The sequence below is a fragment of the Pseudorca crassidens genome, chromosome 2 (assembly GCF_039906515.1).
Source record: "Pseudorca crassidens isolate mPseCra1 chromosome 2, mPseCra1.hap1, whole genome shotgun sequence".
Taxonomy (NCBI): Eukaryota; Metazoa; Chordata; class Mammalia; order Artiodactyla; family Delphinidae; genus Pseudorca; species Pseudorca crassidens.
Genome location: NC_090297.1, coordinates 150209086 through 150332720, shown reverse-complemented (window position 1 = coordinate 150332720; position 123635 = coordinate 150209086). Strand labels below are relative to the sequence as shown.

Below are 123635 nucleotides of genomic sequence, written 5' to 3'. Positions count from 1 at the left end.
TCAAAAATTTTGACCTTAAACCCACAAGCCCCTTCTCCTTGCTTAAGCCTTAGACCTCAGGAGCCCAACCGCTGCTGGAGCAGGGAGGCAGGATCACAGGCAAGGAATAATTTAACCACCAATTTCCATTCTCCATTCTGGACCTTGAGATCACTTCAGGGTCATTAAAGTCCCAGACATGGACCTTCGGGGCCTAATGATCAGGAGCATGAGCGCTGGGCCAGAAGGTTTTTCAGTTTGAACCTTAGGTCCACCACTTAACAGTTGTATAGCTTTACCTCTCTGTGCCTGCCTCAGTTTTCTCATGTGTAAACTGGGGAACAATAGTACTTAATTCATAGGATTATTAGGATTAAATGAGTTGATATATGAAAAGGCTTTTGGACAGTCTCTGGCAGACAGTAAGTGCAATGTAAGTATTTGTTAAATTCAGTCCCTTATCCCTGGGTGGGGATGGGGGAGGGGCTGCCTCAAGACTCAAGTCAAATAACTGAGGGTAACTCAGATCATTCCATTTAAATCCATGAACATTTGTTGGATGCATAAAACTCTCAGAGGCAGAGCTCAGGATCCCTATGGGAACGGCCAAGGTTTACCTGACCATTGTAAAATAGACTTCAATCCCTATCACAGGCAGCCTGTTAATAACCAACTGAAGCTACACTCCATAAACAAACAAACCAACCCATCACTATTGCCTCCTGAAAGTCTCCCCTTGTAAAATCTGGCTTCCCTAAGGGAAGAGAATAGCACAGTCCACCAGTAAAGCATTAAAAAAGTTATATATATATCTCCTCTTCCATGTCACTCCACCCTTTCACCCCTGAATGCTATTGTTGATAGCAAAAAAGGAATGCATAACATAGAATTCACCATTTTTACATGTGTAGTTCAGTGGCATTAAGTACATTCACATCTCCAGAACTTTTTCATCTTCCCCAGCTGAACTCTATACTCATTAAACACTAATTCCCCATCCCCTCTCTCCTCAGCCCCTGGTACCCACCATTCTACTTCCTGTCTACGTGAATTTGACTACTCAAGGAGCCACATATAAGTGGAATCATACAGTATTTGTCCTTTTGTGATTGGCTTATTTCACTCAGCATAATGTCCTCCAGGTTCATTCATGTTGTAGTAGGTATCAAAATTTTCTACCTTTTAAAGGCTGAATAATATATCATTGTATGTATATACCACACTTGGTTTATCCATTCAACTGTCAGTGGATACTTGGGTCATTTCCAGATTTTGGCTATTGTGAATAATTTCAGCTATGAATGTGGTGTATAAGTCTCTCTTCCAGCCCCTGATTTCAATTCTTTGGAGCATATACTCAGAAGTGGATTTGCTAGATCATATAGTAATTGTATTTTTAATTTTTTGAGGAATCTCCATACTATTTTCCATAGCACGTGCACCATTTAACATTCCCACCAGCAGTGCACAAGCGTTCCAGTTTCTCCGTATCTTGTCAACATTTATTTTGCTTTTTTTGATGGGGCATAATGGGTGCTGGAATCTGTTTTGACTAAGTGTATTGTCATCCATATTACTGTCAAAATGCCAGTGCAGAAGCTGGAGTGGTGCAGTGATCACGAGTGACTTTGTTGGAGGCTCTTTTATTAGGTCAGATTGCCATTATTTAGCAAATACCAATATTTGTTATCGTGAGATGAGGCAGAGGAATTCTTGTTACTTACTTATTAGGTAATGAAAGGAACTGGCCATAGTCTACATGTCCAGGCAGGTGGAAAGTTCAGAACGGGTCTTCCAGGCCTTGGCATTGTAGTTTACTTCAAGGCCTATATATAGATGGCCACTGAATGAAGGCTCTTCCTCTTCCAAGGTGAGGGTCATAGCCTCTATCTCTCCTCATCTCAGCTTTGGCTAAAGTCTTCCCTCTATGTGCTTGTTTATTCGCTCAGTATTTCAACAAACACTGTCTCTTAAGAAGGAAGTAACGTAAGACTTGAACTTCTAGTTTACTTTTTAGTGGGCAAGTACAGAGTTATGCCTACAAGAGCCCCGGCACTGTTTCCCTGCCTGTCAGGAGAACCTGGAGTGCAACCTCCAAGGTCAGATCCTTCCAGTGCATCCCCAGAGAATCTTCCCTGGACACGTCTCAAGCACAGCCAGTGTGTAGGAAACTGAAGAAAGACACTGATCATATGACAGGGTAGATCTTAGATGCATGTCGGTTAACCTTGAAGAGACAATACATGTAATAAAACTATGAGAAACTGTGAAAACGAAACAGGCTCAGGAGACAGAAAAGACAGTTATTCTTTCTCCCTGGAAATGAGATTTAATGGGCTTTGAAACCCAATGCTTAATTTCTCCTATGATTTTAGTTATATTTTGAGAAGTAGCCTTTTCCTTCTCCCCTGCATATGTTAAAGACAGTAAGAAGTGGCAGGAACTTCCCTGGTGGCGCAGTGGTTAAGACTCTGAGCTCCCAGTGCAAGGAGCCAGGTTCAATCCCTGGTCAGGGAGCTAGATCCCACATTCATGCCGCAACTAAGGAGCCCGCCTGCTGCAAATAAGACCTGGCACAACCAAATAAATAAATAAAAAACAAACAAAAAACCTGGCAGCGTGTGGGTGATGGGCCTGATGGCTCTTCCCTATCCCTATCAAAGACCCACTTCCGGGCTTCCCTGATGGCGCAGTGGTTGAGAGTCCGCCTGCCGATGCAGGGGACACAGGTTCGTGCCCCGGTCCAGGAAGATCCCACATGCTGCGGAGCGGCTGGGCCCGTGAGCCATGGCCGCTGAGCCTGCGCGTCCGGAGCCTGTGCTCCGCAACGGGAGAGGCCACAACAGTGAGAGGCCCGCGTACCGCAAAAAAAAAAAAAAAAAAAAAAAAAGGACCCACTCCCTTCAAGGCTATGCTATAGGTGCCAGGAGCTTCGTAAAAATTTTCGAGCACTTACTCTGTGCTGGGGACTTCCAGTTCTGTGGCCTCATGAAAAACAACCAACGAGGTCTAAAGATAGACACTGCTTCTACTGACCACAGGAGCTCAGAAAGGGACCTGTCTTTGAAGACCCTGCCGGGAAGTTAAAGAAAGATTCTCCAGGCTTTATTTTCTTTTTTACTCTTCTACTTCCAACCTGCTGACTCTCTGCCCCATCACAATACTCACAAGAAAGGGTGGGATAGAAGAGCTGTGTGTCTGGTTAGTCTTTCTGTAACCCCAGAGGCCAAAAACCTGCTTGGAGATAGGTGCATGGTTAAAGACGATGCTCCCTTGCCTCAGGTCACAGCCAGAAAAAAACTGGGCCAAAGTCAATTTTCACTTTTATTTATTTATTTTCATTTTATTAAAAAAATTATTTACTTATTTGGTTTGCTGGATCTTAGTTGTGGCAGGCAGGCTTGTTAGTTGTAGCAGGCGGGCTCCTCAGTTGTGGCACATGGGCTCCTTAGTTGTGGCATGTGAACTCTTAGTTGTGGCATGCATGTGGGATCTAGTTCCCTGAACAGGGATCAAACCCGGGCCCCCTGCATTGGGAGCGCAGAGTCTTAACCACTGCGCCACCAGGGAAGTCCCCAGTTTTAACTTTTACATTCATTTTCTCAAGTGTATATTTCTTCTGCTCCAGACTTCCATCTTCCTCTCTACTTTTAGAATGTTAAGACCTAAGTTTAGATGGGTTTCTACCACTGAAATAAAAAGGATGTACAACTTGACATCCAGTATAAATTGAAGAAGAAACCCCAGAAGACTAATACTTGTTGCTTTGCTCACCACCAATAAAATCCATAGAAAACTTGCCCTTGTAACATTGAAGAAGACAGAGCCTTATCCATCTAAACCACCAACAAATACTTTTAAGTGAACAGTGCTGAAAGCGGAGACCCCAAGGTATAACAAAAAAGAGCACTGAACTTGTAATGAAAACTACTGGCCTTGAGCACTGTGATTTACTACCTAGGTGACTTTCAGCAAATTCTAAACTCCTGTGCCTCTGCTTCTTCACCTGTAAAATGGGGATAATTATATTGCTCCTTACAGCCTTCACATGATTGGCATAACAATAACAACAAAAAGGGATCCCTTGCGAAGGTATAGTAGTTTGGACACTGTGAAGCACTCTGGGAGGCAGCATGGATCACACTGTCTTCACTGAAGGAAAACCCCCAAATCCAACAGCTGGTTTGTTCCTCCACTAGAACATAACAATCCCTGAGCCCCGGGAACAGAGTTAACAAACACTGCCCACAGCATACAGATGGAGAAAAGGTGACAATGATGACAGTCATGTTTGACCACGGTGAATGTCCAAGGCGTTGTCGCTCTTTCTCCACTATCTCCTAACCATTCCTAGGAGAACTGATGTATTCCGACCATGCCCAGTATGGGCATCATTCTACCAACTACTGCCAGCCCCTCTGCTTCTGAGTTCCAGCGAGTATCCTGACTGCCTAACAGATATTTCCACTTGAATACCCACAAGCTCAATTTATCTATGCCAAACAAATTATCTCCCCTACCCACATTCTTTTCCTGACTCTTGCACCTCTGCCAGAAGCACCTTCTTCTCAATCACCTGAGCTCAACCCCTTGGTGCCTCTGACTCCACCCCAAGCCCTCACTGTCTTCAGTATAGAGACCTCTTGATTCTTTCTTCATTGCATTTCTCAAATTCACTTTTCACTCGCCATGGCCCTTGTCACCAGTTCGTGCTTAAACTACTGCGACAGCTTCTCTTCTCTTTTTGGAATATGTGGTAGATACAACAGACAATGCTACCTTCCTAAAGCACAGCACTCATGGCATTCCTATACTCAAATTTTCAATACATCCTTACAGCTCCCATGATAAAGTCTGAACGCTCTTCCCCAGGCCTCATCCCATGCTTCTAATAAAGTACCTGGCACATGGTACGTGTGCCACTATTGCTTAATTAATGACCTATATAATCTGTCCACAGTCTTTCTAACCTTATTTCCCACTGCTCTACAACATGAGCCCTTTGGTCTACTGGCTACTTCTCAAACCTGTGTAAAAATTCGAAACCCCCTTTCTTCCCAACCTGAAATCCTAGCCCACCTCTTTCTCGATTGGTGTCCATCTCCTGTCCTACTTCCCTTTAAGAAACCTTTCTTGCCCTCCTTCTTTGAAGTTCTATGGCATAGATCTCTATATCCCCCACAACTCCTACTGCAATACTGTATACATAAAAGGTATGTAATCAGAAATGATTTAAGTGTAAATACAAATATATGACAAAAAAATCTTTGCATTAAAAACAATGGACTGAACACAAATTTATCAAAATGTAAATAGAGGTTTTGTTTGGGTTTTGGGTCTATAGTGGTTTGGATTTTCCTTCTTTTCTCCATTTTCCTTAATGAGTAGACTTAAATTTTTCATCATAAAAGTATTTGAAAACCTGTATATCCATTTAATAAATTACTCTTTGTTCCCACCTTACTGAATATTTATGTGGGAAAACTTCAAGGATGCCACCATCAAAACATACACATACAAAATGGTAGGCAGTGTATTATAGTAAAGGGAGTTTCTGGAGTCACACTGCTTAAGATTAAAAATCAGTTTGCCAGGGACTTCCCTGGTGGCGCAGTGGTTGAGAGTCCGCCTGCCAATGCAGGGGACACGGGTTCATGCCCTGGTCCGGGAAGATCCCACATGCCATGGAGCAGCTAAGCCCGTGCGCCACAGCTACTGAACCTGCGCTCTAGGGCCCACGAGACACAACTACTGAAGCCCGCCCACCCTAGGGCCTGTGTGCCGCAACTACTGAGCCTGTGTGCTGCAACTACTGAAGCCCACGTGCCTAGAGCCCGTGCTCTGCAACGAGAAGCCACCGCAATGAGAAGCCCGCGCACCCCAACGAAGAGTAGCCCCTGCCTGCTCGTCGCAACTAGAGAAAGTCCACACGCAGCAACGAAGACCCAACGCAGCCAAAAATGAACGCATTTACATTAAAAAAAAACCAGAAGCAATATTAAAAAAAATCCGTTCACCACTCCCTAGCTGTCTAACCTTGAGCAGTTTTAATTTTTGTGCCTTAAATGTCTATATATGTAGACTCATAGGGTCATTGTGAAAATAAAAATAATCCATGTGAAGTGCTTAGAAGAATATGTATTTGGCTTACAGAAACACTCAGATGTCAACTACTGGCAACAACAGTCGAAAATAAAATGGCTGTTAAAATCCCTGTACTTGTATATAAAAAATAAAAAACAAGGTTCTACTGTGTAGCACAGGGAGCTATACTCAATATCTTGTAATAAACTACAATGGAAAAGAATAAAAACATTTTAACCCCTGTATTTGCAAACAAGAAAGCTGATGTTCAAAATTAAATAACAGTCACTGCACTTGGGTGACATATCTTAGTAAGAGGAACTTGTCAAACATCTCAGGACATATCTGTGCTGCATGTTATTCAACCTGCACTTAATTTGGCTCCAAATTTAATTACACACATGTGTCTATTCAACACATGAACATGGTCTCAAAGTCTATATAACACAAACTAAGAGTTTCAAACCCAAAAGGGGCCAGTTCTGCTTCTCTAAATGTCTGGGCTTATTTTCTAAAATAGGTTTTTCAGGTCAAATTCTTCACAGAAACCTAAATGACAGAATGGAGATGGGGAATTTGAAGATTTGCAGTTATGTCTTGGCTTTATTACGAATTCAACCAGCTGCCTTTCAGTTAGTCAAATTTTGAGATATTTGTTCCCTCAAACATAAAATGAGAACTATCTGCTTTCTTATTTCCAAGGTAGTGTAAGAAGCATACACAACTCACAGAGCTGAGGGAAGAGTTTATACCAAGTCAGATATTGGTATCCAGTGCTACTGGGCTGCCCTTCTCATATCATGAGAAATCATAAAATGTCTATCTTATCGTCTTCCTTTCCTATCTGCTTTCTCTTCTTTACTCCCATTAATAGTTAGTTCCTAATCAGATGAGTGTGAATCAAATTAAAGTTGAGTGTGAAGAAAAGTTATCAAAACAGCACCATCACATAGTAAAGTACCGTTAAGTGCAAGAAATGGTTAATTTTGTGTGTCAATTGGACTGGGCCATGGGGTGCCCAGATACTTGGTCAAACATTATTCTGGGTGTTTCTGTGAGGGTGTTTTTGGATGAGATTAACACTTAAATTGGTAGATGTAGTGAAGTAGTTTCCTCTCCCTAACGCGGGTGGGCCTCACCTAATCAGTTGAAGGCCCTGTCCTGAGTAAGAGAGAATTATCCTGCCTGGTGGCCTTTGAACTGGAATATCAGCTCTTCCAGTCTGCCAGCCTTGGGACTTTAACTGGGACATCAGCTCCATAAGTTTTAGATTTGCCAGTCTCCATAATCACATGAGCCAAATTCTTGTAATAAATCCCTTTACATACACACACACACACACACACACACACACACACACACACACACACACACATCTTATTAGTTCTGTTTCCCTGGAGAACCCTAAACAGAGCAATACCAGTATTATACTGAAACCTGCAGATAAAACTGAACAGAATTCAGATTATGCTTGAAAGCCAAAGAGAAGGCAGGGTTTTCTAACAACAACAAAGGTCATATGTAGATATATTCTCAAGTCTCTGGTATTTATGGCTGAATCAAAAATACATGTAAAGTTCTTTCCAATGCACATTTTTTTTTATCATTGTTTTTGGTTGCGTTGGGTCTTCATTGCTGTGCGTGGGCTTTCTCTAGTTGCGGCGAGTGGGGGCTACTCTTCGTTGTGGTGCACGGAATTCTCATTGCGGTGGCTTCTCTTGTTGCAGAGCACAGGCTCTAGGCACACGAGCTTCAGTAGTTGCAGCACACAGGCTCAGTAGTTGCGGCACGCAGGCCCTAGGGCATGCGAGCTTCAGTAGTTGTGGCTTGTGGGCTCTAGAGCGCAGGCTCAGTAGTTGTGGCGCACGGGCTTAGTTGCTCTGCGGCATGTAGGATCTTCCCAGACCAGGGATTGAACCCGTGTCCCCTTCACTGGCAGGCGGATTCTTAACCACTGTACCACCAGGGAAGTCCCCAATGCACATTGTCTAGTGGCTTCCTATCCATTCCAACTTGGGGGTTATTTGGTTTTAATAAATGAGTCATGTACACAGCTGAGGCCTCTTCCTATACATAGTGAACCAAGCGGGGTGAAGGAGAAAAGGGCACAGAGGTTTATTTCCCTGAGCAATCTAGTCACTAGATTTTACAGAATACCTACCATGGAGATTTTTACATCTTCTAACCATGGCCTTAGATCATGTCAAAAGCAGGCCACTGCCTACAAAAGGACGACAGGCAGGAAGAGCCTCCTGTTAGATGGGACAGTGTCCTGAGGACAGAAGAAAGACCATCTAAAGAAAACAGTTAAATCTGGAGATAAAAGGGAAAAATAAGGAACCCAAATATTCCCTAGCAATAGGAAAGGAAAGTGAGTAACAGCATCTTGGAGCAATTCTGGCTCATTAGCAGTACAAAACAGCAAACCATCACTTATGCTTAGGGGCCTTCCTTGACTTAGGGTTCCTTTCCTGGCTTGTTTGATCACTCAGCTATTCTGTTCAAAGTTGAAAGCCAGGGCAGTCACAGTCCCACAGCTCTGTTCTCAGCCTTTCCTTGGGTCTCTTAGAACAGTCTGCAGGGAATGCTTATGTTTTCTCTTTGGCCACAGACCTGGTGGATGGTTGAAGGGGTATCTTGTCTCAAATATGGAAATTTCTCTAGGGAAGGGCTACAATGATATCCATGTTCCAAACAATTTTTACCCAAGAGGTAGCATCCAAATGATAGGATCTAATTATTTTTAGTATAATCACATTTCTAACCATGTAAATATTTTCTTCTTCCTTATCTTAATTGCTTTCCCTTTTCTTTATAGATAGGAACATAAGGAGAAATATTTCACTTTCTTCTTTAATTAGTTTCAGGGCCATAACGTTGACCAACTGGGAGAGAAAATCCAGAAGGGCTGGCAGGCCAGCCTCTAGCAATGCTTGAAAAGGCAGGAATATCCTGAGTCAGCAAGTGGGAAAAGAAAGCATATTCAAGTTTTTTAAATGGTCACCATTGCAGTATTTGAGAAGTTACATCAAGTTCTGAATTGGAATGAGGCAATCAGTACTGGTAAATTAACAGATAAACAGAATAACACTTACCTTCTTTTTTTTTTTTTTTTTTTGAGGTACGCGGGCCTCTCACTGTTGTGGCCTCTCCCATTGCGGAGCACAGGCTCTGGACGCGCAGGCTCAGCGGCCATGGCTCACGGGCCCAGCCGCTCTGTGGCGTGTGGGATCTTCCTGGACCAGGGCACGAACCTGTGTCCCCTGCATCGGCAGGCGGACTCTCAACCACTGCGCCACCAGGGAAGCCCTTACCTTCATTTTTAAAGAAGGTATTTAAAAAATAAAGTCTCCATTTCCACAATACTCTATCAGTATAAAATAACAAAGTCACATTGAAGGCCAATAACTACTATCAATACAATACTTATTTCCCATTTATTTGTGATTTTTCAGGGGTTCAAACCAGTGAATAAAAATCAATTTTATTTTCACAGAGAACTTGTTATTCCACTATTATTTTCAGAATCATTGTAATAAAAACCCTACCTGGAAAGAGTAATACAAAAGAGAACCTGAAGGTCTCAGAAGATTGTGCAAAATTTGTAACAACTGGCATTAAAAACAAACAAACCACCGAGGGCTCTGATATTTGGCCTCTGAGCTCTCTTAGGACAGTGCTTTTCAAAGTCTGGTGTGTGTCAAAATCACCTGGAGAATTAATGGAGCCTACAGAAGCCCAGGGAAGGCCTGGGTCTCTGCATCTTTACCACGTTCTCCAGCAAGGGTTTCCAAACTGGGCTGAGCAGAATTGCCTGGGAAACTCTGAAAAACAACAACAACAAATCCCCAAGCTTCATCCCTGGACATTTTGGTTCAGTAGGTTTGAGGTTGGGAAACAGAAATCTTAAAACATTTTATTTTAAAATCGTTAAACTTCCCAGGTGGTTCTCACTAGTCAGATTTGGGAACCACTGACTTAGAACACTTATTTAGGTAAGTGTCTCTCAAAGAGCTCTAAGCCTGAGCTCACTAAGAATATTCATAACGTTGGGCAGGTTATAAATCACCATCCTGTGAGAATTTAACAAATTAAACTGTCTAGAAGTGATTTGATACTAAAAACTCCACCCAATTTAGCACTTAAATTACCTAATGATTTTCTGTCTATCTACTCTCCACCCCCAGGCAAAGGTCTACACATAATATTTATTTTCTATGGCTGTTAAGTGCTAGACACCCAAAGTGCTCCTAAGCAAGTTGCCCCGTAGGATTTTGTTCTGTTAACCTGACCCTCTTCTTCCATTCAGACTCCCAGAGCTGTGAGGAATAGACCTAGTTCAGGGTACCACGGCCAGCTGATGTCACTTGCAGCATTACGTGGCAAGACATCAACCTGCAAACCCTGTCCCCATCCCACTGGGAGAGAGACACTAGAAAACCTTAAAGTGAGAATTAATTTTTTGGGGAAAGAATCGCTCTAACCAAAGACAGATCATTTAAAAGGTTAACTATTTTTAAAACCAAGACAAAAGAAAGCTAATATGACTTGAGAAGCTTAAAGAAATAGTGACTTTTGGTTTACCTCCAGTAGCCCTAAACCCATAGATATCCAGCCCCATTTCTCCTGTATCTCAGAATCAGGTGTTTAAATTCAAAGTCCAAGACAGAAAGAATCTGAAAGCAATGATCAACAAGGAATTTGGGAAATGACCTTTGATCTCATTTTCCTTGCAATCTGAAGTCCTATCAGATTGAGATATCAATATACATTAAATGGAAAAATATGCTCAAAAGTAGGTGAGAATTATGATCCGTAAAACACAGATGCTGACTTCTAATCCTTCCCACAAAATCCCAGATCACAAATTGAGAGATGAGATGATCTTTTTTGGACAGAAGGCACTGACTGGGCCCCGTGAGCCAGCAGCAAGTGACAGGCAACTTGCAGCAGAGGCAGCAGAAATGCCCATGGGTCCCACGTGTCTTCTCTTAGTGATGATGGCCCTCCTTACTGGACCGTCAGCAGCAGACAGTTCAAATGTACTTAGTAAAACTGCTGGGTGGGCAACCAAAGGGAAGAGAAGGATCTCCTAGAACTGGGAGGGAAAACAAGCCAAACGCTACTAGCAGCAGGCCCAGCTGGAAGAGGGCTTGGTCTGCAGGTTGATGTAGTTCCCTTGGGTGGACAAAGACATATCTTCCCTGGAATTGCTCATCATCTTCTCAATGAGGACTCTAAAAAACAAATAAAAAACAAACCTGAGAAGCTGGATGGAGAAACGGCAGATATTATCTGTCTTGTCACCAGGTGGCACTCAGTAAAGCCACAAGGTTTAAATGCCCCTTTGTCCCCAATTATCTCAGGAGAGAAGACAGCATCCCTGACCTTCAGGAGCTGGCATTCCAGTGGCTCAGTCTGTTCTTGTTTGCTCAGAAACAAGGAAAGGAGGTCCAAGGGGCTGCAGTGGAAGATGGGTAAATCTGCGTGCCTATCCCTAGAACAGGATGAGCTACTCACCTCATGGCCTCATTAATATTTTTGTTCTCCTTGACTGATGTTTCTGTCCAACCTGTGAAACCATTCTCTTTACTGAACCGGTCAACCTGGTCTCGGCTCACTGCCCAAGGGGACAGATCACACTGGCAAAGAAAATAAATAAAAGGCAACACCATAAACTTCCTGGGAATAGAAACATTGCTCAGATACGTGTGGATTTAAAACAGTTCCACCCATGGCTAGAACAGCAGCATCTGAAATCTACAGCCAACATTCTTCCCAAAGAAAGTCTCAACATCTCTTGAAAGGAGGTAGAGAAGGGCAAGTGGATACCCACAATCAGAGTGCAGTTTAGACACGCTTACTCTCTGCCCACGGATTGAGGCCAGGGGCCATTTTCCAAGATCAACCACATACCTTGTTGGCTAAGAGCAGGCAGGGCACCGGCTCTCCATTAGGCAGTGTGAGCTTGCTGTCCAGGTCCTGTTTCCATCTTTGGCTGTTGCTGAAGGTAGTGGCGTTGGTAACATCAAACATAATAACACAGGCAGATGCATCCCGATAGTAAAGTCGGGTCATAGAGGTGAAGCGCTCCTGCCCTGGGAAGTAAGGAGACGGTTCTTGAGAAGGTGATCCTGAGAGCCAGCCTTGGAACCCTCCCTGACACCCTGCACTTTCCATCTTCATTGTGGGAAAGAGGGCAGTATGCGTAGTGGGTGAGTCCAGATTCTGCGCCCAGATCACCCAATTCCAAATCCCTGCTCTGTCATTTACTATCTATGTGACTTTAGACAAGTCAAGCTTTCGGTGCTTCAGATTAAGCATCTGTAAAGTGGGGAAACAAGCAGTAGCTTTTTATCATAGGATAGTTGTAAGGATTAATAATGAGTCAGTGAATCTAAAATGCTCAGAAAAGTGCTTGGCACATAATAAATAAGGATTAGCTATTATTATTATTGTCTTCTCTTTTCTTGTTTCTCACCAAGGTCAGCTGAAAACCTAGAAAGAGCACCCCCTCCCCCTGCTGTGGGAGCATCTACCTACGGTCTGGACAGTTCACTACTTTGCCAGACCCTCACCCACACAGACTGCTCTACATTTATTCAGGGCAAAACATCTACAGAAAACATCTACAAAAGCTCTACATCTATTCAGCTTATATGTCCTCAGAGCAGTTCAATCATTCCAGCTTCAGGAAAAAACTTCTGGTCTCCCTGTCCCATTTTTTCTCTGAGAGCTTGTTGGTTAAACCAAAATGTCTTCCTTGTTCTTGTCCAGTCTTATCCATCCTACCTGCAATATCCCACAGCTGGAGGCGCACCATCTCTGAGTCAGACCACTGGAGAACCTTCAGAGCAAAATCCACTGAAAATTTATGTATAATATACTTGAATTAAATTTACCTTAAAAAATCCACAAAGTCATATCAAATATGCAATTACAACCCTAGAGACACACAACTCCAATCCCATTCATTCATTCATTATTTATTTGTTTGGTTACTTTTAAGCCCTCAATGGACTGAGATGAGCCCACACTCATGTATTAAGTGTGGGACAGGTAATTCACATGCATCTCTGAAGGCATCTCCAGTTTTTACTCTCTCATCAAATCAATGTATTTGATCCTACTTGTCTCTAAGGCTGGGGATAGGAGGATGGGAGTAATTATAAAAACAACTCCTAATCTCAGGTTAAACAGTTTCTGGGAGATTTAGGGGGTTTTCTCAGGGAAGGGATGATGGGGTAGAAGAGGGAAATGAGGTAAGTGGGTTGGCTTTTGCATCTTCCACATTTCAGTGTTGGTTTCTAGTCCAACTGTATTATGAGAAAAACACACCCTCAGGGAATTCTACATTCTCCATAAGGCTGTAGGAATTATCTTGGGCAGGAATGGGATAAAGTGAAAAGGTCCCAGAGGATTCACCAGCAAGAAGATACTCCATGGATGATGCTTAAGAACAGTGCTGGAATCTACTGCCACATCTGTAGATGCTGAGTCCATGAGTTAAGGCTGCGGGGGAGAGCTTTTGATAAGGACAGCAACAGGATAATTTCTGAGATTTGGAAATACATTTCTCCACGTCTATGACAGAAATAAAAGCTATGGAAAATTAAGAATAAACACTGAACAAAAAATTAGCCAGTCAATTATATTCTCTACTAAAGGAAAACTACAACAATTGCTAAAAATTAGTGGGATACTTTTAAACCAAATCCATGAAATAGGGACGCTCATATTATTGAGCAGTGTGGGGCAGAATGGTCAGGAAACAATCTTTGAAACTTTTGTTTGTTTGAAACTTTAAACCCTTAATTTTGATGAATGCTCTTTTTTTTTTGCGGTACGCGGACCTCTCACTGTTGTGCTCTCCCATTGCGGAGCACAGGCTCCGGACGCGCAGGCCCAGCGGCCATGGCTCACGGGCCCAGCCGCTCCGCGGCATGTGGGATCTTCCCGGACCGGGGCACGAACCCGTGTCCCCTGCATCGGCACGCGGACTCTCAACCACTGCGCCACCAGGGAAGCCCTTGATGAATGTTCTTAAGGAGGGTGTTTTAACTGCAATGTAAATGCATGTTAATTTAAAAAAATTCCAGAATGAACACTAGCACACAATTTCAAAACTTACATTACTGCAATTTTTTTTCCTTAAAAAATGTTCTTTTAATGGAGATAAATAAATGTTTGTTACTTTCCCTCTTCACCAGCTCTTCCCATCTAAACTTCTAATTAGAAGGCATTTTTCTACTTCTGAAAAGACAGTTGAGTCCAAAGGCCAAACTGGAAAGAAAGGAATTAACTCTTTGTCTTCCCTGCCTCCTTCATCTCCCCAGTTTGAGAGAAAAAGCTGTGTGTGTGTGGGAAGATAGGTCAGAAAAGTGGTATATTTTACACTAGGAAGAATTCCTAGTCTTTATTTAAGCAATCGATGGACAAAAAACACACAGCTCTTCAGCCCTGATAAGCATCTGATTGTGTGGCCAAGGGGCCCTCCCATGCAGGTATTTCCATAACAAAGCTAGGCTCCGTGAGGCCAGGTTAAACACCTTTCTGTTCCTTCAACAGCTGTCTGTAACTCCCGTGAGAAGAAGGACAACAGCCCCAACTGGTACCTAACCAGGCGCTCCAAAGGGTCTCAGCTGCTTCTGCTGATCGCAGAGATGTGCCTGTGACCGCTAGGAAGGCTGCAGGAGGAGACTTGAGTTCCCTAGCGAAACGCAGGAATCGCTCATTTTCTCATCCACCCGCCCTCATTTCCCATCGTCACAGTTTTGCTCTCTTTCCAGACAATCAGCTCAGGCTGGGAAAACTTAATTGGGGGAAACCCAAGAGAGGCATGCAAATCAAACACCAGCATGCCTCCCTTCAGGATCCCAGACACCTATTTCCAGGCCCGAGGAAGGACCCAAAGACACCAAATCCCCCGTTCCCCACCCCACTTGAGTCCGCGGCTCAAGTCCCGTGATCCCGGCCTCTCGTCTACCCCGCCCCCGCAGCGACGTCTCACCTCCCACCGTGGACTTGTAGTGTTTGCTGAAGCTGTCCTGGGAATATCGCTGCACCAAGGACGTCTTGCCCACTGCGGCGTCACCCACCACCAGCACTTTGAACAGGTGATCGCGGCTGCCCATGGCTAGCGGGATGGACGTTATACGGCGGCGGGAAGTGGGGGGAGTAACTTATTTTAAACCCTTTGGCTCGCGACCCCGCTCAAACTGAAGTTTGGCATTCCCGCCGAACCGCCCGTTGGGGCTTCTCTGACGAGAAAGCAAAAAAGGAAACTTCGCACTCAACCTATACGCGCTTCCTCCCCGGGCGGCCGCAGCCTGGGTGGGGCGCAGGGCGCAAACTGCTAGCCCCCTGCTGTTTTCACCTTCTCCCCCTCCCCGCCCGGCTACCGAGAAACTTGATGAGGCACCACGGTGTCTCACCCACCGGGACTTCCCCGGAGTTGCTCCGGCGGGCAAATGAACCCGGGCCAGCTCATTTCACGGTCAGGGAGAAGATGGGAGCCCTCCCCGCACTGCAAAAACCAAATTCTGGGGAAAAAGACGTTCACAACCAGACTCCCCAGACCCCATACCGCACCAGGCGGCGCAGTCCCTCTCGCCTTCCTCCGCGTGCGTCACGTGCAGCGTTGCTTGAGGCACTACATTTCCCATCTTACCTCGCGGTGAAGAGAAGTAGGCGAGTGAGGAGACTCGCCCGCCTGGCCTCCTGGGAAGTGTAGTTAATGCACTATTTTTCTTTTTAAAAAAACTACGCAAAGTTTCAAATCCTTTGAACCGTTTGGAATCTTATTTTAAAATAATTCTGGAATAGAGAAGATCCTTCAGAAGCGATTTGTTCGACATGATTTCACCTGCCTAAATCCGTCCCCAGGTAGATTTCTCACTATCTTTAAAAGTTTTATGGAGCTAAGATTAAAAATTATTCCATAGATGCCATACATTATTCCACTAATAAAAGCTCAAGCCTCATCCCTCATGCTCCAAATCTATTTCCTATTCTTTCAGTTGGATGGACATATCCAGGATCTTGTGAACATGATGAAGCCTAGCTCTTATATTTTTCCCCAAAGACCCAATATCAGTCAAATTCAAGGACAGATTAAAAGGCTGACTCTTAGGAAAACCCATGTCGTTAAATGTTAGTTATTAATATTTAATAACTAGCTACTGCAGTAAAGATAGAAAACAACAGACGGTTCCTCATCCTCACTTCCACAATCTCTAGTCATCACATCATTTGGGCTGGAAGCTAATTGGAGTACACTGGCAGCCCTCCTCCAGTTGTTGCTGTTGCTCATGAATAACGATTAAACTACAGTTTTGCAAATACTTTTAATTTTTTAGCCTGTAACTTTTCTGACCTGCCTGCCCTTTAGGTAGCAGTTAAGGGGACATGAGCTTCACGGCAAAGAAAATAAGTTCCATTTTCTATACTTTTCCCAGGAATAGAAGTAAAAGCAACAGGGCAATGGGAAAACAGCCCTGGTTAGATCTCTTGATAGGCTACCTCTTACGTTCTGTGAGGAGAGAACATCAGCACGGTTCACAATGAATATATTTAGCCCAAAATATTTGTTACCCAGGTAAGGAAGTTCAGGCTAGGCTACTCATCTTTTCCGAATGTCTCAGTTCCCTTTCCAATGGTCTTTTCTCAATTCCCATTGGCTTTAACATAGTTGACAACTCCTTGAAATTTGTTTCTCACGCGGCTTCTGTGACACTTTTTCTTGTTTAGCCTCCTACTTCTGTGATGATCGCCTTTTTCTTTCATGGTTTCCTTCCATCCCATCACTCCCTAAGAATTTCCTAAGGCTTCAGTCTTGGTCCTTGAGCTGATCATTCTTTAAACTTTTTACTTTAGTGAATTGCCTTGGCTTCAAATTTCTCTTTGTCTAAATTTTATTTATATCTTTATCTCCAGTCAGTTCTGTTCAACTGCTATAAAGGTGCCTCCATTTGGCTGTCGTGCCAGAGCCTCCCTCTCACTGCATCACCACAAAAACAGCTATTTCTGTCACTGGCCTCATCATTTCTTCCTTTCACTCAGGCTTCAGACCTGAACATTTTTATTTTATTGTGGTAGGAACACTTAACATGAGATCTACCTCTTAAGTTTTAAAGTATTCAATACAATACAAAAAATACAAAATTTTAAGTGTGCAAGAGAGGTACAGTGTTGTACAGCAGATCTCTAGAATTTATTCATCTTGCTTAACTGAACCTTAAGCCCATTGATTAGTAACTCCCCATTTCCCCCTCCCCCCAGCTCTTAGCAACCACTATTTCTTCCACTCTTTGACTCTTTAAATTTGACTATTTTAGATACCGCGTATGAGTGGAATCATGCAGTAGTTGTCTTTCTGTGACTTGGGTATTACACTTAGCATAATGTTTTTAAGGTTCATCTATGTTGTCGCTTATTGTCGAATTTCCTTCTTTGTAATGGCTGAATAATATTCTATTGTATGCATATACTACTTTTTAAACTCATCATTTGATAGACATTTAGGTTGCTTCCTTATCCTGGCTATTGTAAATAGTGCTGCAATGAACATGGAAGTGCCAACATCTCTTTGAGATCCTGATTTCAATTCTCTTGGATAAATTCCCAGAAATAGGATTGTTGGATCATATGATAGTTCTATTTTTAGTTTTTTGAGGAAACTTCATACTGTTTTCCATAGTGGCTGCAACATTTTGCATTCCAACCAACAGTGTACAAGGGTTCCAATTTCTCCACATCCTCGCCAACACTTGTTGTCTTTTTTTTTTTTTTAATAATAGCCATCCTGATAGGTGTGAAGTGATATCTCATTGTGGTTTTGATTTGTATTTCCCTGATGATTAGTGACATTCAATGTTTTTTCATGTATTTTTTGGCCATTTGTATGTCTTCTTTGGAGAAAAATCTATTCAACTCCTTAGCCAATTTTAAAACTATGTTATTAGGTTTTTGTTTTTGCTTGTAGACCTTGAGCATTTAAAAAAAATTTTATTCGAGTATGGTTGCTTTACAGTGTTGTGTTAGTTTCAGGTGCACAGCAAAGTGAATCAGTTATACATATACACATATCTACTCTTTTTTAGATTCTTTTCCCATATAGGTCATTACAGAGTATTGAGCAGAGTTCCCTGTGCTATACAGTAGGTCCTTATTAGTTATCTATTTTATATATAGTAGTGTGTAGTAGTGAGCATTATTAATATTTCCTCTTACACACATTCCTCTACAGCCCCTCCGTTTTAAAAAGTCAGTCACCACATCCTACTGATCCTTCCTTCAAAGACATTTCTCCCACCCATCCTTTATGCTTTGTATTCAGTGCCACTTTCATGTTCAGGCTTTCATTATTCGCACCTGGATCATCTTCAGAAACCTGTTTATTGATCTCCCTGATTTTAGTGTTTTAAAATCTTCAGTGCATCCTGTACAACCAGCCAGGATGATTTTCCTAAAACATCATTGTTCCTTCATTGTCTACCAATTATCCAAAAATTGTCCAACCTTTCTGAATTGGTGTCCAAAGCCCCACCCTACCTAACAACTCTATCTCACCTGATCTCAAACGGGAATCTTCCCCCTCCAAAGGGTGATGTTCCTTCTGCTCTTTAAAAGCCCAATTTCATTTTTACTTTGTATCTTCGCTCAGGGTGCTTCACCTATCAGAATACCCATCAGGCTTCTTTTCACACACCTAAATCTTACCATACTTTGGGTTCTCAAACTTTAGTGTGCATAAGAATTACTTGGGGATGCTTGTTAAATATGAACATTCTGACTCTGCAGGGCTGTGGTAGAACCCAGGGGAATCTGCCTTTTTGTCAAGTACTGAGGTGATACCCAGACCAGATTCCACTTTGAGAAATGCTGCTTTAAAGCCTGACTTATGCATCAACCGATTTAGGAATATTTCCCTTATGATTGCAGCCCTTATTCATCACCTGGAGCATTTACAATCGGTTTGATCTGTGTTCCTTTAACTGTGTGACCAATTTAAAATTATTTAACTTATATGCAAATAGTACATTGCAAAGTAAACAAGCATTTCAAATACAAAATTTTGGCTTTGGCCCCGGTTGTCTGTAAGAGGAGCTACTTTAAGTTTGCCAAATCAGAAGTGTGAAGAGTGAGGATTTAAGAGGGAAGATTAGCAAGTTCCTGGTATCCCCCCAAGTCACAGAGTTTCTATTAAAGGAGTGACAATTCCTTTGGTGGGGGTAGGGGTATTGTATTTCTTCGATAGTAAGCTTCAGTCTCCCAGATAGACAGTCATAAATAAGAGAGAGGGAAAGCACATTCAGGGTGCCAACAGCAGATTTACATGTACATGTTTGGAACACAGCTTTTTGGAAGCTGGGGAAGTGGTCAGCCTTGCTCTGTTACTATCACACTTCCAATTGGTGCCTGCCTCTCTCCTTTTTACTTCCCACTTTTTTTAAAAAATTTCAAACCCATAGAAATGTTAAAAGAAGAGTATAATGTATATCAGTATGTCCTAAAGCTGGATTTTCAATTACTGACATTTTGCCTCATCTGCTTTGTCTCTTTGTGTATACATATCAAACCTTTTGAAAGTAAGTAGCACACACTTCATCCCTAAATACTTTAGTACGTAGGCCCTAATAATTAAATTCTCCTATAAAACCAAAATACTGTATAAGGAAGAACAAATCTGACTCCATATTAGATCTGTTTCTTTTACTTTAACCTTTGTATTTTGTTACTTTTGCTGTAAGTTAAGAATGTTGCCTATCACCTGAAATATACAGGATAGTGCATTCTCAAGGCTCAGACCTTTATTTATTTATTTTTAAAATAAATTTATTTATTTATTTTTGGCTGCATTGGGTCTTCGTTGCTGTGCGCGGGCTTTCTCTAGTTGTGGTGCATGGGCTTCTCATTGCAGTGGCTTCTCTTGTTGCACGGCACGGGCTCTAGGCACATGGGCTTTAGTAGTTGTGGCACGTGGGCTCAATAGTTGTGGCTCGCGGGCTCTAGAGCACACACAGGCTCTGTAGTTGTGGCGCACGGGCTTAGTTGCTCCGCGACATGTGGGATCTTCCCGGACCAGAGCTTGAACCCGTGTCCCCTGCATTGGCAGGCAGATTCTTAACCACTTCTGCCACCAGGGAAGTCCAGGCTCTGACCTTTAAAAGTAAGTATAATACTTTTCCGTTCATATAGAGATAAAAAGTTGCAGAACAGAGAATAACATTTGTCCTGTTGGAGGTTTATAGAAACATGGTGATCTGACCTATGTGGACAGCTGCAAGCACAAAGGATTACATCACCAACACCAAGACATTTCAACAACCAACCACACCACTTTCTCCGTTAGTATAAAAGAAGCCTGAATTCTAACTAGGGTAAGATGGTTCTTTGGAACACTAGTCCATCATCTTCTTGGTCATCTGGCTTTCCAAATATAGTCGCTATTCCGTGCCCCAAGAACTCAACTCTCCATTTATTGGCCTGTTGTGCGGAAAGCAGTAGGAGCTCGGACTTGGTAACAATACCGTTACCCTTATCACACCTAAAAAAATTAACTTTAGCTCAATAATATCATAAAAAATTTACATTTATCTATATCCCTTGAAATATTTTTTTCTCACTTCCCTTCCTCTGATCCAGGATCCAATAAAAGTTCATGCATTGCATTTGGTCATTTTGTTTCTTTAGTCTTTTTTTAATGTAGAACTATGCTGTGTCCAATACAGGAGCCAGTAGCCATATGTGGTTATTTATATTCAAATTAATGGAAATTAAATAAATCTAAAATTGGCTCATCAGTCACACTGGCCACGTTTCAAGTGCTCAGTTGCCACATGTAATAGTGGCCACTATATTGAACAGCTCAGACGTGGACTGTTTTCCTTATCACTGACGGTTCTATTGGAGAGCTTTAATCTACAGTAATCCCTTGCCATTTTTTTTGCTTTTCATAACACTGACTTTCTTTTTAAAGAGTTGTATTGTAGAGAGTCTGGGTTGTCAACCCATGTTCTGGGTTGTCTGATTGTTTTCTCAAGATTAGATTCTGGAAAAACGTTTTTGGCAAGAGCCCTACCTAGAGGAGGTGGTGTATAGCTTATTACATCACTAATTTCAGGTTGGTGATGACTACCATATGATTTCAATAAATATTTATTAAAGAAGTGACCCAGCACTAGGAAATCGCCTAAGAACTTGGGAGCTTGACTTCAAATAGAAGAGAAAGAGTTTAGGGAATTCCCTGGTGATCCAGTGGTTAGGACTTGGCACTCTCACTGCTGTGGCCTGTGTTCAGTCCCTGGTTGGGGAACTAAGAGATCCTGCAAGCTGCACTGCGTGGCAAAAAAAAAAAAAAAAAAAAAGAAGAGAAAGTTTATATAATCTCCATAGCCTCCACCCCTGTGCTAGGAAGAAAGTGGAAAAATGCTTTGTAACATGAAATGGAGACTGAAATGATACAGCAAGTGGCCCAGGAGCACGGATGGGAGGGATGGACCCAGAGAAGGGTCAGGCCATGGGGCTGCAGCTGTCCCTAAGCCCCAAACTCCAGATTCACTTAAATAATCATAACTTTGTGGTGATTGCTTTGGGCACAGGAAGCAGAAGCACAGGAATGCCTGTGACCCAGCTAAGCATTCAGCCAGAAGTTTCTGCAGCAAGGTACCCTAGGAAACCCTCTGGAGAGAGGCTGGTGGGCTCAAAGGGCAACGTGTCAATCACTCCTCTGCGGACTTGTACCCAAGAGTCTGCAGCTAGCTTTGAGCCTGGAAGTATCCAGGGAAAACATTATAACCTAGTTTTTACTGCTTTTGTTGCCACATTTGCCTTCTTCCATGGATACCCTCCCATCCACCCCAAATAAAACCAGGGAAAGAAGATAGGAAAAGGGGTAGAGGAGAATTTTTGGTTTAAAGAGCTGAGTGTGTGGCCCCAACTGTCAACGTGTCACTGAGAAAGTTGCATCTGTATAATGAAGGCATTCCCTTCTAACACAGATGATTCTAATTTTCTATGACCTTTCAACTCTGTAAGAGGGGAGCAAGCCAGAGACTATTGTACCCATAGGCCACCCTTAGTTACCCACTGACAACCCCCCACCCCTCCACCAAGAACTTGGAAATACTGTGTTAAACTCTAAAATCAACATGTAATGAGAGGTTCCTAGGCAGAAGACTAGACTGATTGGAGTATGAACATATCTAAAGCAGAAATGTGTTGATCTGAAGGGAAGTTGGTCAGTCTTAGAAGTAAAGAAAGGAGACATTGAGAGGAGAAGAGTGGCTACACATCTCTGGCTTCTGTCTGGCAGACACCTTAGTCTTAAGGGAATATCTGGCTGTCTGTCAGGTGTCCCTATTGTGGAGACTCTGCAGCTGACTAACAAGGCCTGACACCATTATATTTTCAAGTTATAAAACAAACTTCTCTGTTAAGATTCCCAACTCTCTGAGTACCTTCTGATCACCTTTTTCCTGGGTAGTTTCCTTCCAGGGAGGGAATGTGCTGGTCAGGCTTACATGTGTGTCAGGCCCACTGACCATCTTGTCTTATGCACAGGCCTCTGTGAGTTTGTGGGCCTAAGTCAGCCTCCCTGAGATGACTTCTGGATGGGATGGAGTTTTTGGGCCACTGAAGATGAAGCCGGGTCAGGGTCACAGTGCACTTACCCAACAGAGACCTATGAACCTGGCTGGTCTGCCACACTGCACAACTTTGTCCAACTTCAACTGCACCCACGGCACTAATGAGCAGAATCCAGGGTGGGTCCGGGTCTATTAACTTCTCAATTCACTAGTTCCTTCATATCATCCCAAACTCTATATTCTGAGTATTTCTCTTCTCGTTTTAATCAACATTGTATAATAATAATAAGAGCTTCTGTTTATTGAAACTTCTGTGTGCTCAACAGCCCCACAGAGAAGGCATTGCTGTCCCATTCTACAGAAGGAACAACTGGGGATCAAAAGAGCTGAGAAAGCTGGGATTCAAACCTATGTCTACCTCTAAAGCTTGTGCTTGTTATTATATTTAAAATTAAGCTGTGTGAGGAAAGTAGGGTGATGACTTCTCAGAAGAAGAGTATAGCATCCTTAGCATGTTTTCCAAGAGTTGCCTCATTCCAAAAGTGGACATGATGAGTCTTACTTATTGAGCTCAAAAAATAAGAATCTGCCTTGATTGGAGAAGGCAGTGGGCAGTTGTGCCTCACTGGAGGAGTAGGAGAATTCTAGTGATGCCCTGGGGTATCCCAGAGGATTCTGGCCACCATCTTTGACCCTGACACAGGAAAAAGATAACCTGGATGCTAAGCAAAGCAAAAGATAGAGAATGTAGAAGCCTAGGTGGGCACGTGATGTGCTGTTCTGTCCTCCATAGCATGGGAGTCCCAAGGGAGAAGATCAGTGGCTGTGTTCCAGGCTTGGGATTGGGTCCCCTGAGAATACCTCAGGCAATGGTGACATCTCTCCCCTGCACCTTCCTGAACCTGTATCGAAGGCTGGTTTGATTTTTGGCCTGGTAATCTTAGTTAATATTTCATATTTGACTTAGTTACTTTTCCCACAGATTTCTAACTCCTAAAAACCAGATACATACTTGATTTCTGAGTAATTTGTGAGGTAGTCAACAACTTAGGTAATGTACTTGAAAGTCACACATATGACAGTCTGTGCAGAGTCAAGGATGGATAAACATGTGGGTGTCCCAGGCAGGTCACAATTTGGAGCTCCCTTAAAGCTAGGTTTTCTATCTACTTGCTCAACATTTCTTTGATAGGAGCTAAGAGAAAATAATTTCTGTAATGTTCAACATAAGTAATTTGTTCTAGTATGTTCAAAATAAGGAACTTATACTATGCTCTGAATATGACAAAATATTTACTTATTTGGGATTATTTTCATTTAACTTTGTAAAAGAAAACACCAATAACTGGACAATATTAGTCAACCCAACATAACTAAACATGAATATAGCCATAAAGTCTTTCAAATTATGTTTAGAATTTTTTTTCTCTCTGGCCAACTGGTTCTCACATTCCTGCATTTTGTTTCTGTTTTTTTTTTTTTTTTTTTAATGGGAAGAAGGGGTGGGGAGACAAGGGAAGGGGGAGCCTGGGAGAGAGCAGAGAAGCCAGTAATAGAGGGAGAGAGACAAAATCGAAGCCAAGGGAGGATACGGGTGACAGTTCATTCCTGCTCCTTCCCAAAGGAATTGAGTCTTCACTACATAGATTTTTTTAAGTGATATTTGAAAGGTGACGCAATCATCCATTCATTTGGGTTCTGTCTGGCCTTTAAATGTAATATTTCAACTGAGAGTTCAAGCTGGTAGGGGTTTGAGGTGTTTTCACGAGAAGTAACCAAGTCAGACAGTTCCTATTGTCAAAGAGACCCTGTGGAAGGGGAGAAACACTAACATTAACCACCCAGGCTAATTTTATTCCTCAGGCCCAGGGGCACCAGCCTTCTAGGCTGTTCCATTCCTCCTAGCAGGAAGGTACTCTGTTTCTGTTTTTTTTTGATTTTTTTGGCCATGCCGCGCAGCTTGCAGGATCTCAGTTCCCCGACCAGGGACTGAACCCGGGCCACAGCAGTGAAAGCCGGGAATCCTAACCAGTAGGGCACCAGGGAACTCCCTGCAATTGGTTTTCTTACTAGCTTTAAAAAAAAAATTATTATTATTATTATTTTGTTTGTGGTACGCGGGCCTCTCACTGTTGTGGCCTCTCCCGTTGCGGAGCACAGGCTCCGGACGTGCAGGCTCAGCGGCCATGGCTCACCGGCCCAGCCGCTCTGCGGCATGTGGGTTCTTCCCGGAACGGAGCACGAATCCGCGTCCCCTGCATCGGCAGGCGGACTCTCAACCACTGCGCCACCAGGGAAGCCCTTAAAAATTTTTTTAATCAAGCCATATATTTTCTTGGGAGTCATATTAAAATATTTTATCTTTAGATAATGTAATAACATATAGTGCACTAAACAGCACTATACTGTGATTGTTCAGTTACTGAATTTTAGCTGGAGACAGCGGGATTTCAGGAGACTGTCAGCTGACTGATCTCAGGGTTGGTGGTGTTGCCTGTAATTATGTTGCAAAAATATCATCAGGGATAGGCTGGCGCCTGGGAGGCCTGTTTTTAAATGTCCACTGGAAGATATTGTCTATTTCTGTAGACAATTATCATTTTACAGCAATACAAGGTGTCTCAAGGGCAAAACAGATAACAGGCACAGTATTTTTGACCATTTCAGTACGTTTTAATGTTCTCTACACAGGGACACCTTGGACACCTCTTTCATCTGGCTCCAGGCATGGTGGGAAAGCACTGGGCTGAGAGAATCCTGGGTGTGAATCTATGACCTTGGGCAAGACACTTAACCCCTCTGGGCCTCAGTTTCTCGCTTGTAAAAAGGTGATAATATCTTTTTTGCAAAGTTTTGAGAGATAATATTGAAGTTGTAAATGAGGCTATTATTTAAAAGTATATCATAGAGTATAATATACTATATATTAAATATTATACAAATAATAATTAACAAGAAATTATCCTCTTTCCACTAACCCTTAATGGCCTTACTAACATATTACTGCTTTGAAGAGTTAGTCCCAGAGTCCAGGCCCCTTATAAAAGGCTGATTTCTTAAATGTTTTCACTAGAAAAAAAAGGGTAATTATGTGACGTGATAGATGTGTTACTTAACTCAATGGGGGGAAAATCCTTTCACAATGTACTCATATATTAAATCACATTATATACTTTAAATATATTACAACTTTGTCAATTATATCTCAAAAAAAAGGGCTGATCACCAAGCTGGGTAATGCTCAGCACTGTGTCATTTATATCATTGTCAAGGATCCTTGGGGGAGCGTGTCCTGCTCGGGCAGTGGTTCCCAGCAGAGGCTTTGGAGTCAGACGGATCTGGGTGAGACTGCACCGTGACTCTGCCCTTCCCTATCTGCCATCTCAGAAAAACTGCTTCGTCACAAACGTGTGCGTGTCTCAGAGGGTTGTGTTATCACCCCCTGCCCTCCAAACCCCAGTCATGCGAACCATTTGTAGTTCCCCAAAGCACCAGGCTCACTTCTCTGCTTAGCTTACTGTTTCCTCTCCAGGATGGTTCTCCTTCTACATGCTGCTCCTATTCTTGTTGGCTTCCTCTAAGGCTTCCCTGCCCCTCAAGACTTGGTTAGGTGTCCTTTCCGTCTGCCTGCTCCCCAGCCACCCTCGGTTTACCCCTATGGTCATAGTATTGACATTGCCTAGTCATTGGCCCACCTCCCCCTCACTTCAGAGTTGACTAGCATGTTGGGGTTTAGTGTATGCCAGGCACAGTGTCTAGTTCTTTATGTCAGTTATCTTACTGAAGTTGCTTAACGACCCTAGGAAATACGTATTAGTACAGATGAGGAAACTGAAGCTCAGAGAGGGTAAATGGTCTGCTCAAGGTCACACAGATCAATGCAGAAGATCTGGGATTTGAATTCACGCCTGACTCTAAACCCTTTGCAGTCAATTGTAAATTGCTAAGAGTTTACAGGGTTGAGCACAGTGAAAGCATGTGCAAGTACTCAGCAAAGAATGGCTATTATTATTTGACCCAAGCAGATTATAAACCGCTGGCGGGAAGGAATCTTAACCCATAGGTGCTTGCACCCTTTGCACAATACCCCAACCGAGGCTTAGTCAGTGTGTGGAGAGCAAGGATAGAGTAAGGCTTCTGGAATATGTCCCAGAGCAGCACTGATTGCTTCTCAATAAATGGCTGATGTTTTCTATCACGCATCTCTGTATTTAAGAAATATTTCTTGTTGCACTCTGGCCCCTTTCCACTTCTGTGCGAGGAGGGGGTGGGACTACAGAGGGGGCCCAAAGCAACAGTGGAAGCTGCTTTTTGATGAGACACACAGGAACCACCAGCCACCTAAATAAACGTCCTCTTTATTTTACCAAATATAATTTATCAGTTACGTTGACATTTGTCAATTCAGTTATAGTCACTATAAATAATTGTCGTAGGACACAGTTCTGTAACTTTTTAAGGATAGAAGCGAAAACCAATGTTGCTCCTCACAGCTGGGCCACAAGTCCATGCAGTTTGTGCAATCGGGGGAAAAGAAATGGATCTTCCATGAAAGTCATGAAGTCCATTTTCTTTCCCTCGCACCCCGCAGTCCTCCCTCTGCTCACACACTCAGGGGTTGGGGCACGCCTACCTTCTTGCTTTTGTGGCAAAGGACACTCCAGAATCCCCCAGGGCAGCCTGGCTGAACTCCAGAGATGAAGAAGCGGTGAGTGACTGGGGCAGGGGTGACTGCACACCCCAGGGGCACCTGCACACCCCAGGGGCACAGCCTCAGGGGCGGAAGAGTTGGTTTTGGTGCCTGTATAAGAGTCTGTGTGCAAATGGGTTTGGAGGTGGAAGACAAGACGAAAGAAGGCCTGAGGAAGAGCAGAAACAAGGCCAGGCTGGTGTTAATAAACTCTGCTGGACACAACCCCAGCTAGATAACCTCTATGATTCCAATTCTAAAGTTCTAGGCTCTGGAAGGTGGCCTGGGTGGAAATGGAGGGAGAGGAAAGTCTCTGGAAGTAAAGGGCAAGTTCCTGGGATGAGGCATGGTAGTGGTAAAAGTCAGGGTCACTGCCTAGTCTTCCCCTGGAGAGGGGCCCTTTAGGCTACAGAGCGGAGGGCTTAAGGGAAAGCTGTGGATAGACAGGCTAGAAAAAAACCTGCATCCAAATGCCCAGATTTGTACATGTGAGTGTGGACAACAGAATCCTGATCTGCTCACGGTAACGTGTGGGGAAGGTGCAGAGACTCCAGTGTTCTCCCAGTCTTGTGCTGGGCAGAGAAAAGTGGAAGCAGTTGGTTGATATCCAGCCTTCTAGTTCTGAATCCTCTTTTGCGTGGCTGGTGAGGAGATGGGGGGAAGGGAGGGTGAGGAAGGGGAGTTTAGGGAAATCAGCAGTGGCTGAGCAATGGGGCTAGGGGCTCTAGCCGTGGTCAGTGTTGTGCGCAAGTGGGATCCAGGAGTGGAATCTAGAGGCGGAAGCTGGCTCGGTGACAAAGATAGAAATACAGCGAGGAAACTCTCTGCCAGATTGAAAAGGGCACATGGCCTTTATATCTAGGAACGAGGCGAGGTTAGAACCGTGTTTCCCTTACTGCTGGCTAGTCAGTGCCTGTGCAAACAGGACCTGACACGTAGTAGGCACTCAACAGATAGCGCTCAACAAATGTTTCAGACCGTGCCTGCAGAAGAGCTGCTCTTGGGGAGGCTGTGTATTTGCTGAATGAATGAATGAGTGAATGAATGATGAATGTGGGCAGAAGCCAAGAGAAAGGAAAAATGACCTCCATGGCATGAAAGAATGAGCGATTTCAGGAAGTGACAGGGTCTAAGGTGACCACGTGATTATGTCTTCAGGAGAACAGCAGCAGTGAAACACCCCTGGCTGCCCTCAACCTCCCAACCATTTTTCACATACCCATTCTCCGTCCCTAATCTTGGAACCCAACCCGGCAAGCTCTGGGAAAGGTCGTGCTTAGAAGTAATTAGAAATAAAGGTTGAACAGAGATAATCAGTTCTCTGGGCCCAGGGAGGATGTAGATCCCGGCAAACTATGGGTAGACGCGGGTCAACAGGGAGACCAGGCCACTGCTCATATCTTCCTGGATGAGACAATCAATTGGAAAAAAGATCAAAGGGAGGGGCTGGTGGTATTTATCAGGCAATTGGGTAAGGAGCATGTACACAATTTAAGGAGTTCACCTCATTCTCTTTGAGAGCAGGGTAGAGAATAGGGCTCGGATTATTTGGGGCCAGGAGCAGCTGTCTCCTGCTTAGTGCTTTGAAGTTGGTCCATTTCTAGAAAAAGTATGTGTGTGTGGGAGGGGAAGGGAGAGTGACATTTATCCCTCTGTTCAACCGAAAAGAAAAAAAGAAAACAAAGACAAACCCCCAAAACCAGAGCCCACTCACTGAGGCTGAGTTTGCTAAAGCTAAACCAAATGTCCCCAGATCCCAGATGGAAACCCCTGCCCCAATCCACTTCACCTGGAGGCACCCACCATGAAATTGCACTTGGTGATTGTCTCAAAAATCTACTTGTACTATTCATCTCAGTCCATCTGTCCTGCCTGAATTCTTGCTCTACAAACTTGGCTCAATGTATAAAAATTCCCATTGAAAATAATGAGAATTCGGTATCAAAGTGAAGTCCTAGAAAGAGGTGGGAGTGTCAAGTGGGGTGGGGTGGGGGAAGAGAAACCAAAAAAAAATTTCACACAGAAAGTGCAGAGAGGTGGAGAGAAGGCCGAGTGACCAGGCTTAGTCCCCGACATCCGTGTCTCGGTCCCCAATGAGCCAGAGGACATGGAAGCTGAGTGCTAGGAGCCCAGTGCCAAGCAGGTCCCCCAGGGCCGTCAAGTACGGGATGGAGAAGTTGTCCGGGTCCAGGCCCCGGCCCCACATCCAGTGCACCATCCAGTCTGCGATGTACAGGAGAATCAGCACCTGGAGAAACAGAAGGGCCCAGCCTGCAGCCATCCCCTCTCTCCAGGGGGAGACAGAGGCCATGCCATCAACCCATTCATTGCATCACAAGGCTTGACTATCCACAGTCCTTAAGCTGGGACAGCTCGTCCCTCTGCCTCAGCAACCCCTCTATGTTCCTTCACCCCACAGTGACCACCTTGAACAGATGACAGGAGTAATTCGAGTTCTTTGGGAAGGAAGATGCCCCTACCCCGTGGAGTTTCCCACATCAGCATTACATTCTGCTCCCAAATTTACTAAACAAGAGGCTTCCTAATTGACATCCCACTGGTTGCAGGAATTCAGCCCTCTTGTCTCTAATTCTGGGTCATCCTATCCTCAGGTCACTCCAATTCTTGCCACGTTGGCCTCTTTGGGAGCCCAGCAGGGGACTGGGGGTTGGAGTTTGCCTTTCATACAGGGATTTGTCCCAGAGCAGAGTGGAATAAGGACGGCGTTTGAGGCTGCTGCCGGCACAGCTGTCTGAGTAACAGTTGATTATCCCAAGCTGCCTTCCTCCTGACCCTTCCCATTCTGCTGTTGTGGGCTCAGAGAATGCAAGTTTATTTTAACATTAGTCCTAGCAAAACAGAATTAAGAATGAGTCGGCTAAATACAAAGCAGACAGTGCACACCAATTCAAAAGACGTTTTGGATTATCTGCTGCTTTGATTTATCTGTGCCCTTGCTTTTCTTCCATTACTACAGAAAATTAAGAATGATCTAGATTAGAACCTTGCTAGTGGGCCCAGGACCAGTAGCATCAACAACAGCTGGGAGCTTCTGAAAAATGCAGAATCTCAGGCCTCACGCTGGATCTCCTAAATCGGAATCTGCATTTTAACAAGATTCACACGCACTTTTAAGTTGGTGATAAACTCGGTCTAAAATATTCTGGTGGAGTGGGCTGGCCTGCGTCTTTGATATAGTCCGCATGATTCCTGACATTTGGGGATCCCCAAATGACTGCATCTGCGTGAGAATGAAACGGTTTCTAACGGTAAAGCTCCAACACAGTCATTTGGGAGGTTTTACTCCTGACTGTACTTTGTAAATACTGTGGTATGCAAATTCTGCCCTGAGGGGCTCAGATGCCGGAACCAGGGCCACTGGGGGATCCAGAAGCCAGAAGTGATACCTATTTTTAGGCAAACCTGGTTGCTCTCCTGTCTTCTCTCCAAGGAAGCCAGAGGTTACAGTTCTAGCACCTTCACGTTCCACCTTGCCCCACACACGGCTGCTTTGGACTCCTGTGGCCCTGGCCCCAGCCCTGGGTGAGGGCCAGCCCCCCATAACTTCACACCCTGGCCAGCAGCTGCAGAAGCATCCCAAATAAAGAGCGTGGCCAGAAGGACTTCGGGACGTGTCCCACGAAGGGAATGGCAGCAGCTGTCCCCACATTCCAGCCTCCCGAGCAGGCCCTGGGACACATGGCTGGGAGGGGGCAGTGAGGGGGTCAGGAAGAACCTTTAGAGGGGATCAAGTGCCGTGCTCCGGCCCTGCACAGGCTAGAGAAGACAGTAGAGGTGAGAGTGTCCCCCAGCGTGTTCACAATGGGGAATGAAGCCGGGCCCATCCTTCCCGACGTGGCCAAGGGCTACCCTCCAGCCACAGACCCTCGGTACACACACCTTCCCTTCTCCCATCGAGTGTGCTTCACCCCAACTCACAATGCAACGTGGCAACTTGGGTAACTGCCGCGGGGAAACTGCATGTGGTTGGCCCAGCCCTTGCTAAGATGTCCTAACACACAACATTTCTAAAGTCGGGGATGAGGGGTTGGAGTTATGGATAAGGGCTTACCAATAGGGGACTGGTTAAATGAAACTGTGGCACGTCTACACAACAGGAGAAAATGCAGCCATAAAAATCAGGGTGTTCTGCTCTTCACATATGGGTGTGGAATGATCTCTAAGATGAATTAAGTGAAAAAACCAGGGTGTGGACAGTATGTATAGTGTGCTACATGTGTGTTTAAAAAAAAGGAGGAAAATAAGAAAAATATGTATGTTTGCTTCCATAAATATAGAATAAACTTGAAGGATACATAAGAAACAGATATAGATAAACAACAAGGTCCTACTGTATAGCATAGGGAACTATATTCAGTATCTTGTAATAAACCATAATGGAAAAGAATATATATATTCATATATATATATATACACACACACATATATATATATATATATATATATATATAAAACTGAGTCACTTTGCTGTACACCAGAAACTAACACAACACTGTAAATCAACTATACTTCAAAAAAAAAAAAAAAGAAACAGATAACACCAATGGCCTGTGAGGAACAGAACTGGATGGCTGGAAAAAGCAGAGAAAAGACTTTTCACTGAGGTTTCACTATGAACCTTACACATTTTTTGAACTATGTGACTACTATTACCTATTCAAAAAGCAAATCTGTAGAAATTGAAAATGTGATACTAAGGGTGAGTTTGGCTATAAAGGGGCTGCATAAGGGAGGCTTGTGGTGATGGAACTGTTCTGTATCTCGACTGTGGTGGTGGTTGCATGAATGTACACATGACAGAATTGCATAGAACCACACACACACACACACACATACACACGAGTGCATACTAAAACTGGTGCAATCTGAATAGCTTTGTGCATTGTACCAACACTGATTTCCTGGTTTTGATGTTGTGCTATAATTATGCAAGATGTTACCACTGCAGGGAACTGGGTGATCGGTACATGGGATCTCTCTACATTTTGGGGGGCAACTTCTTGAGAATATATAATTACTTCAGAACAAAAAGTTGAAAAAAAGGTAATAAAAAGCCAGGGAGAAAGCATCCTAGTATTACAGAATGGCAAGGCTGGATGGGATCCAACAGATTATCTAGTGCAGTGGTTTTGACACGTTTTCAAGCTGTGAAACCCTTTATTCAAATGAAATCTCCCAAGGAACCCCAGCATGTGAACAGAAACACATGGAGCTGTGTGGCCAGGATAGCGGGGGTGGCACCTGCCTGAAGTCCACCACCTCTGGTCCACTCCTCTCAATTTACAAATGTATCACTGAGCCTCAGAGAAGTAAAATGACTGAGCAAAAGTCACACAGCATGTTAGTGGCCTTGCTGGAACTACAGCCTGTTCTCCTGAGCCCCTGTCCAGTGTTTACTGGCCACACAGTCACAGAGAAAGAGTTGGAAGACTCTTTCTGGGCCAAGCCTGGACCTCTCCTCCCATCCGTGCAGGGCAGCCCTGGCCCCCGCCCCCGTGCCCCTGCCAGTCCGTACCTGGAGCAGTGCAGCTGTCATGTAGAAGATGATGAAGATGAGTGTAAGAGTGGTGTGCCCGCCCTGCATACAGCTGATGGTGTAGAGGAACACCAGATGTCCTGGGACCACGAGGAGAAAGAGGACCCGGGCCGAGCGAGAATTCACATCTGGAACCAGGGGAGAGATGGTGTGAGGAGGAGAAGGGGAGGAGGAGAACGGGCTCCAAGAGGCCTTTCGAAGTCAGGAGGTACCACGCTACACTCCAGGGCAGCAGACAGCTGACTATCCCTGTCTCCATCCCATGGTCCCCAACCCCCAGGGTGACCCAGGAAAGGACAGCCTTCCTGCCTGGGCTCTGCCCTCCAGAACAGCTGGTACATACAGCCCAACAGAGAAGGAGAACCTACGTATGCAGGCCCCAGCTGTTTCTGAAGTGATGGAGTGAACCTAGGAGGTGGGGACTCTGGCATTACCGGGACTGAAGAAGGTGGTACAAGGGCTGGGGCAGCGGCGAGGGGCTTGCGCAGAGTTCTCCCCTGGCATTCCATTCATGTGGAGGAAGGTGGAGATGCGGCTGGCCTGCACAGCCACCAGATTGCCCCCAACACCTGCGGAGACACATAAGACCTGAGACGTGGGGGTGGGGAGTGGGGAGGGCACGACCCATTCACCAGACCCCAGGAAAAGAGTGAGACACTAAGAAGGAAGACAAAGACACCCTTCCTTCCAGGGAGTCTTCCAGGCTCCTCCCATCCCCCATGCTATGGAGAGGTGGCAGTCCCACGTACTCCTAACACGGCTGAGAGTGCAGGAAGGGACACAGGTGGATCTGCAGACTCAGGGAGCCTGCCTTCTCCATCAATGCAGAGTGTACACCTGCGGTCAGACACAGCCGAGGGGACAAGGCCCTGCCTGGCTCAGCCCCTCTCCAAAACTCTGCGTGGACCCAGGCATCCAGTGCTCATGCGCTGGTTCCAGTAACCAGTTTCAAGTAGCAGTTCAAGTCGTGAACTATCTGAGCTGGACTCTCTTGCCTGCTAGAACCCTGACTGATACAAAGCCCCCTAAATCCTCTGATCCCGCCCTCTTCTTTCCCCTAGGCAGCTAATGCCAAGACCTCACCATTAATCACAGGTGTGAAGACAGCCATCCCTGCAAAGTTGGGGTCTGAGACAGTCTTGTCCAAGATGAGGCCTCCCACACTACACAGACACAAAGACAAGACACAAAGACCACTGAAGGCTTCTGTTCCAGACCTCGGGATGAGAGGTACAGGTCCATCTGGACGTGGGCAGCAAGGTGGCTCCCAGGAGTCCCTTGTCCTTCCAGTCCTCGCCTCCCCTTGCCAGACCAGCTGATGCTCCTGACATACACACTGGCGCAGCACCCGGAGCAAACTGGGGCAGGCAGCTGTCTCCTTTACCCACCTCCCAAGTTGGCTAGAGGAGCCGCCTGCTGTTCTGCCTGCTCAGTATGATTTCCCCTTCTGGTAACAGTGCTGGGCTTTTCCTCAGGGAACCACCTCTCTCAAACTCAGTCACTGTGGTTCGAGTGACACTGCTCCAATGATGGTGAGGCCCCAGGCCCATCCAATCAGAGCAGCACATCCCTAAGGCCACAGTGATTGGTTCAGGGATAGCCACATGACTGGATGACAGCCAATGACATTCTATAATGGGACTCTGCAGAATTGTTGAGAGAAAGAATCCCTGCTGGCATCAGTAAGCATAAGGAAGTGCAAACCTGAAGCTGCAGGCCAACACAGAGAAAAGCAGAGCTGAGACATGGAGAATACTGGGGCCCTAATGATATCATTTATGTCCCTGAATCCAGCTGTGCCTCTTTAGTTCTCTAAGCCAGTGTGTTCTGCTTTCTAATGAAACCCATTTCAGATGGCTTCTGTCACTTGCACCGGAAGGACATGTGACTGATCCAGTGTTGAAGGCATTTCTAGGGTCTGTGCCACACTTCCTCTTTCCGCGGCTTAAAAGTGAGTCTGTGGAAGGGAGGGGGGAGGGGGAGGGTGGGCATCAAGAGCCCGAGCCTACCTGCTGATGGCCATGGCAATGATGACAGGCTCCCAGCCTGAGTACAACACCTCCCTTGTGGCTGGGCTCCGTCGACCCAGCACCACCCAGACAGGCAGCAGGGCCACGAAGAAGGCACACACCAGGGGGTAGATATATTGCCAGACATCTGAGAGAGGCAGAGATGGGAGGGAGGTGAGCACTGCGGCTCCCTGCTCCCAGCCTCCCCCTGGCTCAGCCTGCAAATGCCCCAACTGACCAACAGTAACACCACACTCAATGCCAGTAAATGTATTACCTCATTTGATGCTCACTGTACACCCGGGAGGTAGATGGGGCCAGCCTTTTCCATTTGTAGATAAGGAAACCAAGGTGAAACCTCCTCAGATATTGAACTTATTAGGGGCACAGACCAGATCCTAGGTTTCTTGCTTAGATTCCCCAGAAATCCCTATCTCCCCTCTTCTTCTTCATTTTGCAAGCAGATTCCAGCCTCTAGCTCCTTTCCTTTCCCCCTTACCCCTCCAAGATAAGTGAGAATAGACAGCACCAAGCATATTTCTCAAATACTTTCACCCCTGCTCCTGCTGCCTGCATGAATTTGAGATAAGTACTTAGCCTCACCTCTCTAAGGCAGGGAGTTATTACAAACTGTGCTCCCACCAAACAGTTAAGAACATAGAAGACATCCTTACACACGTGCAAGCCCACTACCATCTCTCCCAGTCCCACCCAGGAGTCCACCCTGGTCACACCCTTGATTGCCTCAGCCTCACCCTGCTCCAGGTAGAGTCCCCAGCTGATGCCTGAGAGCAGTGCCAAGGTGATGAGGTCTCCCAGGCTGGCAGCAATGGGCGTGGCCACATTGTCTGGGTTGATTCCAATCTTGCGAGAGCCAATGATGACTCCAATCATGATCATGCCTGGGGAGGAAGGAGAGGGGCCAGCCAGGGTAAGAAGAGATAATGGGGTATCAACCAACAAAAAGAGAGACTGGAGGTTTAGTTGACACCCCTGGGGCAGCCCTTCCTACGCCCCTGCCCCTCCCTTCCCTTCCTTACCCAGTACCAGGGAGGCAATGAAGGCCGTGGCCACGCTGCTGGCACAGAGCAGGAAGGCATGTGGGATACTGAAGTGGCCGTCAGGGATCCAGCCAAAGACGACGGCTGCGATGGACGCCAGGAAGCCCACCACCGTGGCCTGCACCTGAGGAGGGGAGTGGTAACTCGGAGAGCAGAGCGTGTCTTAGCTGAGGTCACTGAGCATTTAGCGAGACCTCTTCCTGCCCTCAGCAGCCCCAGGAGGCAGGCGGGGCTGGCCTGTCCAGTCCTCCCAGGCGGGAATGATGTCTTTATTTATTTAGTTTCACACCAGACACCAGTACTGGGTAGTGCACCCTGCAGGAACCCAGGACATGTTACTGGCTGAATGAGTGTCCCTTTGGGGATTGGGGGAGGTTCAATAGAGCCTGAGACTTCAGTCCAGACACAAGGCCTGGGACTCAACGGGGAAGACTCCCAGTTCGGAACCTGTGTGGCCTCATGGGGAGATGGGACAACAGCAGTCAAGGACCGTCAGCACTCCCGGGTCTCCTCCTGAGTCTGATCTGTGGGGACGCAAGCCCTCTGCACCACCGGAAGCCAAGAACTGACAGTGGAGATACTGGGGTCTCCCCCATCTTGGCTGTTTTCCTGGGAAACCTGGTTACCTCCTGGAGTCCCTTTGGGAGAAGCCAGCTCGGCAGGATGCTGGAGCTTTACTCAGGAGCCGGCAGGGGCTGACTTAAGCCTTTCAAACTCCTGACCAGGGAGGAAGCTTAGCCCCGCTGTCTCTGGTCCCTGCTCTCTTACCTGGATGAGGGCCATATTCCCAGTGATCAACCGCCAGAGCTCCTTGGGTGTGTCCATGTGCCCGATGTTGGCCTGCGAGAGGGAGGACGAGGGTCTGGAGCTCCAGGCTGGAAAAGGCCTGCAGCTCCATCCATTAGGACCTTGCCTGGATCAGCAGGCAGTGCATGTGACCTAAGACTCTGGGATCAGGACGTGACCCCCAGGGAAAGTGAAGCAGGGTCGAGGGGCTGGGGTGAGAGGGAAGGAGCAAAAGAGCCTTGAGCTCCTGCCTCTGGCTGGGGTTGGGAAGGGGGCTCCCAAGGCAGCCTCCTCTTCTCCCCTCCTCTCAGGACAGCCACTGAGCAGAGGCCGATTCCATGCTCTGCCCTGCTCACCTGGGCAGCTCATTCCCACATGGGTTAAAATGACCTGATCCTTCCCTGGCTCTGAAGCCAGCTTGCCATCTTAGGGGAGAAAGGTCAGCTGCTGGTGCAGGACGGAGGCCACGAGAGTGTTTGGGAAGGAGTGAGGCGGCATGGGAATCGGCCAGGAGGGCAAGTTGGGGAGGGCTAGGCTGGCTGCCACTTCTCTCTGCTGCCTTCTCCAGGCTCATGGCCGTGCAGGGACACCCCTGTCACTTGGCTCCCCTGGGCTCCTGAGTTGTACTGCTTCCTGCCTCCCACCCCATGGGGCCTGTATCTGGTTCAGTCTCCGAACCATGAAGGCCGATCTAAGAGTTTGGGGAGGTGGGAGTGATGAGAAGCCCCTCTTCATCTATTCCCTTACAGAAGAGCAGCCTGCCATGGGGGAAAGGGAATGGGATTGGAGGGGGGCTGGGAAGGCCTGGCTCTGCTCCTGCCCAGCTGCAGAGTAGGGCTGGAGATCAGAGGAGGCCCCCATCTGTGCAGGTGGAGGGACCAGCATGATGCTCGCCTGTCAAAGCTGCACAAACAGTCACGAGGCGGGTTGCGAAGCAGGAGGTGGGGCAAGAGGCCAAGGATGGCTGGGACATCCAGAAACCGAGCCTGGGAACCACTCTGGGCAGGGAGCTCCTGCCCAGGAGCAGGACAACCGGCCTGGGGTCTCCCTACTCCTTTCCACCCCAGACCCACACTGCAGACCTGGACAGTTGAGAAAGGCCTGTGGTGATCTCCTAGTCAGGCTCTGTGCTGCCCCCGAGTCCTCTGTGTGCCCCATTCCTCCCAGCCAGGACACTCACTGCGGTGGAAAGCCTTGATGCCAGGGTCATTTCCAGGTTCCCCTTAAGCCCCAGCAGTGCAGGCACCAGGATGAAGACCTCTGTCACTTTCTGGAAGACTTCCCAGTGCTGCAAGGTGAAAACAGAACCCAGGCATTTCAGGGCCCCAAAGGGCTGGCATCGAGGTTGAACGTGAAACTGAGTCCTCCTAAAAGCGAGTTCCTGTTCCAAGGTTATGATTAATGTCTTTATCCAAAACTTTAATCCCTTTCTTGTCCCTTCTGACCTCAATCCTGTGCTAACTGAACACCAATCAGCCAGAGTCAGTTGACTAAGATTGCTGAGGTCAATCATAACATCATTAACGTACAGACCTAGGCTGTTTCTCTAGGTCAAAATGAGCTAACAGACCCTTGGGTCATGGACCACCGGACCATAGACTCTTAAACTCTGAGTCCCAAAAGTACAATTAAGAAATGTCACAAGATGATGATTAACCCCAGCTTCTTTGTTCTTCCCCTTTAAATCCCCCTCACTCAGAGACCAAGTGGGAGTGGATCTGAGGCTTGTCTCCCACTCCCTTGCTCGGTGCCCTGCAGTCAGCCCTTACTTTGCTGCGAACTTGCTGTCAGAGTTTGGCTTTCTGGGCTGTGGGCACACAAGCCCTTGTTCGGTTACAACTGGATAGTCTGGGAGCAGGGGCTTGAGGAGAAAATGGAATCAGCAGGGAGTGAGCACGTCAGACGCCTTTCCTCCAGGAACCCTGGAAGCAAACCAAGTCCGTGGTACTCCAAACAACAAAGCCCCCCCTCCTGCCACCCAGAACAAGAGGAGACGTGGAGGGTCCCTTCCAGTCAGGAGGCCCTAGCCCGTCTCTGCTTCTTCTGCCTGCTTTGTGGAGCTGGGGGAGAAGACAGCAGGGACCCACACAGCTGAGTCACCCCGGGCTGGCTTACACCCCAGAACTCCTTTGCGATCTCCCTTCCAATTGTCTTCAGTCTGGTTTCTCTGTGGCCTCAGCCTTGAGCAGTGTTGTCTCAGCTGTTGAGCACTGGGCTCCATGGGGCTGGGGTTGAGGAGATTAGAGAGTTTGTTTGGTTTCTATCTATCTCCAAGGGCTTTGTGCCTCAGCCACGGCAGCTCTCCTTTAGAACAGGCTCTGAATTAAGGCCCCCAAACCTCAGAGTGTTGGTCTGCAAGAGGTTTTTCATTCCTCCTCTGCATTCTCTCACCCTACAGACCTGCCCCAATCTCTCAGTTAGGAAAGGTAAGTGTACCCCTGCAAGGAAGAGCCCTGGACTGGGAGTCAGGAGACAGGGATTCCAGCCCTGAGACCATCAGGCCTGGCTCTCCTACCTATTTCTTCAGCTAACATCTTTTAAGTCTGTACCATGTGCCAGCCTAAGGCTCTACGTGCATTTCCTCATTAGATCCTATCAACAACCCAGTGAGGTAGGAGCTATTATTATCCCACATTGTAAATGAGGAAACTGAGGTTCAGAGAGCACTGCACTCTTTAGTGCTAAGTAGGAAAAATGTAGGAGCCAGGATTGGTTATTTGAAAGCTACTTTAGTTGCAGTTGAAACTGAAGACTTGCAAAAAAGGCTGGGACTGTGTTGCCCCCGAGGGCAATGTGGATTCCTTTCCCTGTGCCTTTATCCATTTCTAGAATGGAAAGCCTTCAGGTTTGGAGAGGCGAGGGGTCAGGAGGCCAGACAGAGGTACGCAGGCTGATCAGAGCATCAAGGTCAGGAGGCAAAGTGCTCTCATGAGCAAAGGCACTGGACTGAGAGTCGTGGGTCTCGCACAAGAGACCACAAGGATAGGCCTCATGCTGTGTCCCCAACATCCTCCCACAGAGACCAGCCAGGGGTACCTTAGACAAGTTATAAGGGCCTTGAGCTCTTGACTATAAAAGGTACACTTCAGGGACCAGATCAGATGGTCCCTAAAGGCAATTCCAGCACTGACAGCTCTATAGTTAATGATGAGCAAGGCTGCAAATCAAACCCACAATGAGATATCACCTCATACTCATTAGGATGGCAACTATTAAAAAACAAAACAAAATAGAAAGTAACAAGTGTTGGTGAGGATGTGGAGAAACTGGAGCACTTGTGCACTGTCGATGGAATGTAAAATTGTACAACCACTATGGAAAACAATATGGCGGTTCCTTAAAAAATTAAGGAGAGAACTAATATATGATCCAGCGATCTCACATCTGGTATATACCCAAAATAACTTAAAGCAGGGTCTCGAAGAGATTTTTTTTTTTTTTCGGTACGCGGGCCTCTCACTGTTGTGGCCTTTCCCGTCGCGGAGCACAGGCTCTAGACGCGCAGGCTCAGCGGTCATGGCTCACGGGCCCAGCCGCTCTGCGGCATGTGGGATCTTCCTGGACCGGGGCACGAACCCGTGTCCCCTGCATCAGCAGACAGACTCTCAACCACTGCGCCACCAGGGAAGCCCTCGAAGAGATATTTGTACATCCATGTTCATAGCAATATTATTCACAATAGCCAAGAGGTAGAAGCAACCCAAGTGTCCACTGACAGATGAATGAATAAACAAAACATGGTCTACACATACAAGGGAATATTATTCAGCCCTAAAAGGAAGGAAATCCGGTTACATGCAACAACATGGAGGAACCTTAAGGACATTATATTGGGCTTCCCTGGTGGCGCAGTGGTTGAGAGTCCGCCTGCCGATGCAGGGGACACGGGTTTGTGCCTCGGTCCGGGAAGATCCCACATACCGCGGAGCGGCTGGGCCCGTGAGCCATGGCCGCTGAGCCTGCGCGTCCGGAGCCTGTGCTCCGCAACGGGAGAGGCCACAACAGGGAGAGGCCCGCGTACCGCAAAAAAAAAAAACAAAAAAGGACATTATATTAAGTGAAATAAGCCAATCACAAAAAGACAAATATTATATGATTCCACTTATACGAGGCATCTAAAGTATTCAAATTCCTAGAAATAGAAGTAGCATGGTGGTTACCAGGGGCTAGGAGGAGGGGGAAAAGGGAAGTTCATGTTTGTTTAATGGGTGTAGAGTTTCAGTTTTGCAAGATAAAAAAGTTCTGGAGATCTGTTTTACAACAATGTGAAAACATACTTCACAGCACTGAACTATACATTAAAAATGGTTAAGATGATAAATTTTATGTGTTTGTTACCACAGTTAAAAAAAAAGAGGAGCACGGAAATCAGAGGGGGCTAAGGCCAGGATTAGAGTCCAGGGGAGGCTGGACATTGGGGAGTCCTATAAAGGCAAGGACCTCTCTTTTCCTGTCAGAGTTCTTTTTGTGGGTGTGTGTGGGGTGCTGATGGCAGGGGGAGTCCCTACCAGGACCCAGGGGAAGGGCTCATCTCATTAGGGCTGGAGCGTATCTGTACCTGAGCTCCTGGCCTAGCTCCTCACTGGTGGAAGGCGCAGGACGTTTTTAGGGAAGGCTCTTTCTGAAAACTAAGGATGGGAAAGAAACCGCCTGTCCCCCAGCCACAGTTGCTGAGCTTTCAGGCACCCACAGGAAGAGCCAGGAGGGATGCAAATCCCTTTTCATCCCTGGGCCCCCAAAGAGAAGGCAGCCCCAGTGAGTCCCGTCTACGCTGGAGGAACTTGGGGACTGTTGTTCTTGGACAAGGCCAGCACATAGCTCTGGGGCACCAGCTCCCAGCAGGCAAGGCCGTGCTCAGCTCTACCTCCTCCTCCCTCACCTCAACTGGACACGCAGCTCCAGAGACGAAGAATTCTCTCTGCTCCCCTCCCCGCCCCTCATAAGGGTGGCTGACCTATAAGGGTGGTTTGGAAGCTCCGCTCAAGAGCCCAGCCTCGTATCCCCTCCTCACTGCATAACACCTACCGCTCCCAGCTTCCAAGCCGCAGGCTCTGTGAAAAGCTTTGATCTCCAGGTAGGCGAATGTAAAATATGTGTACTTATTGGCAGAGTGAAGGAGCACGGAAAGAAATACTCCAAGTGTATGCCAGCAATATTTTCTGAATTGTTTGTAAGGTATATTGTTTGTCTTTACGATTAAGAAAAAAAATGTATGAAGCTCAGCTAAGCCCCTCCAGCTGCCACTATAAATACTCCCAAATCCCTGCGTCTCCCAGCTCACAGGCACCCTCTCCTTCAACTACACAAGGACCTAGAAGGGATAGGGTTTTAGCAGCGATAAGATTCGGGACAGACAGGAAAGGAGAACCAGCGGCTGCAATGACAGCCCTATGCAGAAGTCTTCCCGGCCAGCCAGGATACAGCCTGGAACCTCACACCCCCTGTGCCCCTACCCAGCAACGCCCTGAGCTGGCACTCGGGTCAAAGTAGCCAATGCCTACACACATACTTTCTTCACCCACCAAAGCCTCTCAAAGACACAGCTCAGACAGGGGAGCCTCTGACATGTATGTACACACACACACACACACACACACACACACACACACACGGCTCTGAGAGAGCCCGAGAAGCAGGCTGCCCTGAGGTGAGGAGTGGGTAGAATGGGCAGGGGCCCGACAGTGTCTCTCCTTCCTCCTTTGGCCTAATTCAGGCCCATCCTGTTCATCCAGGCTGGAAGTGCCTGCCCCTGAGGTCAAACCAGTCAGCCAAGCCTTCACCCACACCTTCCTGCTCTGCTGGGGATGGAAAAGGGCACGTTCCAGGAAGCACTTGGCGGGAAGCGGGGACAGAACACATCAACACTGCTTCTCAGAAATGTAGCTCTTCTTCCCTTTCCTTCTCTGTCCGTGGATACAGGGGAGTGAGGGCTCACTGGGCCCTGATATTTTGGGGCTCAGGGATGAGACAGTTCCCTTCACACTTAGAAATAATCCCAATTCTGAACAATCACCCTAAGTCTCACACCTCAGTGGCCCTGCTGCTACTTCATCCTGATACTTCCATCTTGCCTCTTCCATCCCTCACCTCTTCTGGCCTCAAAGACAGACCCCTGCCTGCCTCTGAGTGTTCTGCCCTGAGCCTTCCCCTCCAGGGAGACAGCAGCAGGGAAGAAAGTCACAGCCTGGAAAAGCTGGAGTCAAGGACATGAAGAAGACTAAGATCCCCAGCAGCTCTGAGAACCAGGCTGTAGGAGAACCTGGGAAGGTGGGCTGGAGTTACCTTTCAGGGTGAGGACTAAGTCAGCTCAGATTAGAGTAAACCCAACCTTCACCTGAGGCTTTCCCCCGCCACCTGCAGACATCCTCTAGGTGTCCAAGGAGAAGGGCCTCAGGGCAGCACCCGGGTACAGAGGGCTGTACAAAGTGTGATCAAAGGGGTGGACATGTGGAACCTGAGTGTCCTAGCCAGGAATGCCAGCAGCCACGGGGGCAGGCCAGCCATGAGGGGAACGCTTCTTTCCCACTCCACTTCCCTAAGCCCATGCTTGCCATCCACTTTCACCTTTGTAGACTCTTCTGTATACACAGCAGGAAAGAAAAGCGAGAGGAGGAGGTATTTCGGGGAGGGGGTGTCTCCTTTCCTTGGGATCCTCAGCAAGTGAGGAGTGAGTCAGGATAAGGAGCTGGGAGTCTCACCTGTTTTAACACAGCTGGGGATTCCAGTGAAGGTTGGCACACCACCTCCTGCCACCCCCATCCCTCAAAAGGCTGACAGAAGAGGGGAGTGAGATGCTCTGCGGCCGCCTAGGACCAAACCAGGAGGTGGGGCAGGGCATCTGCAGCATGGAGGCTCCCAGATCCCAACCCCCTTCAATTCCAACACTGGGCCCAGTCCTGCTTTCCTTCCCAAATGCTATGGGAACTTTCAGCCACGGTGGGGAAGTTGCAGCAGACTGCAGTCCACTTAAACCTTTCCTACTTTTGGCCAGTACGCCAGCCCCTTATCTCACTGCAGAGGCTGGTTCTACAGGCTGAGTGGAGAGGAGGGCAGATAAGAGGAGAGAGAAATGGGCCTGGGGAAGAGACTGGGGCTTCTGCAGCAGTGGGGAAAAAAGGGGGGTGCCCTGGACCAAGGAGACATCTGTACCAACACGGCCTTCTGCTCAGCTGCTCTGAGACACTGGGGATACTCTACAGCCAGCTCCTCCTGATGGCCCCAGCCTCTTAGGGCCCCAGATTCTGTCCCACTGAAGGTCATCTTAGCTTGTGAAGGGGGAATGCGTGTGAATCCTTAGAAATTGTCCTGCTTTTCCTGAATCCGAGATTGTCAGACACCGCTTTTGCCCCCTTAGATATGGAATAAGAATCTCCCTGTGGTCCCTGATCTTTCTGCTCCCACCCCTGCCATGACATAACTGCAGCCATCTGCAGGGCCTGCTCCAGACCAGCTGTGGCAGGAGGCTGGGGGGACGGGGACAAGAACAAACCAGCCATTGTCATCCATACCAGCTGGACCTTAGCTTTGGGGTGGGCCTAGGTGCCACACTGAGGGCAAATGTTGGTCCTCTGTGGGCACACTGGTCAGGCTCCAAAGATTCCCTACCTGGGTTTCTCAGTGTCTCAGGACCATGGGTGAGGGGTGGAGGTGGGCAAGGTGTCAGAAGTCTTTTCAGTGTGTGAGATGGGGGGAGGGAGGGGCCCTCTAAGAACTTTTGTTCTTTGCTCATTTTAGAATGTAACTCCAGCTGTTCCCGATTCCAGTCTATGCTGTTCTTCGGGGAAAGACAAAGAGAGCAGACCCCTCCCAGAGCCTTTAACCAACTGGCGAACCACAGCCATGGTGAAGGCCATAGAGGTTAATGGCATAGGTTCTGAGTCAGATGACCAGGGACAAGTTACCTAATCCCTCTGAGCCACAGGTTCCCTATCTACACAATGGAGATGGTTACGGTTCCTACCTCATGGGCCCACAGAAGAGGCCAACAGATGCTCCCCACTACCATTCTTACTATCCACAAAAGAAAACAACCCCTTCCCAGGTCACCACCAGATCCTGGTTCTATACCCTTTGGAGGCACCAAACCAGAACTGGAAAACTCTTAGAATGAAAACCAAGGCCACAGGAAAGGGATGGAAGAGGTGGAGAACTGCTACCCTGGTCTCATTTCTCCTCCTCCCATTACCTCCACTCGCTGCCCTAGAAGGAGCAGCTACCAGGGGGAGGAATCCAAAGCCTGCCTTCCTAGCTTCTGGCATGAGGAACAATCCCCCAGATAACAGGTTAGGGGAGAGAGCAGGAATGACATAAATGTCATCCTCATTAGCAACCAAAGCTGCAGTGTTCTCCTAAGGACTCAAGCCAAAGTGGTCCAGGTAGACAGCATTGAAAGAACCACCTAGAACCAACCACCCTGTTTCCTGGGACAAGGGCCTGGTGAGACTTGCCAGCAGGACTCTCTGTACTACCACATGCATCGTTGGTAGGGTTGGATGGGAAAAGGGGAGGGGATGCTGAACTCCATGTCCTCCTGAGAGATTCCATGAGAGATTATATTTTGTCCCCATATATGTCACACAATTAGCACTTCTATGTCTCATCACACCAACACCGCCCCCCACCCCCGCAAATCATGTATCAGACAGCATGTGCCCACCCCCAATCCCCAGCAAGATCCTGCCAAGGTTACAGGCAGACAAGCAACACAAAATGCCTTTAAGAACCTTCCCACTTAATTTGAGACCCTCTTGGCAGCTAGACAAATTCCTGCCCAGCAGGGGGATGAAGGGGAGACTTGAAACTGAGCTTTCTCCTGTGGGTATCCTTGAAACCCCAAAGTAAAGCGAAAAGAAAGTATAAAGAGGAGACCTATCTAAATGTCTCCTACTGAGCTGGGCTCAGCAGAAATGCCCAGGAGGGACGGCAGGTAACAACCCTAATTCCATCTCTCCTCTTCCAAGCCTGAGCTCTGGAACCAATTCTGCTTCTGTTAAGCAATACTGCCCTGACCACCTCCCTGGGACTACTGAGCTTCCTCAAGGCTTCTGTAGAAAGTAACTAGACGAAGAAGCAGCCAAGGACATGATCCAAAGGGAAAAGTACTCCAGGAAACAGCAGCTGCTTCTGACAGGGAGGTGGAAGAAAAGCTCCAAGAGACAGTTTCCCGGGAGGAAAAGGTGGCTCCGGGCTCAGGGTCAAGAGCTGCCCTCCCCAGGTCCTACCTGTACGATGTCCAGCACCATGCCGGCAGCCACAGTCCCAAAGCCTGCCAGAAGGAAGGGAAACAGCACTTGCAGCCCGATGGAAAAGGAGGTCTCCTTGAGCGGGGAGGGTGGTGCGGGGCCACGGTCTGTGCTGACGTCGTCACTTTCATTGCTCTGGCTCCCGTTCTCCAGCAGGGCATCCTCCTCCCGAACCCCCTTGGCGTTGGCGCGAGACTCAATCGCCACCACCTCTACCCCAGCCCCATCAGGCCCCAGGAACTCTGAGGTCCCGGCCAAGGGCTCTCGCCCGGGGCCATCCGAAGGGCAGGGTGAGGCAGTAGGGCCAGTCCCGTTCAGCTGGTGGACGTCCTTCGGCTCCGGCTTAGAGGACATGACGGGAAGGGAGGAGGAGAAGGGGGAACTCTTCTCTCTTTGTTTGCTTTCTCTCCCTTTCTAACTCTGGAAAGAACTTAGTCTTGGGGTGAACCCAGGCTTGGTCGCCGCGGGACCTCTTCCCACGGCTCTCCGCTCCTATCAGGTGCTGCAAAAACTGATCCACCAACAGGCAGCCCCATCAAGCACTGAAGCCACGAGCTGGAGGGGAGCAAGAAACTCCTCACCAGACTCTGCAGCCGGCCACTAGGGGTGCAGAAGCCTGACCCAGCTGGCCAGCGCTGTGCTTGGGGGAAGCTTCTCTGGCCTCTTAACTTCTTTGGTTCTCAGTGCAGGCTTCTCAGAGCAAGGGCCATCCAGAGTAGAAGAGCCCAGCTAAGTCTGGGGTGCCCTCTGAGGTGGCCCTTCTTTCATTAAAGTAGCTTGAGTTCAGATCTTTCAGAAGGCAGCCTCGGCCGGGGGCTGTGGCTCCTTCCCCCGCCTCTGGTTGGGCTCCTTCAGCTTCCCACAGCTCCTCGGGCTCTGCTGGTCCCAGGGCACTGTCTGCTGTCTCTCTCCTTTTTTCCAGAGATGTCCTTCCTTCCTGGGAAGACCTTGCACCTTCCCAAATCCCTGGTCCTTAAAGTCACAAGAATCTGTATGGAACACCTTATGTATGAAGAAAGAAGACAAGAAAAAGAGAATGTTATGATACAGCAAAGGACAGCTCCTACTGGGAGAATCCTCCCACAAGGCAGGTATAAAGAGTTTGCTATTTGCCTTCCTTTTTTTCATTAAATCACCCATTCCTGCCCTGTGACATCTAGATGCCCAGAGGGCACTATCCCTGCCATGTTCCCAACAGGCAACCCACTGCCTCACAGGGACCACCACTGTGGTCAACAGCAATGAGATGTGGCCAGCCTGGGATTAGGAAGATGCTGCGCAGGAGACCCTGGCATTGCCTTCTCAGCGACCGGGAATGGGAAGGGATGTCCTGGGGGAGATCCCTTCTTGAATGCCCATTAAGAACCCAAGATTATTAAGGTGTGGTCTCCCAGTGGGGTCAGTTACAAATTCAGTCACAAGCTCCCTGTAGCCACCCTGCTGTAGAAAGTGATTGTTTACAGCCACACAGGGCAAATAAGCAGGGAGAATTTGATCACTGAGTGAGGGACCCCAGACCCCTAAAAGCCCCAGCCCCTGAGCCCCTGAGGAAAAAAAAACAACAACTGGGAGGACTTCCTGGGCAATGGGGCAAGGCTGCCAGACCAAGGCCAAGAGCCAGAGGCCTACCCACTCCTGCCCTTGAGAGTCAACAGTGTTACAGAAAGCTCAGACACTGACTTGGATCTAGGCCTCTGTTCCTACTTCTCTCCCCCTGCTCTTGGCCTTGTGAGCTTGTCAGACAGGACAAGGGTGTTATCTCAGTTTGAAGGGAAAGACGGTAAAACTATTGGTTATTATGCACACATTTCAGTTCTCTAGGTTCACCCTGTTCCCCAGGGTTATTGAGAGTTGGATATAATGTAATTCTTAAAAAACAAAAACAAAAAACAAAAGCACCATCCAAGTAAATAAGTAAATAAAACAAAGCAAAATAAAAAGCAAAGCAGCATAAGCCAAAATGCACTTGCTCCCATGCACTTGCATGTCTCTTTAGCTGTAATGGCCCCACTTTTCTTGCCTAAAGAAATCCCCAGGCCTTGATCCCACCCTATTCCAGCTCACCAGAATAGCTCTCACAAGTAAAAAATAAATTTAAAGAGAATTTCCCTAGGAAAGATGAATAGGTCCTTAAGTATTCCAAGCACACACAATTAGTCAACTCCTGTTTGGGAAAGGGTGGATCAAACTCCAGTAACTGGCCCATGGGAACTGTTTTCTCTTTCTAGTCACTCACGTCACCAGGACTCCCTTTTCCAGTCTCCTGAAACACTGTCCTGTGGTTCTTTCAAAAACCCTCACTAGAGATCCAGGAGGAAACCTCTGAGCAAGAGAGTCCACTGCCCCTTGCCAGAAAAGTTTCTGAGTCCGTTAAAACTTGACCCTCCCTCCTCCTCCCGTCTTCCTGGCAGGTCACCTAACCTGAAAGGGGGGCTCGAAGGAAGAGAAGCCAGTCCCTCACCCCACTCCTTCCAGTGACTGAGACTTCAGATGGGCCTAAGGCCATGGGATGAAAGAAGCAAAAGTGACCCAGGATGCCCTGAGGAGGGGACAAAAAAGACCGTCTTAGTAACCCCAAACCCCGGGAGGGAGAGGTATCTGGGTGGCCCTCCCGCCTTTCCCCGATTCAGACTCAGCAAATGCGCTGCGCTCCAGGTCTCCCGCCCTCGCCACCCACCCTCTAGACCCAACAGGACTGACCTGCCCCTCGCTGGGGAGGAAGAGGGGCGCCTGGCGTGTGGCAGCAGGGACCCGTGGTCTTGGGGGGTGCAGGGATCCCCCTCTTCTCATCACTCCTCCTCGGCAGTCCTCCTCGGCCTCCGGCGTGCCCCCCACACCCCCAGCCAAGGCGAGCGTCCAGCCGCGACACCCGGCTCGCTACATTTCGCCTCTGCGTTACTGCGAGGCCGCCGCTCCGCTTCCACGAAGGGGAGGTGGTCAGGGAGGGAGTGCCTTGCTCCCGGGCGGGGGCTGGGGGACCCGGACGGGGGACCGTGGGGCCGAGCTCACTCGCCCCCAATCGCTTCTTGCCCGGGGACTTGGGCCCGACTGGTTGGCTGCTAGGGGCAAACGTGATCTGGGGCAGACTGGGTGGCACCCCCCCCCATCAAAAATAGATTCTGGATGGACAACTGCAGCAGCCAATCGGGGGCGGGGGAGGGGGCGGGCTCAGACTCGGCCTGGCCCCTTTCCTTCGCTTCGAGCCGCGGAGGCGGGGCGCCAGCAAAACGCAGTGCGAGGAGCGACTGGAGCCAGAGGCTGGCTCGCGGGTCCCAGCGCCCATCCGCCGGCTGCCTGAGGTTCCCGCTCCAGGCGCCTTGCCACCTCCCTCGGGCCCGCCCCGCCGCGCTGGGACCTTTCCTCGCTCTTTAAAGCCGTGTTCGCCTGTGCACGTCTATCCCTGCATCTTGAATGTTTCCTTGAGCCGGGGAGACTGGGAAACCTCCCCGTGGAGCCAGCCAGCTCTGACCTCCGGGCCTCAAGCAGCCATCCCCGTGCTCTTAACCCCGCGCTTGGTTCCCGGAGAGAACCGTCCCTACCTTGTTCTCGGACACAGCTCCTCTCCTGCTGGCTAGTCTCCTCGCGCTTCCGCCAGAATCCGCATTCCTCCAAGCGCGTGGCTCAGCCTGATAGAACCGGCCTTAATAAAGTCCCAGCCTTGAAAGGGGCGGGAAGAGAGGTCAGACTCACCGCTGTGGTCCCACACGCAGCAACTGAGGTAGGGGCGGGGGGGAGCCTGGCTTCCTCTGACCCACTGATCCTGGTGGCAGCATGGGAAGAGATGTCTCCGTCCCTGCCTAAACGAAGTCCAACTTTCCCTGACGCACCTTATGGGATCAAAGAGGGGTGTTCCCATTTCGCCGTTTGCCACTTCCTCCCTGGGGTATCTCTACCTCTCTAACGCAATTTCAGTACAGGTTCTTTTGGGGATGTTTTTGTGCAGGGGGTGTGACCTCCCCCATAAAGGAACCGCCTCCCCCATAAAGGAACCGCCACCCCCAGGTTTTCCCCTCTTGTCAGTGGAACCTGTGACCAGTGGTTCCTTCCTGTCATTTTCCTCCCGGAAAGTGGCTAAGGGGTGCATTCGAGCATGACTCTAGACCCCTGGATGGGTTTTGGAGTAGAGGAGTGCCTGGGGAGAGAACACAGTGCTGGGTATGAAGCTTTTGGCTGCGCTTTCCTCTTTCCGAAGTACACGCACCCCCCAGCACACACAGCAACAGAGGCAGGTGATTCCCTTGGGCAAGGATGGCAAATGTGTACAACCTAGCTCCTCACCTCCCACTCTAGTCCTCAGGATTATTCCAGTTTAGCTGCTGGGAATTTGCATCAAGGGCCTGAAGTCTCACAGCACCTAGTAGAGAAAATGTCAGTGTCAAAACTGGGGTTCTAATTTTGGCTACAAACACTGAGTCTCTCCGCCTGGAGACAGAAGTAACTGCTAGACTAGGAAACATTGGGTTTCTTCCAAAGGATCAGTTTTTCAATAGGTGGTGTAGGGATGGGTGGGGAATTAAGGTTGATGTATCTGGAGACTTTTCAGTCAGGGGCTGGAAACAGTTCCTGCTCCATTCAACAGTCTTCCCTGCTCCCTTTTCATCTTGCCACAGCTAATCCACCTGTATGTAAAATCTTGATATGCCTTCTATTCCCTTCCCACCTCCTATTTTTTTTTATCCCCCTTTAACAGTTCCTCCTTTCCTGTGAGTTTTTTTTTTTAATTGAAGTATACCAGACCTATGGGAAAGTGCACAAATCCTAAGTGTGCAGGTCAACAAATTACGACACAGTGAACATACCTGTATAATGGCCACCCAGATCAGGAATTCGACCATTACCAGCACCCCCAAAGCCCTCCGCATGTCTCCTCGCAGTCACTATGCCACCTTCCTTCCCAAATTAACCTCTATCTAATCCCATATGTTAGTTGTATCCGCTTTTGAACTTTATATAAATGAAACCATTCAGTTGGTACTATTTTTTAAATTAATTAATTATTTTTGGCTGCGTTGGGTCTTCGTTGCTGCACATGGGCTTTCTCTAGTTGCGGTGAGCGGGGGCTGCTCTTCATTGCGGTGCACGGGCTTCTCATTGCGGTGGCTTCTCTTGTTGCGGAGCACAGGCTCTAGGTGCACGAGCTTCAGTAGTTGTGGCATGCGGGCTCAGTAGTTGTGGCATGCGGGCTCAGTAGTTGTGGCTCACAGGCTCTAGAGCGCAGGCTCAGTAGTTGTGGCACACGGGCTTGGTTGCTCCGCATGTGGGATGTGGGATCTTCCCGGACCACGGCTCGAACCCGTGTCTCCTGCATTGGCAGGCGGATTCTTAACCACTGCGCCACCAGGGAAGTCCCTCAGTTGGTACTATTTTGTGTCTGGCTTCTCTCACTCAGTATGTTTGTGAAATTCATGCATATTGTTGTGGTAGCAGTAGCTCATTTATTTTCATTGCTCTATGGTATGCCATTGCAGATGTTGATGAAAAAATTAATCAATAGTCAATCTAAGAAAGAAATAGAAAATTTTATTCGAGGCAACCTGAGGATTATAACTCAGGAGACAGTTTTTCAGAAACCTCTGAGGACTGTTCTGCCCATTAAAGGTCAAAGCACAGTTATATACGTTTTTGAGACAAAGGTTTATACACCAAATGACATATTGACAGTTTACGCAATCCAGATCTGCAGTATAAAGCAGTGGGTCATCATGACCCCTTACAAGATTGAGAAGGAATGTTATCTCCTAAGGAGGTCTGGTTAATACAGACGCACGATACACACTAAAGGGGAAGGAGGAGGCCCAAATGGGAGAGAAAACTTTTTTGTTTAAATTTTTCCTGTCTTGGAATAAAATATGAATTTTATTTTGTCACCATTAAATGCATATACCACAATTTATTTTTCTATTATTCTGGTGGACATTTGGGTCGTTCTCAGTTTGGGATTGTTATCAATAATGCTGCTATAACCGTTTTGTTTCTGTCCTTTGATACACTTATGTTTCTATTTCTGTTGGATATATACCTAGGAACAGACTTACTGGGTCATAGGCTATGTTTATATGTTTAGTGTCAATAAATGCTACTAAATCATTTTCCAGAGTGCTCATGTTAGTTTACACTCCTGCTGGCAGCGTCTTAGAATTCCAGTTGCTCCACATCATCATCAACGCTTTGTACTGTCGATCTATAAAGATTTAAAAATGTTAGCCATTCTGGTGGGTGGTACCTCATGGTGGTTCAGATTTGCATTTCCTTGGTAACCAGTGAGATTAAGCACCTTTTCATATATTTATTTACTATTTGGATATCTGTTCAAGTACTTTGTCCATTTCTTTGTCCACTTTCTATTAGGCTTTCTGTCTTATTGCTTTGTAGGATTAAAAAAAATTAATTTATTTTATTTATTGATTTTTGGCTGTGTTGGGTCTTCGTTGCTGTGCGCAGGCTTTCTCTAGTTGCGGCGAGCGAGGGCTACTCTTCGTTGCGGTGTGTGGGCTTCTCATTGCGGTGGCTTCTCTTGTTGCGGAGCATGGGCTCTAGGCGCATGGGCTTCAGTAGTTGTGGCTCAGGGGCTCTAGAGCACAGGCTCTGTAGCTGTGGCACATGGGCTTAGTAGCTCCGCGGCATGTGGGATCTTCTCGGACCAGGGCTCGAACCCATGTCCCCTACATTGGCAGGCGGATTCTTAACCACTGCTCCACCAGGGAAGCCCTATAGGATTTCTTTATACATTTCAGATATGAGTTCTTTGTTGGTTACGGGTACTGCAGATATTTCTATGAGTATATAAATACAGAAGGCCCCAGTTTTGGGGTCTTCCAAAGCCTCAGGGCCACTGGGACAAGACTATATTTTGATCACTAGTGTACTCCCAGCTCCCAGCACTTAGTAGGTACTAAATAAATATGTGGAATGAATGATGGATGAGACTCATTCAGGTAGTCTGCCCTGTGTTGCGCTGATTCCTAGGGCCAAACACTGAAAGGGGATAGAGGGAGCAGATTTCCTTCCAGCCCAGCCAGCTGTGACCTTGGGAAGGGGAAGACACCCAGCCCTTCCCTACTGAAAAAAGCAGAAACAGCTACAGTCTGTGAAGAGAGAAGCAGGGATGTAGGGAGCAGAGGGCGCAGTTGAAAAGACAGGAACTACAAGCAGGTAGCAAGCCAGCCAGATACTTCAGAAGGAGAGACTCGGAGGTGGAGGGGGCGGTGGTGTCAAAGAGACAGTAAGGGTCTCTGAGCATCACAGTGGACCTTTGTATGGCAAAAGCCTCCAAGGTCATGCAGGCGCTACTCCTGCTTACTCTTGTTTTTCTTTTGGCCGAGCCGCTCTGCATGCAGGATCTTAGTTCCCCCACTAGGGATTGAACTGGGGCCCCCGGCAGTGAAAGCACTGAGTCCTAACTACTGGACTGCCAGGGAATTCCCTCCTGCTTACTCTTTTTTGTAGATATCTCTATTGGGGTATAATTGCTTTCCTCCTGCTTACTCTTAAAGCTTGTTAGTTGAGAGAGCTCTTCTACACGTTTCCTTTCCAAAGGAGATGCCTTGAGACTGGTTGTGGCGTCTCATTCCTACCTCCCCAATAAGGAACTTTCTTCTTCAGAACTGGCTTTAACTTCGTTATGGCCTATAATATCCATCGTGAAGATGAAAGACCACTGAGTCACTGCCAGCCCCTTCATCTCCAGGAAGTCTTTCCCCAGGCCTGTTGTGTTCTCTCACAGTGTTCTGTCACCATCTTTCTCTCCACTGTCCTCTCCTTCCCCTCCTTCAGCTATAGCTGATACCAGGTCAGGTCAGAAGTCTGACCAACTCCCATGACTACAGAAGAGAAATTGCTCCCTTGCAACACTGCAAAAACCTCACAGCATCCCCTCCCTCCAGAAGACAATGAGGCTAGAAGCTGCTCCAGAATTTTCTATATAGGATAAGCTTGGGGACTTAGCAGTTTAGCCGGAGAGGGGTTGATGAAGTGTCATGAAATGGCACTTGTATAGCAGGCACAGCGCTTCGCTTAGAGTATGAGATTGTTGGCGGGGGTGGAGGATTCGGGGGAAGGAGGAGGTGTTGATCACTGGCCAGGGGCCAGTGGAGGAGCCTGGGAGGGAAGTACCTCCGTGGGCGGCCCTCTTCAGTCTTGCCTGGCACTTTTCTAATATATGGTTCATTTAGCTTCCATCCTGAGGTCCTCCAGGTCCCTTGGCCTTCTTTCAGGAACAGCCGCTATCTACCAATGGCTTCTCCACGAACTACCTGGATGCCCATCCTGAAACATTACAAAATTCCAGAGCCCTGTAAATCCTGGATCCCCTAACTAGCATGGTATAGTCACAAGACTAGCCTGACATGGCTGGAAAGTTTTCTGTCTTTTGTTTCTGCTGGGGAAGGGATGCCCCCTCCCATTTTTCCCTTTGCTATAACCCCTCCCCAGCTATCTCCCTCCCAGAGGTCAACTTCTTTCCTGCTGCCCTGAGCTAAGGTGATATCCCCTTCCGGCTTTATTCAGTTCTAGGAGGATGTAGTGATGGGGGTGGATGGGGAAGTGTGGCCATCTGTGCTCAAAGCTAGTTGCTCTCACCATCCCCTTTTCTTCTAACTGAGCTCTCCTTTCCCAAAGCCCTCTGGGTACTCTCCCTGGATTCCTTTAGGCTGGATGGTTCCCGGTATTTTGGAACTGCAGTTCTGAAATTACTGGGTATAACTGGGAAGAGTTAACAGCAAGCAAAATAGTCTGGTGAGCTATAACTGGGGAGATGAAGTAATCTGTGAGAGAGGCAGAGTTGCAGAGTGGAATGTGCCACAGCTTTGCAATCACATGGGTTTGAATCCATGCTCAGTCACATATTAGGTATGTGACCTTGAGCAAACTCCTTTATGTCTCTGAGCCATTATCTAAAAAATGGAGACACTACTCTCTTTCTTATAGATGCTGTGAATATTAGTGATACCGTAGCATTTGGAACATTTCCCACACACGGTAAGGACTAGTACGATTTCACCAAAGAGGAAGAGCCACAAATAAGAATTAGGCATCTGGAAGGGGCAGCTCAGGCTCTCTCTGGGACTCACACTGAGGTCTAGACTTCACAGAGTGTGAGGGCACTCCTAACTGCAAAGTGTTAAAGATGGACCATCTCTGTCGCATGGACGTGGGTGGGGAGATAGTCTGGGGGGCAGCACTCCTGCAGTAAGTTATCGGCCAAAGATGAGTAAGCTTGATCTTCCCAGAGACAGGATGCAAGAAGATCATATTTTGCAAACCAGATTATCTAGTTTCAAAATGCCCTCTGTGTTTACTGCCCTTTATTGTCTGCTAGCCCAGGGTTTCCTAAACAGGCTTGGTCATAGGAATCTCCTGTGGGCACTTCTTTTAAAATATAGATTTCCAGCCTTCTCTCCTGGAAATTCTGTTTCCAAAGATCTGGTGCCAGGCCAGGAAATCCACCCTTTTAATTAGTGCACAAGATGACTCCCATGATCTGACCAGTTTGGGGAACAGTGCCCCAACCCTGTGGTTCTCAATCAAGGCTACATATTAGAACAATATGCCTTTGTCATAGGAGGAAACACTGAACACTTGGAAGGCTCTGGAAGTCTTCAAAGACATGGAGATGCTTCAGTTGAATCTTCCTGTGTGGATTTACATATTGACTCATTTAATCCTAATAATTACTCTGTGAAGTAGGCTGTTTCAACGTAACAGCTCAAAACCAAGTCTGTGGATTGGAGAAAAGTAGGTGTATTCAAAAGTTATTTAGGTTAGTGACTAGGGAAATGCAAATCAAAACCACAAGGGAGGGCTTCCCTGGTGGCACAGTGGTTAAGAATCTGCCTGCCAATGCAGGGGACATGGGTTCGAGTCCTGGTCTGGTAAGATCCCACATGCCGCGAAGCAGCTAAGGCCATGTGCCACAACTACTGAGGCTGCGTGCCTAGAGCCGGTGCTTTGCAACAAGAGAAGCCACCGCAATGAGAAGCCCGCGCACCACAACGAAGAGTAGCCCTCGCTTGCCGTAACTAGAGAAAGCCCATGCACAGCAACGAAGACCCAACACAGCCAAATAAATAAATTAAAAACAAACAAACAAAAAACCCACAAGGGATACCACTTCACAGTCACTAGGTTGCTCATTAAAAAAAGAGGAGCAAAACCCAGAAAATATAACAAGTGTTGGTGAGGATGTGGAGAAATTGGAACCCTTGTCCGTTTGCTGGTGGGAATGTAAAATGGGGCAGCTGCTGTGGACATAGTTCAATATTTCCTTAAAAAGCTTAACGCAGAATTACCATATCACCCAGCAATTCCACTGCTAAGTATATGCCCAGAAGAATTGAAAACAGAGGAGAAAAGCATTCTATTTAGAGGAAACTGAGTGACATGGCAGGTAAGCAAGGGAGACTGTGGCATTTCCAGGAACAGCAGAGTTTTCAACGTGTGGCTGCACGCATGTAGAGAAGTGGAGGGTGAAAGATGAAATATAGTCTTCGATGATTAAGTTACACAACTTAAGACGTATTGTTTGATGTGTTGGGTTTGTTTTCCCAACTAGGCTACAAAGTCCTTGAACATAGAGGCTTTATGTTTTAAAATTTATATTAATTTTTAATGCCTTTGCTGACACCGTCTACTATTTTAAAGACTATTTTCTTTTTGGCCACACCATGTGGCTTATGGGATCTTAGTTCCCTGACCTAGGATCCAACCTGGGCCCACGGCAGTGAAAGCACCGAGTCCTAACCACTGGACCACCAGGGAATTCCCTAAAGATTATTTTATTTATTTATTTTTAGATGTTGGGGGTAGGAGTTTATTAATTAATTAATTTATTTTTGCTGTGTTGGGTCTTTGTTTCTGTGCGAGGGCTTTCTCTAGTTGTGGCAAGCCGGGGCCACGCTTCATCGCGGTGCGTGGGCCTCTCACTATCGCGGCCTCTCTTGTTGCGGAGCATAGGCTCCAGATGTGCGGGCTCAGTAGTTGTGGTTCACGGGCCTAGTTGCTCCGCGGCATGTGGGATCCTCCTGGACCGGGGCACGAACCCGTGTCCCCTGCATTGGCAGGCGGACTCTCAACCACTGCGCCACCAGGGAAGCCCCATTTTTTAATTGGGTTGTTTGGGTTCTTATTGTTCAGTTTTAAGAGTTCTTTGTATGTTTTGGATAACAGTCCCTTATCAGACGTGTCTTTTAACATGCTAATTTAAATTTACAAATTTGGTTCTTCTTCCTTGATCAGACCCTTAGATATTGAGTCTCATTTATTCTTGTAGTGTTAATTTATGTTGCTATGTTGATGACTCCCAAATATCTTTGTCTTAGACTTTTCTTCTTAGCTCCGGACTTGGGTGCCTCAACACTTCCCACTTGTCATATCCGAAATGGAGCTCATCATCTCCTAGATATCTACTCCTTCTTCAGTCTTCCCCTTCTCAGTAAATGTAGTCACTCTCCTATTTGCTCAAGTCAGCTGGCTGGGAGTCATTCTTGACTCCTTCCTCTATTTCTCCATCTCCCTACCATCCATCAATCACCAAGTGCCATCCATTGGCTCCACCTCCTAAAGACTTTTTTTTGGATTGATTTTTTTTTTAATTGAGGTAAAATTCACATAACATAAAATCAACCATTTAAAAGCATACAATTCACTTGCTAATGGATAAACAGCAAGGTCCTACTATAAAGCACAGAGAACTATATTCAGTATCCTATGATAAACCATAATGGAAAATAATATTTAAAAAAAGAATGTATATATAACTGAATCACTTTGTCGTACTGCAGAAATTAACACAACTTTGTAAATCAACTATACTTCAATGAATAAAATAAAAGCATACAATTCACCAACATAGAAAACAAACTTATGACTACCAAAGGGGAAGGGGGGGAGATAAATTAGGAATTTGGGTTTAAAAGATACACACTACTATATATAAAATAAATAAACAACGAGTATAGCAGAGGGAACTATATTCAATATCTTGTAATAACCTATAATGGAAAAGAATCTGAAAAAAAATAGAATAACCTAAAATGAAAGAAAAATGTTTCACGTGTACACTTTTCTGTACACGTGAAACATTTTAAATCAGTATACTTCAATTTAAAAAAATACGATCCAGTTAGCATTTAGTACATTTACAATATTGTGCAACTCTTACCTCTATTTAGTCACATTTTCATTACACCAAAAGGAAACCACTTAATCATTAATCACTCCCCCCTCCCCCATCCCCCTAGCTCCTGGCAATCACTAGCCTGATTTCTGTCTCTATGGATTTCCTATTTTGGATGTTTCGTAAAAGTGGAACCACGTAATATGTGACCTTTTGTGTCTGGCTTCTTTCTCTCAACATAATGAGTTCAAGGTTCATCCATGTTGAAGCATGTGTCATTGCTTTTCATGGCGACTTAAGAGTCCACAGTATGGATACAATGTATTTTGTTTATCCATTCACCTGTTGATGGACATTTGGTTTGTTTCCACCTTTTGGCTATTGTGAATAGTACTGCTAGGAGTACAAACTTTTGTGTGAATACATGTTTTCAGTTCTTTTGAGTATATGCTTAGGAGTGGAATTGCTGGGTGATATGGTAATTCTACGTTTAACTTTTGGAGGAAACAATAAACAGTTTTCCACAGCAGCGGCACCATTTTGCATTCCCGCCAGCAAAGGCACCAGGGTTCCAATTGCCCCACACCCTCACCAACACTTGTTGTTTTCCTCTTTTTTAATTATGGCTAACCTAGTAGATGTGAAGGGGTATCCCTTGTGGTTTCGATTTGCATTTCTCTAATGACTAACCTAAATAACTTTTTAATACACCTACCTTTCTCCAATCCACTGACTCGATTTTTCAACTGTTACATTGCAACAGCCTACTTCCTAGGGTAATTATTAGTATTAAATGATTATACACACACAAATCTATCTATATCTAGATATAGATATACATAGATATAATTATTTAGAACAGTGCCTGGAATAGAGTAATCACTGTGTAAGTGTTAGAAAGAAGGAATAAAAGGAAGAAAAGAAGGATGGAAAGATGGAAGGAAGGAAAAATAACCTTTTAACTCTTTTTCCCTTTCCCATTGTCCCTAAGTCAAGTTCCAGAATTCCTATCCTGACTTACAAGGCCCAAACAGGCCTCCTTTCAGTTTCCTGAAGGCAGCAGGCTCTCATTTGCACACTCTATTATGTCTGGCGCATCTTCCACCGCACCCCACCCCATTCTCCCCAATTCTTTGCCTTGTTAACTCTTATTCAATCTTGAAGTCTTAGCTTATTCGTGACCTCCTTACCACAGAGGCCTTCCTGATTCCTCCGACTGGGCACCATCGGGTATATAAAATAAGACCTTATCTCTTAGACCTGGGCAAGAGAGCTCCTTGCCCTGGGCTTCATGCTTTAGAAGGTACCATAGATTACAGCCACAAAAGAACTAAATCTATTAAAAACCTAGAGGTGTTTCTGTCACTTGGGATTCAGCACTCAGTGCTGGCACAGAGCACCTGTCACCCTAAACACATATTTCTAAGACTAACATAGTTCAGGCCCCAGAGAAACGCTTTTCTACATAAATTGCCCTGTGTCTTCAGAAAAAAAAAAAAATTACATCTGAAATGCCCTGAAGGTTTGTGTGTTGTGTCACTGTGAACTTTGGAGACAGACTAGCTTTGGAGCGCAGGGAGGAATTCAGCTGTCAAAGTGCTTAGCTAAGGGAAAAGAAAATTGACTTGTCAAGTCCTTCCTCTTGGATAGCATGACGGTAATAGGTTCCTGCGCGACATGTTATTTCCCAGGAGTGCTGAGCGACCATTATCTTGCTCCTCTTTGAGTCCCAATTTCTGGTTTTGTAGGAACTCATGAATTAGTGTAATATCTGCAACATTGCACATGGTGGTTGAGGAACATTTTGTAGCATTAAGTAATTTATAGCATTCTTACATTTGTAGGTCTAGATGTCACACATATGAAATGATACTTATCCTTTTTATTGATAGCCTCATGGACACTGAACACAAAAATTGCAAATAGTTTCATTGTTATTAAAATATTTAATTAGGTTTAAAATTTGAAAAAATTAATGAAGTGTCCAACTCTTCAGTAGGAACTTTGTCTCTCTTATTTCCTCTGGAAGAAAAGAATACTGGGTCTAGAATGGCCAAGTTTTCAGCAACTCAGGCTCAAAATCAAGGGACTTCAGCCAAAATTTACTCCTTTCCTTTCCCACTCTCTTTGCTTATGAATATTTTGTCTTCCTTCCAACCTTAGGGAGGTATGAGTGAGAAGCTTGAGCTAATTCCTTGATGGGGGTGTGCTGTGCACTTGTGATTATCTGCTGAAGCTCTTTCAAGGTGGACTTGGGGAGTGGCAGATGGATGAAGGTAGGGGTGGAGGAAAGTCCCAGGTTCATTGGCCCATCCTGCCCAGAATCTTAGGGCTCACGTTGTTCTGGCCAGCACTTTCAGCTGCTCTTTCCAGAAAACTTCAGGGGACAGAGGGCTGGAATTTCTGTGTTCTCAGAGCCAGGATTTGGAGCAGCTCCCTCTCAAGGCTTTCCTTCCCACTCCGGGGGCTCAGAACACTATTGTTTCTGATGCTTGAAGAGAGTGGTGAGACCAGACAGGGACAGCGTTCCCTGCTCACTCTTCTCTCAGTTATCCCACAGATCATTAGAGACCTGGCTGTCCCCAAACTCAAGAAGGGGGAAGAGCTGAACCCAGAAGCAGGGGGTGGGTGTGTAAGGAATGCTGCCAGATGGACGGAGAGATGTGACTAGGGAGAGGTCAGCCAGGGGAACAGAGAGCTTGAGCTAAGAACCAAATCCAACAGTAGAACAGTCTTTGTCCTTGAGATCTCCCTGGGTCAGAATGAATGAGCCAGACACCACAGGTTCTTGGGGCAGGCAGTGTGGTGTGACTGAAAAAGCACTGGACTTGGGGATTTTTGAGCTGCATTTGAATTCTAAGGCTGCCCCTTAAGAACTGTGTAATCTGGGCAAATGACTTCTCCGAGACTCAGTTTCCTCTTCAGTACTATTAGCACAGGCTTTGGATGCAGACAGACTCTGCCCCTAACACCTGCATGACAAATTACTTAACCTCTGAGCCTCAGTTGCCTCATCTGTTAAAAACAGGGGCAGTAACCCCTTTGGAGTGATTGTCAGTATTAAATAAGATAATCAATGGGAAGTAGATTTCATCAGTCACAAAGGATCATGGGATAACAATGAGCTTGGGGCCAGGTGACATGGGTTTGAAACTGCCTCCAGCTAGATGCGTAACTTCTCTGAGAACCAACTCTTCCTCTGTAAGAAAAATGATGCCTTCTTCACGGGGGTTCTTATGTGGCTCCGATGAGATAAGGTGTTGTGAAAGCACTTTGTACAGCTCTGCCCAAATGTGAAGAATCCTTTTTGTTCTTCAGCTCACCCTCTAACAAAGGCTGAATGAGTACTGAATTGGCCAGAAAAGGGAGGGCGAGGGAAGGAATGTGAATCTTAGGGGGAGTAGCAGAAAACCTCAAATAATTCCTGCACTGTGTTTCTAACACTTTCCATTAGGCCCCAGCTCCTAAGAACAGCTCACATCCACAGGCAGGCAGGAGGGGCCGGGCATTGTGAGGAGGGAAAAGGAGCCCACTGCCATCAAACCCCAGGAAGGCATGGAAGGTCCTTGTCTGGAGAGGAAAAAAAGAGGGAGTCTTTCAGGTCTCAGCTCCCTCTGTGTCTCCCTCCATGACCTTGACTCCCTTGTGATCCACAAAGCACAGCTCCCAGCCTTGAGCCAAGAAATGCTGCCTTTCAATGCTCCCCACCTGACAGCTACTGAGCAGATTCCAATACGCTCAGGCTTAGATTCCAGAGAAAAAAGACAGGAGCTCTGCAGTCCCCTAATGGAGGGCAGCTCGCCCCTCCCCCTGCCCCACCAGCCAGAGCAGAGCCCCTCCAGGCAGTCCTCCCACCCCATGTCCTCCACTTCTCTTTGATAAGTCTGAATTAGGACATGATGCCAGCGTCCTGCTGGTCCTGGGCTCCAGAGAGAGGCTGCCCTTCTCCTGGGAGCTCAGCCCGTGGGATGTGCAAGGGAAATGTTTCCACAGATTAGTGCCTCCTGGGGTGGGACAGCAGCAGCAGGTGGCAGGAACAGGGCAGGGGAGGGAGCAAAGCCCAGGGAGCCCTTGGGAGGAGCCCGAGGACAGAGGCTTGCTTCTCCAGGCTCCAGCCTCCAGAACCAGGAGGTCTGGGGTTCCTCCAAAGCCCCCTGCCTCTGTTTTACCCCCCAGCTGATGCAGCATAGACCATTTTATTTGACCAATTGTTGTGGCAATTATGGGAGTATCATAGTTAGACTAAGTCTTCCTCCAGGGGTAGAATAAAAGGGAGGATAAGGGGAGGGATGCAGGGGCAGGAGAGGAGAGATGAAGAGCCAGCTAAACAATCCAAGAAGACGGGGCGGGGGCTGGGGGAGGAAGGGAAATTACAGCAAGAAGAAATATATAAGCCATGGAAAAGGCAGCCCAACAAGCGTGCCCTAAATTAAACACTTGTAGAAGGTCAAATCTGGCTGATGTTTTTCAAATCTGCATTTGTTCAGTCAGGACTTAACAAGGAGCAGTTAAATCAACAGCGTGAGACAGACAGGCCAGATACCTTCTAAGGTAGTGACAAGAAGGCAGTAAATGCCGGTTGGCTGAGGGATGGAGTTGCCGGGAGGAAGGGAGAAGCCGGGCTCCTGCTGGCCTTCCCCTTCTCCCTGGCCTTGTTCTTGAGTGTTGAGTGAGTTTAGGAGTGAGCAAGGCAGGTGGGTGAGGTCAGTATAATGTGACTTTGACCCAAAGTTTCATCAACACTGGCTTCCCCCTTGGGTTAGTCCTGGCCCAGCATCAGCCATCCCTGATCCAGCTGGCTCCCCGACCTCACAGTTCGTGCAGGTGAGGAACTGGCCTTGGGTCTGCATCAGCATTCTGGAGGAACTCGAAGATGAACTTCACCTGGGTCTCGTAGGCTTGGACTGAGATTTTCTCATTGATTCCGTGGATGCTGAGGGAAAGAGATTTGGGCGAGAGAGTCCATTGCTCTAGTACAAGTGTTATTACAGAGCACTCCCCACCCTACATCCCCTGAAGTCATTGGCCTTTGACTGTCCAGGGGTAGGAAGTGGGCAAGGTGGGAGCAGCCCTTTGTAGGAAGCGAGGTTTCATATGACATGTTGGTCATCTCTCCAGGATCCGTGTCCATGGCGAAGAACAGTGGGGGCAGATAATAATAAACTCCTGGGGACTGCAAATCATCTCCTGCTCTGGAATCCATTTGATAATTTCTCCTCTGAGGGAAAGTTATCTTTTAATTCTAAGGCCAGAATTCCAGCTAGACTTATCTCTAAGCCAGCCATCCCCCACCCCACATTACTAGGGGCACAAGTGGATAGGGAGGGCAATTGCCCAGGGTACCTATGGCTTCTCTACTTCACCTAGAACTTCACCTCCAGATCCGATGCCCACAACCTGCCTCAACACAACACAACATAACCACACATGTAACCTCAAAGATGAAAGGAAATAAAGAATAGCTACCTTCCCCTACCCCCATTAAAAAATGAACACCCCCCCCATGAAATCTGTTCTTAAGCTCATATTGAAATATTTTTGTTTTATTGGTAACTGACTTATGATGAGGAAATCGGAGCTGGATATGGTAAAGAGCAGAGAGGTAAATGGCAATCATCCCCCCATACCCCAGGACTAAAAATTTGCTGAAGAACCCACAAAGTAGTAATTCACATGCAGTAGTTGAAATTAGTGCGTAGGTCTCAGACTCCTACACTGTGCTTTCTTTTGAGAATTCAAAGCACAAGCCCACCTTTGACCTCAAATGTGTCTGCATTTCACTGACTGGAAATTGAGAACTCTGGAGTACCCCCTCTTGGGGGAGAAAATGAGATCCAGAGGGGAAGCACTCTCTCAAAGGGAGGAAGAGGTGGGATTAGCGCTCAAGGGTCCTAATTCTTCCAGGTTCTCTCCGGTCATCTGATTATCTCCATCCCTGGAAACAGTCACCAATTCCCACTCATTCTGGGGAGTGGCAAGACTCTGGTGCTCAGGAAAATTGGCCAGTTGGGTTCCATAATATCTTTATTTTAGTTTGTGCAAACCCTGGGTTTCTCCCATTCTGTGGACTGTCAGAAGAACGGTGTGGGAAAGGGACAGGTCAGATGTATCTCCTCTCTCCACCAAGCTGTCCAAACCTGTTCCATTCACTCACCTGCTGAAGCTCTGAGGCTGCAGGTAGATGGGGTTGAACCGGTAGATGCCAGTGGTAAGGTTCGTATAGTGTCTGCTGTCTGTGTTGCCAATACAAGTACCTAGAAAGGAAGAATCAAGAGGAATGGGGCTTTATGTGAGCAGCCAAGCCAGGGAAGTGGTGGCAGGTGGGCTACCTGGGAAACTGGGACCCCTGTGTCACCACAGAAGATGTCTGGCCCTTCCTTGGAAGGCTGAGACTATGAATTTTTGTCCTTCAGGCTACCCATTCTCAAAACCTTTCTAAAACACCACTTCAGCCAGGAACATGGGCTATCTTCCCAAAGGCATTCATGAGACATCCCTTGAATGGTCCAAAGTGCCCTCTCTCCGTGATGACCATGGAGGCCAACAGCATCATTTCATACCCATAGCCAGGTTACTCTAGAAATCTAGATATCCAGAAATCTAAGTACATCTTCCTTATTGCCTGAGTTTTCTTGTATATCACCCAGGTCAGAAATAAACACTCTCTGGGGGAATTTTACTGCTATAAAATGCAATCTTCTTCAAGTAGAACATAATTTCCTGTTATTCTTGTCCTCTGAAGGATGACTCTGTCTTCCTAGAGTCAAACTTCAGGTTTGGAAAGTCCCAGGATACTCTCTAGTGTCCCCCTCTCCTGAAGGTAGCAGGTCACCCCATTCCCCAGTAGGAGTGTTCTTTAAAGAAAGACCCCCTGGAACATCAGTTAAAGTGTGGTGGGATGATCTGCGATGGTAATTTGGGTTTTGTTCTACTTTTCACTCCTGGTTTTAAATGGATAATCAGCCCCTTCACAATTCCTGGCTTTGGGGATTTCTGCTAGTTGATGCCTGCCTATCTTTATTCTGTAAAAGCCCAACTCTGTTGATGGGATTATGGCAGGTGCCCCAGAAAGGAGAGGGTAAGATAGGGAGCCTTTGAGGGCCAAGAGAGGAGAATCTGGGAGTGTGCAAGCGAGGGTTCCTAGGTGGTGGGGACCCAGGCCCCGCTCTGTGGCAGGAGTCTAAGCAGGTGGCAAATCTCAGAGGGTACATTCAGGGTATGTTCTTGGGTCTAGAGTCAAAGATCTCACCCCCTGGACAGGCCAGGGAATCCGAGGAAATCTGCAACCTGAAGTGACCTTGTGGCCAGGATAATGGATGTCTCAGAGGCAACCACAAGGACCGATGACCACAGACTAAGGGATCCTGATGCTATGCTGTCGCATAAGACCCCAAGGGCCTGATTCAGGTGGTGGTGGTGGTGCTTGGAGGCTTCAATAATGTCTGAGGTTGAATTTCTGAGGAGTGGATCTGATTTAAGTTGATTAAAAAACAAGGCTGCTCTTTTTCCCCACACCCGAGGAGCTTATGGGTGCAGAATTTCACTGTAATCTCTTTAAGGGCCCATGCCTAGCACAGGGGCAGGTCCTAAGTATTAATATTAGCTTAGAAAATGAGAGAATCCATGATTAAAGCTAGATAAAAGGAAAGTGAACACAGGTCTTCACATCAGAGCATCTCTTCCTCACATCACAGACCACAGATTCTCAAACTGTGGTCAGTCATCATTCCAGTGTCAGAATCCCCTGGAGTATTTGTTAAAAAGGCAGATTCCAGGGTCCTCTCCAGAGCTGGTTAACCTGAATCCTTCGGAGTGGGTCCAGGTAATCTGCATTTTAATAAATTCCCTAGGTGATCCTCTTCTCCTGTTAAATTTGAGAACCACCGTCTATACAGCATAGACTTGGAAGGTACGTCAGAAGACTGGGAAAGGGGTGTAGCGGCGCTGCTACTGGGAGAGGTGAAGGAGGTTAATTCAGATGGTACAGCCAGGAGGAGTTTCTGGGCTGCGGATTTTGAGCTCTGTTGCTGAACTGCTATCCTAGAATGGATCAGAACCAGATGGGGAACCTGGCCCCCTCTGGGGCTCCTCCAGAGGAGGGGGAGTCGGAGCCGATCCTCTCCTCCATGCCAGACTGGCTGGCCTAGGTTAAGCAAGGACCCAGGCTTGGCTGACCTAATTTATTGTTTCTGATCCTTTCCTGTTTGCTTTTTCACTTCTACTCAGAGGGGAAAATACAGCTCCAGTCCCATCAGGAGAGGAAGCAGCCAGCTGTTTCCAGGCTGAACAGCTGGGGTGGGGGTGGGGCAGTGGATATTAGACAGGATACAGTTCCAGCTCCCCCTCCCCCCAGCCACAGCTGATGAAGTCATTACCTGGGGCAACAATGTTGACTTCCGGGAAGACAGACTGTATGGTCTGGCGGAGCAGCTGGTAGCCCAAGGCCTGATCATCAGAGGGGCTGACAGGCAGGGGGTCAAAGGCATTCAACACGTGGAACTGGATCCGGTCATCAGCCACAATGTCCTTGGCTAGTTTTAGGACCTTGAGGGAGGAAACAAAGGGAGTTCGATTTATTAATCTGCTATCCAAGTACTGTATGAATTTAAACAGTCTTGATTTCTCTCCAGCAAGGCAGAGCCCTGGAGTTTACAGAGGAGACTCACTTTGGCACTGGGACCTCAATTTCAGCCGACTGGTTGTAGGAGATAGAAGGGCTGGTCTTCCTGGAAATCTACAGCATGGTAGATTTAGGTTAAATGTTTGGGAGGTTGCCTTAACAGCCACGAGGCAGGTGGGGGATTGGAAAATCAGGAAATTGGGTCCTTTCCCTTGGGTTGAGAACCATGGGCTGGGTGAAAATGTAGAAGAGACAGCACAGTGGAAATCTCAACCATCTCGAGACAGGGGGATAGATGTGATGACCTCACTTCAGCCAGGGAGAGTCTCTGACGGATGGTGACAGGGTCATATACTTTCTTTCTTTCTTCTCTCTGGGCATCCCTGCTTCCTCTTTGAAACCGACTGCACTGGAGCCAGGAAGATGAGCTCAACAGACAAGAAGTCAGGAGTTCGGGGACTGGTATTCAAGTTTTCTCTCTGTGCCTCCTTTCCTCAGGAAGGAACCTGAGGAAGCTTCTAGAAAATTCAGTCTGAAATAACTAGAGCTGAACTCAGCAAAAGTCCTGGTCCCAGGCAGGATGTAGACCAGACCCTGAGGATCAGGTCCCGTGGAGCCATGTGGGAATGGACCAGGCAGCTGACTTAGGGTGGCCCCCCAAGCCCACTCAGCCACCCAGGGAAAGTCCCAGCAGTAGTCTCAACCCATCTGATCAGCAGTTGTTTTAGAACTGTCTCTGCCCTAGAAAGGGGAGTGTCTGTCTCACAGCTTGGGGGCATTATCTCAAGAAGACCACTTTTAGGTCAGTGTCCCCTAGAAGCATGCTATGAGCTGAGTCTGGGAAGAAAATGAGGGTTCCTACTTCTGGCTTCGAAACCACCATTTAAAGCAAACCAAATTCCCTGCTGTTGGATTAGGGGTAGGAGCCAATTCACTTGTCAGAGCTTATTTTCACTCTAGCACTTATGTCCCTAATACTCTGCTACAAGAATTAATATATAGTCTGGATATATTCTTGACCCACTGGAAAGGTTCCTGAAGTCATCCCCAGAAGTGTCTGCTGCTCCCTGTCCCAACTCACTTTAAGGTTCCTGCCTCCAGAAATTGAAGACGGCACACAGATTGGACCACCCTCAATGAGCACAAGAGCCCAGGTTTCCCACCAGCTGTTAGGATAGGTCCTGACCCAAACACCTCATTTCTATATTTCTAGTACGAAGAACATAAAAGGCATGCAATGAACGTTGGATACACACATTTTAAAAGATGTGAACCAATAAAAGTAACAATGGGAGTTGTCTCATTAAGGAGCTTTTGCCCAAGGTTTATCCAGTTGGTATTGCTGGGCTGGGTATCTGAACGTGGTCTGACTTTACCGGGATGATGCTTTACTGCTTCCAAAGTACCTACAGGTTGAGGTGGCGTGGAGCAGAGACAGCAAGAGCGTGGTGTTCATTTAAGATGGATTCCTTTGTGGGATGAATTTTGAGCCAGAATTTGAAGGAAGGATATGAAACTGATGGAGAAGAGGCAAGAGGCAGTCTGAGCATGGAGAGGGGCATGTACAAAAACTGAGGAGTAACACCGAACTTTGTGCCACAGACAGCCGCTTACTGCTGTGTGATGTTTGGCAAGCTGCTTAACCTCTGTGCCTCAGCTTGCTCATCTGTTAACAGGAGGATAATAGTAGCACCTACCTGGTAAGGTGGTTGTTACCACTACCGGAATATATGTAACGTGCTTAGGCTGGTTCCTGGCACTCCATGTATGTTAGCTGTTATTCGCCTGTTTAGAATGGAGGGACCACCCTGGGCAATAATCAGAGGCACAAGGATGGGACTAAGAGAAGGGACTCATCAATGGTAAGAGGGACCTCAAGGGTCACTGTAGAGCACATTGATCCCTCATTTCTCTGAGCTCTTTTCTATTTTATGCGAAGCTGTATTTTCCTCTCAAGTGAATGATGAATTCGTTGAAGGCAAGGACAATGTGTACTTAAAATTGGTAAGGTCTTTTAGAGTTAGCAAGACCAGCTTCTATCCTACTGAAAGGCTGTTCATTAGATCGACTATGACAGGCTGTCATCAGCTTGTCCTTGAATATTTCCAGGGGCGGAAAGCTCACCGTCATGTGTTTTAATATACTCCACCTTTGAACAACCCTGTTATGAATGTCTTCCTAATAATGAACTGAGATATGGCTTCCTGTAGCATCTAACCTCCCCCCCACCTCTTTTTATTTATTTTTTAAATATTCTGTAGAGTCCACAGAATAAAATAGTACAAGACACATCAGCAGGATTTCATCTCTGTTGAGATTCGAGGCCTGTGCTCTTGCTGCCTGAATGCTGCCCCCAGGTCTTTGCTCCTTCTTGGGTTTCAGTTTGATCGCTTGCTTCCTGCTGTCTCTACCCACTAGCACCTAAGCCCCTTTAGAATGGGAATCTTGGCTTGTTCCCCATTTTCCCAAGTGCTTGGAAGAATGTCTAGCCCATAGTGGCCACTCAATAAACACTTGGTGAATGAATCAGTGAAGGAAGAAAGGAATTTTCTGTAAAACACTCTAGATAGGTGGACATCCAGCCTCTGAGAAGCTCATTACCATCCAAGATGCCATACTCCCAAACTCTCCTTTAAGTGGGGGCTCCCTGAAGTATCTCCCAGTGGCCTTATTTCTACTCCCTGAGGCCCATGCAGAACAAACTTTCCTTTCTACATGGAAGCCTGTTACATTTCTGAAGGCGCTTGTTCCGCACAGATGGGTGCCGGAGACCTATCTACATCCACGACATGGGAGAGACCAGCTAAAGATGGAGGAAGAGGGCTCTGGGAGCCATTTATGTTTCCATCGGATCCAGCGCAAGGCTCTGCACCCTCGGCCCTCAGACCAGCAGGGAGTGTCCCTGATGCATGGAATTGGGGCACGAGGGAGAGGAGTGACCAGGACAAAGAGGTGCTGCGTGCTTTTGGGATGACAGGGGCTTTGCATTCCTCCCTGGGGCAGGTGAGCAGGATGGGCCTAAGGATTCCGGAGATAGGCCGGGAAGGAAGGCCACTGTGGCAGGGGACTGGAGAGGAGGGAAGAGTGCCAGAACCTGGGGAGATGAAAGCCCCAGCTGGTGGAAAACAGCCCGTGGAAAGGGCATGGAGTTGGAATGAGGATGGAAAAAAAACTGGTGGAAAGAAGCTCAGTGAGGGGAATTCAGTGATTTCCTGGTCCCATGAGTCCCCAGGGAGAGGACAAAGGTTGGCACTGGATGAAAAGCAGCAGAGCCCAGGGCTTACACTGTCCCAGATCCCTGCCAATGCTGGGTGACTCTGGGCTGGCTGTCAACTCATCCCCCCAACCCCTGCAATGAGGGGTGTGCCTCCCGCCCTGTGTGAGGACACACAACATCCTCTGTAGGGAAGGCCCCAGGGAGAAAGGACCACAGAAGTCTAAATGTGGCAGACCCTCGATGACCTGACCCTTACCTTGCTTAATCCTGGAACATATTATTCATCTGACAGTTGTTAGGTTGCTTTTTTTTGATCCTTTTCAGAAGGATCAGATTTACCTTCGAAATTCTTTTTAGCTCAATCTGATGTTTAAATAAGCTAGCCTTTCCTACAGATGTCAAACATTCTGTGTATTTCTTTTCACCCTTTAGCTTTCAGTTCAAATATCACATCCTTAGGGAAGCCTTGCCTGACCCCACAGACAAGGTCTGGTTCCTTGTTATATTCTGTGATAGCACCCGGCCCCCTTTCCTCATAGCACTCATCATGGTTTGCAATTATACATTCATTTTTATAATTTTAAAATTGATATTCATAGCAGAACATTGCAAGGCGCTGTCCGCAACCCTCTTCTCTCCAGACTCCACACACCCTTCCCGCGGGATTTTATTGGCTGTAGAGGTTTCAATTAATAATACTCCAGCCTCTATCTCTAGTTCATTCTTTCTCTAGATCTGAGGTATTTATACTTGCCTATTAATATAGTAGAAGCTTCTCAAATTTCTAAACCCTTTTATTTCTCTGTGAACTTGCTCTTCTTCCTGAATTCCCAATCTTGGTTAAAGGCATCAGCACCTGGCCAACTACCCAGGTTTAAAACCGTGGGGCCGTCCTGTCTTTCACTCACCCCACATCCATTACACACAGCGACCTGCTGAACCCAACTCTCACACCCACCTCTGGTGGGTACCTTCTTCACCCCATGACCACAGCCTTAGTTCAAACCTCTATACCCACTGCCTGAGATGTTGTAACAGCTTAACTGTTTCTTCTTACTCCAGGGCTTCCTCAGCATCACCACTAGCACTGTCTCCCTAAAAAAGAATCTGAGTCTATCACAGCCCTGTTTGAAGACCTCTGACAGTTCCCTTTTGTCCACAGATTAGAGCCCAAACTCCTCGGCATGGCATACAAGGCCTTGATCCCCAAACTACAACTCCATTTTCATCTTCCATTACTTCTCCCCCAAGTTATCCAACTCTTTAGACTTTATTTGAATTCTGAATGTCTTACTTCTAGCAAAGTCCTATTTGTCTTTAAGTCCCAGTTCAAATTTCTAGTGATCACAAAAGACTTTCTTGATCCTCAGAGGTAGCATCAGCCCCCTTCTGTGCACTGGTCCTGTGGTAATTTGTTCAGCCCTATTTGTTATAATCCAAGTATAGTGTAGTGGCTAAAAGCACAGACTCCGGAACTAGTGCTGGATGTATAATCCTGGGCATGTTATTTACCTCCTCTGTTTATCTGTGCCTCTGTTTTCCCTGTTAAATGAGGATAATATATTTCCTACTTCATAGAGTGGTTGTAGGGATTAAATGAGTACATGTCTACCTGAGAACAGTGCCAAGAGCACAGAAAGTTCACTGCCTGTGTTTGCTACTATTGTTATCATTTCCTATTTGTCACTTATTATTATCATTCATCTCCCATCCCCAGACTCCAAGTTCCCCCAAGCCAGAGATCTCCTATCCCAGCCAAGCACCTGGCACATAGGAAGCCTTTGAAAAATCATTGAACAAATGAGAGCCTGGGCCAGCCCTGGGATTGCAGCTCCACCGCAGTCCCGACAGACACATCTCACTGATGCTGACTCAGTTGTCAGGAACACATGGTACGTACCTCCTGGACTGTCTGTGCAGGGTGAATTCGGAAGTTGACGGTGGCCTGGGCCACAGGGGGGATGATATTCACCTAGAGAGAGACCCACAAATCCTGGCTGAGCCGACTTCAAGCCCCCCACACCTGACCCCTGCCCAGGAAGTGCCAACTACCACCTGCAAGGGGAGAGGAAGCTGATTTGATTGAAAAATCCAAGGCTTAATTTTTTCAGTCAGCCCCTGTCTTCTCTGGGCCCTTGACATGTGTTCAACGCTAGAGGTGTGTCTCTGCTTCAGGCCAGACTTTCATGCTTCTTGGTCCTGGAGGGGGTCACAGAGAGATGCTCAGAGAAAGACTGCTTTCTCTGGGAGTGCACGGACACCTCTGCTTTGGCCCCATGCAGTGCCACAGGCAGTCTTCTGTGTGTGCTCTTTCCCAGGGCACCCAGGACATTTCTGCAGCGGTCAGCGTTAGTCCTTACTCAGGATAGGGCACCCAGAGCATCTGAGGCCCCATCATGGCTCTCAGGGGGTTGATCATGATAATGGTGGTGGTGACGGTGATGGTGATTTCCCACATCCAGCTGCAAAATTTGACTCTGTTCTCTGTTTGACCAGGAAAAATCCAAGACTAATTGGAGAAGAGAGTTAAGCTATGGAGGGAGTTTTTCCCCAGAGCCCACGAGAGAACAGATTCCCCAATTGCCTATCTTTCTTTGAACTGGTATCGTGCAAAAAAAGCACCAGGCTAGGGACAGGAGAACTGGCTGTTATAAATTAGCCATGTGATTTTGAATAATGACAACCTCTTTGTGTCTCTGTCTTTCAATTGGCAATTGGGGCAATAATCCTCTGTGAGGAGGACCAAATGGAATAACAAATGTGAAAGTATTCTGGACAGATAAAAACACCATTCAAATGCAAGGACACAGTACTGTTATTTTGGTGAACTCTCTAGGCAGCTGGTGAAGCCAGCTCGGGCCTGGCTGACACGCCAGACACACTCGGGCCTGGCTGACACACACAGTTACGTCAGGAGTGAATTCTGAGGCACCATTCACTTACACTCAACCCGGGCTGCACAGTACCAGGGCTCCACAAGGCCACACTGTATTCTAGGTGAATGGTGCTCCTTGAATGTGTGCTGGTGGTACTGGTAGAAATTGGAATGGTCTAACTCCTTTCCAGATTTCAGAAAGGCCTCAGCCCAGGCGAGCTAGCGTGGCTAGTTCAAACAGACAAGCCCCTTAGTGGCTGGTCCAACTGGAAGTAGACCAATTTGCTGAAAAGTAGTTCTTGGAAAAAAAATTATCAAAGTAGTGGTTCACCTGAAACTTATTTCTATAAAATGTAAACCTCGGGCGTTTCCTGGTGGTCCAGTGGTTAGGACTCTGCGCTCTCACTGCTGAGGGCCCGGGGTTTGATCCCTGGTCGGGGAACTAGGATCCCACAAGCCTCGCTGCGTGGCCAAAAAAAAAAGTAAACCTCATAGAATTTACGTTTGCAAAGGCCACCCAATATTTACTGTATTTTGGGGAATGACAGTGTATGTATTTTAAGTGTTATGTATATCACAAATGTTATAGATTTTTTAAATGGCAGGTGAGTTTCTCTCATTCAATTCAGGGTAACACTAGGGGGAAATATATTCATCATTCATTAATTTGTGAGGTGAATAAATCTTCCAAAATATGAGGAAGAATAATACAAAGGTGGTAGGGAGGTTGGGAATCTTTAAGCCTATGTGACCAAAATGCTAAATTAATATATTACATGTTGAATGAGTATAGGTCACAAGAATTAACTCCCAAATAATGCCTCTTCACACCAGCGTAATGGTTGTTTTTTTGAAGGGTACAGACCCAGAGAACCTGAGGGGGCCCCTGAAATGCACATATATGAAACTTGTCCAGCAATTTCACGGAGTTTGTAGACGTCAGCTTAGAACGCTTGCTCTTGAGGCTTACCCATCTGATGACACAGGACAGTTCAGCACTGGGCCTTCCTACTATTCAAATTGTAACCAGAGAAGGAAGGAGAAGCCAGGAGATAAAGCCAAGGGATGGAGGGGTGTGTGGGAGGAACCAGGTGGTGTTACCTTGACCCCTGCATTGAACATGGTGAGTGCCGTGGTGGTCCTGACCAGTGCATTGGTTATGTAATTCCTCTCCATCAACCTAAAGCAGAAGGACTAAGGTAAGACATTGTACAATGGAAAGAAAGAATGGGTTGTTGGACTACCCCCTTTCCTGAACCTTGGAGATCTTTAAGACAAGGAGGGATGTCCTATGTACGAATTAGATGTAGTGTCTGGTGGCTGAAGGATGGTTCGTCAGGCCCAGTTAAGCCAAAGAGAGGGGACTGGGAAGTGGGTAGGTTTGGGGTGGGGGATATGAGGGACAGAAAGATAAAACTTTACCTGCTTACAAGGGGCTGAAATAGCCACAGGTTGCTCAGGACTATGTTGGTCGGGAAGGGGAACTGAAAGGGAAAGCAGCAGGTCAGCAGGATTTCAGAGGGGTCAGCATAACAGGCTCACTGTTCTGGGGCCTGCGTCTCTCCCTACTTTGGATCTGCCTTGAGGGCACTTGGCAGTAGCCTCAAGGATGAGTGGGAACCAGCTCCCTCAGGCTGCCCGGTGTTAGATCTCAGGTTCTCAGCCTGAGCACCAAGAGCCCCAAAGAACAAGCTGGATCCCCACATCTTGGGCTCAGCCACAGGCTGGGAACAGGGGAGAATGGGCAGAGCACTGGTCAGCAGTAGGGCTCCTTTATTACTCGAAAGGCAACTTCTCCGCCACCCTTTCTTCCTCTTCCACAGCTGACAAGGGGTCTGCGAGATTTCTTCTCATACCTCATTTGCCAGCTGCTGCAATGCCATCTTGAACGGCCCGCCTCCAAACATGTTTGGCATTGGTGTCTGCTCCAGTCTGGAAGAGAAATGGAGCTCTCAAGACTCACTCAACTCAGTCTAAGACCAGCAGAGTCTGAAGAGAAGGAGAGAGATAGGATGTTTCAACAGGCCTGGCCAGGAGGCCTCCCACTCACCTCCCCATCACCTCCACCAATCCAACCGTTCCAAGATCTCAAAGCACAAGTGGGGCTGTCCCTGTCTACCAAGCCCAAGGTAGGCACCCCCAGTCTCATTGCACCTACCACACTGCAGCCAAATTGTCAGTCTCTTTCGCTAACTGTTGAGTTCCTAGAGGAAAGGGACTGTCTGTATGCCCATCACTGGGCACAAAGTCTTGAACATGGTAGATAGTTAAATATTTAAATGAATGAATATAATTCCTCTTCCTACTCTGCAAGAAAACCGGCCAGAGGTAAGCTCTGCTGTTATAGACCCGGACCCACAGCCAGCAGCCTTTATTTGCCTTAGTTATCTTGCCAGGGCAGGTGGAGAATTTAGACAGTTCTTTTCCAGCTTGTGAGCTCTAACTTCAGGCCTGGACTTTGGACTGTTCCAGCTACCTAACCTAGCTTTTGTCTGCTGGCCCTTACTTGCCATAATGGATAGATCCTCTTCTGATGTCTAACCCACTGTCCTTCCCGCAGCCCCCATGGCGGCTTCTCAGCCCAGCTTCAGGACAAGAAGCTTAGCTTCCTCACTCTCAAAGTGGGAAAATGCCAGGTCTTCCAGCCTGAGTCTGGCAAGGGAGCAGGGCCAGGAATTGCTTACCGGCTGACAGCAGCTGCGAGGATGCCAATGCTTGTTTCCTTTGGAGGAGCTGAAGAATGGCCTGGAGTCATGTTTACTTGCAGCATGAGGTCAATTGCACCCTTCTCGGAGACTGAAACCCTGTAGGAGAGGGTCAGAGAGGGCCCTCCTGACCTCCTCCCACCCTGAATGATCCCATAGGCCCCAGGCCCATCTGTGCAGTGTCTGGTGGGCCAGGAGGTCAGCTTCATGCTGCTTAACAAAATGTACTCTAGAGGAGGAAGGGAAAGGGAAGCCCAGACCTGGTCGAAGATCGGGGTGATTAAAGCAAGAGGAGTAAAATAAAGAGTTGTTTCGCATGGTCTAGAGACACCAGGCTGAGGTCAACTCTAATGGGGTGAGAACGCCTTCCAAGCTGGGGGCTGGGGTGCTTTACTCACATGGCAAAGGGCTTCTGGAGGTTGGGAATGAAACCATCCAAGATGAAGCTCCCCTCATCCACAATGAAGGCTAGCTGGATGCCCCTTGCCTGTAGGAGGGCTGAGATCTTCTGAGCCCCCTTTACCCCTGATACCTGCAGACATTGAACCCAGAGCCACAGTCCTTCTCAGCCTGACCTCCAGAGGTAGCTCATAGAGACCCATTCAGCATAGCTGGGGGCTCCAGAGCCTCCCCACCCAGGCTTCTTCCTGGGGGGCAGGGCCCTTGACAATCCTGCCTCACAGAATCCTGGAGTGTCAGAGCTGGAAGGGCCCAATGCCCCTCATTTCACAAGGGAAGAGACTGGGACCCAGAGCGTGAAGTGATTTGCCCAGGGTCAAAGCAAGTGGCATCACTGGAAATAAAACACATTCGTTGATCTCCCTGTTATTTCTCTTCCCATCACACCAGTCCTTCTCTAGGCGTATCTGATGGATTACGTGCCTGCCTCAGGTATTACCAGGGAGTCTGTTAAAAATTCAGATCTATGCATATCACTAAGTGAAAGAAGCCAATCTGAAAAGACTATATACTGTATAATTCCAACTATATAACATTCTAGAAAAGACAAAATTACAGGGACAGTAAAAAGAGCAGTGGTTGCCAGGGTTTGGGGGAAGGAGAGAGGGATGAATTGGCAGAACACAGAGGCTTCTTAGGCCAGTGAAAATATGTATGACACCATAATGATACCATATATGTTATTACACATTTGTCCAAACCCATAGAATGTACAACACCAAGAGTGAACCCTAATGTAAACTATAGCTTTGGGTGATTATGATGTGTAGGTTCATCATTTGTAACTAACATACCACTCTGGTGGGGGATGTTGATATTGGCAGAGGCTGTGCATTCGTGCAAATAAGGGAAATCTCTGTATCTTCTCATTTCTGCTGTGAACCTAAAACTGCTCGTAAGAAAAAAAGTCTTGGGCTTCCCTGGTGGCGCAGTGGTTGAGGGTCCGCCTGCCGATGCAGGGGGTGTGGGTTTTTGTCCCGGTCCGGGAGGATCCCACATGCCGTGGAGCGGCTGGGCCCGTGGGCCGTGGCCACTGGGCCTGCGTGGCGGGAGAGGCTGCAGTGGTGGGGGGCCCGCGTACCACAAAAAAAAAAAAGTCTTTAAAAATAACAAATTCGGATCTATGGCACAGAGCCCAGGCATCTGCATTTTGGTCAAAGTCCTTAGATATTTCTGGCGACAGATACCCAGAGAAGTTGGCAAATTACCACGCCATATCCTGGAGACAGTGCAGCCGGGGAGCAAACCAGACCAGGGTGAAGCATACTCCCTCCCCCAATAGGGGACCCAGAGATAGGTATAGGATGAGGGGGTTCTACCTCCTCATCATGGCCCAGAGCAATGAAGAAAGATCTTCGGGGGATGTAGTTTCTGATCAGCAGAAGCTCCAAGGCCTGCAGGATTGCCTGGGGGACAGAAGGACAATGGAAGAGGAGAAAGGCTTATTCTCTAAGGTGTGGCACCAACGGCATCAGAGACATTTGGCTGCTGGCAATAGGGCTGATGGGACTAGGATGTGATAGACTCTCTTTGGAGAGAACAAATTAAAATGGTCCCAGGGGATGGGATGTAGGGAAGCAGAGCTCTGCATGAAACTTTTACCACCTAGAGGAAAGCATAAATATATTAGTGTCAGAGCTGAAAGGGTACCTGGGGATCATCTACTCTAATCCCTATTTCACACTTGAGAAATCGGGGCTAGGGAAGTGACAAACTGATGACTGGAACCGAGGTATCCTGAAGCCTAGGTTCTTTCTACCATAGCCTCCTGCCTCCCAGGGGTTAGCCAAGCACCCCCCTCCTGGGTTAATCTTTAGGACTCCAAGGCAGAGGGAACATAGCGTTTAAAGACCATAAGAGAGTTCTTGTTGTCCAGTGTGCCTCGACCATAGATGAAGCCATCACTCTCCAACCCAGAGAACGGGGGCACGTCCCAGCCTTCGTCAGGGGCAGGCACCACATCAATGTGAGCGAGGAGCATGTAGGGCTGCAGGCTGGGGTCCGAGCCTTGGACAGTGAACAGGTGGCTGTACTCTCCCACAGCTTCATGCCGGATAAAGCTGGTTTTGAACACAGTAGGAAAGACTAGAAGCAGAGAGATGAAAAGCAATGAGAGAAAGCCAGATTCAACAGTTGCCTTTGGTTTTCCTACCATTTGATTCTCCCTGCTTTTTTCTTTTCCCTTTAAAACATGCAGCCTCCTTTAGGAAGCCTTCTGGTACAAAGCCAGTCTGATTCCTGATTTGCCCAATCTCTGAAATACCTCTTCCCTATATTATAATGTGCTATTACTGTGTAATAACCTGCATATCAAGACCCCACCCTTATGACAGATAAGAGCTTAAGATCTGGCTTGGTCTGACCTCTAATGTTGTCACAAATACACGTTACAGGATGACGGAGATGAAGACTATGTTAAATTTTAAATATAATAGGCCCCAGTATCCAAATTACTTGGAACCAAACATGACCACTATATATATATTAAAAAATCAGAGATAGTTTTCTTTTACAAAACAATACTTTTAATGTTTGTGTTATATGGAGATAAAAGATTATTCTGTCTAGCATATGACCACAATTTTGTGTGCAGGTGTGGGTGTTCCCAGGGTCAACTATTCTGGTTATAGATAAGTATTAACACAGGCGGCCTTAGAAACATGGGAGAAAGAACTTTGATCTCCCTCTGGGCTGTGTTGGAAGAATCCATATATACCTCTGTGGATACCTAAAACCAACCAACCAAACAAAAATAAAGAATATGCTTTTTTCTTGTCAGCCAGCTTACCTAGTCTACTCTTACTGTACATTTCTTTCCTGATTTTTATCTCCTATTTAGTGAAGACTTTCAGCCTGCTGGATTGACCCCAGATCCACCCGTCCCCAGAGTGTTAGAGAGGGGGCTCCTTGCCGTGCCTTTGCCAGCCCCTCCCGCCTGAGACTTGAGGGGGGCTGTTTTTTATTTGATTTAGGAAAGTGGCCTCACTACTTTCCATGAGCTTCTTCTATGGGGAGGGGGAGCTCCAAGTCTCCTTTTTTCCGTTGACCCATATTTCTTTAGCTCATGGGCAGTGGGGTAGGGGGAGAGGACTGATGTGACAGTTCAAAGCTGTCGACTGCCTAGAAGCTCAGAAACGTGTTAGTAATGAATCTGGAGTAGGGCTTGGGTAGGTGGGATGTGCACATGTGTGGGCTGTAGGTATGTGTATGGAGGTAGGGGTGGGAGGAGCATGGAGCATAGTTCTGGCAACTATGGGAGAAGGAATTCCTAGTCCTACCTTTTGATTAGATTATATGTATTGACTGACATATTTAGGGCAAAGATTGGGAGAGTTCAAACTCCAACCCAACAGCTATGTGCCTTGGTTCTTCAAAGGGCAAATCTATAGTCTCTACTCTGTGTCCACTCTAACTCCTGGAGTCTCCCATCTATCGCTCCCCACTATGTACAAACTTTGGTCAAAAGAGGCCCATACAAATTAGGTTGCCCGTGGTCAGTCACAAATTAACTTCTTTATCACTCTGTAAAAGCACCGTGTCTCCAGCGCTACCCCTCCTGCCCCTTGTGCACAGTTTGTGGCTGACCTTTATGAATGTATTCTCCAAACTGAGCCAGGGCTGTCGTGTTGAGCTCCTCGGGGCTGAAAGACACTGTTGGAATCTGGACGGCACCTATCAGAGTCAGAGATGGAAGATGATAACAACCATTGATTTTTCCACAGCCCTCTGTACATAAAAAGTTCTCTTGCATTCATTATCTTATGGTGGAGGGCAATACAATCCTTTGAGGTAGGCACTGTCGTTTTCCCTTATTCGAAACTGAGGAAACAAGCTTACAGGCGTTAGGTGAGCTGCTCAAGACCGTCCAGAAACAAGCAGTAGAACTGGGATTTAAACTCAAGTTCTTTGAATTTATTTAGGCTAATATGGTTCTTAAAGGAAAATAAAGTCCGAGATGGGATGGGGTGGGGGAGGTCAGACAGGAGTAGATTTTATATCCTGACCCTGAGTGGGAAGCTGCTATAAATTGCTTCTAAGGTCTCACTCTGCCTCTGAAGCCACCCTCCCTTCAATGAATCTAAGGAGCCCGCTGTCCTGGGTCCCTACGAGAATGAAGCTTTGTGTGCTTTTCTGTACAGAGAGTAGGCATATTCCTCTTAGACTGGCTCATCCAGAGTCTCACTGTTCTCTCAGCCAAGGCCAGCCTTTTGGGCACATGATGCCTGGGAAGGGGTGGATTTAGAAGCTCCCAAACAAGCTCTTCAGTCATAAACAATCTCATCCACTCTACCCGGAAGTCTCAGTTGCTGAGTTGCCACTAGGTTGATCCCTTGGTGAAGGCTTTACATTCTTAAAGAGTTCCACTATCAAACGCAAACAGCGGGGGTGGGGGGGGGGAGGAGGGGCGCAGAAACACATGGATCATGAAATTATTTGATTAGATGGCTGTCCGAAAACACTGGGAACAAATGCACCCAGGGCAGCTTGATGTCAAGGGAGGGCCTCTGACTTCTGTACTCAGTTTTGCTAAGAGTCAACCCTGCGTCATAGCCTACCACATAGTTGGGGAAGCCAAGGTTCAAAAAGACTAAAACTGCCTACATGAGATGGAGAGGCAGACTCGAGTTCTGAACTCAGGTGTTTTGTCCCCTGCTCAGCATTCTAAGCCATGTTGCTATGAGGCCCCTTTTTTAGGTTCTAATCTAGCTTTTGCTTTCTTCTGTGCAGGGAGACTCTAGTGAGCTGCTTGCCCAATGCCCTTCAGAGAACTATTTATACTATGATGCTTTGGGAAAGCCCTGCTCTGCCTCCCAGGCCTATCGCTCCAGCACAAACACAATTTATATTTAACAATGAGGGTTAGCTTTTGCATCTGCCGGCACATGTTTACGTAGGCAGTTTCTTTTAATCCATCACTTAATGGAAGGGAAAAGACTGGCGTTAAGCCCAATGGTGAGGAAGGATCTCATTATACCACAGGATCTAGCACTCAACAGAAACTTTCTTCTTTTCTCCTGGAAAACGCAGATTGGGAAGGTAAATAAATTTTTAGCCTTGGTTTACGGTCTAGGGGAGAGATGTCCTTTAGGAGAAGAAATCCGGAACATCTCACACCCCGGCAACACTCCCACACCTCTTTTTGGAGCCATCTAGAAACTACAGGCACTAGATGTTGTCACCCAGTGCTTACTCCAAGGTGCGGGGTGCTGGGGAAGGTCATTTAACTGACCTAAACTTCAATTTCCCTCATCTGTAGATAAGATTCAGATCATTTAGTCTTAAGTGATTTAACAAGTGAAAACTCTCGAAGTTAAAAGCTGTTGTATTTTTTTTTTTTACTCATTACACATTTATTGTACATTTTCACAATCTGGATTTGCCACAGAACTGGGGGCATGGGGTGAGGGAAAAGGGGGCAGGGGATACTGGGATAATATGGGGGGTCTAGAACACAGCACCCTCACCCCCAGCATCTCTCCCTACCCTTTCACACCACAGCTTAGATCTCCCTGCTCCCCCTCCACACAGTAACCTCGAGTGTGGGGGGAAGAGTTTAGGGGGTCCCCTCCAGTGTCAGGTGAAGGGACTGCACCCTCAGATCCCTAAAATTGTGCCATTTAAAAAGACGTTAGACCCTTCCTTTATCACTTCACCTAAGGAGGAGACCTGGAGAGGGGCAAGAATCCCCATCTTCCAGCAAGTCCTACATTGGCAGTGATCAGTACCCTCAGCCTGAATTCAAGGGGTCAGTCGGAGGAGCTGGGCAGTGATGGGGCAACACCCCCCAAATGAGGGAGGAGGGTATCCAGTCCAACCTCCAGCAGGGATGGGGCCAGAGATTTCATGCAGGAGTTGGAGGGATTCTTTGCCCTGCCCCGTCCTCCCCAAGGCAGTGATGACCCCCTGACACACTGGCAGCCACCTCTTCCAAAAGAGATCAGATTGTGGCCAACCCCCGTGCTCCAGGCAAGCGGAGGTGGGGGTGGGGTAGTGTGGATAAGGGCAAAGTTGAAGCTTCCAGGGTAGGCTGGGAACGCTGGAGTCCCCAGAAGCCAGGTCTAGGAGAAGAATGGGCTCCCCAAGCCGGGCACGAGGTGCTGTGAATGGGGCCAGGGCTCGGCGGTGGGGTGTTGCGGAGCTCGAGCTCGAGTAGCCGACCTCTGTGGCGGCAGAAGGGAGTCGCGGGTTGGCCCGAGGAGACAGCGACCTATATATGAGAATAAGTGGTGAAGGGGACCCAGGTTCACCTTTCAGAGCCTCCTTCATTGCGACGCGCTCCTCTTGGCTGAACTGAGAAGGGATTCGCGGCGCCCTCTGATGCCCCTTGCCCTTGCCCCGCAGGCCCTTCGATCTGGAGACGGTGGCGATACCTAGCAGTAGCACAGCCGCCAGGGTCAGCAGGCAAACGTACGGCCGAGCCATGTTTCTCTCAATTCCTCGCTGCCAGTCGGCGGGCTGGAGTTTGGACCTAAATAGCCAGCCGGCGATCTTCGGCCTGTCACTGCTCTAATTCCCGCAACTGCCTTAGTCTCACTCCATTCCCAGGGCTGGCCAATCATCCCTTGCCTGGAGATGCAGGACAACCAATCCACGGGACGGCCCCGCCCCAGGCCCGCAAGGCCTTTTGGGGGTTGTGGTTTCTCGCCCTGTAGCTCGTAGCGTAGGGTTCCAGGCAAGTTAGTGCAAGGTCTTGCCTGCACTTGATCTTCTGCTTTGAGATACTCGTAAATCCCTTTCTAGATGACAACAGACCAAATAAAAGGGGGAAAAGGCAAATAAATGAACAAAGTTTATCAGACCTTTATCTACTTCTCGCTTCCTCTGAAGCTTAGGGCTTGACTACCATTCCCTTAGATTCCATTGAGGAAGCTCTGCACCCCCAGGCTTGATTTCATTTCAATTGGAACAATATTGCTCTGTCTATAGACATTGTTTTGAAGTATATTAGATGAGAATGTTTGCGTCTGTTTAGGAATTCGCTGAAAGTGTTTTTGATATCAATGTTAACACTGCATTTTTGCAACTCCAGGCAAATACATTAAGACTGAAGGATTTTTTATTTTATTTTTTTAACATCTTTATTAGAGTATAATTGCTTTACAATGGTGTGTTAGTTTCTGCTTTATAACAAAGTGAATCAGCTATACATATACATATGTCCCCATATCTCCTCCCTCTTGCATCTCCCTCCCACCCTCTTCCTATCCCACCCCTCTAGGTGGTCACAAAGCACCAAGCTGATCTCCCTGTGCTATGTGGCTGCTTCCCACTAGCTATCTATTTTATGTTTGGTAGTGTATATATGTCCATGCCACTCTCTCACTTTGTCCCAGCTTACCCTTCCCCCTCCCCGTATCCTCAAATCCATTCTCTAGTAGGTCTGCATCTTTATTCCCATCTTGCCCCTAGGTTCTTCTGACCATTTTGTATTTTTCTTTTTTTAGATTCCATATATATGTGTTAGCATATGGTATTTGTTTTTCTCTTTCTGACTTACTTCACTCTGTATGACGGTCTCTAGGTCCATCTACCTACTGCAAATAACTCAGTTTCGTTCCTTTATATGGCTGAGTAATATTCCATTGTATATATGTGCCACATCTTCTTTATCCATTCATCTGCTGGTGGACACTTAGGTTGCTTCCATGTCCTGGCTATTGTAAATAGTGCTGCAATGAACACTGTTGTGCATGACTCTTTTTGAATTGTGGTTTTCTCAGGGTATATGCCCAGGAGTGGGATTGCTGGGTCGTATGGTAGTTCTAGTTTTAGTTTTTTAAGGAACCTCCATACTGTTCTCCATAGTGGCTGTATCAATTTACATTCCCACTAACAGTGCAAGAGGGTTCCCTTTTCTGCACACCCTCTCCAGCATTTATTTTTTCTAGATTTTTTGATGATGGCCATTCTGACTGGTGTGAGATGATATCTCATTGTAGTTTTGATTTGCATTTCTCTAATGATTAATGATGTTGAGCATTCTTTCATGTGTTTGTTGGCAATCTGTATATCTTCTTTAGAGAAATGTCTGTTTAGGTCTTCTGCCCATTTTTGGATTGGGTTGTTTGTTTGTTTTTTTTTTTGCTCGGTACGCGGGCCTCTCACTGTTGTGGCCTCTCCCGTTGCGGAGCACAGGCTCCGGACGCGCAGGCCCAACGGCCATGGCTCACGGGCCCAGCCGCTCCGCGGCATATATGGGATCCTCCTGGACAGGGGCATGAACCCGTGTTCCCTGCATCGGCAGGCGGACTCTCAACCACTGTGCCACCAGGGAAGCCCGGGCTGTTTGTTTTTTTGATATTGAGCTGCATGAACTGCTTGTATATTTTGGAGATTAATCCTTTGTCAGTTGCTTCATTTGCAAATATTTTCTCCCATTCTGAGGGTTGTCTTTTTGTCTTGTTTATGGTTTCCTTTGCTGTGCAAAAGCTTTTAAGTTTCATTAGGTCCCATTTGTTTATTTTTGTTTTTATTTCCATTTCTCTAGGGAGTAGGTCAAAAAAGGATCTTGCTGTGATTTATGTCATAGAGTGTTCTGCCTATGTTTTTCTCTAAGAGTTTGATGGTGTCTGGCCTTACATTTAGGTCTTTAGTCCATTTTGAGTTTATTTTTGTGTATGGTGTTAGGGAGTGCTCTAATTTCATCCTTTTACATGTAGCTGTCCAGTTTTCCCAGCACCACTTATTGAAGAGGCTGTCTTTTCTCCATTGCATATTCTTGCCTCCTTTATCAAAGATAAGGTGACCATATGTGCATGGGTTTATCTCTGGGTTTTCTATCCTGTTCCATTGGTCTATATTTCTGTTTTTGTGCCAGTACCAGGATATGCTATCTTTTTTAAAAAATTAATTAATTAATTAATTTATTTTTGGCTGTGTTGGGTCTTCGTTGCTGTGCGTGGGTTTTCTCTAGTTGCGACGAGTGGGTGTTACTCTTTCGTTGCAGTGCGCAGGCTTCTCATTGTAGTGGCTTCTCTTGTTGCGGAGCACGGGCTCTAGGCACGCGGGCTTCAGTAGTTGTGGCACACGGGCTCAGTAGTTGTGGCTCACAGGCTTAGTTGCTCCGTGGCCTGTGGGATCTTCCTGGACCAGGGCTTGAACCTATGTCCCCTGCATTGGCAGGCGGATTCTTAACCACTGCACCACCAGGGAAGCCCAATGCTATCTTTTTAAAATTTTAAACTTTTGCCTTTTACATCAAAGATCTTAATCCATCTGGAATTGTTTTTTCTGTAAATGGTATGAGGTCAGGTCAAATTTTATTTTTTTCCAACTAGGTAACCAATTTTCCCAGCAACATCCATTAAATAGTCTGTCCTTTCCTCAGTGATCTGCAAGGACAACTCTCTCATTTATTAAGTTTTCATGTATGAATGAAAACTGGGCTTTCTATTTTGTTCCATTGGTCGCTTTGTTTATTTCTATGCTAATATGACGGTCTTAATTACTATAACTTTAAAATACATCTCAAAGTCAGGTAGAGCATGTTTCTCCTTTAGCCTGTTAATGTAATGAATTACATTAATAAGTTTAAAATATGTAAACTGCCCTGACATTCCTGGGATAAACTCAACTTGGATAAACCCATTGCTGCATCTTCCTTTAGGATTTTTGCAATTCTGTTTGTAAGTTTGATTGGCCTGTAATTTTTCTGTTTTGGGTTTGATATCAAATGAATAGTAGAAATCTAATTAGAGAATATTGTAGTGATTTCTAGCTGCCCCAATATTCTTTCCCCCTTTCTAAGTAATAAGAACCCTGAGTTTGAGCTCAACTCATTGATACCCAGCTAAAAGAATAAATTTCCCAGACCCTTGCAGCCAGGTTTGCCATGTGACTGAATGTGGAGAATGAAGGATAAGCAGATACATTCTGCTTAAATTTCTTCCTCCATTCTCATATGTGATGGCTGCAGCTCTAGCAGCCATGTTGGACCGTGATGATCTGCTTTTATGGCGGTGGGGGGGGGGGGAAGGGAAGGAGGGAGGGAGGGAGAGAGAGAGAGAGAGGGAGAGGTGGGAAGGGGAAGGAAAGGGAAATTTCTACCACATTTAAACTACTAAAGGATTGACCTTCCTCCCCACCCCGCCTTTTTTTGCATTCTCTGGAAGAGTGTGTATGTAAAGTAGGACCAAAAACCTAAGATATTTTTCTAATAATTCTAAAAAATAAAGTAATTTCGACCTGGTATTTTCTCTGTGGAAAGCTTTTAAACTGCTGGTTTCATTTAATGGTTATAGGATTTTTAAGGCTTTCTACTGTTTTCTTGATTCCATTTTGGTATATTATATTTACTAGCAATTTATTCATTTTGTTTAAGTTTTCAACTTTATACTAAGAGTTTAAGCTCTGGAGCCAGATTGCCTGGGTTAAATTCCTAGGCGCTCTACATTCATGGAGTTGTGCTGAGTGATCTCGGGAAACTTACTTAAAATTTTTTTTTTTTTTTTTTTTTTTTTTTTGCGATACGCGGGCCTCTCACTGTTGTGGCCTCTCCCATTGCGGAGCACAGGCTCCGTACGCGCAGGCTCAGCGGCCATGGCTCACGGACCCAGCCACTCCGCGGCACGTGGGATCCTTCTGAACCGGGACACGAACCCGTGTCCCCTGCATCGGCAGGCGGACTCTCAACCACTGCACCACCAGGGAAGCCCTTTACTTAAAATTTTGAGCCTCAGTTTGCTCATCTGTAAAAAGGGGATAATAACAGTATGTACCTCTCAGAATTGTTGGAAAGATTAAATAAGTTAATACATGTAAAGGGCTTGGAAGAGTACATGGCATATAGTAACCATTCAATGGATGTTAGCTATTCTATTATTACTATCTCCTTTCTTTTGCTTTCTTTGTTTTTTTTTCCAACTACCATAGTTGAATATTTGGCTCATTAATTTTTGTCTTTTTTCTTTTCTAACAAAAGCATTTTAGGGCTATAAGTTTACTTTGAAGCATACTTCCCTATGTACCACAAGTTTTGATATGTAGTATTTTCATTATTGTTTAGGTCTAAGTGTTTTAAAGTTTCCATATAATTTCTTCTTTGACTATGAGTTTTTCAGAAGTGTTTTTAAAAACTTTTTAAACGCCTATTTTTTTGTTCAAGTTATGTTTTTGTAACTGATTTTTTTTTTTTTTTTTCTTAGCGGTACGCGGGCCTCTCACTGTTGTGGCCTCTCCCGTTGCGGAGCACAGGCTCCGGACGCGCAGGCTCAGCGGCCATGGCTCACGGGCCCAGCCGCTCCGCGGCATGTGGGATCTTCCTGGACCGGGGCACGAACCCGTGTCCCCTGCATCGGCAGGCAGACTCTTAACCACTGCGCCACCAGGGAAGCCCTCTAACTGATTTTTAAGTTCAATGAATTATGTCACAAAATGTGGAATGACACCTATGCTTTGAAATTTTTTGAGAATTGCTTTAGGACCTAGTGTAAATTTGTGTAAATATTTCATGTGTACTTAAGAAGTGTAAATTTTAATTGTTGTGTGTACAATTCCATCTGTTTATTAAATCAAGTTTGTTTATTTTATTGCTTAACTCTTTCATACCTTACTTTTAAAAAATCTGTGTGACTTAATGAGACAGTATATTGAAATCTTCCATTTTGTTGATGGATTTGTCATATTTTCAGTTTTAAAAAAATCAATTTTGCTTTATTTATTTTGAGACTTTTATTTGGTACATTCAGGTTTAGAATTGTTGCAAATTTTATCATGACATAGTGGTTTTTTATGCTTCATAATCTCTTTGTCTTAAAACCAATTTGTCTGCTAATAATACAGCTATTTCATTCTTTTGGTTAATATTTATCTTGTATAGGTTGTTTTTTCCATTCTTGTGTCCTTATGTTTTATTTAATTAATTTATTTATTAGTTTATTTTTTTCATTTTAAAAACATTTTTGGCCACACTGCATGACATGTGAGATCTTAGTTCCCCGAGCAGGGATCAAACCTGTGCCCCTTGCATTGGAAGCATGGAGTCTTAACCACTGGATCGCCAGGGAATCCCTGTCCTTATGTTTTAGAAGGACCTCTGAATTTAAAGTTTAATCTAATCAGACAATTTCTTTTACTAATGAGATTAGTTTAGTTACATTTTTTCCGTGATTTCGTCTGTATTTGGACTTATTTCTATCATCTTCCTATTAGCACTACCTTTTCTATGCTTCTTTCTCCCCACGTATTGCCTTTTTAAACAATTAATTAAACTTTCATCGTGTGGGTTTTTTTCTTATTGTATTCTCCTCTGCCCCACTGGTTTGGAAATTATATTCTTTGTTGTGTTATGATTTACTATTGAAATTTTAGTGCTCATATTTAATAAGTTTGAATTTAATATTGTAACCCTTTTCCTCTGAAAAATGTGAAGACATTTGAATGCTTTAACCCTGGTCTCCTTCTCTCTATATGCTATTGTTGTTCATTATTTTATTTTTTATTTATTTTAGGTTTTAAATTTATTTTTTAAAATGCCACAAATTAGTTATTATTATTATATAGAGACAGTTTCTTTATATTTACCAGTATGTTTACCAGTTTCCTTGTTTAATCTTTCTTCTTGAATCTCAGACCTTACTTCTGGAATAATTTTTCTTTTTCCCAGTGTTCATCCTTTTGAAGTTACTTTACTGAAAGTCTGATGACAGTTAACTCTCTCAATTATTGCTTATCTGAAAATATCTTTATTTCATCCTCATTCTTGCAAGATAATTTTCTTGAGCAAACAATTTTAAGTTGATGGCTGTTTTCTCTTAGCATTTTGAAGACATTAGTTTACTGTCTTCTGGCTTCCATCTTTCCTGTTGAGAAGTTGACTGACAATGTAATTATTGATCTTTTGTCGTGAACTGTTTTCTCTCTGGCTCCTTTCAAGGACTCCTCTTTGTTTTTAGTGTTCTTAAGCTTCACTACAAGGTGTCTAGATGTCAAATTTCTTTTTTTTTTAAAGTGTACAATTCAATGGTTTTAATATGTTCACAGAGCTGTGCAACCATTAACACAGTCAATTTTAGAACATTGTCATCACCTCAAAAAGAAACCCTGTACCCTTTAGCCATCATCCCTAATTCCCCCCATCTTACTCTCCCTGGACCTAAGCAATCACTAATCTACTTTCTGTCTCTGTATATCAATACTTGCCTATTCTGGACATTCATATAAATGGAACCATATAATATGTGGTCTTTTGTGTCTGGCTTCTTTCACTTATATTTTTCAAGGTTCATCAATATTATAGCATGTATCAGTACTTCCTTTTTATGACTGAATAATATTCCATTGTATGTATATACCACACTTCATTTATTCATCCTTTCATACATTGGTGGACATTTGGATTTTCACCTTTTGACTATTATGAATAATCCTGGTATAAACCTTCATGTACAAGATTTTGTGTGGACCTATGTTTTAATTTCTCTTGGATATACACCTAGGAGTGGAATTGATGGGTCATATGGTAACTCTATGTTTAATCATTTGATATATTTCCATACTGTTTTCCAAAGTGGCTGTACCATTTTGCATTCCCACCAGCAATGTATGAGGATTCTGATTTCCCCACATCCTTGTCAATACTTATTATCTGACTTTTTGATCCTAGTCATCCTAGTGGATGTGAAGTGGTACCTCACTGTGTTTTTTTTTTTTTTAATTTTTAAAAATTGAAGTAGAGTTGATTTACAATGTTGTGCCAATCTCTGCTGTATAGGAAAGTGACTCAGTTATACACACATATAAACAAAAAGGTCTTACTGTATAGCCCAGGGAACTATACTTAATCTCCTGGGATAAACCATAATGGAAAAGAATATTAAAAAAAGAATGTGTGTATGTGTATAACTCACTGTGGTTTTGATTTGCATTTCCCAGGTGACAAATGATGATGATATTTACATGTGCTTATTGGCTATTTGAATATCTTCCTTGGAGAAATGTCTATTTGGATATTTAGCCCATTTTAAAATTGGGTTATTTGTATTTTTATTTTTGAGTTGCAAGTGTTCTTTATATATTCTAGATACCAGATGTATGATCTGCAAATATTTTATCCCATTCTGTGGGTTGTCTTTTTATTTTCTTGACGGTGTCCTTTGAAGCACAAAAGTTTTAAATTGTGATGAGTCCAATGTACCTGTGTTTTCTTTTCTTGCTCATGCATTTGGTGTCATATCTAAGAATTTTTTTTTTTGCCAAATCCTAGGTCATGAAAATTTACCTCTGTGTTTTCTTCTAATGTCTTATATCTATATTCTTCTAATAGCTATTTCTTGAATAGATATTTCTTCATATGTTGTTTGCCCTTAGGACCATATCTACAGGCTTAAATTTTTAAAAAAATGGTTACCAGTTTCACTGGGGAGCTGATCAGTGTAACTCCTCACACTGTCAAGTCAGACGTTGATTGTTCTACATCCTTTTGTGACAAAAGTCTTAAAATGATAAAATATATTTTCCAGTACTAAAGCCAGAATCATGTTTAATGAGAAAAAAGCAGAAACTTTAGCATTAAAGTCAGAGACAAGAAAAGGATGTCTATTATCACCACTATTATTTAATATTATTTTTGCAGGTACTAGACAAGACAAGTAAACAAGAAAAAGAGATTAGCAGTATAAAGATTTAAGGAGATAAATTGATAATGTTTATTACTTGTACACATAGGATGTATAGCTGGCAAACTTGAAATAATCGACTGCCAAACTATTACAAAACTATTAGTACTGAAGAGAATTCAGCAGGTAATCTGGGTACAGAGTTAATATACAACAGTCAATAGCCTTTGTATATGCAATCACCAACGAGTTAGAAAATATAAGAAGAGATTCCATTTATAATGGAAAAGGCAATAAAAAAGGTAAAAAATAACTAGGAATATACTTGAGAAATGTGTAAGATCTATATGAGAAGACACTATTTAGATTATCAAAAGGAGATTAAAATGGAAAGGAATATTATATCCTTGAATAAGAAAACTGTATCATAAAAATGTTATAGGTGGGGACTAAAGCTTCCAGATGTTACAAAATACTAGAAATCCTCTAGAATTATCTTCTGTCCATCTATCTATCTATCTATCTATCTATCTAGTATTGGTATAGAATCAATTCTTGTTTTTATTGGTTTAAAATTCATCATTGTGTTTGTTTTGGTGCCCAAATTACCCTACATTCAGTTAGTAGAAGGTGCTTGAATCTGGTCCTTGTGATATGCCTCCATCTTTTTTTTCATTTAACAGTTCCTTGCCTTCTGGCATAAAAAGTTGTTTCAGACTCATTTTGTGCCTACCCTACCCTGGCCCTGGAACCAGCCATTGCTCTGAGGGGCCCTGGTTCTTCTTAACAAGGAATTGTATTAGAAACTATGTTTAGGAAGGCAGAGTCTTAAAATACTTCATTCCATTGTAGAATGGGGAGATGATCATCTTATAGAATTTTAAAAATTGAGATATAATTGACATATAACATTATATTAGTTTCAGGTGTACAACATAATGATTTGATATTTGTATATATTGTAAAATGATCACCACAGCGTCTAGTTAACGTAGAAGTTTTGACACTACTCCCCCAAAGACTGCTAAAGCCATGTTGTAGTTTTACAACTAAAGGTAAAAATGTGTTTTAAAGATAAGTTAAAGAAATGCATCTGATTTAGATGCCACTTTTACGCCACTCGAAACTCTCCTACGAAGCCTCTTTTGGGGTAACAGTTCTGAGCAGTCTTACCTGCTGGTCTCACGCACACCTCTTCCTTCCTGTCCTGGGGGGCTTCCCTGATGCCACAGCATTGGACCCCTTTGGAACTGCTCTGTGCTCACGTCCATGCAACCCATAATTTTTGGAGAGTTAATATCCAAGGGATCACCCTTGACCAACAGAAGATGGGAATGATGGTTAAATGTTTCTCCAGGACAGTTTAGAGATGCATTTTGCAGAGCTCGTAGGAGGTGGGAGCCCCAGTTGCCCTCCACAGGGGCTATCTCAGTAACTCATTCTTTTGTTGGCCTTCCCTCCCTCCCTGTTTCACTCCTCCTGCCTTTCACTCCCGCTTGCTGGGATCACCTCCCAAATACCTGTATGGAAGCTTTTGTCTCATGTTCTACTTTGGCGGGGGGAGGGGTTCAGGCTAAGATAGCATCATTAAAAACATATATAAAATTCAAAGTGGAGGGATGCTAATTGCCAGTTTACTCAGATCTTGCAGGGCAGTTGAATAGCATGATAAAGCAAGATTAGTTTATTTTACATAAATTATCATTTTGGAACTCAGTGACTTCTCTGCCCCTGCAATATATCCTCTTCCTCCTTCACCTGTTTCTCCCTTTTCTAGCTCTCCTGATCTCTTTGTTTCCATGCATCTATCCCGCTGATCTTTCTTATCTCTAGCCCTCCATCTCTTTCCACTTCATTCTATTTCTGTCTCCCTCAAGCCTTTGCTCTTTTTCTGTGGTTCCTCTTTTTATCTTATTTATTTATTTATTTTTTTGTGGTACGCGGGCCTCTCACTGTTGTGGCGCGCAGGCTCAGCAGCCATGGCTCACGGGCCCAGCCGCTCCGTGGCATGTGGGATCTTCCCGGACCGGGGCACGAACCCGCGTCCCCTGCATCAGCAGGCGGACTCTCAACCACTGCGCCACCAGGGAAGCCCTGTGATTCCTCTTATTTCCTCCCATTTCCTACAGTTAGCAAACAAAGTTGAGAATCAGCCTAGCTCGTTGGACACTTGAGTCCTTTGGCCTTTTGCTCCTTGCATTGTCTCACAAACAGGGGAGGGAAATGTCGGAGATTGTGTGCTCCTCCAAACCAAGGACTCTGAAAGCTTTGTTGAGTATTGATGGGACTGGCCCTTAACAGACATCTCATGAATGTTGAAGAATTAGCACGTGAAGCATATACAGAAGAGATGGTGGAAGTTTGACTTCCCTGATAGCCACAGAAATCACAGAGTTGGCTCTGGGAATTCGTCCTGAGTATGGGGATCCCTTGGTCCAGGTGTCATGCCCCAATCTCTGCTCTTCATCTGGATCGTGGACGTTTATTCCTTCTCAGGAGTGGAAAACCGGAACCTGGAGAGCAGCTGGGAGATTCAAGAAGTCTTAGCTTTCTGTTTCTTTTCCCCAGGACAGGGCAAAGCAAGCCACCTCTTCCTGGAGGTGACTGGTTTTGCCTCTCTGTAAAACCACCCGAACACATGCATTTGTTCACATTTCAAAACCACTTTATTAGCAAAATGAACAAAAGGAGAATGGTGTTTAAATTAAATAAATTACACAAATATCTCAAGAGTCCCGGTCTTCTCCAGGAACCACATCATTGCTGGTCAGTATAACTAAGAACATTCAGAAGTTTTGAAATCCTGGATTATTTGACTATCTTGCTCTCCTTTCCTGCCTCAGTCATGTCCAGTGAGTGGTCTGGGTGAATTTATGTTCTTTCCAAAGTATTCTAACAGTGAAGTTCTCTTCAAGGCCTCCCTCCACCCCAGGTGTTTCCGATCTTACATCCACTGTGGTCTCTGTGAGTACCTACACCCCTGGACATGGTTCAGGATCCCTCCTTGAGTCCCCAGCTCCAGGCCACTGTGAGTCAGCAATCACCTTTTGGTCTGGGGCTGGCCTGGGGGTTAACAGTCACTTCATCAAGTCCTCAAGGGTTCTAGACACTTGGTTCACAAGGCGCCTCTAACTTGGGATGTCCTGAGGCTCTGTGCTCTTCCCACACCTCTTGGGCCTGAGCTGGACTCTGCAGGAGGTGGAGCAGGGGAGGGTGAGTTTTCATTGGCTACGGTTCTTGTCCTCTCGAAATCTGGCACTTCGGGTGCTGGGCACGGTAAATCCCAGATAACATTGTCTTCTGCCTTCCAAGTTTTGAGTTCCATTGGCAGCCAGATGGCATAATGAATTCACAAAGAAGCAATGCTTGTAGGCCAAGAATCTGTTGGCTCTTCACCAGCACCCCCTCCTTTAACTCTACGAAGACTTGCTAGTTGACCAGCTCACTCAAGGCACAGGCACACAGTGGAGGTCAGGCTGAAGTTAGGAATTCGGACATTTTTCCAGGCTGGGCCAGCCCATCCTGTTGGGCAGGGATCATTCATTGAAGGAACTTGGGAGAATCAGTGGGGAGAGGCCAAAAGGTTTTTGGTGCACTTCCATGGAAAATTTCTCAAACACTTGCACATGGAACCTATTTATTTTCAAGTCAACAGTGGGGTTTCTCTACCTTCTTATATATAGAGAGAACTTAACCCCTCTTCTCATCTCTCCTGGAAGGAGATGGCCTCAGGTCCTGAGTTTGTTAAGGAATCCCTGTGGAGGAAGACCCAGTCTGGATCAGCCCTTCTCCATGCTTGGTACCCAGATGGGATACACCCTTGGTGGGGTGTCCTGCCTTGCCTGGCTGAACGATTCAGGCCCCAAGCTGATAAGGGAGAGTTAAACTCATTGGCTTTTTGCCAAATGAAGAGAACAAGGCAGATTTCCCAAGTGGGGGACGCATTTCTAAGGTCAGGGAGACAGTCGGGGCCCAGGTCCCACCCGTTGGCCCTGGATTGGTACTAGCGCCCCCTGCCCCTCCACATCTCCAGTACAAAGAGGGAAAGCTTTTGTGCAGAATAACTAGTATCTGTTGCTGGGTTGCCAGAGGATTCTGCCAGCTACCCCCCTGTCCCTTTTGGGTTCCTACCTGGTCTCAAGTAGAAGGAAGCAGCCCTTGAGGGCAGGGGGAGTGATAATGTTTCAGGAGGCTGATGTGGCTACCTTGGTGGGCTGCCCCTGGGGAGGTAGCTCTGGTAGCCACTCCCCAGGCTAGAATCTGATGTGCTAAGTAGTAGTGGAGGTCTCAGCAGCCTTGAGATGAGGAAGAAGGGGACATAGTCACCAAGACAGAGATACCTGGGTTGTGGGAGCACATGGTCCCAGGGGTACAGAGCTGCCAGAGACAGACTGGGCAGCTGGGGAGGGCAACCACACAGTCCTAAGCAAGTTCGTCTCTGTGTCCTGTGACAGCTTGACACCATCTGACACCAAGCCATGCTGGCGCCAGGACACTTTCGAAGCTTGCACTCTACGTCAGCACACGGCTTCCTCTCTGTTCCTGGCTCAGTCTTAAAGTCCAGCAGTCGGGGGTCCTGTCAGCTGCCACAGGCAGGGCGTGGGTGGGAGCGGTGGAGTGAGAAGGAGGCTTGCTTGTTGCTGGCTGGGGCCCTGAGGGTCAGCAGAAGGATGAAGAGGTGTCTCTCCCTGCCATTGAGATTGACTTGCTCTAGAGATGCTGGGAGGGGAATGAGAGAGGAGGAGGAGGGTGGAGAGGTACTGGAGTCCTGGTGGAGGTGTTCTCCTCTACCCGCCACTCTCCATGATCCCAGGCTCATCCTTCATGGGAGTCCCAGGTACCAGGTGCTCTGCAGGCAGCATGGGAACCGGCTGGGCCCTCACAGGGCGGTCAGGGTCTCTGTGTGAAACATGCTGCCGAACATCTCCTGCAGGGCCACAGGAAGGAAGTGGGAGGGGGAGAGACAGCATCAGACCTGTTGGGTTCAGAGTGGTGGCAATCGCCAGGTGACCCTATGAACCCCCGGCCAGAAAGAGGCATTTTGAGGAAGTGTGTGCGAGTGTGTGCACGTGCGTATGTGAACCGGGGAGAGGCAGGGTCAGCCTAAGAGGTGAACTGGTACAGAGCTGACAAGAGAAGATGCTTGAAATCTAACTTTGAATCACCTCTGGTGTGCTGTGTGACTTTCACAGGTCCTGCCCTCCTTTTTCGTTCCACTTTCTTTATTAGGTAAAATGAGGGTTGAGATCAGACAAGCTCTGAAGTCCTTTCTTGCTCTGATAAGCTATTTTGGTCCTACCCAGGCTTTTGGAATGTGCTGGAGATTCCACAGGGACCCAGAAATCCATCCGCCAAATCTTTGTGGCCCCGGCTCTCTTTCCTAATGCCTCCCGCATGCCCTCAGCACCCCCAGAGACATGTTTAGAGGACCATGGAACTCATACCCCAAAAGAATGGGAAGAGGCACAAAGTGAGATGTTACTTCTAATAGACCCAGAGCCAAGTTCCTCTAAACCTAGTGATCTGGTTTCTTTTAATTCAGGGCACTGGGGTGGGGCTACTTTTCATGTCAGGACCATAGGGCTTTACGTGAAGTAAGACTTCACACCTGCATAGCTCTTAGCTCTTAAAGCCCATCCACGTGCAGTAATATTTGTATCCCTCATGTATCCCTAGAATTCATCTGATCCTACCAGAATGTAAGTTTTCCAAGGGCAGGGGTCTTTGTTTTGTTCACTGCTGTGTGCCCACCCTGGGATAGTGTCAGGCAAGTCGTAGGCACTCCATAAATACCAGTTGAATTAACAGAGAACAAAAGCAACCCCCACTAATCTTGTTAGGTAGATGGGACAAGGTATTCCCCATATTCCCCTTATTTCACAATGATAAACACTGGGGCCTGGTGGTGTTATGTGGCTTGCCGAAGGTCAAGTAGCAGGTGTGTTGGAGAGTTAAGAATAGATATTAGTTATCCAGGACTTGGTCCAGTGACTCTCCCTTCCCCCATGATGCATTTCAGTGAGTGAGAAGAATTAAGATCTGCTATTAAAAGAAAGATGAGAAAGATACATTGTTGCCTTCAAGGTGACTGCTCTGGCTTGGAGATGGGAGAGCCCAGCCAACACTTTGGGTTTGAGAAGGTCTCCTTCCTTTTCCTCCTGACCCCCAGCCTTCAGCTTACCTGCTCTAAGTCCCAGCAGCTGGGACTGTCCTCCTCCGAATCATACGAAGAGAGCTCGGGGTCCACTGGAGCCTGGATGGGGGAAACAAGTGCAAAATGAGCTGCAGTAACTGAGTGACGGTCTGGCACAAATGGCAGGCTCCGGGGTGGGTGAGGGGCACCATGTGCTCTGATGCATAACCTGCCCTCTTGACTTTTCCCTCACCTCCCTCATTTGCCTCTCAAAATACAGCACAGCTGTGGTTTTCCTCCTCACAGCAGACAGGTGTACATCAGGGTGGGCTTCCTTGGTGGGCATTTCAGAGGCAGGGAAGGTTTACCTAGCTTACAAGGATCACTGGCTAGCTGCCTGACCTGTGAATCCATTTCCCTTCTCTGGGAATCTGTTTCCTCATCTGTAAAAGTAGGATAATCAGACTCACTTTGCTGGCTCTCTCCCTCACCATGCTGTTGAAAAGGGTGTGTGTGTGTATCATTTATAGATATGAATATGTTCTGTAATAGTTAAATATACAATACATATAATATACATTTTTAAGAATATATAAACTGTAAATAGTGGACATTGTGCAATAACGGATGATGAGGATTCTTCTGGAATCGCCCTCTCTTTGCTCTGGTGACAGGGTGCATGAGGCTAGAAAGGCCGCTGCTCTCACAGTTTCCCTCTGTGTGGTAGGCAGGCGCCAGGCCCCGTGTTTCCCTGGGCAGGCTTTCAGCGCTTAGAACAGATGGCTTCACCTTCATCAGTCTCTTAAAGCAAACAGCAAATCGTTGCTCTAGGGCCAGAAAAGCCTTTCTTATGACCCACAGAGGGCAGAAGAGGTTTGTTTCATGGACTGGGGCACAGAGTCTTGGGAGGCCAAGGGTAGAAGCTGAGCTGGCAGGGGAGCCTGGGAGGTGGCGTCGGCTGGGGATGCCTGGGCAGGGACCCCAGTGGAATGGGCTTTTTCTGCCTCCCAGCTTTCAGAAGTGTTATTTGTAGACAGTGTTATTTGTAGCTCATTTGCATACCACTTACTGAGCTAGTAAATTAAATGTCAAGAAGCTGAGACAAAACTCTGATCCACACTCTTCATCCATCACCAGCCTGAAATCTCCAAGCTCTGCTAAATTAAAACAGGCAGGCTTACTCCCCTCCCTTTCCCAAAGCCTCTTGTAGAAAGAGTGAAGGAATAGCAGGGATGAGCAATGCCAGAATGCCAGGCATAATCCGCTGTGCTTTGGGTGTTTGTGTGATCTGGAAATTGATATTAATAAGGATTTTGTAATATACAAAGCTCTTTCAAGTGACGTAAAAGATACAAGTATCAGTTAATCTTAAAACCAAAACAAAAGAAAAATCCCGTGGTGGATAATGTTACCTTAGAGTACCCATTCCACAGATAAGAAAACTGAGATTCAGAACCGTTAATTGACAGAATTGGTGTTGGAACCCAAACCGTCCCGCTAATTCAGTGACCCATGGCCTAGGATTCCTCAGGTGCAGGGACCTTACCCCTTGGAAGGTACGTGCTGGGGCCACTTCCCTGGCCTTTGCCTGGGCAAACAGGACTGCGTCGTGTATGCTGGGAAAGACGTGGTTGCGCTCTAGACACCCATCTTCGAAGATGCCACCATGGTTAATGTCATTGTACACCTGGGCTGGAAGGAGGGAAAGATCACCTTCAAAAGGTTAACACCACCGTGGACAGGACCTGGGGTTGGGGGAAAATGGTGAGAGGGCCTGAGGGAGATGGAGAGAGAGGCCTGAGGGCTGTGCTCTTGCTATATCCTAGAGCCTTCTCATTGGCTTTGCAGTATCATTTCTGGACAGCAGAGGGCAACATGAGCTTGAAGATGCTGAACCTTCACCCCAGGGCAGAAGGAAGCAGTTTGATTCAGGGAGTTGGTACTTCGTGGTGATTCGAGTGGGAAAGGCTAAAACGTTTGCCCATTCTGTCCCTTGAGGGTTCGTCCTTCCTGCTGTTTATCCAGACCTTTCCTACAATGTCCAGTGTGTGGAAGAGCCCTTATTCCTACCCAATCCTGGACATGATTTCCTGAGGAGTGTCTAGTGAGGGTCAGCGGGAGCTTCTGATTCTAACTCTGGAGCACACACAGAGCAGGTCACTTGCCAGTGCAGACTCTCTTCCTGAACGGAGGCTGCACAGAGCCTGGGCTGTGCTCAGGCCAGCGCCGAAGCTGGCTAGGCCTGCTGGAAGTTGCTGACCCTCCGCGGGAAACGGGGTGTGCCAGTATGTGCCCCTTCCCTTTCTCCCGTGTGTCTGTGCACTCTTGCTGTGTGTCCGTGTCCCTGCACTCTGCACACATGCCGATGAGGTGAAAGTCCACTGCGATGTGGACACGGTTTGGGGCTGTGTGTGTGGGCCCTGGAGACTGTGTGCGTATAACACTGTGTTATCTGTGTCTTCCCTGGATGGTTATGGTGTATCTATGCTTTGTGCTTATTCATAGACTTTTGGATTTGGAGAAGATTCCCAAATTTATCTAGTCGGCCTCATTTTATGTAGGTGGCAATCGATCCCTAGACAGATGAAGTGACTTGGCCAAAGATACATGGCAAATTAGTGGTGGGCAAATTAGAATCCTACTTGTCATTTCTTAACTCCATGATCCCCCCACTCTCTAATTGAGACCCCTAGGATGTTCTCTAACCCGGCTGTAGTCTCTTCTAACTTGTGCCCGAAACGCTTATGAGCAGCCAGTAGTTTAGGGGAACATTTGGCTGTTCTCATTTCTACCCCACTCACTATTCAGCAGCCCACCCACCTATTCCCACCTCAGCCCCTTGCCAGCCTTCCAGTCGCCTACACGTCCTCCTTCTCTTACCATGAATGTTCACCAAGAAGACCTTCACACCGATCCTCCCGTAGGTGGAGCTCAGCTAGAGGAGTCGGGAGGGTGTTGGGTAGGGAGACAAAAGGAAAGGAATGTTCTGAGTGGGCCTGAAAACCGATTCACAAAACGCACATCAGAGGGGGAGCCAAACAAATAAGTAGCCCCGAGAGCCCTGGCAGCCAAAGATAAAAATAGCAGCAAAGCACAGCACTTCTCCCTGGAGTGCTGGCTGACTGCTCCTCTGGACAGCGGGGTGGACGTGGGGCTTTGCCAATGAGGCAGCCACTTAAAGTCCCCATGACCCCTTCTTATGGGGCCAGATCTTTTCTTTCAGTTGCTTAGAGTCCTGGACTCCACCTCTTTCCTGACATCGTGGCTTCAGGCAGAAACTGCAGGGAGGACCGAGGCCCAGAGAGGCTACTGCTTTGCCCGGCTTCATGCCAGGTCCAGGCTAGGGAAGCAGGTTGAGCCCAGGGCTGGGGATGGAGCCTTCTGTGCACCTGGCTGGTGATGCCATCAGCCTATGTGCCCTCTGTACCCCTCGGTTTCTCTGGGCTGCTTCTCTCTGGGCCAGCCTCTGAGGTTTACTGACTCCTTGTCATCGGAAGTGGCGGCTGAAAAGTTATCACGTGGACACATTTATTCAAGGTATCCTGTGAGCTGTGTGTCTGGTCTAAGGATGTGAGGCACTGATATAATGTCTTCTTTCCTCTGTTGGCCAGAACCGGCTGACGCTAGAGTGTCTGGGTGAGTGTGGGAAGGAAGGGCAGACCACGAACCAGGGCCAAGCTGAACTCTACTCAGAGGACCCTGGGGTGGGTTCCTGGCAGCCTGAGAGGGAACTTGGGGTGGACTCTGTTACAGAGGGGTGCTAGGACAGGGTGGACCAGCGGCCTGGCTTTGGTATCCCTCCCCAGGCAGGCATTGCCTCGTGCTGTCTGGGCCTGCTCTGCAGAGAGCATTCTGTCCTGGTAGCATCTGGGGAACAGGGAGGGACCTTAGGAGCTGTTAGGTTCCTTGGTGAGCTGTCTCGCTCAGCTGGTTCAAATGAGGGCTCCAAGGAAAGGGAGTGTAGGGGGGCAGGGGTGACGGTTAGGGTTGGGGGGTGGGCTGGCACTCCCTCCACCCGAGGGCCTCACCTTGGCCAGGGCTTTGATGCCCATCAGATCCACAAAGCTGACCCCACTCATGTCGAAGATGAGGGTGTGGAAGGTGACAAAGGGTGGGACGCTGGCCAGGATGTCACTGGGCTCAGCAGAGGCCGGGGGCTCACAACTGGCAGCTGTGGAGCTGTCAGGGCTGAAGGTGATGTAGGACACGCTGGCGCCATTAGCAGGCGTCTGGTTGTTGTTGGGGTCCGTTGGGGAGCCATTCTCAAAGTCCTGCTGAAGCTCCTGCAGGGAGACAGTCTGGAGGGCGGGAGTAGGAGGGCAGAGTCAGGGGTCATCACACTCAGTCAGACTTTGCTGTGGCTGAAGCTGGGGCAAGGGGCGTGAAGGTGGAGGTAACTGAACCTGGTGGTGGTGAATATAAGCCCCCAAAAGCCCATAGGACCGGCATCTCCCATAGCCCCTTCCTTAGGTGGGGCCTGCACATTTGGTCTCCCACAACCCTTCCAAGAGAGGCACCGAAGCCTCAGCCCACTCTGCTCTGAGAGAAAGGCCCTTCGGAAACAATTGAGCTCCTTTTTCGCATTTATCCATGTCTGCCTTCTCCGCAGAACTCCCACACCTACATCCACCTTGCTAGATCTAGGTTAGATGGGTACCCCAGGAAATTCACTGCTGGTCCCCGTATGGGATTGCTTGTAAGTCCACGGGCGTATCCTATCTTAGCCAGAAAATGAGGACGGGCCGTGGGAGTTCAGTGGTTACCCTAAGAGCTGACAGCTCCTCATCGAAGGAGAAGATATCCACCAGGCAATACCCACCAGGCAGTGGCCACAGAGACTTGATATCTTTGACTTCAAAGATACTGGAAGGTGGGGTACCAGGTAACAAGATCAGAGACGGCAGGGGAGAGGGCATGGGCTGTTTCTAGCCTCAGTTCACCTTGTTTTTCATAAATAGGGACTTCCTCTGTTGTATGGGCAGCCTTCTCCTCTTCTCCTGCCTCTTGAGGTATTTTTGCTTGGCCAGCAATACTTTCTGGGGGTCCACACCTGTCTGTAGGGAGAGAGCAGAGAGCAGTCTTAACCTCCACCCTCTTTGGAAGTGGCCTGCTCTCAGCTCCCAGCTCCTTTTCTTGCATCTTCCAGGCACGCTCTGTCCAGCCCCTCTGGTCACCAGAGGACCGAGCCTTACCTTGGCAGTGACCTTTTGCCTGAAGATTTCCGAGTTGGCAAAGTAGAGAGGGGAGCAGTAAGTGATGATCTTTATCCCTTGGATTTCCTGGGCCTGTGGCAGGAAGACTCGGTTCAGTTAGCAGCAATATCTTTATTGGCTTTTTTTTTTAAAACCCTTTTATTTGGGGTGGGGGTAGGGCAAAAGAGGGAGGTCACAATCTTGGATTACCCACCCTATTATAGGTCTTGGGATTCACATAAATGTCAGTGTCCATGACTTGGGCCAAAGTATAGCCATTTCGACTGGATGAAGAAGGAAAAGAAAAACATAAGAGAATGCTATTAGCGGATGGGCCTGGAGGGACACTGGGGCTGGGGGCTGGGCAGAGGCAGGCCAGGAGAGGGTCCCTTCCTCACCCTGGGGTTTTTGTGTTTGTCTTTCTGCACTGGAGACATATGCCTGATGGCCTGTGTCTGGGCTATAATTAGAGGGTTGACAGGTAGCTCCTTGATGTAGCTCCCAGGCTGGGGCTCAGGGGGGAGAAAGGGTGGGGAGTAAACAAGGTGACATGCTTACGGGGTCCTAAAGTCACCACTTCCTGGTTCTGAGTTCTCAGGAAGAGAAGACAGGGTTTCCCGGATATTCAGCATCCTTCCTGCCCTGACCTGGACCCCCTGGTCTGTTTCACTTAATTTTTTTAAAAAAATCAATTAATTAATTAATTAATTTATGGCTGCGTGGGGTCTTTGTTGCTGCGGGCAGGCTTTCTTTTTATTTGCGGCCAGCGGGGGCTACTCTCCATTGCGGTGCGCAGGCCTCTCATTAAGGTGACTTCTCTTGTTGCAGAGCATGGGCTCTAGGTGCGCGGGCTTCAGTAGTTGCGGCTCGAGAGCTCTAGAGCGCAGCTGTGGGATCTTCCTGCACCAGGGCTCGAACCCGTGTCCCCTGCGTTGGCAGACGGATTCTTAACCACTGCACCACCAGAGAAGCCCACTTAATGTTTTTATAGCAAGGACGTAGCTGTCCTCTGACTTGCTGTTCCCTTGGGGTGGGGTTCCATTTGGTCTGGGGTCTAGTAGCACCCTTGAAAGGACACTGAGTCTCACCCACTTGCTTGACTCCCACTTTCTCTGGTCCCCCAGCCCTCCAAGACTGTGATGGCTTCCCCTGGGTTTTCAGGATGTGGGAAGTCAGGTAGCCCAGCCTGTGCCGAAAGTCCTGGCTGGGCCAGGCTCTCCTTGGGCCTGGCAGCCCCTCCAGTGCCAGGTCCAGAAGGTGACAGTATGCAGTGGGCTGGGCCAGGCCTCACGTGGGAGCTCTTGGCAGACTGGCCCAGGGGCCCCACTGCTGTGCCTTGGGGTGAGGGGCTGTTACTTACAATTGGGTCTGGAAGATCACAACCAGGGTGGAGAAGCCGACACCCACTGCCACACCATACGGCAGGCTCAGGAAGAAGGCAGAGAGGAAGCTCACCACCCAGACGCACTGTGAAGAGAGAGACGTCAAAGCGGGCCTGGGGAGAAAACTGCCCCTTTGGGGAAGTCTTCCTGGACCAGCCTAGGTCATTCTCTGCTAGCACAACTTCAGACCCATCCTTCCCTTTTCATGCCATTTTTGCACTGTTTTATGTAACTGAGCTTCGGTTACACTTGCCCATCTCCCTTAGATTGAGTGTGGCTCCCTGATCTTGTCTGCTTGTTAATAGACAACCCCAGCACACACAGGGAGTCAGGATGGCTCAGTGAGAAGAGTATGAGTCTTGGGTCAGATATGCCTGGGTTCCAAATTTCATTCTCCTACTTACTAGCTGTGTGATCCTTAGTTGCCTAATTCACAAAGGGGGAGTAATAATACCAGCTTCATGAAAGGATTAAAGAGTTAAGGAAGATAAGGTCCTAGCCTTAGTGATGGGCGCCCAGTGAGTGCTCAGTAAACCTGAGTTCCATTCCTCCATCTGATAGTAAGCTGTGTGCCGGACACGTGCTCAGCTACATTTCCTGATCTGATAGCCTGGGGCCTGGTTGTGTGCGTTTGGGGACAGGATTGGATGCAGTTTTTTCTTTTTGCAGTACGCGGGCCTCTCCCTGTTGCGGCCTCTCCCGTTGCAGAGCACAGGCTCCGGACGCTCAGGCTCAGCGGCAATGGCTCATGGGCCCAGCCGCTCTGTGGCATGTGGGATCTTCCCGTACCGGGGCACGAACCCATGTCCCCTGCATCGGCAGGCGGGCTCTCAACCAGTGCGCCACCAGGAAAGTCCTGGATGCAGTTTTGACAGTTGCCTCCTGTGGTGTTTTAGAGTCCCCCATTTTCCTCTGAAGGAAATAAATCTGCCCACACTCTTGTACAGAATTGTGAAGATCAGATGGGAACCCAAAGCACTATGTAAATATCAGGAACTATTGTCACAGTGGGGGGGATTGTTGGGATGTGATAAAAGCAGATCTCTCGGGGTGGGAACTGGGACGCCATTTTTCTCCCTATCCTCATCCCTCACTCCCTGGGGGACCCCAGATGGACCACTCACTTCTCTGGCTTTAAGGATTTCCTTCTCATACTGTGCAAGTGTACCTTCTCCCCTAGGAGACAGTCCAGTCCAGAGGTTTGGAGTCTAAGATTTGGGGTTCCAGTCCTGACTCTAGCACTTACTACTTCTGTGGCCTTTGATGTGTTACTAAACCTCTCTGAGGCTTGGTTTCAGCATCTTGAAAGGAGGTTAGTAAATCCTTTCTCACAGCTTATGGTGGGGCTCAAGTGGGGATGAGGCAGTGTCGTCAGTATATGGTAGCCTCATTTCAACTGCCCAGTGGAAGATGCGTTGGGAATGTGACTAATCAAAACAATAATTCATGTTTGCTGATTGTTTTATGGTTACATGGGGCTTTCCCATTATGATCTCATTTAATCCTCAGAGCCAGTGTGTGACGCAGCCATGACCATCACCCACATTACAGATGAGGAAACAGAACTCCAGAGAAGTCTGGTAATTTCCTTAAGATCCTGGTCTGCTGGCTTTATGTTCTAGGTTTTTTTTGTTTTTTAAAATGATTTCATTTAGCTTTCTTTGGAACTATAAATCATAAAAATAATAATAGCTAAATTTTATTGAACACAAGATACAATTCGACAATGTGCTCCTTACTTGTATTATCTCATTTCATAAGCATCCTGAGGTGGGGGGTAGAGAGTAGAAGATACCCATTTCACAGATGAGAAAGCCAGGACTCGGAGAGGTTAAGGGACTTGCCATTGGTCATAAAGCCAGTGAACAGCTGAGTTAGGATTTGAACATAAGATGTCTCACTCCAAAACCTGAGCTGTCTGGGGCTTCCCTGGTGGCACAGTGGTTGGGAGTTCGCCTGCCGATGCAGGGGACACGGGTTCGTGCCCCGGTCCGGGGGGATCCCACATGCCGTGGAGCGGCTGTGCCCGTGAGCCATGGCCGTTGGGCCTGTGCGTCTGGAGCCTGTGCTCCACAACGGGAGAGGCCACAACAGTGAGAGGCCCGCATACCACAAAAAAAACAAAACAAACAAACAAACAAACAAACAAAACCTGAGCTGTCAGCACTCAGTTATGCTCATCAGCGAGCAGCCGACCAGAGGGATCACTGACAGAAGAAATGACAGGGCTGTGGGGTTGGAGGAGGCGGCAAGGGCACAACGGGTACCCAGAGGCCGCCCAATACCTACACAGTCCAGCTTGCTCTTCCTCCACAGGTAGTAGGGGTCGGCGAGTTGCTTGAGGGAGTTCTTGAGGTTGACAGCAATCAGGGCTCCTAGCACAGCCTGGGGAAGTAGAACATTGTTCCTTGTCACCTGGGGTGTCCCCTTTTCCTGCCTTTCCTGCAAACACCTGACCCTGAAACCTGGCAGGACAGAGTTGCAGTTCTAGAACATCTCTGCTGACAGAGACCCCAAATCTCTGCATTCAATCTTAGGGTTGGAGTGCAGGTGCTAGAGTCATAGGGCCCCTGGCCCCATCTTTGCCCGTCCTCTTTTCCCTCATCCCCACACGGCCCGTGCCTAGAGCCCTCCTAGCCAGGCGCCCACACCGACTTGTAAACACTGACTTGGGTGTGGACTCTGAGGTCAGAAGGCTGGAGTTTGTGACCAGCCCTGCACTTGTGAGCCTTGTCACCACAAGCAGATCACCTAGACCCTCTCAGCCTCAGTTTCCCTCACCTGTACAATGGGGAGAGTAAAACCTGCATTACTACTTCACAGGTTGTGACTAGGACAACGTGTGACAACGATGGCACTTGGTAATCTGTAAAGCACCACACAGCCCTCAGGGCCTGCTCTTACTGGAGTCTCTCACTGCCTCTGCTCTCGTGCTGTGCTCTTACCTTGGGGAGAGGGTAGAGATAGGACCCCAGGGCCAGCATCGTGATCATCACCACCAGGGAGACGCACAGGCTTGACATCTATTCAGAGAAAGGGTTTGGAAACAGGGCATAGGTGTGAAATTCTCGCTCTTGTTTTGTTTCCAATAGATGCCTTTGGTGGACTGGAGGCTAAGGAGGGGAGAGGAAGGTTGGAGAAGCAGGTGGCCTGGCTTCTCCGGGGCAATTGTTCTGCTACTCCCCCACCCCTCCCACACTCTCCTGGTGCAGCGCTCACCTGGGATTTTCCTCCAGCTCCATCCACAGCCAGAGTGACAGAGAGAGCACAGCAAATGACATGGATTTTAAAGAAGGAGCCGAAGAAGTTGCTGCAGCCCAGGGCGATCATCTCCTGTGGGCACAGGATTGGAAGCTGGGGCTGGGGTGCAGGGTACAGACCAAACACAGTTGGCCTTGCAAGCTGGATCTTGAACTTCAGAGTGACCCTACTGCTTTAAAGCCACGTTCTCCCAATCAAGTAGAAGGCAGCCTCTTGGTGTTAGAGTCCCCCTCTCCGCACTAGCAGGCAGCCTTCCTCACCCAAGCCCAGAGCCCCAGAACATCTCTTGCCAGGCCTCTGTGGGCCCTGGCCCGTCCTGCTCAGCCCTGCTGGGGGGTGGCCGGACCTACCTGGTTAGAATCCACGTCATAGCCGTGCTTGCTGGCCAGAGTCCGGCCCACAGCCAAGTTGATGACATAGCCCACGATGGCCAGGGAGAAGGCTGTGCCAATCATGTCCTTCCACTGTGAAACCACAGGCAACACGGGAGTGGGGAACCTGCCAAGGAGCCAGAAAGGAGGCAGGGCCCAAGGGTGTGAGGAGAGGGAGGGCACCGCGACCTTCACCAACCCACAGGGACCGGCTGGGCCCCACTCTGTGCCAGGGCCTTTACATGAATTAGCCCTTCCGGTCTGAATCCTCAGTACCACACTGCAGGGCCGCTACCGTCACTCCCCTTGACAAAGCAAAACTCCGAGGCTTAGAGAACATAACCTGCCTGAGGTCACAGAGCTAGTAAGCGGTAGGGCCTTACTTGTTCACATCCAGATTCTGGACTCCTTACGTGCACTCGTCCGCATATCCGCAGCCCCCAGTGCTGTGGGCCTTTTCTCCATGGCCTGCTCCAACTCTGCAGCATAAGCACCTCCCCTCCCCTCCCAGGGCCCAGTGTGGTGCCTGGCACAGAGTAGACGCTCAGCGAATTTTGTTAGTCCTAACGGCTTCCTTTCCACGTGGGTAAAAGAGCCAATGTATTAGAGCAAGGCAAAGAACCAGAGAGGGGCTGACCAGAGCGGCTTTGCTTTAACAGCCTCCATCAACTGAGACTTTCGCGGGGAGTGTTTCATGACTCACCGTCAGGAAACAGCCAGCATTGTGTGGCTCTTCTCCATAGTAAGTAATAGTAATAATTCATAGCTGGTCAGTGTCACAGAGTTTATAATGTACTTTCATAGAGTTCATTTCATCTCTGACTCTGAACCTGGGGGCGGTGCAGTGGGGGTGGGGTCAGGCTTCCCAGCCACCTGGACTCACCCTCGTTGGATCTCTCCCACGATCTGCATGTGATACTTTTTGGGCATCTTGCAGCCCCCAGAGATAGCTGTTGCCACCACTACCTGCAAACCCCAAAGTGGAGAATTGGGATTGGCTCTAAGTTGAGGCCAGGGCAGGGGTCCCTCTCAAGCCTTCCCTTTTCTTTGGGGACCCCAGATCCCACTCCCCTGCCTCCTTGAAGGGGGCAACCTGAGGATCAGGGAGAGTGGGAGCCATACACAGGGGGAAGGAGTAGATTCACCCCTGACTCCTGTCCTACTGGCTCACAGTGGGCGAGTGGGCTGGGGGCCGGGTGGGTAGAGGGGCTCCCCTGGCTCTGACTGGAGCCGGATTCCTTTTCTCACAGCCTCTCTTGCCTGGGCCCCAGCCCTCCACCCCTGGGCAAGGTCCTTACCACGATCATTTCTGTAGGGATGGGGAAGCGGATCTTGTGCATGAAGCGGGCGTTGAGCTCCTTCACCAGCACCAGGAACACGCTGCTGATGAGGGCGAAGAGGAGCGAGGCGATGTTGGTGTGGGGGAGGTTTTTGCAAATGTCAATGAAGGTCTGTGGGAGACAGCATCATTCTCATGGGCTCCCACCCAGCATCTGAGCCAATGAAGGGGTGTCATCAGCTCTCACCAAAAGCAGAATCCAGATCCTACTCAGGATTCCACTTTCCACCACCCTCTCCCACAGGGCATGTCTGGAGCTCATACTGGGATGGGAATGCAGATTCCCTTCCTCTTTCTCTAGAAAGAGTTCAAGCTAAAGGAGGAGGGATGGAGATTAGACATAAGGAAGGACTTCCCAGGCAGGGAGGGGTTGAGGCACTGGAACGGGGAGCTGATGGAGAGTGTACCTCTGCTTTTCTGCAGGGTTTAACCACAGAGAACCTCAGCAAGCCCTCAAGGTCACGTGTTTGACACTCCCTCCCAAAGCGGGAACTTCTTGGAATCCTCTCTGAACTTCTTAAGACAGTGAACTCGGCTCATGTGTCTGCTCAAGCCCCTCTCTATTCACAGGGGTGCGTTCCTAGACTCACAAAGACGATGGACCCTGGGCCTGTGTAGGAGGGGATGGTCAGTCCGAAGATGTACTTGAGCACGGAGATCAGGATCTGCAGGCCAGCGGCTGTCATGAAGCCCCGGATGAAGGACTCAGAGAGGTAGATGGCCACAAAACCGAACTGCACGAAGCCCAGGCCCATCTGAGAGGAGAGGGGTGGTGGGGAGAGACCAAGGTGGGTCAGCAGCTCCCATACCTGCCTGGCTCAAACCCAGGGCTGGAGTTCCGTGCAGCCCTGACAGCAGCAGCTCTAGGGAAATTAGTCCATCTGACCTTGTCTCGCCCTCTCCTGCCAGCAGAACTTTAGCCTCTGACACTTCACCTCGTTGGCTCCAGTTTCCTCCTGGTACCCACCAGTGTTTCCTCTCTCAGTAATTGATACCCCTGCCCACCAGCTGGCCAACCACAAACTTGGGAGCCATCATTCCTCACCCCCCATCTCCAATCTATCACCAAGCCCTGTTCATTTTGTTCCTGCCAAAATGTTCCGCAAGTCTACCCCCTCATCTCCTTGGCTGCCACCCTGGTCTAGGCACTTGTCACTCTTGCCTGGACCTCTGCATAATCTCCCAACAGGTCCCCTGCCTTGACTCTCATCTACCTCCCGTCCGTCATCTTCTCCATAGTCTGAGTTGTCCAAACCGACCGCCAGTCAGACCCAAAGCCACTGCTTAGGGGACGGACTTCAGACTTCATCGTCTGGCCCCTGCCTACCTTTCTACCTTCTTCTCTGGTCCATTCCCCAAAGGCCTCCTCCCTCTGGCCATACCAAACTCCTTGTCTTGCCATTCCCTGGTCAGTTCACACTCTCTTAGGCCTCAGTGCATTGGGGGTGTTATTCCCCCTGCCTGGACTGTCCCTTCCATGCCTTGTTCATTTGGTTACTGGTCAACTTCTACTCATCCTTTTAGACTGAGCTCAGATGTCACCTCCTCTCTTTGAGGAGAGGCCTTCCCTGACTTTCTCTTTGGCGTTCCTGAAGGTATTGGTACATAGCCCCGTTATGTTGCTGACCTCACTGCCTATACATCTATCTGTTGATATGGCTACTTCCTCTGCTGGGCTGTGAGCTCCTTGAGAACTGGGCCTCTTTCTTACTTATCTTTGATCCCCAGAGCCTAGCCCAGTTCCTGGCACGGTGAAACAACCAAAAAACATTAACTGAATGAATCAATGAATGAAACCTCCAAGGTTGCTTCCTGCTCTTACATTCTGTGCTGCTGCGTTTGCCTTCATAAAACCTAGCAGAGTCCTTTGCGTGTGGTGGAAATGTAATTTATGTCATGCAGGTGATGCTGTGGCTTGGAGCAGAAGAAGCTCCCAGGAGGGGGATAAGTGATGTTAGAGAAACTGGAAGACTGTGTTGGCAGAGAGCTGGGCACTGGAAAGGGTAGTGGAGAGAGGCCAGAAGTCCTTTAGACAGTCATTAGCTCAGGACAGTTTTATTAGGTGTAGATGCTGGTCTTATGCACCTGCTGGAGACAGGGAAGGAGAGATGCTCTGAATTTTCAAGGTTCTTTGTAGCCTCAAAGTGGGGAAGAGGGAGGACGTAGAGCCCTAAGTCAGCTTTAATGTCAAAACTGGGACTCTGAGGCAGGGGCAGGGTGGGCTGGTGCCTTCCTGAGGTGGGGCCCCGGCAGAGATGGAGGCCGCCCCCCTCACCTGGATGACGGCAGTCAGGCAGGCTAGCGTTGCCGACACGTGCAGCCTCTCGGCCTCCATGGCCACTGTGTCCACATGGCTCTCATTGGTGGCATTGTTGAAGACCCGGAATTTCGACTCTGGGGCCAGCTGCAGACAGATGTTACCCACCAGGATGCTGATAACGGCAAATGTACCTGTGGTGCCCCACCCAGCCAGCAAAAGTCAGAGGTTTGGACCACACCCGTGGAAACCAGAAAGGGGCCCAGGAACGCTTCCCAACCCCCATGCCTCCAAGGCTCCTCTCCAGCATAACAGTAACCGTTCACATCCAACCATGATCTACAACTCTTCAATGTGCCTTCACCCCATCTGTTAATGTTGTTTTATTGGACACATGAGGAAATGGGCTTGGAAATATAAGCAGAGCCTGCGCCAGAAACAGGCCTTGTGGTCAGGCCGTTTTTCTCCATCTCACTTAGCACCAGAGAACTCCATGTGTCCCTGAAGTGGTCCGCTGGGACCAGTCTGGGAGTTAGATGGTAATTTCCCACATCTGTTCAGCACTTCATGGCATATCTTATTCCACCAAGTCTTCCCCACCTTCCAGGGAGGGAGACCCAACAGGTCATGCTAACTGAGTTCATGGAAGCTAAGTGGCTTCTCCAAGGTCACAGAAGACCTGGGACTGACACGCACAGTGATGGTCCCTCCAGGACCAAGCAGCACCAGCTAGAGGAGAATGCAGATGGGAAATCACCCCAGCCCCCTTCGCCACCCACCACCCATCCTTGTGGTCCAGGTCAGCTGCCTGCTGAGAGGGGAGAGGCCTTACCTGGCACCATCTGGTGGATACCCCCCAGGAAGAAGTAGGTCAGGAGGGGGAAGAAGGAGGAGTAGAGGCCGTTGACAGCAGGAAGGTTGGCCAGCAGAGCAAATGCCATGCCTGCAGAAGACCGAGACCGTGAACATCCAGGGGCATGGTTGGGTTATGGAGGTCACAGAGAATGGGGTGGGGAGAGAAATAGGCTTGCCTGAGGGGATCCCCTTACCTTGTGGGACCTGGATGGATCCACCGCTGATGCCACCCAGAAGGTCAGGGACGATGTAATCTTTGATCTTGTACTTGGGGAGCCAAGAGAGCACGGGGAACAGCCCGAACACTGCGGTTTTGATCTTGGCCGAGGAACATCTGGAGGGGAAGAGGGCAGGTTTCCGGTCAGCACTGCACAGCTTGGATGCTCTGAGTCGGGAATAGATTATAATATCCTGTTCTTGGTCATTCACCCATTCGTTCACTCATTCACGCAAAATTCAGTGAGCACCCACACTGTGTGGCAGGACTTCCTCTTGAGAGCCGTCACCATGCCCTAGGCGCTAGCTGGAGGTCTGATTGCTGACTGCTCACCTGGGAAGTCTATGAGACTCGGCCTAAAGGCATGGATTTTGCGGTGGCTGAGCCTGCCGAGGTGTCAAGTCCAGCCTCCACCTCAGATGGCCTTGCTCTGGTCTGACTGAACACAGGCCCGGGCACCCTCTTCTGGGCTCCTGCAGCATTGTGTGTACCTTGTGCTGTAATTTCTTGCTTTTCATCTATCTCTCCCACTACACAGTAAACCCAACATGGAGAGAAGTCTGGCTCTCTTGCTCAGCTTTGAATACTTCGTGCATTACACTGGGGTGCTTAGTAAATATCTGTTGAAGAAATGAATGAATGAATAAGTGAAAGAATGGGCCTGAATTGAAACTCAGTCTGAGTGGGGGCTGCTGCCATATTTCTTAGAACTTCCCCCCAAAGGAAGGCTCCACTGTCCCTGCAGGGTGCACCTCTGCTGACCTACTATCCTTTGTGTGTGATGACTCGAGTGCTGGAGTTCTTTCCCCTGTTCATTCATCAGGAGAGGGAAGAATGGGGAAACTGTTGGTTAACGCAGGGTGGGGAGAGTTGATCCCTCCCCTGTTTGCTGAGCACCTTGAGGTCCTTTCATTAGAAACTCAGGAGTGGTAAAAACAAGGGCCTTCAATCTCAAGGGTGACAGCTGGTGGATTGATGACTAGAAGGGGGGCGGGCAGGCATTTGCTTTTCTTCTCCCAGCTGAGGGAACTCAAATACTCAGGGCCCATCGGGTGACTCACTGGCCTTCTCTGATTAGGCCTCCTTTCCTGCCCAGCACCAATTCCTGCTCTTTGCTCTTGCTCAACAATAGTTTCCCTGACACTGGGTCCCCTGGATGTCACCCAAAACTGAAATCAACACAGGCAATGCTTTGTACCCTGTAAAGTCTGGGTAGATTTTCTGTCCCAACCAGTGCTTCACGGAACCGCATCACCATCACCATCTGACTCCCCCGTCTCCTCTGTGGTGGGTAGTGCCTCTCCCATCCCTGGGATGCTGGATGGGGAGTTGGATTGGTAGTAGATAGCTTAAAGTATCTCTAAAGGCTTGTCCTAAGAGAGAATCAGGCCTGCAGGAACTCTCTCATGTTTGTTTGTGGCAGGGAAAACCGGACTCGTGAATGGAGAGCTGGCTGGGGAAGAAAAACAACCCACTCGAGGGCTTGTACATGCCCAGCCTTACTTGCAAGCCTGCCATATATTGAGCAAAGCAATCTGAAGCCTGAGAGAAGAACTGGGAACAGATGCCAAACACCCATACAGAGGTTCCAGAAGCCAGGCGGGAAGTGGACGGAGAGAGGTTGGTTTTCTAGACATTCATTCATTCATTCATTAAACAAATATTTACTGGAGCACCTTCTGTGTGCCAGGCACTGTTCAAGGCTCTCCTGCCAGCCACATGGGAATTGTTAGCTCCCTGCATCGCCTTATGTTATCCATCATCCTAATCTTTTAGGACAACAGCAGGTACCCTCATCCCTCCAGTACAGTAACAACCCAAACTTAAACTCTTTGGGCACAAAGACTTGCAGAGCCCGCCTGCCTGAGGGACACAGCTGTGGCACCCAAGGTCTTGACTGTAACCGGGCAGAGGTGGAGCCTCCCAGGAGAGGTAGGGTTGGGCTGGGGCTTTTCGTGAAGACTCAGCTGGGTGATTCCCCCAGTCTGAACCAGTTCCACCTGCATCTCTACTTCAGCCATTGCTAGTGACCTCAATTCAGGTAACTGAATCAGCTGTTTCCCCAGGGAAGTGAGGAAGAGCAAACCAGACCCCGGTGAAGCCTGAGGGAGGTCTGCCAGATGTCTGGGAAGGGGGAAGATAAAGCTCGTAGCCTCAGGCTCCTGGAGTGTGGGTATAGATCCCCTTGTGGAGCCCCCTCCTCATAGGCATGGTCTCACTACCCGCCAGCACAGTGCCAGGGATCTGAGAGAGGAAAGAGCCCAGGGGCTGGTGAGATCACATCCTGGTAGGTACCCTTTAGGAGAGCCCAGGAATTTAGGGGCTGTCTTTGGGCATTGTCTGGACCAGGAGAAGGAAGGAGCACCCAGGAGGGAAAGAGGACAAAGTGCATGGGGGTGGGGGAGGCTTCAGATTTTTCTTGATAAGGCAAGGACAGGAGAAGGGACAGGAGCAGCAGAGGCTCTGCAGCTCCCCACCCGCATATGGTAGCGTGCCCTTCTCCAGCTCCCTTAAGATCCCAGGAGAGACTTGAGTGGACTGAGAATATGGCGAGACCTCACGCAGGGGGTTGGGGATGGTTTACAGCCCTTCTGAGCCTGTGGATGGTCCTTGCTTCCACTCCCCATCCTCCTTGGGGGTCTCAGTAGAGCTGAGGCATAGGATCTCACATTCAGGGTTCAGAATCTCACCTCCCCGAGGCTTCCCCACGTCCTGTCTTAGGGACACTGGTGCCGGAGTCATGGCCTGGTACAGGAAGATTTTGGTGGGGAGTAGAAGAGAGAGGAGTCTGGGCTCTGGGCCACATTACCTGAAGGCATTGCGAAGTTTTTCTCCCAGTGGGTACGTCCGATCCTTCTTCTCAAACTCATCATCGAAGAGGGTGAGGGAGTAGGCAGCTCTGTCTACCACGTAGCGGGGCCTGGGCTGGCTCATATCTGGGGCATTTACAAGCTTTGGGAGAAGCAGAGTAGGGAAGAACGAGGGGCATCCCTTCCCAGAGCCGGCCTGGGCCTTCTCTCTCTAATCCTAGCTCAGCAGACTTTTATTCTGTCTTCCCCGCCCCCAGCCAGCAAGGTGCCTCCCTTCCCTCTTTCAAGTCTTTCCACCAGACTCACTTCTTTTGGTGGCCTTGCCTCCCAGGCACGGATGATGCATACACTCACCCTGGCTGTTTTGCTTGGCGCCCAGCACGTGGCTGGCACTCCACACCTGTTACATCACCGTCACCCCCGCTGAACACCAGGCAAAAAGGAGGTGGGAGTGCAAGGGCAGGAGTCACAGCTGGGATTCAGCAGGTTGATCCTCTGCCCCCTCCCCCTTACCACCCTCCCCACATCGTCCCCTGGTGTCCCCACAAGCCCCTCTGCCTCCCTAGACCTCAGTTTCCCTGGCAGAATGTCTCATACCATTCAGCCGGTCAGCTTGGAAGAAAGAGAGAAAACAGCCTGCCTGGGGGCGGGGTGGGGGGGTGTGGGGGATGGCTGAGGTGACCTCAAGAGGACCCTTCTTAAAGGAACCGCCTAGGACTTCACCAACAGATTTCCCCAGGGGGACAATGGTGTGTTTGGGGAAATCAAGATGGTCTGCGGCGGCTGGCTCTCCCACGGCTTCCTGTGTCTAACTTTCCTCCACCCTTGTATACTGGTGCCTCTCTTCCTAGCTTTTTGCGCAACCTTGCTGACGTTCCAGGAGCTGAGCAGGGCAGGACTAAGTGCCAGGGCCCCTGAGGCCCAGAGGAGCTCCCTGCAGGGATCTTTCCCTCCTCCATCCTCAAACTGCTGGTCCGCTCTCCTGTCCCCTGCCCCCCAGAGGTGGGAGAAGCCCACCTGGAGGACCTCAGAGGAAGAAGGAGGGTGAGGAAAGAGAAGGGACAGGCTTAGAGGGAGATTACGTCTGCGAGGTGGGGAGTGTGGGATGGCCGTGGCCAGTTTGGCAAAAGATTCAAGATGGAGTTAAGAGTGAGAAACCACACGGGGGTCTCAGGATGCTCCCCCACTGGCTTCCTAGGGGAGAACCTGGGTGAATGAGAGGTTATCAGAGGGGAGCAGGCTGGTTGATGCCTTTTGTAGAAGAGAATACCGGGGAAGAGGTGGAAAATGCATTAACTAAGGGCCCAGAAATCTGGGTTCTAGTGCTGGCTTTACTGGTGAGGTGGAAGGGGCAGCATTGCCTTTCTGAACCTCAGATTCCTCATCAGTAAAACTGGGGTACCATAGCCACCTCACAAGGTTTTTTGAGGATCAGATGAATAAATGGACAGGAAAGCCTTGTGTAAAATGTCAAGAGTGATGCAAACACGAGTTGCTGTTGTGGATGAGACTGTGCCCAGGTGGATGAAGGTCAGGCTGGTGCATTCCACTCGGGGGGTCGCAGGACCCTGAGGCCCACCAGGACCTGTAAGCTTGGGCTGAGTGTCTGGCAAAACCCCACAGATGCTACCCAACGGGCAGGGAAGTGGGGGAATGAGGCTGCCCACAGTGTCTGTGCCCAGGCCCTTGCCTGGGCACTTAATATGCACCCAACAAATGCTTGCTGAGTGAATCAATAAATGCTGTTTCAGAGAAGACATGGGCAGAAAAGAATAAGAGCAATGGCACGTGAGACACTTCAATGGGAGAAGTGAGAGACTGAGTGGCATAAGGTAAACAGCACAAGCTTTGGAGCCAGAGTGACCTGGGTTCAAAGATTCAGTTTCTTCATCTGTAAATGGGGATAATAACAGTCCCAGGTGTTTGCCATGAGGATTCAATGAGATCATGTCTGTGAAGTGGCTGGTCTCCTAAGGGCACCCAGTAAATTGGAACGGCGATGATTACTATGATTAAGATAGGAGAGCGCTTCCTTCCTCTTGGGAGAGACTATTCAGAGGCTTCCAGCCCTTTGCCCCGGTAAAGCAGGATGGCCTCGCACCTCCTTCCCCTCCCCACCCTCTCATCAGATCAGGAAGGGTCCGACTTTCTAGGTGCTTTGCCTGGCGGGCCCTTTGGGAGCAATGAGTGGGGATCGTGACCCTCTGGAGGAATCCAGAGCTCCAGCCCGGCTTCAGAGGAAGACTCATCGTTTGGGGAGTCAATGCCTGGCCACCGAACAGACCACTTGCAAAGCAATAGCCAGAATTGTCAAGGGGGCTGAAGCAGAAGAGGGAAGAGGAGGCGATGGGAGATCTTGTTTCCTTGCTAAGCAGCAGGCGGTGATACCCGAAGCCCCTTCCCAGGCTACTTTCAAAGGCTCCCAGTTCCAGTGGTGTGTTTGTGGGCAGAGGGGTTGGCAGTGTCTGATCGTACTAAACCTCCTAACCCGGCTTCCCCCCCCATTCCCCCATTTCCTCAGTGGCACCTTTCCCCACCCTGCACACTTCTCCCTCCCTCCCCACCAGCCTCCACATTGAGTAGTTCATCAAATCCCATTGCTATTTCCTTCCGGTGTCTCTCTCAGGTCTTATCTCACACCTGGACTACTGCATTAGCCTTCTGACCGATTCCCCAGCCCACACCCCCTGCTCAGAAAACCTCAGCTTCCTCATTTCCAGGAGGATCAAGCCCAGACTCCTTATTTTGGCATGTTCGTCCTTACAGCACCTGGCCTGGTTTTGGTGGGCTCAGTAGGTTTGTAGGTTGGGTCTGCCCACTCCATCCAAGCTGTCCACTCAGCATCCCCTGAGCAAGCTTCCTCGGTTTCCCCTCAGGGCCTCTGTCCACTCTTTCCTCCTTACCTGAGATGTCCTGACTCATTCTGCCTTTTTAGCCCTGCCCCTCCTTAAGACCTGCTAGGTTCCTCCTCCTCCCCTCTCCTCCCTCTCTTCCTTCTCCCTGCCTACCTGTTCCTCTTCTATGAAGACTTTCCTGACCACCCTGGCCTGGGATCTCTTTCTCCTTGAATCTCCTTTATTGAGACCTGTCCAGCCTGTGCACCACCGTTGGCTTCCAGGGAAGGGAGGCAGGAAAGCGGGTGACGGTGTTGGAAATTCTTCTGAGAGCACAGATGAATTTGGATGACGCAGGACTGTTTCTGCCCCTGTGGGCAGGCTTTATACAGATGGGGTGAGAGGCTACGGGAGTTCCCTCTTACACAGGCTGACAGAGGAGAGAAGATCCCTTGCTTTACTGGAATGCAAAATCTGCCCCTTTTCCCATACGCTCCTCATCTTATTCCAGAAATAGGGTGTTGAAGGGGAGAAGGCTCTGGGAGCTTTCCTACTCCTGAGTGTGCACTATGTACAAACATGAGAGCCCAGCAGCCCGTCAGCCTCAGAAAGCTTGGCCCAGAGGGAACCTGAGGTCTAGGCAAGTCCAGCTCTCTCATTTTGTGGATGAGGAAACTGAGTCTCAGAGGCGGGATGGGAACGGAACCAGGCCTTTGACTCCAACTCAAGTGCTCCTGTTGGAAGGGGCCCAGACCTTCCAGAGACAACCCTGATCCTGCCCTCTGGCATCCCTGAGTGGCATCAGACAACCCTGGTGACCTTCCATCCCAGCCAGTGATACAGGACCTTCGCGAGGGCTCTGCTGGGGGTTCTGACTCCTCTCCTGGCCTTGGCTTTCCCAGGATAGGGACAGACAGAGTGGCAAATCTGCAACCACGCAACTGCCCCGGCTCCTGGTGAGGAGGTACCCTCATCATACTTACTCATTCCAAGAATAGGGGTTGAGGCAGGGTGGGGCTTAGGCGGGGAGGTTACTTCATCCCCAGCCAGTCCTTCAGGTCTAGGAGGAGAGGGGGATGGGAGGGAGAGGCGGAAAAGGGTGAGCTGGCAACGAGGTGGGGGCACCGCCTCTCCCAGATGATCCCCGCGTTCTCAGAGAGTTCAGGGGCTCCCGGGGACCCCCAGAGAGGGCTCCTACAGTGCTAGGTTAGGGGTGGGAAGGTGAGAGAGCGGGCAATAAGGGGAGAGAGGTATAGGGAACGTGAAGACTTGATCCCTAGTTAAACAAACACACGGCCTTTGCCAAATGATGTCAGCATGGCTGAAAAGTCGAGGGCTCTACTGCCATAGGTGTGTATCACCGGCTCTGGCCTCCCGTCAAACGGTGTCAGCCCCTCCACTGCTTCCCATCCCCCACCGGATCAGGGAGAAACAGCAGGGCCATGTGACAATATTGAGGAACAAAGGGTGCCCCCGCCCCTCCCCCACTGTGGAGGTAAGGAGGGCGGGTCCTGAGCTGCTGGAGAGACCTAGAGGGGGGCCCGTGAGGCTCAGGGGAAGTAGAAGGTGAGAAGGGAAGAGGAGAGGTGGGTGTATGGACAATTCCCCAGGCTTGGCAGGGGAATGGGGTCACATCTGGGGCAAGGGGGATCTGGAAGTCTTGCAGAGCTAAGGAGCTGGGGGTGGAACAAAGGGGAAATGGACTCTGTGGGGAGGGCACAGACCAGAGCAGGCCCCCCTCTTGGGCTTCATCAAAATCTTAATTCCCCCACAGTGAACTCATTCAATAGAAAGCCCACTGGAATCTCCTCCAAGTCATATTTCTGACTAGGTCTGTCACATTGCCCATGAGAATACAGTGGGCAGAGATGGGCTTGGGCACAGTGCCCAAGTTAATGCATAGAAAGTCTTGGAATGGTGCCTGGCCACAGTACGTGAGCAACAAATTCAGACTGTTATTATTACTCCAATTATTCTGGAGGGGTCTCTTCCTTGTTCCTCTGCAACCTCAGGCAAGTCACTCTGACTTTCTTGGCCTTCCTTTTCCCATCTGCTTCTACATGCCACCCGCCCTGCCTTCCCCATGCCCTTGTTCCTTCAAAATTTCCCGGGACTGGGAAAAAAAATCTTTGTAGAAGAGGCAGGACATCTGGGGAGCAGGGAGACGAGGAACCCGTCTGTGGGGTTTCAGTAGGTCTGGAGGTGATCCTGTCATTGTGGCCCAGGTTGGCTTCCTCCTCAGCCTTGCCGGGTGAGTGAGTGTGTGTGTGTGTGTGTGTGTGTGTGTGTGTGTGTGTGTGTGTGTGAGATTGGGGGGTGTTCTTTGATGTGCACATGTGCCAGGCACGGGAGCAACCCCAGCTCGGCCAATGCAGCTCAGGCTTCTTATCACTGGTCCCTACCTGGGCGATCGCTGTGTTCTGGGCAGAGGAAAGGTCACTTTCAGGTTTCCCCTTTGCTCTAGCTGCTGGTTCCTCCCCGCCTCATCCAGGGTGGGAACCAGAGGGAAAGGGCCACCTCTGAGTGACAGCGTGGGTGGGATGAGAGCTGGAGATAGGAGAGGAGAGCTGGGGTCTCAGCTGGTGACCACATCCCTGGCAGGAAGGAGTGAGGGTATAGAGGCCTGTGAGTTTCCAAGGCATTTTATCACTACTCTTTTTATTTCTACTGTCCCCATGTTTCTTGGGAAAAGTTCCCACCCCCTCTTCACCCCAGCCTAATCCAGTAATGTGAAGGGGAGCACAAGATGTCCCTGTGCTGCCTTCCTGCTCTCTGGCTGTTCTAGGGACTGGTATCCCCTGTAGGGGAGAGAGTCACTGCTACCTGCCCAAATCCCCACTCTTTATCTCTAAGCCTGCTCACCCCTTCCTCTCTGCTTTCCCTGCTGGGGGTGGCTGCTGGGCTGAGGAAATAAGCTCCAGCAGAAAGGCATTTTCCAGCAGTGAGACCTGACCAAGGTCATGGGTCCCCGAAATGGACATTTAAGGTTAGATGCCTAGAGGTCTGTAAGGAGACTAGGGTGAGTCTCACTTGGAAGTAGGCCAGTGTACAAGGACCCCAGTAATGGGCCCGCTGCTCTGGTTCAAGGAATGAAGAGCTTGCTCAGTGCTGAGCTGGCCCCTCGTTCCCTCAGGGAGCTCACTGGAATCAGATTTGGGTTGTCTGATTCAGTTCGGCACACGCTCACTAAGTGCCTGGTATGTGCCCAACCCTGGGAAGACTCTGGACATCAAGAGATAAAAAAAGGAGTCTACCTCTACCCCCAGCCTTTATACAGTTGAGCATTCCGGACAGTCGACCAGGCTCTGGGAGGTGCCCGGGAAGCCCATCCTGGTGGTGAAGGAGCCATGTGCGCTGGTCTCGGTGCTGCCCAAGGAGGGTCCTGCCAGGTTCTGAACACCAGGGCCAAGGGAGGGCTGGGGAGGGCCGTGGGGCTCTGGGAGAGGGGTGTCCGTGTGAGTGAAGCCATCGGGGGGATAGCCCCCCTCTTGTCTGCCTGACTTGGGGTGCTGTGCCACCCTGAGGGGCACGGCCTTAAAGCTGGTCTTCCTCCCGGTGCTCAGACCCAGTGGAGTCAAGTGTCATGGCGGCGGGTGGTGGTGGTGGTGGTGGTGGGTTGTGCTAGAATGATAGAAGATTTGCTTGGCCTAGCCTGGGGAGCCCGTGGGCTGATTTTGAGGAGTGGGGGCACTGCCTGAGGGTGATTTGGGGCCCCTCAAAGCTGCAGGATGAGAAGTTAGGAGGCTGGGAGCCAGTGGAGCTGGTCCCACCCCTCCTGAGTTGAAGCAGGCACCTGGGAGTCGGGTCCCTGGGTCCTGCTCCTGCCTGCCTGACGGAGCCAGTCCCTTGCTCACCCTCTCCTAATCCTCACTTTCCCCTCCTTCCACCTCCTCCAACCTCTCAGGACTCATGGAGACACTGGGGACACACGCAGCCCATGCAGGGGCCTCGAGCTGGTGGAGAAGCGAACGAGTGCAAGAGGACGTCTGGGGGGCAGAAGGAGGGGGTAGACAGCCACACAGAGCAGGCTGGTGAGCCAAGCATTAAGAGCTTTTGGCTTCCAAGACTTGAAAAGAAAGGGAGAGGTGCAGCCAGCAGCTTCAAAGGCTGGCGCCCCGAGGAAGTTCCAATATTTTTGTTGTTTCCTCTGCAAAGGAAAGAAGCCCTTGCAAAGGAGCTGGCTGTTTCTCCTCACCCCATTTGGGGGTCCAGCAGACCTCCTCCACCGGACCTTCCATCCCACAAGCTCCCTTCGGCCCCCTGCCCTGCAGCTGAGGTCCTGACATGGGAGTGAGGACCCAATGGGCTTCTCCGAGGTGAAGGGCTGGGGGCTGCTCTCAGACCCAGGGGGCCCAGAGCCTCCTTCCCACTTGTGCCCAGGTTGGCAAACAGCCACCGCCATGATCGGCTGGTTCCTGTCATCCCTCCTCTCACTGCCCCCGGTGCCCGCCCTCTTCCAGGGATGACCCCCAGCCCAGGGGGTGGGCTGGGTGGGGCTTACCAGTGGGTGAGCAGAGCCGGCTGGGCAGGGCTGCAGGTGTGTCTGGGGAGCGGGCAGCCGAAAGGTGTTCCAGAGGTGTGCGAAAGGGCTCTGCTCAAATAATCCAGGGAGGCGTTTATAAATAACTTTACCTCAGGGCCACAGGGTGAGCCCCGGCTTCCGATTGGCTCAGAGGGGAAGTGGTTTTGAACACTACACCATAGCTAAGCCTGAGGAGATAGGAAAAGGAGATAAGGGAAGAAAGGTCCCAAATGAACAGCCCTTTTTTTGTTTTACCTGAGGAGCAGGGCTGTTTGATGGGAGCTTGGCACTTCCTAAATCCACCCTGAAGACAATAGGTCACATTCAGCGGGGCCCCCGGCCTCACAGGCTCCCCCAAGGCGGCCAGCCGAGGCTGAGCAGGGGACAAGGCAGACCCCTCTCCGAGCTTGCGTCCTGTTGCTTATGGGGCTGGGGTCAAGCCAAATAGCTTCTTGGACAATGGGACCCATTGAGGCCCCCAGGGAGGTGGGGTCCTGGGGCTGCTTGCTTTGAACGTTGGAGAGAGGGGGGTGTTGAAGGGGGACAGTAGACCTCTGAACACCCCTGAGGAAGGCCACAAGCCATGTTTTGGAAGGCCTTGAGGGTCCTTGAGAGGTTTGGGGCAGTGGTGGAGACCTGGTTCCCAGCTCTGTCCTCAGCCTTAGGTCACTTGTAAGCTCTGTGCCTTGATCTATCCAGCAGTGCAATGGGGAAAGTATTCCTTGCCCTCCTAACTTCCCAGGTAGGGTGCAAGGGGTGCATGGGGGTTTGGGATATGGTAAAGGCGCTCAAGAAACTGGACTTACAACAATGATATGTAAGGCGACCTGAAGGCTAGCAAATCTCTAATTCATAGGCCTCTGTCACTTCCATGAATGAATGTCCACCTCGGTTGTGGTTCTGCTCAGGCTGCTGCCTGCCTTCTGGGTTAGAGCTGCCTACCCACCCCGTGCTCACTGAGCATGGTGGGAGAACCTCAGAAAGGGCAGACAGCTGGGTTGGGGCAGTTTCTTGACATATTTCCTGAGAAGGGGAGTCCCCAGCTGGTGCCAGGAGCCCCTTCCTTCATGCATCTGGGGCTGCACTGCCTTAGCCTGAACTGTCCTCCCACCTCTCCAGAAGACAACAGAGGCTCTGAGGTGGGCTGGAATCAGTACAGGGGGCTTCAGTAAGGCACCCTGGAAGTTAAGGAGAAAGTCCCGCTGAGAAATGAGCTAGCTTCAGCACATTATAGGGACTCAATAAATATTTGTTGAATGAATAAAAGAATGAATTGTCTGCAAGCCCAGCCCAAGGGAGAGTCTGTAGATGCATTGCTTGTGGGGACTAAGGAAACACCCAAGGTCACTCAGAGTTGTCAGGGTGTACCTAGGCGCCTGAACATGACCGAAGAAAGCTGGAAGGCAAGCCACCCAAGCGTGTCCTGCCACCTGCTGAGGGCAGGTGGACACTTCCTCCAGCAGCCCTTCCCCAGGCCCCTGCGCTGGCTTAGCTGCCATGTGCCCATGGCTCCCTCTGCTTCACCATGGTAACAGTACACTGATCACGATGGATGGAAGTTATGCGTTCAATTGTCAGTCTTTCTCCAAAGACTGTGAACTCCATGAGGAGGCCAGGGAAGCGCCTGTTTCGTTCACTTCCGTATGCTTACCGCATAGCCGAGTGCCTGGCACTTAGTAGAAGCTCAATATAGATTCGTGGAATGGGTGAATGACTGTGTGATGGAATCTTCAAACAAAGTAGAACCAGAGGGCCAGAATTTGCCCATTCATCTCCAGCACTGTCCAGTGGCATGGGTAGCGTGACCTGTTCTAAACTATGGTGGACAAGTTATCAGATTCCCCCTATAGCCAGGTGACAGTGGCCACCAAGATCAAACAACTAAGATCCCTTGCTTGGATACCATGCCTGCCAGGGAAACC

The 123635-nt window shown here is 48.0% G+C and overlaps 4 protein-coding genes across 26 annotated transcripts; all 4 read right to left on the bottom strand.

Annotated features, from left to right (window-relative positions):
* Positions 1 to 9481: 9481 nt before the first annotated feature.
* On the bottom strand, positions 9482 to 15726 carry RAB29 (RAB29, member RAS oncogene family). Of its 11 annotated transcripts, none has more exons than XM_067729218.1 (6): positions 15655 to 15726; positions 15074 to 15323; positions 12856 to 12927; positions 11980 to 12161; positions 11584 to 11705; positions 9482 to 11300 (listed from the first exon to the last, which is right to left on the bottom strand). In XM_067729218.1, exons 2-6 carry the CDS (start codon positions 15195 to 15197, stop codon positions 11189 to 11191), a joined length of 612 nt encoding a protein of 203 aa, XP_067585319.1. In that variant the 5' UTR covers positions 15198 to 15323; positions 15655 to 15726; the 3' UTR covers positions 9482 to 11188. The 11 variants fall into 11 exon arrangements, with proteins under 11 accessions (XP_067585319.1, XP_067585321.1, XP_067585322.1 ...); XM_067729220.1 differs by having other exon boundaries at positions 15074 to 15318; XM_067729221.1 differs by having other exon boundaries at positions 15074 to 15199; positions 15655 to 15718.
* Positions 15727 to 26994: 11268 nt separating this feature from the next.
* Positions 26995 to 49685, bottom strand: SLC41A1 (solute carrier family 41 member 1). 5 transcript variants are annotated; one of them, XR_010941311.1, is made up of 12 exons: positions 48698 to 49090; positions 45977 to 46999; positions 37936 to 38043; positions 36738 to 36809; positions 35949 to 36093; positions 35664 to 35810; positions 34909 to 35056; positions 33983 to 34062; positions 33334 to 33468; positions 32879 to 33027; positions 27286 to 29590; positions 26995 to 27145 (listed from the first exon to the last, which is right to left on the bottom strand). XR_010941311.1 is itself a non-coding variant. In XM_067729215.1 (12 exons), exons 3-12 carry the CDS (start codon positions 46349 to 46351, stop codon positions 29405 to 29407), a joined length of 1545 nt encoding a protein of 514 aa, XP_067585316.1. In that variant the 5' UTR covers positions 46352 to 46999; positions 48419 to 48536; positions 49537 to 49685; the 3' UTR covers positions 26995 to 29404. The 5 variants fall into 5 exon arrangements, 4 of the variants coding, with proteins under 4 accessions (XP_067585316.1, XP_067585317.1, XP_067585315.1 ...); XM_067729215.1 differs by lacking the exon at positions 48698 to 49090 and adding exons at positions 48419 to 48536; positions 49537 to 49685 and having other exon boundaries at positions 26995 to 29590; XM_067729216.1 differs by adding an exon at positions 48419 to 48536 and having other exon boundaries at positions 26995 to 29590.
* Positions 49686 to 60035: 10350 nt separating this feature from the next.
* Positions 60036 to 82566, bottom strand: PM20D1 (peptidase M20 domain containing 1). Its single transcript, XM_067729217.1, has 13 exons — positions 82234 to 82566; positions 79571 to 79657; positions 77838 to 78070; positions 77305 to 77391; positions 75925 to 76058; positions 75506 to 75625; positions 74678 to 74753; positions 74244 to 74305; positions 73923 to 74001; positions 71847 to 71918; positions 66485 to 66653; positions 64264 to 64363; positions 60036 to 63042 (listed from the first exon to the last, which is right to left on the bottom strand). The coding sequence occupies exons 1-13, from the start codon at positions 82406 to 82408 to the stop codon at positions 62919 to 62921; spliced, it is 1518 nt and encodes a 505-aa protein (XP_067585318.1). The 5' UTR covers positions 82409 to 82566; the 3' UTR covers positions 60036 to 62918.
* A 9965-nt stretch (positions 82567 to 92531) lies between these two features.
* SLC26A9 (solute carrier family 26 member 9) lies at positions 92532 to 118253 on the bottom strand. 9 transcript variants are annotated; one of them, XM_067729204.1, is made up of 21 exons: positions 118175 to 118253; positions 114357 to 114780; positions 111525 to 111664; positions 111308 to 111418; positions 110494 to 110669; positions 108809 to 108973; positions 108178 to 108330; positions 107763 to 107845; positions 106859 to 107006; positions 106467 to 106580; positions 106193 to 106270; positions 105537 to 105632; positions 103226 to 103332; positions 102080 to 102149; positions 101866 to 101958; positions 101614 to 101727; positions 100702 to 100971; positions 99554 to 99608; positions 98220 to 98365; positions 96722 to 96793; positions 92532 to 95467 (listed from the first exon to the last, which is right to left on the bottom strand). In XM_067729204.1, the coding sequence occupies exons 2-21, from the start codon at positions 114479 to 114481 to the stop codon at positions 95420 to 95422; spliced, it is 2364 nt and encodes a 787-aa protein (XP_067585305.1). In that variant the 5' UTR covers positions 114482 to 114780; positions 118175 to 118253; the 3' UTR covers positions 92532 to 95419. The 9 variants fall into 9 exon arrangements, 8 of the variants coding, with proteins under 8 accessions (XP_067585305.1, XP_067585310.1, XP_067585307.1 ...); XM_067729209.1 differs by lacking the exon at positions 118175 to 118253 and adding an exon at positions 111881 to 112167 and having other exon boundaries at positions 114357 to 114488; XM_067729206.1 differs by lacking the exon at positions 101614 to 101727.
* Between the last annotated feature and the right edge of the window lie 5382 nt (positions 118254 to 123635).

What these genes read in the sequence shown, in the direction of transcription:
- RAB29 (XM_067729218.1), bottom strand. Translation starts at nt 15,197, where the DNA reads ATGGGCAGCCGCGATCACCTGTTCAAAGTGCTGGTGGTGGGTGACGCC. An exon ending in GCCTGCTCTTAGCCAACAAG is followed by an intron (nt 11,706 to 11,979) that starts GTATGTGGTTGA and finishes TTTCTTTGCCAG; the next exon opens with TGTGATCTGTCCCCTTGGGC. An exon ending in AATATTAATGAGGCCATGAG is followed by an intron (nt 11,301 to 11,583) that starts GTGAGTAGCTCA and finishes TTTGTTTTTTAG; the next exon opens with AGTCCTCATTGAGAAGATGA.
- SLC41A1 (XM_067729215.1), bottom strand. Translation starts at nt 46,351, where the DNA reads ATGTCCTCTAAGCCGGAGCCGAAGGACGTCCACCAGCTGAACGGGACT. An exon ending in CATCAAGGCTTTCCACCGCA is followed by an intron (nt 36,810 to 37,935) that starts GTGAGTGTCCTG and finishes TCCCTCTCGCAG; the next exon opens with GCCAACATCGGGCACATGGA. An exon ending in TACCACCTTCTTCAGTCCCG is followed by an intron (nt 33,028 to 33,333) that starts GTAATGCCAGAG and finishes CCCTGGTTCCAG; the next exon opens with ATGTGAATTCTCGCTCGGCC.
- PM20D1 (XM_067729217.1), bottom strand. Translation starts at nt 82,408, where the DNA reads ATGGCTCGGCCGTACGTTTGCCTGCTGACCCTGGCGGCTGTGCTACTG. An exon ending in TGGAGAATACATTCATAAAG is followed by an intron (nt 78,071 to 79,570) that starts GTCAGCCACAAA and finishes CTCTGCTTCTAG; the next exon opens with TCTTTCCTACTGTGTTCAAA. An exon ending in TGCAGCAGCTGGCAAATGAG is followed by an intron (nt 74,306 to 74,677) that starts GTATGAGAAGAA and finishes TTTCCCTTTCAG; the next exon opens with TTCCCCTTCCCGACCAACAT.
- SLC26A9 (XM_067729204.1), bottom strand. Translation starts at nt 114,481, where the DNA reads ATGAGCCAGCCCAGGCCCCGCTACGTGGTAGACAGAGCTGCCTACTCC. An exon ending in GCCTGACTGCCGTCATCCAG is followed by an intron (nt 108,974 to 110,493) that starts GTGAGGGGGGCG and finishes CTCTCCTCTCAG; the next exon opens with ATGGGCCTGGGCTTCGTGCA. An exon ending in TCCCTACAGAAATGATCGTG is followed by an intron (nt 107,846 to 108,177) that starts GTAAGGACCTTG and finishes TGGGGTTTGCAG; the next exon opens with GTAGTGGTGGCAACAGCTAT.